Source organism: Theropithecus gelada, chromosome 3, assembly GCF_003255815.1.
Source record: "Theropithecus gelada isolate Dixy chromosome 3, Tgel_1.0, whole genome shotgun sequence".
Lineage (NCBI taxonomy): Eukaryota > Metazoa > Chordata > Mammalia > Primates > Cercopithecidae > Theropithecus > Theropithecus gelada.
The window spans coordinates 179,507,874-179,629,769 of NC_037670.1; the positions used below are offsets into that span (position 1 = coordinate 179,507,874).

Genomic DNA, 121,896 nt, shown 5'->3' on the forward strand with positions numbered 1-121,896 from the left:
CCTCGCGTCTCTCACTCATGCGTCTCGGGCTGCGGAGCTCCGCGGGGCTCGGCGGGGGCGCGGCCGCACGCCGGTGGGGCGCCCCGGCCCGCAGCGGGGCGGCGGCCGCGCGGAGGGGGCCTCCATGTGCGTGCGGGAGGTGGCGGGCGCGCTGACCGCGGGCGCCCCGCACCCTCGAGGGCCGGCTGGGGCGCGCGGGCGGGGACGGCCGGGCGGCGGCGGCGGCCGGAGCCGGCCCGGGCGGGCGTGAGCGCCGGAGAGTGCGCTGCCTGCATGCGCGCAGCTCTCGCCCCGGGCGGCCCAGGCGGCGGCGCCGGAGCCCGAGGCGGCCGGACGCGGAGAGGAGCGCTGAGCCCGGGAGGCGGCCCGCGTCCCCGCCGGACCACTGCGACTGTCTAGAGCCTGGCCGCGCGGCGAAGTCGAGGACTTGGCTCTGTTGAATCTCCCGGCGTCTGGGCGAACCGCGCGGCTCTTGGTGTTTCTAACCCAGTTCGTGGATTCAAACGTGGCTCCCCGCCGAGCGCGGCCGGCGACTTGTAGGACCCCAGCCCTGGCCGCGGCCGCCGCGCAAGCCCTCGGAAGACTCGGCGGGGTGGGGGCGCGGGGGTCTGCGTGTGCACCGCGGGAGGGCCGAAGGCTGATTTGGAAGGGCGTCCCCGGAGAACCAGTCTGGGATTTACTGTGAACAGCATGGAGGAGAATGACCCCAAGCCCGGCGAAGCGGCGGCGGCGGTGGAGGGACAGCGGCAGCCGGAATCCAGCCCCGGCGGCGGCTCGGGCGGCAGCGGCGGCGGTAGCAGCCCGGGCGAAGCGGACACCGGGCGCCGGCGGGCTCTGATGCTGCCCGCGGTCCTGCAGGCGCCCGGCAACCACCAGCACCCGCACCGCATCACCAACTTCTTCATCGACAACATCCTGCGGCCCGAGTTCGGCCGGCGAAAGGACGCGGGGACCTGCTGTGCGGGTGCGGGAGGAGGAAGGGGCGGCGGAGCCGGCGGCGAAGGCGGCGCGAGCGGTGCAGAGGGAGGCGGCGGCGCCGGCGGCTCGGAGCAGCTCTTGGGGTCCGGCTCCCAAGAGCCCCGGCAGAACCCGCCGTGCGCGCCCGGCTCGGGCGGGCCGCTCCCAGCCGCCGGCAGCGACTCTCCGGGTGACGGGGAAGGCGGCTCCAAGACGCTCTCGCTGCATGGTGGCGCCAAGAAAGGCAGCGACCCCGGCGGCCCCCTGGACGGGGCGCTCAAGGCCCGCGGCTTGGGCGGCGGCGACCTGTCGGTGAGCTCGGACTCGGACAGCTCGCAAGCCGGCGCCAACCTGGGCGCGCAGCCCATGCTCTGGCCGGCGTGGGTCTACTGTACGCGCTACTCGGACCGGCCTTCTTCAGGTGAGCCTGCGGGGACCACGCGTCCCAGCTCGCCGTGGGGAGGTCCGCGGAGCTGGGGGGCGGTGCTGGCGCGGGAACTTACCGGGAGGAAAACATCTCGAACCTCCCCCGCACACACGCACAAAGACTCACGCGACATTGTGTGAAGCTGACGCCTGCCGGGGCAGGGGCCAGGCGTCCAGCGGCAGGACTGATTCGCTAGGGAGCACAGACTTCTTAGCACCGTAGAAGGCACCTCCTTTCTTTCTCTGTCTCTCTCCTTACTCTCTCTCTGTCTCCCGTCTCTCTCTTCCACCCCGCCTTAGGGCATCTGTTCCCAGCCCGTAACCCATGTCTCCCCCACTGTAGTTTTTTTGGTGGGAACGGGGTGGCTGGGAGATGGGCCCGGAAGTGCACACTCTCAACCCCTTCCCTGCGATCTTTCAACTCAGGCCAGGCCGGGATGCATGCCCCAGCCCACCCCAGACTCGTCCTACCGTTCGGTTATCCCGGCTGTGCTCGGGGAAGAAAAGGCGAGGCCCTTTGCTGCTCTGCCTTCTGCCCCTCGGGCCTGCACTGACCGGTGGGACGCAGGAGGACGCACACAGGGAAGGAGGAAAATAAAGGCGCCCTTTTCCCTTGGCTCCACTTTATTTGCCAACGCCAGCCCCCAGTGGTGGGGCTCAGCCCCCTTCCTGCACAGAGCGAGGACAAGGGAGGCAGCCCTCCTTCCCTGCACCTGCCATCCCCAAATAGGAAGGACCTTCTCTCCAGGTTTCCTGGGGGCTGCTGATAGGAAAGAGGCCGTGCAGAGATGCTGGCTGTGTTTTTTCATAGATCTGGGATTTTAAAAAACTAAGTCCATGTCCTTGTAGAAATCATCAACTGCATTCCATGCGGGTCTGCGGCTGGGAACCGCCATTGGAGTGGGCTGTTTGACCCCAAGCTGGCAGCGGATCCCCGCTGCCCCCAAACCCTCAACTATTTTGCGGGGGTCATTGGTCCAGATCATGGCAGGAGTGAGCCAGCCCTTCGGCCGCCATCCCGCAGAAATATGCGTGCATATTTCTGATGAAATTCAGATTTCTCCAGCTAGATCTGAAATTTGCTCCATTGTTCTCGTCTTCCTCCTTTGTTAATATTTAATTAACATACAGGCTCACAATGCCGGGCGAGGAGCCTCGGCCGGGCTTTGTGAGGCGCCGGAGTTCGCCGAGCCAGCCCCCAACGGCCCAGGAGCTGGGCAGCACCGCCTGGCCCAGCCTGGCCCAGCCCAGTCCAAGTCGCCTATCTTCATGGGCTTTAAAATATCCCTGCAAGATAATGTTTCTGTTCTTTGGCTTCTCCGAAAGAAAGGGCAGAGAGAGTTTTCTTGGGGAGGTTTGATTCTGTTTCTGAGACTCCTAAGTATTTGTCTTTTGAAAGAAAACCAACAACAAAAAAAAGGGAACTAAAAATGTTTATTTTAGGGAAATTTCTTTCTATAAAATGGTGTCTTTTTGAGGGTTGATTCATGGGTGCATTAACAAGAGCTCCAGGACCGGAAGAGTTTGGGGGTAGGGCACACACTTCTCTGGGGAAGGGAGTGGTTGGAGACCCAGACAGAGGCGGGCTCGGGGAGCAGGAGGCTGAAGCCGCTCCTGGAGCCTTGTGCCCCATCCCCCAACACCATTCCGGAGAGCCAACTCCATCCCCAAATCTGCACCTACCCCCACCAAAGCCAGGCCCACTGGCGTGGAGCCGTGGGCTTACAGCAAGACTCTCACTGAGTGTGTGTGTGCACTAGGGTGGGTGCTCTCATGGGTGGTCAGCCTGCCTGTGGGTTGCTTTAAAAGCTACCCTTGGTGCCCTCCTGGTGGTGCCCACAGATCCTCTTTCCCCAGGCCCGGCTCCTGGAGAGAGCACAAGGCTCAGTGAGCCGTGAGAGAGTGCTTGGTGTTCACCCTGAGCCTCCAGTTGGTCTCCCACCTCTTGCTGGGCACAGCCCCACACCCTAGTTGACTCTCCTGACCTGGGCAGGGTGCAGTCCCAGGGCCTCCAATGAGATCCACATTCCTCTTCTCTTCAGGGTGCCCGGCAGCTCTCTGGCCCTGAAGGGTGGGGGGCCCCGGCCTTCTCCAGCTGCAGGGACCTGTGATGAAGCTGGGGCCAGATGCTCCCTAAAGCCCATTCGTATACCGCACAAATTGAAACCCAGAGCCGAGGTCACCACTCCCTGCCCATGGCCTTGCTCCCTTCTTCCCCCACAGGGAACACCAGGGGGTTGAGCCTCTTAACACCAAAAAGAAACTGATTACACTTCCCTCCTTCTGCTCTCCTCCCTCTGCCCTTTCCCCACGGAAAGGTCGCCTTAGAGCGACCCTTCCCAAAACCTGGGGTAGGTCCATAGGGAGGAGGCCAGGGCAGCTTCAGAAGCCTGAATCCCAGTAGGGAGGCACAGTGGGGAGGGTCAGAAGTGTGGACCTGGCCAAGGTCAGCTGGGCCACCCTGTTGTCCCCAGTGAAGAAGTCCCATGTCTGGGGAAAGGGAGGTGCAGTCAACACGCTTGCAGAGCCAGGTCTCTCCTGGACAGGAAACCTGGGAGATTTCCAGTGGGTGATGAAGGACTCACCAGTAGCTCGGTGCCCCTCCCGACCCAGGAGGGAAGTGCATGCACCCACTCTTCCTTATAAGAATGAACTTGGGCCCACAGAGCCCTTGGCTGGGAGTCACAGAGGAGCTTGGGTGGAGGCAGACACTCTGGGCCCCTCCTGTCCTCAGGGCCCACCTGCCCTTGATTCCCACAGTCCCTGGCACCCTGTGGGGTATCCCCATGAGGGTCCCCATCACAACTCTCAGGGTGCCTCCTGCTTCTGTGACCACCCTGCAGCCTTTCCCAGGCTTCTCTCCAACCCTCTCTCCCAGCACCTACCCCCATCCCTGTTCTCGAACAGAGCCTCAGAAAGGGCTAGGAAAAACCAGGCCAGAGAGTTCAGGGAGTTTTGCTTACATCCAGGAGTTTTACTTTTATCTAGAGGTCCCTCGTTTGTCGTCTGTGGTCAGCCTGTCGACTAGGACTGCCCCATAGCCCCATTTACATCACACCCCGTCCTCCCTCACCAAGTGGTGGAGGTCCACGCTGAGCCGATGCCCAGTCCGAAGTCCAGCCCCACATCTGGCCATTCAGCCTCCAGTGGCCTTGCACAAGTCACTTCCTCTCTTGGGGTCCCAGAATCCTTACCCGGTGCTTACTGGGTGGCACACGTCTGGGTAACCTGACTTCTTTCTGTCCACCACATCTACCCAGGTCCCAGGTCTCGAAAACCAAAGAAGAAGAACCCGAACAAAGAGGACAAGCGGCCGCGCACGGCCTTTACCGCGGAGCAGCTGCAGAGGCTCAAGGCCGAGTTCCAGACCAATAGGTACCTGACAGAGCAGCGGCGCCAGAGCCTGGCGCAGGAGCTCAGCCTCAACGAGTCACAGATCAAGATTTGGTTCCAGAACAAGCGCGCCAAGATCAAGAAGGCCACGGGCAACAAGAACACGCTGGCCGTGCACCTCATGGCACAGGGCTTGTACAACCACTCCACCACAGCCAAGGAGGGCAAGTCGGACAGCGAGTAAGGCGGGGGGTCATGGAGGCCAGGTCTCAGTCCGCGCTAAACAATGCAATAATTTAAAATCATAAAGGGCCAGTGTATAAAGATTATACCAGCATTAATAGTGAAAATATCGTGTATTAGCTAAGGTTCTGCAATATTGTATGTATATATAATTTACAAGTGGTATAAAATCCAAAATATCTGACTATAAAATATTTTTGTTTTTTGTGTTTATGAGATTATGCTAATTTTATGGGTTTTTTTTCTTTTTTTGCGAAGGGGGCTGCTTAGGGTTTCATCTTTTTTTAATCCCCTAAGCTACATTATATGACATTGGACACTTTTTTATTATTTCAAAAGAAGAAAAAATTAAAACAACTTGCTGAAGTCCAAAGATTTTTTATTGCTGCATTTCACACAACTGTGAACCGAATAAATAGCTCCTATTTGGTCTATGACTTCTGCCACTTTGTTTGTGTTGGCTTGGTGAGGACACCAGGAGGGGCCCACACCTTAAGCCTGGGCCAGCCACTTCAAGACCTTGGGGAGCTTAGGGGACCTGGTGGGGGGGAGGGGACTTCCAGGGTCCTTGGGCCAGTTCTGGGATTTGGCCCTGGGAAGCAGCCGAGCGTATCCCAGACCTGCCCTGGGAAGTCAGCTCCATGCTCACCAGCAGCCGCCCAGGCCCACAGCCTCACCCAGCTCCCTCTCCTCACCCTCCTGCCGTCTAACTCCCTCTCCTCCTTCTCCTCCTCCTCCTTTCTCCTCCTCCTTCCTCCTCTTTCCTCCTCTTTCCTCTTGCTCCTCCTTTCTTCTTCTTTTTCTTCTTCTTCTCCTCCTCCTCCTCCCTCCTCCTCATTCCTTCCTCCTTCTCCTCTTTTCTCCTCCTCCTCCTCACCAAGGCCCAACCATGTGCGTACATCGTCTATGTCTGTGATCTGTGTCGCTGTCCCCAGTCCTGCTGCAGCCCTGCCGCAGGCCTAACCCTCATGCCCTGGGCACTGCCTCCATGCAGAAGCGCTTCGACGTTCTGGGGCTAAAGGCCTGGGGCATGTGGCCTAAAGCCCACGGGCGGTGGGGCGACCCTCCTTTTGGCTTGGCCCCAGGAATTTCCCGTGGCTCCATCAGCCACCCTGGGTGCCAGCCAGGGTCCCAGAAATGAGGCCATGGCTCGCTGTTTCTGGGCACGCAGAAGGCTGTGTAGAGGGAGATGGCATCATCTTCCTTTCCTTTTTCTTTTCTTCCCTGCTTTTTTTTTTTTTTTTTTTTTTCATTTTTTCCTTTATTTTTTTCTTGGAGTGGCTGCTTCTGCTATAGAGAACATTCTTCCAAGATAAATATGTGTGTTTACACATATGTCTGTACGCATGTGAACACACACACACACCAGGCGTGTTTGAGTCTACAGTTCTGGAACGTGGCTATCTTGTCTTTCAAAAGAACTCAGAATCCTCCAGGATCTAGAGGAAGGAAGAAAATGTGTAAATAATCATTTCTTATCACTTTTTGTCTTTTCTTGTTTTCTAAAATATACATTTTATTTTTGAAGGTGTGGTACAGTGTAAATTAAATATATTCCATATATTTCCCACCAAGTACCTATATATATATAAACAAACACATTATATATAACTCCACACTGTCTTCTGTTTAGTGTATGGGGAAAGACCAGTCCAACTGTCCATCTGTGGCTGGGACAGCACAGGGGGTGTGCCCATTGCTGAGCTGGGAGTCCCAGTGGTCTCCCTGAGGACTGAGGGTGAACTTCTCTCTTTGCCTTAAACCTCTTTATTTCATTGCAGTAATAGTTTTACTTTGTACATAATAGCGTAAACCTTTTTAAAAAGGAAAGTATAAAAACAAAAGTTGTAATTTAAAAGTCTGTGAATAACCATCTGCTGCTTAGGAAACTCAATGAAATGACATGCCTTTTTAGCAGAAAGCAAAGTTGGTTTCTGTTTTTGTTTTCTTTTGTTGTTCTAGTTTATAAAACATGTGCATTTTACAGTTCCAGTATCAAATATTTATAATCTTATGAGAAATGAATGAATGTTTCTATTTACAACTGTGGTTATCAAAATTGTGAACACCCCCCCCGCATTTTTGTGTGTTTAAATTCTTGAAGGTTACATTAAATAAAACAAAACCTCTTTATTATAAAATACTGAAGGTCCCAGGTGGAATGATGAGTTTTCGAAGCATGTCTGAGTGCAGAGGAAGTGCCTAGGCATCCTCCCCCGTACTCAGGCACTCATGGCCTTCGCCCCACCTCAGAGCAGGTGCCAGGTGCCTACCTTTGTAGCGAGAGGTGATTATAATTTTTTTTTAAATGAGACAGTTTGGATATGTCACATATGAGCACAGAATAACCAAAATAATTTAAGTACACATTTTGTTACCACGAGGAAGTGTTCAAAACTACGGTGCTATTCCAGTGACTACATTTTTTTAAATTTTACAAAGTTCAACAGGTCTCCCTCCGGCTGGCTGCTCACTGGCCCTGCCACCCCCGCTGGGCCGAGGTGCTTCCCCCTGGGGACAGGAATTTTTACTCCACTGACACAAAGAGAGTTTCCTTTTCAAAGTGTCTTTTTTGTTTACCTTTTGTTGTTTCCCCCCAAAACAAAAGACTGTGTACAACTTCCTAAGCAGGCCTGGGGGAGGAGCAGCTTCGCCTGTGGAGTCCCCTCACCAGGAAGTGTTAGGGATCTTTGAACCAGTGATCTACGCGTTGAATTGCTGTATTTCCAAACTTTCATGGTTAAAAAAATTTTTTTTTTCTTCTTCTCCCTGTAAAAGAAACTCAGAGACTGACGAGGATCTTCTGTTACGGAAGGCGACTTTTCAGGCGTTTTCTGTTTCCCCAGGCAGCTGGGCCGTTGGCGTTCCCAGGCGGAAGCGGGGCCTCTGGGCTGGGCCTCTGCCCTGCCGGGAAGCGGTCTGGGGGCGGCCCCTCGGGATTTTCAGATCCCTGGAAAGAGAGAGCTGGGATCTCACCGCGGAGACTCCCGAGTTCTCGTTGCCTGGGCCCGAGCTGCGCCCCAGGGTCATCACTGATGGGGCAAGACCACGCATTCCCCACGACCCCCGACTTCTGAACAGTTCAGAAAGTTTGTAGTTTAAAAACCAAACAAAAAATACTGGCACAACTTCTATTGCCGTATTGGCCTCTCTCTTATTTTAATAAAAATACGGTAACATGAAGCGATCATTTTTTAAAAATCTGTTTTCAAATTATAACACCGAAAAGGGGCAAGGCACAGCTTTGTCAGGTAATGAGTTCCCCGTCCTCAGAGGCGTTCAAGCAGACACTAGGCTTACAGTGGCATGGAGAGTGTTCTTTCTCTTTGGAACTGGATGAGCCCTCAGACCCTTGAAACGCCGAGTTTTTTGTTTTTTTGTTTTTGTTTTTTTTTTTTACTCCTATGTTTATTACATTTTAATCCAACAGCATATAATCTAAACTGCTCCCTCATGGAGAGCCGCGGCTGTGCCACCCGCCTGCTTTGGCCACGGAGACCGGAGTCAGGCCTGCGGGGAAGACGGTGTGCCTTTCCCAAGTCCTTTGCCAGCTGGTTACTCCCGGGCCTCCCGGACTCTGCGTGCCGTGGATCTGGACCCCGACTGCAGACACCGCCCCACGACTGGGCCTCCGGCCAGACTGTTGCCCCCCAGGAGGAGGGTTCCCTAAGTGTGCAGAAGAGGAAAGTTCATTTATAAAGAAAGACCTTGCTCCTTCGAACTGAACGACCCCCACGCCCGAGGCCTAGCTGCGTCCCCGCCGGGCCCAGGCGGAGCTCACTCCACACTGCTCCATAGCAGGGCAGAGACTCCGAGAGGGCCTGGGAGTCCTGGCCTCAGAGGACCCGCCGCCCCGCAGGCCTGCCCGAGCAGGCGCCCCCGAGAGAGTGCGGGACAGAGAGGGCCTGGCGCGGCTCCTTGGCGCTCAGAGCCTTCCTTCCCCGCTGCACCCAGCTCTGCCAACGGGGCTGGATGAGTGGGGGCTGGAGTCAGAATCCCAGGGTCCACACCCGCCGACGGCGGCAATGCGGACCCGCCCTGCCTTTCTCCTAAGGAGCGAGGGAAACAGCCCTGCGGGTGACCCCAGCCTGACCACCAAGAGGGCGCCAGCGTTTCTGTTTTCCTAGAGTGAAAACGTCACATCGATGGGGGCTCCTACGCCGCTGGACACAGGTGTGCCCGGGCGTCCAGTGCGCGCAACACACGCCCAGACACTCTATATGCAAATACGCCCGCCGCTGCGGGGCCGGCCGGGAGGCAGCGTTTGTTCGCTGGGGCTCTGCTAGAAGTCGTTCTGTCTCCCGCTGGTTTAATATCCGCCCTCTGCGGTCTCCGCTCGCCTCGGCGGCTTCCCAAGCGCCCCCGGGAGGGTCCCGGCTCCGCCGAAAACTGCAGCCTGCCAGGCGGAGCCGCCGCGCGCTGGGAGGTTAATAGCGACTGACGACAAAGGGCCAAGGTGCAATTCCGAAAGCGGGGATTCGCCGGGCGAGGCAGAAATCAGCCTCCAGGGAGACGGGTCCCCCCTTCCTGACGCGCCACTACAGCCCGGCGCCGGGCCTCCGGGCGGGGATCCCTCTTCCAGGCATCGCGGCCCCATTCGGCGGAGAGCTAGGCCCTCCCCAGGCCTCCGGATAGGGAGCGGACGTGGGTGATGGGGAAGGGAAGCCGCCGGCGCGACGGAGAGTGGGGTCCCCCGGACCCTGGGGCGGGCAGGCCCCGCGCGCGGGCAGCTCCGTTGCACTGATTGGTGAGCGATGCCGATGGCCTCACTGCCGCGCGGCGCGAACCCCAAGTAGACCATTCATGTTTTTATTAATAATCTCAAACACTTCATGATATTTATGCTGCCTGCCCAGAGAAAATAAAAGGCCATTCTTGAAACCGCCTGAAATGTAATAATATTCATTAAAGCGGCTCCTAATTATGTGATTTAATCAAGCGTGGTGCGCCCGCGCTCTGGGCTCTCGCTGGAAAGGCTGGCGATGACGGTTATTATTACTGCTGTTGTTAGTGGCCTCGTGCTAGCAGCCGGCCAGCTCTTCAGTCCAGGCCCAGTTTCCTCAGAGAGACTCGAGGAGTCCCACTTTGAGGGGTGGGGTTCCCCGGAACGACTCCGAAGTCCCGGAGACCAGGCGCGGCCCAGGCCCGCTGCCCTTCTCCAGCCCCGGCCCCAGCCCCAGCCCCAGGCCTGTGCAAGGCCTGGGCAACTCTTCCAGGCCGAGGGTAGGGCTTTCTCCAGACCCTTGGGGCCCTCTGTGTCCCCAGGGGACGCCCGACCCGGCTTTCTAGGAGGAGGAACTCCGGGTCCTGAGCCGGGGCCCCGCCCCGTTGACTGTTCCGCCCCTCCAGGGCTGAGCCCGGCGCAATGCCCGAAGCAGAAACAAAGAGTCGCCGAGATCTGCCTCCTGGGCCGGCTTTTCACCCGCTCAGCCTGGAAGGCGTCCCAGAGAGGCCCCACCCCCAGCCTCCACGGAGACCCAGGAGGGAAGAAGAGCCGGGACCCGGTAGCCCTGAGGGGCTTTCTCCGCCGCAGAGGGGTTGGGTGGGAGACGCAGGCGGGAAGGACCCTGTCCCAGCCGAGGGTCCTCTGTGGGGACGAGGAATGGTGAAGATCACTGTTGGCACCAACCGTCTGGAAGGAACGGGGCGGCCAGTCGCTCGACCCCATCTGTCGAGATGTGAAACTTGGCCTCGCGGTCCGGGCGAGCGCTGCCTCCGCGGAAGGAGCTGCCTCCCTCCTTTCAGCCAGCGCATTCGGGGTTCTCCCCTCCCGCCAATTCCTTTGTCTGGAAGGGGACTGGCAGGCTCTGTCGTCGTGGTGTGCCCCCCTCCTTTCCCTAGCCTCTACCCCCTCCACTAACTTTCCTTTCTTTCCTTCTCTTTTCTTCCCTCTCTGGATGGGTAATCACAGGCTCCGCTGCCAAGCGCGCTGCGAGGAGCTGCTGCCCGTTCCCGTCGGTGCCCCTCCCCGCGGCAGCCTGGCCGCGTCCGCCCAGCCTGCCCAGGACGTCCCTGGCCCCCGCGCTCCGTTTCATTCAGTGGCCATGGGATGTTGCATCTGAGTTTTTCCTTTACACCAAAACTTTGTGCCGAGGTTTTTCTGAGAGGGTTTTATTCTCCTACTCCAACAGCAACAACAACATGTAAATTCTGAAAACCAGTATTTCTTTAGATTCAGGCAGTCAGGGAAATGGCAGAATCACCAGCCGTTTGCAGAATTCTACGCTCGCCAAGGCGAGTATTATTAGCATATTTTCTCCCTTTTTTTTGTTGTTGTTGTAAAATACACATGACAAAATTTGATCTTAGCCATTTTAAGTGTACACGTCGGTGGCATTAAATAAACCCAGTTTATTTAATGCAACATCGCCACCATGCATTTCCAGAACTCGTTTTATATTGTAAAACTGAAGCTCTGCACCCATGAACACAACCTCCCCACCCCCCACCTAGCCCCTGCCACCCACCACTCCACATTCTGCCTCTATAACTGTGACTGATCTAAGTGCCTCATACAAAGCTCTTACTATGTGGCTGCAAGTAAGGCTCCCCAGTAAGTCATGTCCATTATAACATAGAGGCTGCCTGGGTCAGCCTCATCATGCCTTCCAATGCTCGTGAAAGTTGAGAAACTCCCAGTCACCCAAATGAATGGTGGAAAGACTATAGTCTGCCTGCAAAGAAAGCTTTAGGTTGAGCTCTTCAGATGTCCAGGAGTTTGCAATGCACACTGGCTTAGGACAGTTTGGGTTCCATGTTTTTCATGCAAATACTTCTACAGCATCACTTAGCACTGAAAGAAGTGTGGTTCGGTGAAAAGCATAGAATTTTGAAATGAGACAGCCCTGTGTTCAAATCACAGCTTGACTGTTCGCTAACTCCTCCAGAGTCCAGCCATTCTCCTCTTACTCAGAAAGTTCATCTACCTAATGAGTTTCTGGTGACATTGTTTTGGGAGGTGAGGAACACACAGCACCTGGCATAGAACAGAGAGGGAATAGGGAAGCGAAACTCTCCCAAGGTGAGCCTCTGCACCCCCCAGCAGTGGCACCCTCCACAGCCCAGGTACTATTTTCAGTAGAACCCTTACACCTCCTTGTTTCGCCCAACCCATGAGGCATCCATGTAGCTACTTAGGAGTAGGGGAAAGGATGTAATGCACTCAAGAGGCAGTGTCCACACAGTGAGAAAAAAGTTGGACAGAGGCAGGAGGTGCGGGAGAGCGGGACAGGATTCTGTCCATGAGGCCCAGGATGCTGGCCAGCCCTTCCAGGAACAGAACTTTCCTGCTTGTTGGAAACTGCTGTGTGAGTGCTTGTTTGTTGCAGGGCTCAGACGGCAAAATCTTTATTTCAAGATTTTTTTCTCCACACTTGTCTTGACCCCCCCAAAAGCATAGGTGTTCTGCCGTGGGTTTCTATAGACACCCAGTACTTTACACACCACTCTCTTTTCCATTGCAAGTGATAATGGCCACACTAAGCAGGAGCCCATCACAATGAGGATTGGACTCAAAGCACAGACAGGAGTGTTTCCCGTCGCCAGGCACCAAACCAGGCAAGAGGGCAACAGGCAAAGCCAGCCTTGCCTGTGTGTCGGTCAGTGCACGCCCCACGCACCGTGCCACCCCATCCCAGCTCTTCCTCCAAGAACGAGTGGGCATCCTAATGGTGGGATGATCTATTTTGTCTAAAAAGCAAAGAGTCTCAGTAACCCTTTTAAGTTAATTGCTGTTCCTATAGCTAAAAGCATAACAGGCTTTGATTACATGCTAAATAGAATGAAACATAATCCTGAGTTAATTACATGGAGATAATTTTATAATTATATCATTCAATTTAAGAACCAGTGTATTGCTAACCTCCAACTTTAACAGAAGTGATTATTCAAAACAAAAACAGTCACAAATCTGAACCTTTTGAAGGACCCAGCAGAGCCATCTTCTCCTTTCCCTCAAGTGGCAGAGTATGCGCATCACTCAGCCATCCATGGTCCGTCCCTCTACCTGCAAGTCCTCCCTCTGAAAAAGTGAAAACACTGGAAACTCCCAGAAGAAAGGGGCTGTCTGCAGAGAGCATTTCCCAGCATCAACCTGCCGTCATCCGCTGGAGCAGCCAATCTGCATTTCTGTGCTGCCTGGCTTGTATGTGGAAGTAATGTCCTAGGGTCCCTGACTCGAGGAGCCCCAGGCAGGATGCTCTGGTCTCTCATCAGGTGTGAATGGAATCTGTGGCCAGGAGCTGGGGTGAAGGTCAAAGCCCCACCACCTCTACAGGTGGCTCACTTCCTGTCCCAAATACTAGTGCCCTTGGATGGCAGTGGCCACTACAGCTAGCAGGACCAGGACTGGTCATCAATTTGTACCTGTAACTCCCTGTCATGGTGTCTCCCCTGCCCCACCCACTAAGCTATAAAGGAAGAGGCTTCTGGTGGCCTTCGAGGTGAGGTAGCTTTAGCAGGTGCAACTCCAGGGCCACTCTAGGCCTATTCCCATGATGGGTCCGCCTTTCTGAACGAAGGCCAGAACATCAGGTCTGGATGGACAGTTAAATGTTCTGATTCTTTTAAAGGTGATCAAAGACCAGCCGGGCCCATCGCCCCTGGGAACTCAGTGGGCCTTAGAATTTATTTTCGTGACTGCATACTGCCTCAGAGCAGGTGATTCCACCAGTGACTCATCACCGGGAGAAAAACATCTTTTATATGTAGAGACGGGAACGCGCCCTGTGGATTCAGAGCCCCAAGGAAACAAAACCAGCACGTCAGAGGAAGAATGTCATACAAACCCGCTGGAGTCACAAGGCAAAACAGCCCCCATACCTAACGCCCAGCGTGACAATGGCCTTTGTGCCTGGCGCCACCGGAGGGGAGGAGTTGGGCGCCTCGCGGGCGGGGCAGGCGGAAGTTGGACACATTTCCACGCAGGTGAGACCATCTATGGGGCGATGAGGGTGTTGGGGCTCGCTGCTTTCGCTCCATGAAGATTTGCAGCCCCCCGCCAACCCACCCCGTCCCTTCCCCCCACAGGGGTATTTCATCCACGCTGTTTTTTAAATGCTTCCTAGTCAAACTTGAATATGCAATGAGACGCGGGAGCTTTGTGGCGGAAATATAATTAAACTGGGGAAAGATGTAAAAGCTGAAGAATGGGATGACATCAGGCTGATTTCACACTCGGCAGTCGGATCGCTGGGCCCAAGCCGCGCTCTTGCCACGCAAGGCAGATCAAAGTGCCCTGCCACCGCTAAAAAGGCAAAAGGGGACTTAAGTATGCTAATCCCCAGGACAAATATATTTTAATCTTGTTAGAATACAAGTTAATGCTGCAGCTCAGTGGCTGAACTTGGTCAGACTGTAGAGATCCATTTTTATTTTAGCTATGAATGAGCTAGACCTCTTGGTTTATTCATCGGTAATAAAAGTAAATTTACAAAACGAACCCCTCTTTGGGCTGTGTCACCCCCACCTTGAGCTCTCCTTGCTGGGGGTTGGGGAATTCCAGAGGCTCCCAAGATGGGAGTATCCCTAACACCATCCATCCCTCTCCAACCTGTCCCCTTCTGTAGAGCATCCTGATGGCCGAGGAAGGAACTCAGCTCACGCAGCAGAGAAGAAACAGGGAAACTCAGAAATTAATTAAAAGATTCTCCAAAGCAATCTGTTTCCCTTTAGGCTTCAGGTTTGACAACCAAACCAATTCCTTTCTATCAGCCCTCTCACTTTAATTTTTGCAATGTCAATTTTCATTACTATTAATTATTTGCCGAGCTCCAACTGTACATTTGGCATTGCTCTGATGAGCAAGAAGCTCTCAGGTTCCTGCCTCTTTAAGTGTCTATTCCTGGAAGATATGAATATGCAAGTTTGTGCATGTGTATATATGTAAAATGTTGTGCACATGTAGAAGAAGAAACATCAGCCTGTAGAGTTCCCCTTGAAATAAAACCACTGTGGTAAAATATTAAGTGGAACCACAGCAGAATGTGTGTGTGTGTGTGTGTGTGTGTGTGTGAGAGAGAGAGAGAGAGAGAGAGCGCGCGCCAGCCAGCGAGCCAGCACTTAACTGTAAGGTTACAGAAGGTTAAACTGCTCTGCAGAGCCTGCCTGCTAAATATTGCTGATGGCAGCCGTCTAAAAGGCAATTTCTGTCTTTCTGCTCTAGTGTGTGTTAGAATTCCCTCTGCCTCAGGCAGAAAACCTGACTCCCACTAAAGTGTGCTGCACAGCCCTGCATTCCAAAGCCCGTCTGTGCCCTTCCGGCTCCCTGGCCTGGGGGGGGGGGTGCGGGAGGGGGGTGCAGGAGGCTACACACACACACAGTCCCCCAGGCAGGCCAGGCAACTGGTAGCCCGAGGGGAGGGGCAGCTGGCAGCACTATCCCTTCCTCCACAGAGAGCTTGGAAGGTTGGGAGGAATCCACCCACCACCGACTGTCCCTGGTTTCCAGGACTTGGGATTGTCCATCCCTGCCATATTTCTGTCTGCGTGAGAAGCAGAGACACTCACTACTGTAAGCACACAATTGATAAATGATGGGTTTTCAAATTCCCAGGAAGAAAAGCGGGACAAAGACCCTAGAAGGGAAGTGTCTCCTGTGTTCCCATTTCTCCTAATCCCTTCAGTGCTCTGCCCTTTAGCTGTAGCCAGCTTAGTACACACTCCAGCACTTCCGTTGTAGTTCTTGTTCTGGAAGTCACGTTTGCCAGGCATTGGTGTAATGTCTCTTCCTGTCTCAAATAATAACACCCAATATTGATTGAGTTCTTACTAGGTCCCAGTGTAGGAATTTCTGAGGGCTGCTGTAACAGCAGCACACACTAAGGGGTTCACACGACAAAAGTCTATTCTCTGAGTCCCGGAGGCTAGAAGGCCAAAATCGAGGTGTCAGCAGGGCTCTCTCTGAAGGCTGCAGGGGAGCCCCTTCTCGCCTCTTCCTGGAGGCTGACAAACCTTGGCTGGCAGCCCCTCAATCCAGTCTCTGTCTCTGCCATCACACGGCCTTCTGCCCTGTGTCTGTACCCAAATTTCCCTTTTCTTGTAAGGACACCGGTCATATTGGATTTGGGACCCCCTTAATTCGATGTGACCTCCTCTGATCACATCTGAATGGTCCTATTTCCAAATAAGGTCCTGTTCACATATTCCCAGGACATGAATTTGGGGATACACTGTTCAACCCAGGACAGCCAGTACTCAGTATTGTATGTGGGTTATCTTCAGTCCCTCTCTTAATGCACCCCACCAGGTGGCTAGTGGTCTTAACACCATTTTACGGGGAAGAGGACTGAGATCAGGGAAGGAAAGCTTTCTGGGCTGGCCAACGTGTGTGGGGCTGTGTGAGCTCTTATTTGCTGTGTGGCATTGCTCTCTGTAACCTTGGCTGGTTTACATCATCAACAACATAATCCTGACTTGGTTTAGGCCTGGCCAGATTGTATGTGTATGTCCCCAGGGAGACACTGTCCCCTGGCACCAAAGAAATGCATGTGAACTTGCCTCATAATCTTCAAGGGTGAAGCAAACACCGATGGCACTGGTGTCATGCCTGCTGCGCCTTTTCCTCTCTGGGCCTTGGTTTCCTCGTCTGAAACCTGCAGATAATAGAATTAACTTGAAAGCCTGCAGTGACAATCACATGAAAGAGTGACCATGGGCACTGGGATCCCACCTGGTATACAGTGAGCACTCAGTAAGCGTCTGCCAGGGCTGGCCGTGATTTTCTAACTGCAGACATAGCAAATAATGAACTCGTGTGTGCTATCCTTCGGTTGTTTCAGTTCCATGTAAGTCCCGCCTCCCTCTTCCTCCCTCCTAGAGATCTGAGGCTCTGCAGCAGCCCGATGCCACGTTCAGGGCTCTGGAACCAGCAGGCCAGAGGGAGACGCCGTACAGCCTGCCCTTGCTCCTTAACTGCTGTGCCTTGGTTTCCTCTGTGCCAGATGGGGGAATTCATCTGCCTCGGAGGACTGTTGAACTTAGACACGTAACAAGCCCAGCACAGAATAAGTGCCCGGTCAAAGGCAGTGACTGTTCTTACGGAGGCAGGAGCCAGCTGGGATCCTCCCTGCCCACTGCAGGTCGTACCATCTCAGGATCCCCTCGGGTGCTCTGTGTTGCACGTGCCCAGTAAGGTGCTGAGCAAATGGAGAGCACTCACCCACCTATTAACATGGAGCTGTTACTGTTGCTGCTATTATTTTTGCTTGGTGGACTTCCCATGCAAGGGAATCTGGTTCCCATAGAGCAGACCCATAAGGTCTAGAGCTGAACTTCTCAAAGTGGAAGCTAAAGAACTTTGTATGAGGCTGTGAAATACAGGTACATAAAACTGAAAATGACTGGACATATAATTTTGCACCAAATCAAGCACCATGTTGTTTTTGGCAGAGAGTAAAGGAAGATGTTCGATTATAATATTTGGGGGAAAAGCTAAAGATGGAGCCCTCCCTTTCCCAGCTTCTTCAGTGGCCCCCGGAGCACATCTGCAGTGGAGAAAAGCTGCAGGAGCCTCCCTTGTCTGGGGCTTTGCCTGGCCTCTGTCTTCGGCTCTTTCTGGGCTCCACCAAGCCTCGGCCTCAGGGTGTTGAGAGACCAGGGATGTGATGTGCTTGCCTCCACCAAAGGGGCACCATTAACAACAATCGTGAGCATCTGCCAGGTGCTCAGGAGTGGGATGCGCTGTGCCAGCCACTTCACAGGTCACCTCACTCTCCACTCACACATCCAATGAGGTGAGCCCTGGGACTAGTACAGGACAGTCCTAGGGAGGCATTGAGAGGGTAAGCAAGCCACCCAAAATCACAGAGCTGAGATCTATCCCTCCCCAAGTCACTGCATTTTAGAGAGAGTCACTGAGAGGGCAAGGGCGACACTAATCCCAAGGAATAGCTAGTCCACTATGGAAATGCGGGCATGGGCACTCAAGGACAAGTATTTGGTGAAGAGGACCGTGGCATGGAGTGTGCTCCCCAGACATTCCATCTGCACCTGCCTGTTTCCCAGCCTCCTTTGTCATTAGGTTGAGGACATCAGCTTAGTACTGACCAATGGTCTGGGAGCAACAGTGACCCAATAGCACCCTTTGGTCCAAGACTCTTAAGAGTGGATGTGGTTCTCCATGTCCTTTTTTTTTTTTCCTGCCTTTACAACTCTGGATGCCTCCAGTTAGACGATGTGGTCAGCACACTGAAGTGCACATCCCCTTGATCCCTGCATGACTGTGTGAAGCAGAGTGCCTCCAACTCACCTTGGACACATAGAGTTAGGTCAATGAGATGTCGCAGTTAACTTACAACAGCAAAGGCCAGCTCACTCTGGCCATACATGATCTACCTGGAACCCTGCACAACACGACAAGGTGACAACAGCCTGGCCCTCCTGGCACTAGGGCCAGCCCCTGTCCTGACAGAAGACTCCTTGTCCTGACTCTTTATATTTCTATTCTTATTCTTTCCCACTTCTTGCTCTATGTGCCTAACCTAGACTAGACTCGAGGGGAAAGATTATGTTTTGGACATCGCGCCCAAGTTGTTCCCTTTATGATAATGACTGGCTCCCATTGTTATAACTACTCAGTGTTCAATTAGGAAATGGCAAGACGGCCCATCTGAAAATTTTTCTTGAGGACTGAGAATGTAAAGCTGAGAATGAGTTAAATGACGTACCTTGTCTTCCTGGTATGTGTTACATCTGCTGCTGTGTTAAAGCCGTTTGAGTGATTCCACACACCCTTCCCTCACCCAGGGTTCTGATGTGACACTGTTTGAACATGTTGACTTTAGCACCATTCTTGTGATCTCCTTGATAGCGTAAAAAGCAAACGCTAACACAGTTCAGTGCTCTTCCAATGCCTCCCTCCGCTGCCCGTGGAAGGTCTTGATTCTGGATGACACTTGCCTAACTCAAATACACTTACATTTTCATTTCTACTCACTTAGTAGGAGAAAGTCCTATATTTGTGCAGACTTGTATGACCCCCCTCCACTCAAAAATATAAAGTGTGCACACACTACGGAATACCATAAGCAGTGAGATGTTTTTTCCTTGTTTTTCACAGTGTTCATTAACCTACATTTTGGATTTTCTTTTTTTGTTGTTGTTGTTGTTACTTAGTTTTTATTTCATAATCATAAACTTAACTCTGCAATCCAGCTAGGCATGGGAGAGAACAAGGAAAACATGGAACCCAAAGGGAACTGCAGCAAGAGCACAAAGATTCTAGGATACTGCGAGCAAATGGGGTGGAGGGGTGCTCTCCTGAGCTACAGAAGGAATGGTCTGGTGGTTAAGATAAAACACAAGTCAAACTTATTCGAGTTGTCCACAGTCAGTAATGGTGATCTTCTTGCTGGTCTTGCCATTCCTGGACCCAAAGTGCTCCATGGCCTCCACAATATTCATGCCTTCTTTCACTTTGCCAAAGACCACATGCTTGCCATCCAACCACTCAGTCTTGGCAGTGCAGATGAAAAACTGGGAACCATTTGTGTTGGGTCCAGCATTTGCCATGGACAAGATGCCAGGACCTGTATGCTTTAGGATGAAGTTCTCATCTTCAAATTTCTCCCCATAGATGGACTTGCCACCAGTGCCATTATGGCGTGTGAAGTCACCACCCTGACACATAAACCCTGGAATAATTCTGTGAAAGCAGGAACCCTTATAACCAAATCCTTTCTCTCCAGTGCTCAAAGCACGAAAATTTTCTGCTGTCTTTGGAATCTTGTCTGCAAACAGCTCGAAGGAGACGCGGCCCAAAGGCTCGCCGTCGACGGCAATGTCGAAGAACATGGTAGGGTTGACCATGGCTAGTAGTACAGGACTTTCCTCGGCGGCAGCGTCTGCAAAGCCCATTTTGGATTTTCATATTTGCTAGTATAGAGATAGAAGGTCGTGGAGAAATAGGTTGCCCTGCACAGTTGAGCAGGTTGTTCACTGCACAGAGCAGCCTGCTGAGGTGATCAAGTTAAAACCCAGCTTAGATTCTGTTTGCTAAGCTTTGTGTCCTGGCATAGGGCAGCATCCACCTTGGGAAGCACAAAGGCACCACCCACTCACCGAGGTGCGACTGCCCAAAGAGGGAGAATTCCTCTAATTGGTACAAAGACATGAGTGGGTTCCAGTAGCCTGATAGAGAGGGGTCTAGGGAGTACAGAAAAAGGAGGTAGAGAAGAGGCAGTGACTACACTATCAAGACAGGAGTGCCAGCACCTTAGTTTTATTTAAAAACAAGACAAAACTCAAAAACAAAAAAAAACTCAACAGCTGCAAAAGCAAACAGCCACTGCCAAGGTCTCTTGAGAATTAGGCTTGTTTTCACGTACAGCGCACAGAGGCAGTCAGACCTCATTTTCTTGTACCCCCCTTTATCGTGCTTCACAGAGACTGCATCTTTGCAAATTGAAGGTTTGTGGCAACCCTGTGTCAAGCAAGTCTATCAGCGCCATTTTCCCAACACCACATGCTCACTTCTTGTCCTGTGTCACGCTTTGGCAATTTTCACAATATTTCAAACTTTGTCATTGTTATGATATCTCTCATGGTGATCTGTGATCTTTGATGTTATTCTTGAAACTGTTGTGGGGTGCCATGAACGACACCATATAAGATGATGAACTTAATAGATAAATGTTGTGTGTGTTCTGATTGCTCCACTGATTGGCCGTTTCTGGTCTCCCTCCCACTCCTGGGGCCTCCCCGTTCCCTGAGACACAACAACATTGTTGGGTTTCAACAAGTTTTGAAACCCAACCACAACCACAGCCTGTAAGTGTTCAAGTAAAAGAAGAATCACATATCTTTCAGTTTCAATCAAAAGCTAGAAACAATTAAGCTTAGTGAGGAAGCCATGGTGAAGGCTGAGATAGGCTGAAAGCTGGGCCTCTTGTGCCAGTTAGCCAAGTTGTGAATAAAAAGAAAAGTTTTTGAAGGAAATTAAAAGTGCTATGCCAGTGAACACACGACTGCTAAGAAAGTGACACAAGCTCCTTGCTGATGTGGAGAGAGGTTTAGTCCTTTGGATAGAAGATCAAGCCAGCCACAACATTCCCTGCAGCCACAGCCTAATCCTGAGCAAGGCCCTAACTCTCTTCAATTCCGTGAAGGCCGAGGGAGGTAAGGAAGCTGCAAAAGAAGAGTTTGAAGCTGGCAGAGGTTGGTTCATGAGGTTTAGGGAAGGAAGCCGTCTCCATAACATAAAAGTGCATGGTGAAATAACAAATGCTGATGGAGAAGCTACAGCAAATTCTTCAGAAGATCTAGCGAAGACCGGCAATCAAGATGGTGCCACTAAACAACAGACTCTCAATGTAGACCAAGCAGCCTTCTATTGGAAGAAGATGCCTTCTAGGACTTTCACAGCTGGAGAGAAGTCAATATCTGGCTTCAAAGCTTCAAAGGTCAGGCTCACTCTCTTGTGGGGAGATAATGCAGCTGGTGACTTTAAGTTGAAGTCAAGTACACCAATCCAAACGTCCTAGGGCTCTTAAGGATTATGTTAAACCTACTCTGCCTGTGCTCTATAAATGGACTAACAAAGCCTGGATGACAGCACATCCGTGTACAGTATGGTTTGCTGAATACTTTAAGCCCACTGTTAAGACTTACTTCTTAGGAAAATGATTCCTTCCAAAATATTACTACTTACTGACAATGCACCTGGTCATCCAAGAGCTCTACTGGAGATGTACAAGGAGATGAATGTTGTTGTTTGTTTGTTTGTTTTTGAAACGGAGTCTCATTCTGTCCCCCAGGCTGGAGTGCAGTGGCGTGGCATGATCTTGGCTCACTGCAACCTCTGCCTCCCAGCTACAAGCAATTCTCCTGCCTCAGCCTCCTGAGTAGCTGGGATCACAGGTGTGTGTCACCACGTATGGCTAGTTTTTTGTATTTTTGGTAGAGACAGGGTTTCACCATGTTGGCAAGGCTGGTCTGGAACTCCTGACCTCGAGTGATCCACCCACCTCGGCCTTCCAAAGTACTAGGATTACAGGTGTGAGCCACCATGCCTGGCCTGAATGTTGTTTTCATGTCTGGTGACACAACATCCATTCTACCACCCATGGATCATGGAGTCATTTCTACTTTCAAGTCTTATTATTTGAGAAATACATTTCATAAGGCAATAGCTGCCATAGATGATGAGTCCTCTGATGGAGCTGGGCAAGGTAAATTGAAAGCCTTTTGGAAAGGATTTACCATTTGAGATGCCATTAAGAACATTCATAATTCATAAGAGAAGATCAATTATCAATATTCACAGGAGTTTGGAAGAAGTTGATTTTAACCCTCATGGACGACTTTCAGAAGTTCAAGACTTACATGGAGAAAGTATCTGTAGATGTGGTGGAAACAACAAGAGAAATGGGATTAGAAGTTAAGCCTGAAGATGGGACTGAATTGCTGCAATCTCATAATCAGACTTGAACAGATAAGGAGTTGCTTCTCGTGGATGAACAAAGAAAGTGGTTTCTTGGCCAGGCACAGATTAGAGGCTCACCCCTGTAATCCCAGCACTTTGGGAGACTGAGGTGGGCAGGTAACTTGAGCCTAGGAGTTTGAGACCAGCCTGGGCCACATGGCGAGACCCCATCTCTACAAAAAATAAAAGAAATTAGTCAGGCATGGTGGTGCACACCGGTAGTCCCAGCTATTCGGGAGACTGAGGCAGGAGGATCACTTGAGTCTGGCAAGTCAGGATTTCTGTAAGCCAAGATCGTGCTGCTGCACTCCAGCCTGGGCAATATAGTGAAACTCCGTCTTTAAATTAAAAAAAAAAAAAAAAAAAAAAAAAAAAAAAAAAGGCTGGGCGTGGTGGCTCATGCCTGTAATCCCAGCACTTTGGGAGGTCGAGACAGGTGGATCACTTGAGGTCAGGAGTTCGAGAGCAGTCTGACCAATGTGGTGAAACCCCATCTCTTCTAAAAATACAAAAATTAGCCATTCGTGGTGGCACACGCCTGTAGTCCCAGCTACTTGGGAGGCTGAAGTGGGAGAATTGCTTCAACCCAGGAGGCGGAGGTTGCAGTGAGCCAAGATCGCGCCATTGCCCTCCAGCCTGGGCAACAGAGTGAGACTCCATCTCAAAAAAAAAAAAAAAAAGTGGTTTCTTGAGATGAATCTAATATTCCTGGTGAAGAGGCTGTGAACATTGTTGGTATGACAACAAAGGACTCTGAATATCACGTCAACTTAGTTGATAGCAACAGGGTTTGAGAGAATTGTCTCTAATATTGGAAGAAGTTCTACCCTGGGTAAAATGCTATCAAACAGCATCACATGCTAGAGAAGTCTTTCATGAAAGGAAGAGTTCATTCATGTGGCAAAATTCATTGTCTTATTTTAAGAAATTGCCACCACCACCCCAACCTTCAGCACCCTGATCAGTCAACAAGACCCTCGACCAGCAAAAAGATTATGATTTGTTTAAGATTCATATGATTGTTAGCATTTTCTAGCAATAACATATTTTTAATTAAGTTTTTTTAGAGTTGTTTACACTATACTGTAGTCTATTAAGCATGCAATAACATTATTGTATTTTTTTAGAATAATGTTATTGCAGGCCGAACACAGTAGCTCATGCCTGCAATCCCAGCAATCTGGGAGGCCCAGGAAGGTGGATCACTTGAGGTCAGGAGTTTGAGACCAGCCTGGCCAACATGGTGAAACCGCATCTCTACCAAAAAAATACAAATATCAGCCAGGCATGGTGGTGCATACCTGTAGTCCCAGCTACTTGGGAGGCTGAGGCATGAGAATTGCTTGAACTGGGAGGTGGAGGTTGCAGTGAGCTGAGATTATACCACCGCACTCCAGCCTGGGCAACAGGGTAAGATCTTGTCTCAAAAAAAAAAAAAAAGTTATTGCATATCTAATAGACTACAGTATAGTGTAAACATAGTATAAGAAACTAAAAAATTCAAGTGACTCGATTTACTGCAATATTCATTTTATTGTAGTGATCTGGAACTGAACCCACAATATCTCTGAGATATACCTATATATACTTATATACAGGGTATCTATTTCTCAGCCAGTAATCACTTCTCTCCTCCCCTTGACCCCTTCTGTGTGATGAAGTATGCTTTCCCATGCTCTTTGATGTTGAGCTTGGCTGTGTGTCTTGCTTTGGTCAATGAAACATTTGCAGATGTCTTTGGCTTTACTTTCACTCTCTGGTGATTGGCTATGAAGGGAGCATGCTCCAGGTATCCTGGACTCTAGAACGAACACATGTAATGCAGACCTGAACCCACTCTGCGCCCCTGCAGCAAAACCGCCCCACTGAGCCCATGCTTAGGTCTACTGCAGTGGACCCGCAGACCCAGGAGAATAGGGGGAAATGCCTGCTTTTAGCAGCCACCGAATCCTGCCCTGATTTGCTGACGCAGGATGATGATGGTGATAGCTGACTCGAATGGCCTCTATCAAAATTAACTCCTTGTCCACATATGGAAGTTGGGGACTGATTTTTGGAGGGTTTAAAATAATCATCCTGACCCAGCTTTGATTTTAAATTCCATGTAAAGTTTAAGCTTGACATTTCAAAGTTTCTGATTTCTATTTAAATTCTTGGCTCTTAGTGGTGTCTACTCACTGCTCATTGAGAGTTACCTGTAAATCTCCCCAATTCACCACTACAAAATGATTAAGTGCTGATTCCCATTGTTCTCTTCCAATGGTAAAGCTAACATGCAGTCTCAGAACAGTCATTAGATGTGAAATGAAGCTGAACACAACTGGGGACCTCGTGGTGCTGGGTCTAAGCCCTCCCAAGTGGATTCCCTCTGTATAAAGTTCTTTCATGTTTTGGGGTGCTTTTTGGCCCATATATTTGTCCCAAGCCGTGTAATAAGCTTTGCTCATGGTATTCCCTAAGACAAGAGCAAATAATTTCCCAAAGTTCCTCACCTACACTAGAGGACCTGTGTTTCTCTGCTCCCCGTAGCCTGGCAGCAGAGACCTGGAGTGGACTAGGGCGAGGCTGTGACTGCATCACCTGCCCAATGCCACATCCTTCTCCTCATGCACATGGCCCATGAAAGCCAGACTATGCTCAGAACATGCTCAGAACATGCTCAGAGCACACTCGGAACATGCTCAGAACATGCTTGGAACACACTCAGAACATGCTCAGAACACGCTCAGAACACACTCAGAACATGCTCAGAACACACTCAGAACAGGTTCAGAACACACTCAGAACACAGAACATGCTCAGAACACGTGCAGAACAGGTTTGGAACACACTCAGAACATACTCAGAACACACTCAGAACAGGCTCAGAACACACTCCGAACATGCTTGGAACACACTCAGAACACACTTAGAACATGTCAGAACACACTTAGAACATGCTCGGAACATGCTCGGAACATGCTCAGGACATGCTCAAAACATGCTCAGAACACACCCAGAAGAGGCTCAGAACACATTTGGAACACACAACACTCTCAGAACACCCTCAGAACACCCTCAGAACACACTCAGAACACAGAACAGGCTCAGAACATACTCAGAACACTCAGAACACGTTCAGAACATACTCAGAACACAGAACAGGCTCAGAACACACTCAGAACATGCTCAGAACAGGCTCAGAACACAGAACATGCTCAGAACAGGCTCAGAACACAGAACATGCTCAGAACATGTACAGAACACTCAGAACACTCTCAGAAAACGCTCAGAACATGTTTGAACATGCTCAGAACACACTCAGAACATGCTCAAAACATGCTCAGAACACAGAACAGGCTCAGAACACAGAAGATGCTCGGAACATGCTCCGAACACACTCAGAACACACTCAGAACACAGAGCACGCTCAGAACGTGCTCAGAAAATGCTTAGAACACAGAGCATGCTCAGAACACGCTCAGCTCTGCTCTGTGTCAGCTTCCTGAGTAGCTCCACCCGTGATGCCTTCAGAGGCAAGTGGGGGCTTTCCAAGTCCTCATTCAAGCTGCTTTCCAGTGCAAGAATACTGCCTCATGGAAACATTAAAAATACCACAGAGAAGTAGAGAAAATGCCAGGATTTTCAGGAGTAGACTTGATAGACTTGCCTTACGTGTGAAATGGGTGGCTCTAGGAGAAGGTGTCCGTCACACTTCGGGCAGACGGAGAAGCTCGTTCGCTCATGCCATCAACCTTCACTGGGTATCCAGCAGGGGCCGGACGCAGGTCTCAGTCCTGGGAGTGCAGGGGGCACACGGTCAGGTAAGCCCCAGCTTTCAGCGGGCTTGTGTCTCGGTGAAATGCCAGGAGAGGGCCACTTGGGGAGCACTGGTCACTTACACGGAGTGATAGTGGTGTCCCCCAAGACAGGAAAGTAGGACTTTTTCCTACACACATGCCACTCTGAATCGAAGCATTTCTTTTGTTTCTTTGATGTCCAGACCCAAAGTGTACAGCAACTTTTCCTTCTTGCTGCTTTTCCTCTCTGCTCTTATCACAAACGAAGTCCTTCCAACGGGGGCCTCAGTCTCTCCCTCCCTCCATGGCTTCCTGCTTTCTCTTCCACGCTGTATTGATTTTCTTTTCCCCCAACGTGGGCTTCTGTGCTAATGCTTTATTCCAGTGAGGGAGGCTAATAGCGGGATTTCGGGGACTGAGGCAAGGCCATGAGGATCTCGTGCGCGGGGAGGCCTTTGTTCTGCAAATCTTAGCGTGCAGCTTGCACTCTCCATTCAATTAGGATCAGACTTGAAGAGGACATGGGGCAAAGGTGACTCATCCTGTCTTTTTCAGTTTCAGCATTCTGTGTAACACGATGTTCCAAATCAATGTAAAAACCGCAATAACAAAATTGTTACTTGCCATAACTGAAGCCCATCCTGTGGCCCACAGAGAGAGCCGGGGAGTCTCAGGTCTGTGTGTGCGAGAGGCTCAACTGTTCCTTCCACTGCCTCCTCCTAGAAGGACTGGGGGCTGGCATCCAACAGTACACAGTGATAGAAGGAACTCTTGTGAAGAATCAACTCAAGAGGTGTTCGACAGGGCTGCGTCTCAGAGACTTCCTTTTGGTACACCCGCCTCTTAAAGCCTAGCACATAAGTGGAGCCTCCTCTGGAGGGAGACAAAAAGACCAGAATGCACTGCACGCAATGTGCTGCCTCAAACCGGATGTACAGGAGTCTCCGCAGTGGGAATCCTGCCCTGGGCACTTGCAAACCATATCTTTGACCACACAGTGAGCTTCAAGTTTGTTTAAAAAAAAAAAAGTCTGGCCCTGTCTAAGCGGCTGTGCTGGAAGCTGCAGCTGAGGCCCAGGTCACTGTGGACAGCCCAGGCAGCTCTGGGTCTCCTGCAGCTGTGCCGCATTGCCACTGCCTGGGACCTGGTCATCTGCCAGCAGGATGACTGCCGGAGTAGGAAAGACAGCTACCTGTCATGACAGACACACGGGCGAGCAGCCGTGTGCACGCGTGTGGGTGTGTGCATGTCCATGCATGTGTGTGAGTGAGGTGTTTGTGGGGGTGAGGCTCTGTCTGTTTCCCTGTTGGATGCCAAATGTTAATTGCTTTGAGGACCAGAAATCAAACTGTGATGCGGTGAAAAAGAGGACAAAACAGCTTCCCACAGGCTTTGGGGAAACTAACTGGGCAGCCACTCAGAGCCTCTGAGTTTCCATCCCCTGCTGTTTAAAGGATGTTGCGGGGTGGGGGACTCCCAGTCTCCAAGACCAGGAAGGGGGCTGGTGACCTGCAAGGCCAGCAGGGCTCCTAGGGAAGTTCAGGGCTGGTACACGAGGTCCAAGGTCTAGGGAACCCCCACTGCACTTTTGCCAGGCTAGTGCCACAGCATGATCTTCAGTCCCTCCAACTGCACCCGGCCAGCCTCCAGCTTTCAGGGTGGGAGAAGAAACCAAATTTGGGAACAGTTCTGAACAAACAGGAATATCTCCCACTTTTTTCCCTGCACACACTATAGTTGTCTTCCTTGGTGTGGCTGGCCCCCTGAATTGAGTACGAGGCCTTAAGCGCCCAAATGTGAGGGCCACAGCCTGATGGAAGCTGTGCTTGGCCACCTGTTCACTGAGGAAGTCCACGATGAGCACACAGAAGGAGGAATTCAGTGACGCTTTGGAATACAGTGATCACACCAGCACCTAAGGCCTTTGAGGGAGAGCATGTTGTCCAGCCTTGTAGGCATTGCTTCATGTAAAACGGACTTACAGCTGCCAGGCCAGCTTCGTCACAGTCACAGAAAAGACCAACCCAAATGGGCTTAGACAACAAAGGGGAATTCTCGATCCACCAACCCCAAAGTCCTGCAGCCAGACGGGCTTCAGGTAGGGTTTGACCAAGGCTCAACAATGTCCCCAGAGGCTGGTTTCTTTTGGTCTCTTCCCTTTGCCTTCCACGGTTTAGGCTTAATCCTGAGGCTTCCTCCCTGCATGGATACAACTTGGCCTCCAGCGAAATCGGCCCGTGAGCTTCCTGGTTTGTATCTGGAGGAGAGGAACCCCCATCAGGTTCCATCAGCTCCCAGTGAACATTTGTGGATGCCTCATTGGCTCACATGGGGTCATATGCTTTTTCTGAGCCAATGACTTGAATGATGCATGGACTGCCCATCCCCAAGGAGCTGGGGGCGGGGCCACCCTTGCAGACCTCAGCCCTGGAACCTCAGCCCAGGACCCTGCTGAGAAGGAGGGACGTAGGGCCTGGGTTGGCCTGACACATGGCTGAGGCAGCCCCCCATGACTGCCAGGGCCTCCTCTATCCTTCTGTTCAGTCACTGTCCCCTCCTCTGGCCTAACCCAAAGGACACTGTCCCTTTGCTAATTCCCTGGGGCCCTGTTTCCATCCCAGGAGGGAAGATTTTACCACCTGCCCAACTCCTGCTTTTGGGCTCAGATTTAATAACAATTATCCACCTGCTGACATCCATCAGATCTGCACTCCACCCCCAGCGGCCGCCCACCCTCAGCGGCTGCACCTGGGCAACTTTGGCTTCAGGAAGCCAGCAGGTCCTCCACTATCCCCCCAAGGCCGGCTTTTCCTTGCCAACAGCACATCCTGGGTTCTTCCAAACTGCTGCCCTGGCTCTGTCGCTTCTCTGTAGGCTACACCTCCCACCGCAAAGCCCCCTCCCCCTCTCACTCACCCCTCCCCAACTCCTGCTGAGTTCTCTGTCCTCCCTAAGGTCACAGTTACTCAGGAAGGTTTGCATGTCTGACTCGAACCCCGGCCCCTCTATGGGTCCCCGTGCCGTGTCCACAGTCAGGTCCAGTGGAACCCCAAAGAGGGGGTCAGAAAAGGGTGTTCTTCATGGGGGAGGATTCTAGGGCCGGAGGCTATTCACTCGGTCCTTCGGCCTTCATTGGCTACAGGGGGTCCAGGGCTCCAGGAGGCGATACAGGGATACAGCAACACTGAGCTCCCACTGGACAGACGTGGCTCTGTTCACCACGTCCCCGTCGCGGTGGCCCGGGAAGGACAGAGAATCATTCTTACTTAGCACAAGGTGCTTGTTGACCTATACAAAATTAATTTCTTGACTGTCGCTGAGAATTCCCAGTGGAGGTGTTCACATCAGAGAGAACTAAGCGCACGATTGCCTGTTATCCGACAGCCTGAACAGAGGCTAGCAGGTGCCTGGCAGGCTGGGAAGACCTGGGGTAAAGGGAGATTTTTCCTAGTTCAGTGGTGAGGCCTCCAAGAAGCAAGACACGCCTCCATTGCTGCAGCTCCACGTGTCACTCCAGCCACCACCGAGGTGTCCAGAGTGGGGCTGGGGCCAGGGCGCCTGGCTCTGAAGCTTGACTGTACCTCTCCTAGCTGTGTGCCCCTGGGAATGGGACTCAACCTCTCTGTGCCTCAGGTTTGGCATCTGTAAAACAGGGATGGGAAATTGAGTGCTTTCTTCATCTGGGGACTCTTGTGTGCCTTAATCACTTCAAATCATGTGCTTCACCTATTGCTTTCTACCCAGGCCAGTGGGCAAAATCCAGCAGTGCCCATGGCAGCTCCAGGCATAGCAGGGTGCAAGAAGCCAACCCGGGAGGCCTCTGTCTCCTCCACAGGCCCTCCTTGTCGCTCTCATCTGGTTCCATGATTCCCAAACTTTGCAGGTACAAAGATCTCTTTGTGGCTGGGCGCGGTGGCTCAAGACTCATCCCAGCACTTTTGGAGGCTGAGGTGGATCACCTGAGGTCAGGAGTTCAAGTCCAGCGTGGCCAACATGGTGAAACCCTGTCTCTACTAAAAATACAAAAATTCGCTGGGTGTGGTGGTGGCAGTTGCCTGTAATCCCAGTCACTCAGGAGGCTGAAGCAGGAGAATCGCTTGAACCCAGGAGGCAGAGGTTGCAGTGAGCTGAGATCACGCCACTGCACTCCAGCCTGGGGGACAGAGTAAGACTCCATTTCTATATATATATATATATATATATATTAATATCCACAGACTTTGAGGTCTGTAACCAGATGGTAGTTTATTTTTAGTACTTTCTGAGAAAACATACAAAGTCAAAAAAAAAACTCTGAGTTCTAAAGGGCCTTTGAAAAGCTCTGCATTTTCTCAGTCACAATAGCACCCACCTATGCATTTGAGGCCTGATTTATATACACACGAATAGGCCTACAACAAACACATATGCATTCAGAAATACATACATCCACGATACATATGTATAAATACATACATCCACAAATACACATATGTAAAGCTTGGGTGGCTTAACAGAGTCTCCCCAAAATACAGTGACCTAGGGAACGCAGGAGTTTACTTCTGTCACGACATCCTCCTGCTGTTAACGGGCCCCAGATCATGGGGCAGCTGTGTTCCTAGGGGTCATTTAGAAACCCAGGCTCAGCCGGGCACGGTGGCTCACGCCTGTAATCCCAGCACTTTGGGAGGCCGAGGCGGGCAGATCACAAGGTCAGGAGATCGAGATCATCCTGGCTAACACAGTGAAACCCTGTCTGTACTAAAAATACAAAAAAGTAGCTGGGAGTGGTGGCGGGCACCTGTAGTCCCAGCTACTCAGGAGGCTGAGGCAGGAGAATGGCGCGAACCCGGTAGGCGGAGCTTGCAGTGAGCTGAGATTGCACCACTATACTCGTCTGGGTGACAGAGCCAGGCTCCGTCTCAAAAAAAGAAAAAGAAGAAACCCAGGCTCCTCCTGGGTGCTGCCTGATAGACTTCCTGTGACGACAGAAGTGACCTGAGCAGGTGCTGTCCCATACCGTGGCCACCAGGCCCTGTGGCTACTGGGCATTTGAATTGAGCTAGTGCAACCGAGGAAATGAATTTTAAATTTTAGTTAATTTGAATTGGTTTTAATAAAGTGGCACATGGGGCTCGTGGCTACTGTGCTGGAGAACACGGCTCTCCTCGTCCCCAGGGCCTCGCTGCCATCTGCCCAGCTGAAGTTGTGAGTGGCCTCACTGTCCAGCCTCCGCTGCTGGAGGTGTGGAGAGGTGGCACGGCCGGTGTCTAGAGGCCAGGCCTGACCTTCCTTGAGAACATGTCACCACGTGATCACGCTCAAGCACGAGGAGGCAGGGAATGTGCTCTGACCAGGCAGCAAGTTGCTGGCTCCAAGTGTGGGACTCAGGAAGGAGGGAAGGAATCCCGGCGCTCAGTGAACTGAGCTGGGCCATCTAAACCCAACGCCCGCTATTTCTTCCGGATCTGAAGGCTGTTCATCAGGACTGTACGCCCCCAGGGGTCTGTGATGAGAGGGTGGAGACCACTTACCCAGCTCAGCTGCCTACTCAAGTCCCCATTCACTCAACACCACAGGCGAGTGTCAGCTATTCTTGGGGTACAGGGAGCCCTGGGGAGCTCCCAGGAGATGGTGTGGCCCCTACTGCTGGCCCTCCTCTGACCCCTTCAGCCTCTGGCACTAAGACATCGTCTGTGGTGTGGCCCTCTTTTTAAAAATCGTGTTTCTGTTATCTGGGGTATATACACCCAGCCATGGAAATGTGGGTCATATAGTCATTCTAGGTTTAGTTTTTTGGGGAGCCGTCATCTGGCATTCCACGGTGGCTGAGCCATTTTTCACTCCCACCCGCAGGGTACAAGGGCCCCAGCTCCTCCCCATCTTCACCAGTGCTTGTTATTTGCTGGTTTTCATAGTCGTGGTCTGGGCCTCCCGGCAGGGCATGATGTCCTCCCGGCAGCGGGAGACCCCGGGTCATTCCCTCTCTCCTTCGGCATCCGGGCACCCACCATGCTATCTCCCGCAGGCGCCCATCGGTACCCAGGGACTATGGACAGCGAGGAGCTGTAAGAGGTCCTGCCCCTCCCTCCGATCACACTGGAACAGTGGCTTCTCTGAGGAGGAAGCGGGTGTGGGGCCCTCTACCCAGGACAGGGCGTGGAGGGACACAGGCTTACAGCCAGCCCCAGCTGGGTCCAGCCGTCAGCCCCTGGACCTCAGTTTCCTCCTCTGTAAAGGAGAGATGATGGTGCCTACTTTGCCTGGCTATTATGAAGATTAAAGGAAATCATGTTCACGAAAAGCTTAGGACAGCCCTGGCGTGTGAAGCGCTGGGGAAACATGAGCTGTGGTTATTACTGTTGCACAAGTCGGCATCTCTGCTTATACAAAGCCATTGTCTCCTATTGTCCCCACACCTCTCCAAGTCCTCCAGCCAGTGTGGGAAACCCGAGGGCATCCTGGGTGTTGCTCAGCAGCAGTGTCTCCTCCTCCTGCTCCCTGATGTGACCTGGGGGCTGCAGGACAACCCTCACCCCTTCTTCAGCCCTGCCCTCTCCCCAGCCCACTGCGTTGCCGTCTGGACTCGCGCTGGGCTTTCCATCTATCACCTGGGTGGGGTGATCTTGGCCCGAGCCTCTGTACTCACAAGGGAGCTAACAGTCCAATAGTGCTCAGCGCCTGGTGGCAGGAAGAACTCAGGCAGCAGCAGGCTGTGGTCACTCGCACGTTAATGGGGCACTGGGCTGTCAGACTGCACTCCGCTTAAAGGTCTGTGCCCCTGGAGGCTCCCATCTGAGGGGGAGGGCAGGTGTGCATTTGGGTGGTGGTTGGTTTTGGGCAGGGTAAACTGGTCTCCAAGCTAAAATAGTCTCCTTTTGCCAGAAAATTAACTTTTTGCCCAAGACAGATACCCTGGTGGCCCTTGTCCAGGAGTCATCTCTCCAGGTGTGCAGGAAGGCGGCAGAGATCCCCTGGCCTACCCTCAACCATCGTCCTTCTGTCCAGCACCCCGGCCCCATCCTTCAGCCCAGTGTGGGCCAGCTCCTCGCCCTCTGAGCCCAGGCCCTCCCACCCTTGGTGCTCAGCTGCTGTTGAAACCCATCCCTGCAGCCGAAGGGACACCCCACCCCAGGCCTGGACTCAGTGGGGCAAGGCCGCATCCTCCCATTGTATTCTCTAAGCACTGTGAGGATGAGCCCTTCATCTCATTCCTCCTGCAACCCTGAGAGGGATAAAAGGGCTGTCACCACCTCCCTGTGGGGGACACTGGCAGGGTGAGGTGACTGCCCAAGCCACGCCAGCCATGCCCTTTGGAAATGTCCTGCACAGCGAGCTCTTCTCTCTGCAGCGATTCTGCCTTCGCTGCCTCCACAGCCATCTTCCAGCCCTGGCCCAGTCTGGGACCCTCTCACCACCCACAGATCCTTGCATGTCACATTTGTTACTTGGCCACTCCCTGCCACTTCCCATTTAGTCTGGTAAGAAACCCGGCTGCTTAAAATTTTACTCAGTCTATAAATACTATTTGCTGAGCGTTTTCTATAACAATAGGAGCTGGAGACCCCCAAATCTGGCTGGCTCGTCTCATGTCTGTTGCCCCGCCCACTCCCCGCAACTTCTCAAGCAGCTCCCGTTGAATGATAATGTGTGTCTTAGAACTGACACGGCTGCGTCCCATGTGCCAGGTGTTGTGCTGTGTGCTTGAAGTTACAGCAACCCCTCACCACAGCTCTTCGAGGCAGCGGCGACTTCCATCCTTCTTATGGCAGGAGACGCTGAGGCTCCAGCCTCCACGGGGACTTCAGGGCTGAGTTTCCCTCCTGACAAGCAAGGCACTGTGCTGGGTGGGGCAGGTACAACCGGCCTTCCAGAGTTCAGGAGCATGGGGTCTGGGAGCGAGATCCCCCCACCGAACACACACTCCTGCAGGGACGCTCTCAGGGAACCTGGGTGCCCGCCTCCTGGCTTCAGCCAGGTCTCAGCCTCCTGGAGATGATGTTGAGGCCAACCCTTGGGATGCTGCCCTGTCCTGCCCCTCCAGGGCAGGCCTCCATGAGCAGGGGCCTGGACTCTGTGGGTAGACAAGGCTTGTGTGGATTGAGACCGGGGCTGGTAAGGCTGGGAAGGGGCGACTATAGGCACTGCCCAGGGAGGGGCAGAATCATGCCATTGCCTGGTGATGCCAGGTACACAAAGGCAAAGCTGGAAGGACAGCATGGAGGCCCAGACTCATGTGGGTGCATTGAGAGCCAGTGGAGGCATGCAGGGCAGTGTGATCATAGGACTGCTTCTCGAGACATCTCTGGCAGCGGGTGGGAGGGAGGCCACCACTTTGAGGCTGGGACAGAAGGGTGAGGACCTGCACTGGGCATGAAGGCAATCACAGCCACACGCAGAGCCAGGGAAGCCAGAGCTGTGGAGCAGATCTGTGCCCAGAGCCGGTGGGGCAGGCTGGCTCCTCCCGGCGCTCTGTGTCTGTCCTCTTTGGGCCCAGGCTGTATCCAGCTTGCCAGGCAGTGGGAGAGAGGCAGCATCCAGGCTCCCCTTCCCATATACCAGGGGAGCGGCACCGGCTGGGACCACCAAGCTTCCCTGGCAGGACAGAAGAGTGGGGTCACTTTCACACCGCGGAGGGGAGGCTCCCTCAGTCACAGCCTCCCATCACAGGAGGGAACTCAGGACACAGAACCACGGGGACAGGGGCCCAGCTCCCGGCCTTGCCCCGCCCAGGGAGGATTGTCCTGAGAGCCACTGCCTAGGCCTTCATGCTTCAGAAGCCACCAGAAACAGAGGCTGAACGCGGCTGCCCTGGCCACTGCAGAGCCCAGGAAGGGCAGGGCGCTGAATGGCCCGCCCAGCTGCACGCATGGCTGCGTCTTCTGTGTGCCCTGGGAAGAGAAAAGGAGGGACCTCTCAGGAAGTGGCGGGGCATCTGCTCCCGCAGGAGAAACTCTTTTACATTTCTAATCAGGAGCCTGGGCTAGGGAGTGTCCTGCCCCCGTGCCCGCAGGGATGGGGGACAATGAGGCTCCTCAACTGTTCCAGGGTAGCCCTTGCAGGCAAATCGGAGAAGGCTATGGCTTCAGAAGGAAAAGGATCAGGGAAGAAGTCCTCGCAGGAATAGACCAGGCCTTGGGCAAGGCTGAAATTCTTCCTCTACACCAGGACTGCTACAAGAGGTTGTCTGGTTTCTCTGCTGGTACTGTCTTCACACACTTACAATTAACATTATCAGCAGCAAGTGTCACTAAGGAGCAAGGAGCGATTTCTCCAGGAATCGGAAACTCCCCTCTGCCCCCCTGAGCACCCGGCAAACTGGAGCTGCCTAAAAGCCTGCCACAAGGGGCTGGGTTTCTGGAATGTTCTTTCATCCCCTGGGAGTCCTGGGCTGCTCCGTCCGGCCCTCCCTCCGTGAGAAGGGGAAGACGGTGCTTGGATGAGCTGCCCTGGCCGGCTCCGGGCTCCACCCCCTGCACCCCGGCTGTTGCCATGGTTGGCCTCAGGCATCCGGCTCGGCCTACAGGAAACACGCTTATAGGACTTGCTAGGGCAGGAGGGAATGGGGTAACGAGGAAGATGGATTTTTTTTTTTTTTTTGAAATGAGCAAACTGTTTAGAGAACCCCACAGAAACAAAAGGGAAAAAGAAGGAGACGATCCAACAAAAGCCACTAGAGCGAAGAGCATCAGTGACAAGACGCAGCTACGAGGGCGACCAGGTGGAGGAAGGGTGTGGCCGCAGCGGGTGTAGAGACCGCAGGGGGGCCAGGGTGGGGCAGGGCCTGCGGCAGAGGGGTTCCCGGGACCAGGGTGCGGGAACCCGACAGGCAGGGAGACACCAGGTGGGAAACAGGTGGACAGACAGACCTCCAGGGCTGAGGCTGAGAAACATGACCCAGGCTGGAGAGGGTAGGGCAAGAGACGGCTACCACCACAGCACGTGGAAGTGGGCTCTGGGAGTTCACGGAATCATGGAGTCATCAAAGGAACTCAGAAACCATCCTGTCGACCCTAGATTTTACCGGGTTTTTACAGAAACTGAAGCCAAGGGGTCCAGCACACAGCCCAGGGCCATCCCTCTGGCCTGAAGCAGTGTCCTCACCACACCAGGTCTCCGTGGCCAGCTCCTTTCCTGGGCCCACCCGGCTTGCTTTGGAAATACCCAGATGTACTTGAATACCGGGATTAAAAAACTGGAAGGAGACAGGAAAATGCTGAGAGAGGGGGAAGGGTTAATCCAAGAAGGAAGAAACAAGCAGGGCAGGAAGGAGGAGGAAGCTGGGGGCAGAGAGGAGAGGGACCTGGTGACGTGGGGGGCTGAGGGCGCAGGGACCCCCCTAGGCATTCTGGGTGCCATCTCTGTACGTGACAAATCTCCAGACTCAAGCTCACATCAGCCTCTCTCAACTGTCTCCGCGAAGCAGGAGAAGGGGCTGTAGGGTTATCCATGGCTGAGACTCAGAGGACAGGGGGAGGCAAAAAGAAATAGAGCCGAGATGAAAGTCAGGGGACAGACAGAGGAAACCAGTCCGGAAATGGCAGAGAGGGAGAGTTCGTCTCCTCCTGGGAAGGTTCACCGTGAATGGGTTAGGACGTCTTTATTATGGAAAGATGACTGTGGTATCGTGCAATAACCTTGGCGGTCGTGGAAAAGAAATCGCTATGGGAACTTATACTTCTGATTTACGATAGAGTGAAAGAGTCACATTACCCATGCTTTCATTTATATTATTAGTTAAATGAGGACATAACCGCAGACCATTCCATTCTATCTGGCATACATTTCTAGAAGTCTATGAAATCAATCTGTATTTGGGAAGACCACTGCCTCCAGAGCGCTTTATTTTGTGAACTATTTTGGCCCCTGAGGACCCAATGGTCATGGTCCCCTCTGCCACAATAAATGGAGCTTACAGCTGACTTCTGTAGAAATGTCCATTTCCTTTAAGTGTGGATGTTGGTCTGAAGGATTTCTTCAAACAGTCTCGTCACTAATTTTATCACGTGACCAAAACTGAGCACTGGACATTGGATTTTCAAGATTTTCTCTGATAAAAATGAATCTTCTAATCCTCCCTAATTGAACAATTCTGTGTGTGATTTGGGTTTGAATTGTAAATTATAACCCTTTTCCTATTTTCTAAAATGCTCCTTTAAAAGTCTTATAAATTCACCAGTAGTCTTCATCATTTGAGTAGTAAATATAGTCAATTAGTCTTTTTGGAAGCATTTTAGGATGAAACTTTCAGATTAGTATTCATTTTAAGACTGAGAGTTAATGAGGAAAAAGCTGGAGACGGCACTGGCCAGGCAATGTATTCAACAGAAGCTCTAATTTGCTGTGCTGTCTTGGACCAAACACTCAGCCTCTCTGTGTTTCGGGCTCCTCTAAACAGGATTACTTATTTCTGTTTACTTTAAAGCAGGTATTTTAAATCTGGAACCTGTGAACTTGGATGGGAAAAGTTCATCCTTGTTTTTACTAGTCCATCTCTAACTGGAATCCACTGATTCTTTTCATTATGAAATAGACATCAAACCCTTGCAGGGTTTAGCAGTGCCTGTGACATTGCGGCTGATTTAAACCACAGATATTTTCATATCATGTTATACCTACAGATATCTCAGAATATCATTTCTGCTCCTCACTACTTCAAAATTTGCCAATAGACCTGCTGCTACATCTTGTTATTAAAGATATTAGTAAAGAAAGATGCATCACAATGAAAATACATTTTGTAACTATTTAAATCTGACTGGTTCCCTTGAAATCCTGTGTATGTTATTGCATGCATTTAAATATATTCATCTCAGAAGGGTATGTCAGTAGGCTTCCCACGGCTGCCCAAAAGATCCATGGCGTTAAGAAAGATGAAGAAGCTCTGGTTTACAGGAATATGGAAAGGCGAAATGAATATTTGCTAAAAGGACATCAGCTCTCTAGAGCAAAAAAAAAGGAAGAAAAGTAAGGTCAACAAATCAGTGCTACAACGCTGAGGAATCCATACAATCAATAGCTGTGCCAGGTAAAGGGTTTGACCCTGTGGCCACACTCTAAAATTATTTGTATTCAAAGGAGTCAGTCCCCGCAAGGAGGATTTCTGACACACTTAGCCCTGTGTTCCTCTCTGGGTCAGCAGTAACATGTGGGTGCTGTTTCTGTTCCCCACCACTGGGCCATGTGGGGCCTCAGGGACCCCAAACGCCTTGTGCTGCCACGGAGGCCTGGGAGTGAGCATTGGTTCCGTGGTCTGCTCTGCCGCAGCCACGACGCTGGGCCCCCAGCACACCTTTGCAGTATGTGTTCCTCAGGGTGCCCTCCTGCCTCTCGTTGGCATACATGTTCACACCACGATCTTTAAGAGAGATGTCACCACGGACAAGCCCACGTCCAGCCTGTCCTGATGAGCAGCCGCCGGGCTGCCCAGAAAGTCATGGTCTTCTCAAAGGAAATGCTTCGGTGCTGATGTGTGACCCCACCACATCCGAGTGCAGAGCCCTGCAGCCTGGATCTCCTGACACCCTGCTCCTGCGTCAGAGCCGAGGGCCGCAGGCACTGTCTGGTCCAACCACTGCCTTTACAGGGTCTGGCCCATGAGAGCAGGGAGGGCAGGAAGCCCAGGTCTGGGGTCTTTCTCTGCCTGAGCGGCCCCTCAAGGGAGGCACGGGCGTGCTGCAGAGCCAGGAATCTGGCCTTTGATCTGGGCCACTTGTAAGTCCCCAGACCCTGGTTTGTTCTTTCCAACGTGGAGATGAAAATGGCACTTCTCTACAAAATTTGTACAAGGATGAAATAAAATAGTGCCCTCGGGAGGGACGTATAAACTGTAAAGGGCAGTGCTGAGCTCGCCACCATTGCTGTGCTAGCAGGAGCCGTGGTGCGCTGGACTCACCTGGCCGAGGCTCAGCAAACAGCCCTGCTGCAGAGCGTGGGCGGGCGGGGCTCGGGTCCGTCCAGGTTCCCTGTCCTGGAACTGAAGATGGGAATTTCCCATGGGCAGGACTCTTCTGCCTCCTCACCTGTCCGGTGCCAGGTCTCCCTGGAGGACTCAGAGTCGCTGGAAATGTGGGTTCAAATCTCCCTAGACCTTCCTAGAGCAGCAAGAAACCTGGCACCACGGATGGAAGCCTGGCCTGCCCCAAGCCAGCCTCTCCCACCATCACCAGCTTCCCAGCACCGACTTCCCCTGGGAGCCTTTCACCTCTGCAATTTTAGCTGATGGAAATGTTCTTGAATTTGCTAAATATTCTCTTACAAAAATTAATGTCTGCATTGTTCTCAATAATAAACACTTGAAAATAATCGAAACGGCCTAATACAGGAGATCTGTTACATAAACGTGGCTTGCAATACGTGAAATAAACACTTTGCAGCCATTAAATTGTATGCTGTAGAAGAATTTGAGTGACATGAAGACAGATTCACAATACATCAAGTGAAAAGGCCAGGTCATAATATGGTCGATAAGATATAATCTAATTTATAGATGTGCGTATATACACACACACGTATTAACAGATTTGCATGTGTATATATAGGATGTAAACAATTATTTGGATGATAAAATTTTGAGAATTTTTATTTTCATGTTTTTAAAATGTGCTTTCTAAATGTTTGTATTTCTCTTATAAGAAAAAAAATATATTTTTCCAATTTTCATTTTGTTTTATCTGGTTTTAAATAAGAAACCCAAGCTAAAGAGGTTGGCAGCCCTTTTCCTCCATAGTTTTCCTGCCTGAGCAGCCTGAGGTGGTAGAGACCGCCTGCCCCATCCAGGCTGGGCCTGCTCTGGTCGAAATATCCCTCCAGAGGAGCAGAGTCTCAAGGCTCCCCAGAGCAAGGCTCGCACAGGCCCACCCTGCTCCTCTGAAGGGTTGGGGAGGGCAGCTGGGACAGTCCAGCTGCATCTGCAGCACGGGAGGAGGCTCAGATCAGCATGAGTTGGTCTCTGAAGTGGATGCAGTGGAAAGAATTAGAAACATCCCCTCAGTGGGCACGAGGCAGGAGGCTAAGCCCGCTGTCAAAGCAGGCCTCAGTGAGGAGCTCCACGCAGTGGCAGTGATATCTTGAAAGGAGAGAATCCCCCGACCCAGGACCCTCAGGTACCAGCCTGTGTTGGAGACACACTCCCTAGGCCTGGCTTTCAAAGGGAAGCTACCACGATGCAAATTGGCTTCAGGCCCACCACCGAGTCCATGTGTGCCGAGACAGGTGCAGCGACCTTACAGTCAGAGTCAGTGTTTAGCTTGAAATTTCACAGCACTTGTCCTCCAAGGTCTCCGGGCTACCCGCGGGCACTTCCTGTGGACATCCTGTCCCAGGCACGGCCCCTGGGGTCTACGCAGTGGCGTGAGCAGGGGGCGGTGCCTGGAGATTCCCAACACTCTTAGTCCTGCTGCAAAACCAAGTCCCTGCCTGAGATCAGGAAGTTCTCTGTCACACAGCCTGGGAGCACTTGCCCTGGTTTTTGGGCTAGGACAAAGCCTGGCTGGGTGAGGCATTCTGGGCCACCATGGGGTGGGGGGCAGGGGAAAGTTCCCTTCTGGATGTTCCCAGCTGGGTGAGGCATTCCAGGCCACTATCGGGGTGGGGTGGGGGGAAGTCCCCTTGTGGGTCCTCCCAGCAGGTACTGAGTCCTCCTGATCTGACTCCTTCACTCTCAGGCGAGAGACTCCAAGGGGCTCCCTTATTCCCCGACGTCACTGGAGCTCTTGGCCTGGCCTCCTTCCCTCATGGCTACCACAGCCCACCCAATCAAAGAACACGTTTTTTGACTTAAAGTTCTCCAATTTTGGTGTTTTGTGTAAGTGCTTCCAGACAGCCAGTGGCCTAGTCTTTCGTGGTCCCTGCTCTCCTCGCAGCTCAGGATGGAGGCCCTGTCCAACTAAGCAGAGCACCACCCTCCACACTAAATGTCCTCACCAGGCCGCACCACAGGTCGCCCTCCTGCTATGCTGGTCTGACCTCAGGGGCTCCTCTCCCCATGAGGACCTCTGTGCCCCCCTGCACCACTCCTGTATCCTTCTCGGCACCCAGCATGGGGCCTCAGGTGCACTAGGGCTTCCTGAGTATTTGCTTATTTAAGCACAAACCCAAAAAGGCCAAGGGCAAGGGTGAGTGTGTTCAGAACAGTGAGCACGGCAGGTTTTAGGGGGCTGGGCGCTCAGAAGGGCCCACTGGGCATCTGAGTTCTGTGCGGAAGATTAAACCAAGAGGAATTTCAGAGGGGAGCGGTGGTTACTTGGAAACCATCATCGGCTACCAAGCTCAGCTGCAAGACCCCACCCAACTGTTTCACAGTCCTGGAGGGGCTGAGGTGCACTGCCCCCAAGCCAGGGGTGCGGGACTGGATCACCGGGAGGCTCCCCCAGCCCTTTCTCAGGATTCTGCACCACAGGTTCCATTCGGATCACGCCCAGGGGGAAGCGCTCCTCCAGTGGGGACAGTGGTAACTCACAACTAACCGGAAGCGCGGACTCATTGTGCCAGCCGCGAGCAGGGCCCTGAGCTGTGCTGGGGCCTTTCCCAGGTACAAATCAATGTGAGAATGAATGGGAAGGAAGCAGTAGGCTCACCCTCCTCCCAGAGATAAAGCTTTGTTTGAGCCTATGCTGTGGTGTCTGTTCCTCTGGGATCCACACTGGCGGGGTGAGGATAGCCTACGCTCAAGGGCATGGACTGCCCGGAGCAGGGATACAGGGCAGCCAGGGGATCCCGAGGCACAGATGCTGCAGCAGCCAGCCTGGGCTCTCTGCCCTCACTGCCTGTGCCCAGGGGCTCCGCCTGGGCCAGCCAGCCCTGGGCTGGGTCACCCAGCTGGCCTGTGCAGGGCCCAGGTTGGGGCCTCTGCACCTGCTGCCGCCTGGGCTGAGGCATAAGGCCAATGGTACCTTACTTAACACTGTCGGTGCACAGGAGAAAACGCCCTTGGTCTGTTAATGAATCACCAGTTACTAGAAGGGAAGCACAAGAACTAGAGATGCTATCGTTTTCTTGGACTTGAGACTCAGTTATCAGGTACAAAGGAAAGCATTTCTTAACAACAACAAAAAAACCAAACGTGTTTCTTTCTGAAGCCCCAGTGCATCACACCGGTTAGGAAGGCAGAGCAGCATCTTTTACTGGGCTTTGTTTCAGAAAGGGATTTGCTGCAATCAGCCCTCTCTTCCAACCTCGACACAGCCATCTTTCTACAGCGGGATCTTGCCATAGGGCCAGTGCATGCTCACAAAAATGGCTGGGATTTTTGCAGTTTGGAAAGAGAGAGCCACACCACATCCATGGGCACACACGAGCTCCACCAGGCACAGCTGACCCAGATCCCTGGAATCGAGTGAGGATTTCCAGTGGGGCTTCCACTCTCGAAATTGGTCAAGGTGTCAGCATCCACAGCATATGCAAAACTGAGCTAATCTGCAACATTTTCTGTTTATAATTTAGGGGCACTGCTTCAAAACATGCACGCACCCGTGACCCTTTAATCTTAGGGCCTTAATATTTCATCGTGGCTTTGATTGCATATAAAAGCGATTCAAGGGTATATTTTCACCTGAAGGTCTAATCATTTAATAACACTTGTTGAAGCCACATTTGTATTAGATTTCACTCTGTTTTAATACCACATTGCTTTACATAGGGTCCATTTTTAATAAGGACCAAATAGTCTATTTTTTGGTTCTCTGCTTTCTTCTGTAAACCACAGGGCATGAAGGTGCTTCATCAGCGCCCTTTGATGAAGAACAACAGAGCCATGAAGAGTACTTCTATCAAACAATGAAAATCACCTGATTGAAATCTTCTCTCTCTCTGTTGACAATGGTGTCGCCTCGTGGATTACAGTCACCTTTTATCGGCCAATATCAGAGAATACGCTGTAGAGAAATTCCCACTTATTCAGAAAGCTGCTATGAGGCAAAGCCTTAATACAAAACGTCAGGAGTACAGTCTAACTTTTCAGGTGCCAACCTTGTTATTCCTAAAGTTTGAGACAGACAGTTATTCACATTCTTACTTATAGTATACCGGATCTTTCTGAGCCCTGGCCATGCTTAATCAGCTGACCCTGGGCATCCGATGCTTCAGTACATAACCTGCCTTCCCTAGACGCTGGTGTGTTAACAATCCCAAAAGGAGAAGAAAGTTACTGGAGCCCTTATCAGCTCCACGGGAAGGCCATGTCCCTCTGGGTCACATCTTGGATTCACTAAGCTCATGATTTGTGAACTTCCCCCTGCCCTGTGGTTTCGAGGGAGCAGGACTCTCTATCAACCTGCTCACCTTACTGTGTTGGGTTTTTACTCTGTGCTACTATGCTTTAGAGGGAAATTCTTTAATCTGTGGTTTACTGAAACCCGTGTTCCATATAGCGACGCACACTATAAGATTCTATGCTAGTTCCAGTGCAGCCTCATGGCATTTTTGTTTTCCAGCAACTTCATAATAGATTAAATATGTTTTATGAATATCTTACCGTGGTAGAGGGTAGAATCTTTTTTATGTCCACTGTAATTTTTTTTTCTTTCATGAAAATCTGGAGATAATTCTCCAAGATACGGAGCACAGGAATGTTTCTTTAATTAAGGAATTTAAAAAAATAAAGACCTTATTTTTTCCCTGAGATCTCCACACTGGAAATTCGAAGCTCTAGCCGATCTCCCTGTGTCCTCTCTACTATGTATGTCCGTGTCTGTGTGTTTGTAGGCATGTATCTACACTTCCATGTTTCTACCTATCTGTTTATCTCTTTATCCATCCATCTATTTTTGGACTTTCCTGAAGAATCCAGAAGGGCAGAGAGCTGTATGTGACATCCAAGACTCTTCTTCCACAAACTGTCCTTCTGAAGCAAAGCCCCATGTTTCTGGTGATGACCCCACAAGTGAACGAGCCAATATTATATTAAATCTCATCACCAGCTCCTGCCCTTGGAGCAGATCGTGAAAAGTGGGCTACAAAGAGCAGAGCCTGTCTCCTCAGCAAACACACGTTTAGGGGAAGGGGCAACAAGTTAAACTTCACATGAGAGCAATATCATTTACTGTATCTCTCCCCAGGTCATGTAAGGGCAATACATTTTTACGACTTCCATAATTCCATGTCATTTACTGCATTTGATCTTTTTATCCACTTGGTTTCTTGGTCTAAAAGCAACTAATCTGAGGAATTTAAGCAACGTATAAAGGGGAGTTAAATTACAGCTAGGGAATCATAATAAAAACACACTTGTATCTCACAGGGACATTCATAGTGTGATGGTTTCGTATCATTGTTAATTGCGTCTTGGTATCAAACTATACAATATCCTATTGCGTGAGCTTCAGCACATTTAAGATTACCTCACAGATTTGTACCAAGTTTTAAAACAGACCACAAAATCACATCAAAGAATGACTTTTCTCATATTCCATGACCATCTGAATTTTAAGCTTGATATATAGTTTATCATTTTTTATTTAGATAAAGTGATTACGTATGTGAATAAATATCAACCTAAGCCGAGAAACAGATAAAAAAGCACAGCCAGCTATTGACTCTATTTTTTTTAGGGTTGTCTTAGTAAATAAAGTATTGATCTTTCCCGTTTGGGACTTCAGCACAATCCCACTCTCCACTCCTCAGCAAAACGGATTCATTGTCCTTGGCTTGTTCTTAGCAAATAGTAATCCACATCACAAAAAATAAACTGGGCATCTCAGCCAAGTTGGTCTTTTTTTTTTATGAGAACAGGTTCACACGTCTTCATGGAGACCCAAACCAACCATCTCATAAGAGAACAATCTGAAACCGTCCAGCCTCAAATGGGTCTTCTCTCCTCATTATTTTAATAGGCATTACACACCCTACCCTGTGTTTTTGCAGGGATTTTTTTTGGACATGGAATTAGGTCGCTTTTCATCAACTCTGAGAAACTTTTCTCTCACAGCATAACATTGCCTTGTTTCTTTTATTTTGTTTTTGTTTCCTCCCCATGACTTGTTTTTATTTCGGTTTTGGTCAATAAATGTGACTTACAAGGCACCGAGGTGGCTAGAAGGATGCTAAAGTGAGTAGCTACTCTATCTCATTGTTCATGAGCAAAAGCAGCACCACCTAACAGTGACCCACAGGGAAACCTAAGACTTCCTGCAGCCATGAGAAATCCAGTGGTTTGTGCGTTATCACTCAAATACAGGTTTAATTAGTAACTTCGTAAGCTACAAATATTTACATGACTTTAGCAAGTTTGATCTGGAAAAAAATTCTGGAAAGAAAAAATATACAAGTCATGAGATATTAAAAATTTGCAAGACACAAGACTATTTTTAATGAGAAATCCAAGAAAAAACCTGAAATGCCATATTTAGCAAAACCTTAGCTATTCCCTTTAAGTCAAGGTTCCTGGCCCTCTACATTCAAAGCAAAGCATCACTGTCAAAGAAAGGCACCCCTCAGTGACAGGAGGTGCACCTCCCCACGTCCGTTTAGTCACAAACAGGAGTCCACATTTTCTTAATTTCTATAATTAGTGTTAGTATTGTCTACACTTGAGAATTTTTAATGATGATCAATGAGAGTATGAAAACAAATTTAGCAACACTTCTACAATTACAACTGTTAACATTTTTCAGTGAAGCTTACTTAGAGTCACAGTTCCCACCATGTTCCTGTGAAGGTCACCAGGTTTTCGGGAATAATTTTCCTGTTTAGTGCATTTCCCAAGAAAACCCAAGTTAGGAGAATGTTCCTGATTTACTACTTTAAATGCCAAATTAACCTTAACTAGGTACATTTAAATAAAGCTATAGGGACTACGTTTTAAATAACAATTGTCCTACCCTACTGGAAAATAGTGTTAATTATTATTCAGTTCTATTTCCATCGTGTGTCAGCTAGAGTGCGAGTTCGTTGGCTTATGTAAGGAGCCATCATACTTAAGCAGCTACAGATAAGACCAAAAAAAAAGCACCCAAATAATTAAGTGATATTAACTCACTAACTTTTAATCAGAGTTGAGGTGGGGAGGGGGCATGGAAAGCCCTTTCCCTTAGCTTTGGTAAATTTTCCTAAATATAAGGATTGTTTCCTGCTGAAGAGTCAGGAGAATGATTTAAACACATAATGTGCTTTTTAAGCAACTGAGTAACAATATGGCAAAGAGTTTTAGGTCTTCCGGGCAGAATGTGTAGCATCCTACCCACTTGATTGTCACCAAAGACAATGAGAATCTCTTTGTAGAAACTGGTGTAGACTATACCCAGACATTTTTCATCATTAAAGTCAGATTCCATTGAATGCAAATTTAACAGAGATAAATAAATTTCCGGGAGTGATTGTTACTAGACTTTGTATATTAAGTGTGGTCAAAGGATAATTTCCCACCAGGTCCCAACTCTCTTTCCATTCCTGTAGAAGAATGGAAGATTATTTAGTAGTAAATTCAACACACTAAATGTGAGCCAAAAAAATAAAATAAAATAAAAAAACTTTAGAAGAAAAATAAACAAACCAGAAGAGTTTGGAGTAAAACAAAACACAATCACTAGTGTCATCTTTTAACACATGATGCAATAATAATTCAACTTTCTAAACCATTTAAACTCAGATTGGTGTTTGAGAGGCCAATATAATTATTGTTTACTATAAATTAAAGCATTCATTAGTTTTTACACACTCCACTAAATTTTAGAGATGAATTTTTAAACTTGTGATTTCTAAAAATTTAAATTTCATTCCTGATAAAAAGTGAGTTTGTTTCTTTCACCAATAGCCATATCTCACCCAGAAGACCACATTTTGAATTTGTTGCCATGTATTTCCTTAAATTTATAGGCAATCAAGTATTTGAGAATTCAAATTCAGTTCTTATCAGATAGCTACTGCACTTGTATACGTGCACATACACTGTTATAAAATAAACAGCATACATTATGAAATCCCTATTTTGTTTATGAAATGTCTTCACTTTTTCCCCCAATACAGAATTAAATTCTTTCTTGTCAAGCTTGATTTATCAAAATCTGCAAAGGTTAATTTAAGTTTCATGTACTCCTCAGCTTCACCTATAAAAAAACTCAGGGTTTGTCATGATGTCAAACAACAGATTTTCAAAATAAATCATAAACGGAGACAAACATGGTATAAACAAGAGACAAAATTTCTTATCATGAAAGATAACATGCAAACATAAAATGCAGACATTGACCTTTGGGTGTGACTTTACTCCTCTCTACAACTAGCAGCACGGCACTCCTAGAGCTCAGTATGATTAGCAGAAGTTTCACACAGATCTGGAAAAAAAAAATTAGATAGCATCATTATTACTTTAGACACCAGCCCATTAAGTCATTTTCATTATGCAAAAACGACGTTCTGGTGGAAGCATATTTTTAAAACTTTTATTATGGAAATTTTCCCAAAATGTTATTATAGAAATTACCCCAAAGCAGAAGGAAAGGTGTAATCTATTCCCCTGCACCCCAAACCCAACTTCAACAAAGATCAACACTGCTGTTCTTGCCTCATATTCCAGTCTTTTTTGGCTGGAGGATTTTAAAGCAAGGCCAAGATATTGTGTCATTTCACCCATGGCTCCACTCAGAGATATTTCACAGCTTGTAAGGGGCACAGGACATCTGGCGTTTAACCCAAGGACCACAGCAGCAACTAGATACTTTGGTAATACTACCTTTCCAATTGGAAGCAATTAATGCAAACTCTATTGAAAAAGGCTATGGATTACTTTAGCTACATAACTTTTAAAAAATATGCTCGCCTTTGAAAGTAATTATTTCACGTATTAGAATTTAACATTTCCATTAGTGTTGAGAAGTCTACATAAAAAGGGAAAAATCTTTTACTTTAAATGTAGGCTCAACATTTCTAGATACATGATCTCATCTTCATACGCTGCATTCAAAATTGTTATGTGGCAAATTCATCAGTGATGATGCTTTTAAATGTTAAGTTTGATATGGAAGCAGAAGTGATACATACAGAATATATTTGTGTATTTATTTATGCCATCACATACTCTATTTAACAAATACTTCCATGAGTATTAGAAGATCCATTCATTTCTAAGCTACAGTACTCTGTTCCATACCTTGAGTGGCAAAGAGGTGCACTTTTCATCACAACCCTATAGCACATTAAGATTTTAATCATTTTGACTCCAAGACATCAAAATGACATTCTAGAGAAGTCTGGGCTATATGCCCCAAGATATTCCACCAAGAACATCTAATGAACTTGCCTTTATTTCTTGCCTAGGAAAAAAAGAGATTATTTGAGGAATAACCCCTTATTATTACTCTGTCTCACACTCCAAAAACCGAGTACATTTGATGACTTTTATTCTATCCAGTATATAAACTGCAGTGGCAGCCACAGATTCACTTGTAATCCTATAACCTTTCATTGAGATTTTTTTCACTCATCAAAAAAATGACACACAATGTTTATGAAAATCTCAGTGATGTGTTATATTTTCATCCAAACACAATCATCTTAAATCTGACATATATATTTTCTCCATTCTTCCCCACTTATTTTTGTGTATGGGTGAATGTTAGAACTTCAATATTTGGAAGAGTCTGTGAACATGCCCTTACTGGCCAACATGTGATTATTATAAATAAAGTGAAATAATTTGCATTAAGAAGAAAAAAAGTGAAACTCTTATATAAACAAGATGTATGTAAAGTGTAGAAAGGAACTAAACTTTCAATAAAACCTCTAATTCTACCAATGTCTATTTTCTAAATATTTATCTTCCTAAAAGCAGCGTGTGAATATTTTAATAGCATAGTGTCTTTGCACTTAGTACACACTCAGTAAATAGTTATTGCTTAATGTGCAGTTCCATACCCTCCAAAACACACACACACGCACACACACACAGAGTCACATCTTTAAGACACTGTTTAAACTCTAGAGAATCCATCACAGCAAAGCTGTAGTGCTAGATCACAGGGCAAAGTATCGCCTTCACAAAGCAGAGTGTGACTGTCATATTCTGGTTGTAAAGTGGCTGTCCTTGTGTTTTCGATTAGGCACCAGTGCATCTGGAGTTTTCTACTATACGAACATCTCATCCTTCAGTTGTCTGAAACCATCCTCATGTGTTAAGATGCATGAATTCTCTGTTGCTTTAGTTGCTTATCACAGTTTTTATCGTTGATGTGTTGCTTGAGCTTTTTCTATCAAAAATTGTTCAGTTTGAAGAAACTCTCTTCCTTGTTATTGTGGTATTAACTCACTTCAACAGCAGGGCTTTTCGAGTGGGTGGAAGAAGTCTAGTCCCTTTCTAGGAGTAATTTATTCTCGGTTTTTAACTTATGAGTGGTTCAGAACATCCATAAATATGTTTCAGAAAGAAACGCTACCTGAAAGGACTCACCCTGTTTCGCTACGTTGTGGTTCAATGATGGCTTGCACCTTTGAGTATCTTTCACACCTTTTACTTCCAACACTGCTGTTCATAGTGGTAAGGACTTAATCAGTGTTTTAAAAATCAAATGCCAATTAAGAATTATCTAATCAGGTTTCATTTTATCCTTGCAAAATTGCACCTATCTTAGGTTTATTCTTTAGGCTTGCATTTTCCCAAGGTTAGTGTTAATTTTTATTCCAATTATAAATAGGCAGAAGGAATGAAGAAAGGTAGTTAAGATTATTGAAATTAAGTCAAATTGACAAACTTGGGAGCAGTCTTTCCCCAGGATATTATTATTCGGGGTGACCACTGCTGGGACTAGTTACTGGAACCCTCTCTAGTCCTCCTGGAGCATCTGAGAGAGGGCCCATGTAGCAGTGGATCTGCGTTTGTCATAGACCACGTCCTTTATGAGGAAAAAATCGGAAAATCAACATTTCAAATATTGTTCATCACATTTTTGCTTATATCTGAATGCCTACATACATCTCTGAATTGTTTGAAACACTTTAAAAACATTTTCTGTGGGAAGTTGTGGCTATGGACGTCACACATTTCTATAGTATATCTCCAACATCAAAGAAAACTACGCCAAATGCCTGAATAATCCTGACTACGTCGTCTCACTGTATTCTTTTGCAAGCTTCATTAAAACTGGATTTTAAACAGGAAACAACCCAATTATCTACTCAGAGTAAAAAAAAAAAAACTACTTGTTCTGTTAATGGGGGATTTGTGTACTTCTTGTTTAATGGCTTTTGATGACATGAATATTTATCTACAAATATGCAGTAGCTGTTATTTTAAGGACTTTGGCACTACATTTGATATAATGGATGTAGGTGTATTCTATACTTTACTGTAAACAACTGCTGAATGCTAATTGTCTCAAACTTCCACATTGTTTAAAAGTACCCCACTGGCTTTAAGTCATTGTCTTCATATCTACTCACTCATTTCTTCCCAAAGATATCCAAAAAGAATGCACAACTGTGTACTCCATTCTTATAAATGTATTAAACAAGCATCCAAGTTAGGGGACTAGAAGGTCTACGTACAGCCAACAGAGTGGAGAGTCAGTGACCACTTTCAACTCTGTATGTTATAAATACAATTCTGCTAATTTTTTCCAGCTTCTGAGTGTGTGTATATGCTTAAGAATTAACTTATTTTCCATCCTCTGAGCCAGAAAAAAAATTTTTTTAAGAAGTGGATACAGGAATGGAACCTGGAAAAAAAAAAATCCAGCATCCCCCCCCCGCCCAAACAAGCAAACAAAAAAAACTTTAGAAAGTTCTTACAAAACAAAAATCGCACCTTCTGCTGGTGTAGCAAATACTCAAGCCATGAAGTAAGGGTCTCCTTCCCTGGTCCAGGATGGAAAAATCCTCTCTCTCAAAGTTCTTAAAAAGAAAGTACTTTGGAGTCTTCTAATGCTGAACAAGAATTTTCTCCTTAACAACTGGAAATCAAGAATGTTTGAATTCACTTAACATGTAGAGGAAAGAAAGTACAAAGAGGAAGGCCACACAGCCCTGTGGTTTCTGTTTATCTGTTTTCTCTCACATGCTGTTGTTTCTGATTCAGCGGAGACGGGGGATCCTGTGTCAGAGCTGTGGGTCGCAGAGAGGCAGCGAGGCTCGGTCTGCAAACAAGACGCTGCAAGGCTGAGTGAGAGACAGAGGGTGTGCGAGCAGCGAGTACATGTTACATCAGACACAGTACCTGATTTTTCACTGCACAGCTTGTCAGCTAGATAGTGTGCCTCCTGGGCGATAAGTGAGAATATTTCATCTTCATACTCTTCTATTATAGTTTCACACTGCAGAAACATAATAACAACATATGTGGATAGACGCACACTGGCGGGGCACTTTGTTAGGAAGGACTTTGCAACAATTTATTAGCTACACATAGGAAATCATGTAACCAAGGTGGTCCATTTTTATTAGCCCTTTTGGTTTAATACATCATTGCATTGGATTAACCCTCTTCCCAGAATGTTAATTGCATCATTTTCCTGGGGCTTAAGTACATGATGAGTTGTGTTGGAAGATGTGGGAGGCTGAGGAAGGAACATCATTCTTTGCATGTTTCACTTCCTTAAATTGGAATGGAAGCCATAGGAAGAAACGGGCCTCCCATTTAAGGCGCTGAAAAGTCTAACGGTTTTTAAATTACAAAAAAAAATTAAAAGACCACAGTTCCTCGAAATGGTTAAACCAGTTTCCTTCAGATTTAACATAAAAATCCATTTTGTGGCTTGAAAGTGTGAAAACAATTAAGCCTTCTCAGCAATCAAAACAAACTCATCCTCAGTTTCACTGTGGAGAACACACCTGACAGTTACTTCGGGAAGTGTCTTTTCATACTATTTAGAGATCCATCCAAAATTTCACTTCACTAAAAAAGAGGAAAAACAAAACAAAACAAAAAACCCTGACCTTTCAGAGAAGAGGGTGCTCAAATATGCCCCCGCATTTGATAATCTTAAATTCTAACTGAAGTATGTTTCTTTGTTAAAGAACTACCAGGTTATACTTTTAGGAGCTGTGAAGTTACCCAACGGTATTCACTAGAGACTTGTAAATCATTTTCTGAGTTCATTAAGCAAGACTCTAAAAATTTTTAATGGCATTTTAAAAGATTTAAATTTCACAGGTTTTGCCTATTTAAAATCTGTGAAATACAAACGCACTTATTCATTGCCATTCTTATTCTGTGGTACTTTTAACCCTGATAATTGCCTTTACTTTCTAATTAAAATAAAATCTTTAAAAATCGGCTAAAGCCCTTATTTCAAGGATTCAGCAGGCCTGATATTCTGGCCAATGTGTGAACTTAATAATACATTTTTTAAAACAGGACTGCCCATCACTTTGTCTGATTCAACAGCATTGACTAAAGTGAAATATATTGCAATGTACTTTGCCAAGCATATTCTAGCAAGCCAGAGACTACCATTCATGAAAAATCAACATTATACTGGAAGGAAATTTGACATCAAGCCCACTATCATACCTAAGCCTTTGTTTAACTTAGCTTGGGCTAGAATACTTGAATTAACTCAGGATACAATTCTCCCTCCTCTGTGAAGCCTTAGAAAAAAAGAGATGGTTGCATCACTCTCCCTCTAGCATTTGGCTGTAAATATTTGAAAGCGACATTCGTTTTAATTTGGCTTTTAACCTGGAAACCACAGCCCCTGATTCCTTAGGTGGAAACCTGTGAGAGAACCTTCCTCGCACCAGCACGGAGACCACTCCGGAGTCCCTACACAAATGTTTTAAGCAAAGCATTGTGCAAAACTGTGTCTTCAAGTCCCCAGGATTTGTGAACAGCACCTTCCATAAAGTATCACTGAAACGTGTCCATTGATCACCACAAATTGCCACAACCCGTTAGGGTCTCAAAAGTCAAGTTACTAAATGTATGGTGAGCACTTAAGCAGCAAGATAACAAAGTCAGCAGGTGACATTTTAATGTGCATTGTGATGTTCCATATCTTGAAACTCAACTACAACAAGAGTAGTAAACAACAAAAAAGAGTTCCAAAAACACGTTTCTGGATCATACGATTCATCTGCAAGGAAGAGAGCTTACCGCAAATTTCAAAGGTCTGTAAGCATCAGAATAAAAATATAATTTTTTAAATTCTTGGTATATTCTGTCTCCTTTCCTAGGAGCAAATCTCTTGAAAGTTCTCTCCTTCGTCACAGGGTCTTCCTCAAGCTTGTAGTCGTTCATTCGCTCACAGACTTTCTCCAAAAGGTCCGTTAGGAACGCCTCCGACTGGGCTAGGGGGATCTAAGAAGAAAGACAGGGCGAGGAAACTTGTCTTAATGTTAATGTTACTTCAAAGACCTTCCGGCGAGGCCACATGGAAACGCCACACTCTCCATGAATGCAAACGTGTGCCACTTCCCCAGCACAGACACAGTAGACGGTACCGTAGACTGTTATTACAATGTAACAACAACCTGCTTTACATCATTACGGGGTTCGCGTAAATTCTAGCTTTTTAAAAGTGCATATATTTCAAAGTGGACAGAAAAAAATACATTCAAACTAGAAACTATACCTCTACATAGAATCATGTTTAGAAGTCACTGAGCATGTAGCAAAAAGCATGACGCATAGAAAATGGCAGTTATTATCCATCTACTTGTCAGACAGAGAGGAGAGAGAGAGGAGGGGGAGAGACACAGAGAGAGGGAGAGAAGGAGGGAGAGACAGAAGGAGGGAGGGAGAGAGAGGGAGAGAGAGCGCGCGCTCAGCTGGCTGCAGACCCCCTTAGTCGGGGAGAAGTTGAGGAGGCCCAAAGTCTGGCCCACCCCGGGGCTGCCCTTGGCTGCGCGTCCACCGCGCTGCAGCCGCGCGATGGCCCGGGCTGGGGTGGACGCGGGGCTGGGAGAGGAAGGGGCTCACGGACGGGCGCCCCATCTCCCAGGCGGGCTCCTGGGCTGCTTTCTTTGGGAACAGCTGGTGCACGTCCCCGCTCGCCCCTCTCCCTCCGGAATTCGGCGAGGATTCAGCTGGACCCTTTGGCCACCACCTCCGCCCCGGGCGCGGGTCAAAGAGCACCCCTCGCCCTTGGTAACGGAGACAAAACGCTCGGGGCCGTCTAGACAGGTCAAGGTGCAGGATGCGGCGTCCCCGCGGCTCCTTCCGGAAGGGGGCGTGGAGCCGCCAAGGGCGCCGGACCGCGCCGCAGCCCGCGGCCTTTGCGGGCTTTTTCCCTCTCCACCCTCTGCTGATCAAAGTAGGAAGTTTGCATGACAACCGCAGTGAAAGGGGCTGAATCACAAATGAACTCGATTTCTGCAGTGTTGATCTATCCAGCCTCCATTGTCCCCTTTCAGGCGCAGTATGAACCCTTCCGGTGCCAGCGACCGCGCTACATTCACAGGCGCGCTCGGGGCGCACAAAGGGTCTCCGCGCTTCACCGCCATCTGGCCACAAATCTCATCAGCGGCGCGGCGGCGTCCCCTTGAAAGCGCGGGCGGAGGGTGCGCCTGTGTTCTTTAGACCCAGGTTCCATTACAAACCGCCCCGCCTCGCCACCGGCGCCCCCCGTTTCAATAAGGAAGCCAGTTTGTCAAAACATTCTAAAAGAAACTTGGGAAGAGGACGCGCCAGATAAATACAGCCGCCGATTAACTATCAGCTGCGCCTCCCCTGTGCACAGGTAACGTCCCTCCTCCTCCCCCACGACTCCACTGGAGCTTGATTTTGAGCTGCTCTCAAGGCCCAGACACTCGAATCGGAAGTCAAATAGCTTATGGACTATTTAATAGAATATACCACCACATGTATCTAATCACTCAAATGCCACGTTTTTAAAACTCACGAATGTTTTAATCTCTAAAAATGTCTGCCCTCAAAAACTGCAGCCTAAGCGGCTCAAAGTGCACATTTCAAACACAAGTTGCGTTCTACTTACGCTTTAATTATGCCGTTCATTAATTTTCATTGATTAAGTTGTAAAACATGCACACAACACGTAGATTAACAAACAAAACTGAAAATCTGTTTTATTAATTTACAGAAACAAATAATTAAACACATGCTAATCATTGGAAAAACTATAAAATGCAGAGGCAGATTTAAAATGTAATTTAATCCAGACAGATCACTAGCGGAAAGATTATGGAGGTTTTCGTTTTCTGTGATGCATGTATTTTAAGTATTATTTCCTTAGCTGATACATATACAATATATTCATAGTAGCTTCTGGATGTCAACAGAGTAGCATTTTACCTGAAAGTGAAGAATAGACTCTTTCATTAAAAAATATCTAACTGTAATCAAGAAATTCATTCTCTCTCTTCTTCCCTTCCTCCCTCCCCCCGTCTGGTTTCCCATCTGAAAAGTAAACATACTTGATGCTTGGGGGGATGGGGACAGAGCCAGGAGGCACTATGGTCTGATCGCCGGGGCTTTCAGAAACTTAGGCCTTTCTTCCATTAGAACACCAAACTCCATCCTAATACACCACCTAATTCATGCTGAGTAGAGGCCACGCTGAAAACTAATTTTTCAATTCACAGAATATTGTGAGCTATTTGCAAAAATTGCTGAGCATATAAGTTTTGAGCAAAATTGTGATGCTTATGTGGAAGGCCTTCCACAACTCACTTCTGCGGGCCATTTGATTCACTTCCTAGGCTGCACCTTTTGGAAACAGTTCCCCATGTTACAACTTTCCACCTCCCAGTGGATTGTTTTTATTTTGAAAGTGTAATTTGACATGTTTGAATATACTACCATTTTGCCTATTTTAACACAAATATGTTATGGCAAGGTGCAAACGTGTGAATTTCTATAATTTTGTCAGTCTATGAAGGTTGACTGGCTTTTTGATGTGATTCGCTAGCCCTTTAAAGTAAACATCCTTTAAAAGTAGAAAATGTTTGCTGGCAGCTAGCTCGGAGACACTACCTTATGATGTTCGTTAAAAAAAGGAAAGGGAAAACAGCCAGCGTGACACGAGTGGAGCTCATTTTTGCAGAAGGTTAAGAAACATTTTGATCCTAAAATGCCAAAGCATCAATTTTTTTGAGAAAATATTTAAGAAAAAGATGCTATGCATTACAGCTCTTTATACATTTATTCAAATGTGCATGATTAGAGTTTAAAATGATTCTAAGCAGTTGAACTACGATGAGTACATTTAAAGACTGTTCACAGAATAACTGGGCTTCCCCCCCCCCCCCACTTCAAAGTGTTTTGATTATAAGAGGCCAATAAGTATTGGGACAAGTGGAATAAAACGAAGTCTTTCTATACTGTGAAGATTTTGAATAGTACTTGTCAATAAAGCACCTCCTATTGTAATCTTAAGGAGCCTTGCCTCTGCCCTCCAAGGACTGTCTCAGAGATACTAACCTCATTAAAATATGAATGAGAAGGCCTGTGTATCCAGAGAAAACCCACGCACTGGCACAGTTTTCTTCTCTGCCATTGCTTTTACATATGGACTTGTTTGGTACAAGTTATAAGTAGAAAAATGATCCATGATAATTTCATTGCTATCTTAGAGTATCCCAAGCACTCCAAGTAAATCCTAACTTTTCCTAAATTTTAAACCCACCTATAACTCTTAATCATACTTCCTAAATGTAGTGCCTATTTCTCCCCCTTTACGTTTCTTCTGACCTTGTGCTTGTTACGTGAGCAATGGAATGGGGGTGGGGGGATACCCACATCCCTACTTTAGAATGGAAAAAAGTACTTGAAAGTTCTGACTTTGACTTCTCTAGAAAACCGGAGCTAGGGAGTTTATTACAGACCGCTATGATAACGCTTTAATAACGGCCAATTACAGCATGCCTCCATGTTTGTTCATTACTGTGTCTCTGTTAATCTTGTAGTAAATTTCTTGCTTGATAGCTGTCACAATCAGCAGGAATACAATTATGTTACAGTGGAAACTGTCGTTGTAGTATATCTGTCTCTGCCATTACAGTCTGACAACCTCCAATAAATTTCACTCATCTTTATCGTTATTTTGGAGTGTCCTTCAGATATGAAACCAGTACTTAACCTGCTTAGTGACTGATAATTAATTTCACATTGTAGCAAAGATTTTCTTTCTGGAGGTTTAGTTAATGTAAAATTTTAATTGCATTGTAGCAATATTGCATCTAGTTTAATCACTAACTTTTCATCCATAAAAATTGAAATCACTGCTGATATTAGTTAAAAGTCAATATTTAGAAGTGAAAATTCAAAGCTCCTTTGCTCTAGGCTATAACAGGGGAAGCATGAATTCAGAAACTCTTGTAAGCTGATGAGATATATAATTAGCTTTTATGTTAATTGACTGCTATGAGTTTGTTGTATGACACTTCTTCATATAATATGCAAATAGCATTGACTGTTTAGTTTTATTAGACAATATAATTAGAAATCTAAAGGCACTCATTTCGATGAGGAATAATAAAGGCTGATACATTTCCAGTGTTCTGCATATCAGAAAAAAATGAATTGCATCTGGACGTAATAAGAGAGGTTTTAGCTAGACATTATTTAGGGAGCCAAAACCACATATAACAGAATTAAAAGGAGTGCTTCCAACCACCGTAAATTCCGTATTTAAACAGGTGAATTTGTGGTGTCCATAAGACTTTGGGGGGAAAACACAAATGTTTCAGTACAATTTGCCACAAATAATAGTGCACTTAATGAAGATAATACCTAAATGTTGCCTGCAATAATTAGAGTGAAATAAGTCATTCTTACTTAAAATAGTTTGCAAGTAAGTGTTCCTGTTCTTGTTACTCACAGACACTTACCAATAACATATATGCTTAGGTTTTTCAAAAAAAAAAGAGTAATAAAATAAGAACAATGTGATTTTGGGGGGATGTTTTTCCAGAATTCTTTTTTTTTTTTAATTTCTGGAGTTTATTTTCAACTTAACAGTGACCAAACAGAAAAAAAAAAAAAAAAGAAAAGGCATAATACATCAACATTCATGATCTTTCCAAATGGGAATCATCTAACAATTTGATTCTTTATGAAGTTAAAAAACACACTTTGCTTTTATTATTAAATGCAAAATTGGTACTAGCATTCGCTTTCCTATTTTAAAATGCATTCTGCCAGTTTAAAAAATAAACCCTTTAATTTTTGAACATTTTAGGGAGAGTGAAAAGAAATACAATCTGTCACACGAAAAATACCATAAGCTTAACCTCTGTTAAAAAATCTTCTAAGCAAGGACTTTGGGCGCCCAATTCACACTGCACCTCTCGGCTGTGCCCTCCGGTGGGCACCGCTCAGAGGGCTCCTACTGGTTTCAAAAAACTCCTAAGAGGAGAAAGTGAGAGTACCTAAAAGGGCAGAGGTAACAATATTGCAGCATAAATGGAGCATGATGCGAATTTGTTCATTCGTTCAACAAATATTTACTGAACTCCGTCTAATGTCAGACAAATACACTTCTGTAATTCCGACGTTTAAAAAGAGGACCCTTCCGTGATTCTGCATAAAAATTAAAATAAAATTTTTGAAAAAGAACATGTGCCCAGTGGAAGTCCAATAAACATGAATTAATGATAATATAACCCTTTGTCATCAATTGAGCCAAACACTGAAATTCAATATCTGTTTCCTTATTTTACAGTTTTCCGCCCAACAAAGAGCTGCATGTTTCACCGTCTTGTTACTGAGAACATAATGGTTGATGAGTGATGATCTGTTTGGAACCACCTCTGCAAAACATTTCCCCAACCTAGAGAAGGGGAAAAGTCCTATTTTTGGAATCTGTTGGGGCATTTCCCAACTTGGCCTTCTGAATACTTGCAGGCACATGGCAAGACTTCCTTATAAAATGTTAGACGTCTGGCTGGGCGCGGTGGCTTACACATGTAATCCTAGCACTTTGGAAGGCCGAGATGGGTGCATCACCTGAGGTTGGGAGTTCGAGACCAGCCTGACCAACATGGAGAGACACCATCTCTATTAAAAATATAAAATTAGCAAGGTGTGGTGGCACATACCTGTAATCCCAGCTACTCAGGAAGCTAAGGTGGGAGAATCGCTTGAACCTGCGAGGTGGAGGTTGTGTTGAGCTGAGATTGCGCCATTGCACTCCAGCCTGGGCAACAAGAGCAAAACTCTATCTCAAAAAATAAAATAAAATAATAAAATGTTAGATATCTAAGAGGAAAAAGGACAAATGAACTGGATGATGAGTCAGGAAATTCTGCATGCTTCATCTCACAGATGTGAAAGCACACACAAACTGCACACACGCACACACCACGCCATGCATACAGGCACACAGATGTGTACACACACATGGATTATGCAGAAGGGGCCAGCTGGCTTCTGGCAAGCAAACTAGAAAACATTGTATGGCTTCCGGGGAGGCAGAGACCGCTGCAAGCAGAGGGGCTTCAAGGTTTCCTGACCCTCTGCTCTTCCTGACCTGCAGTCTCTGCACAGGGCCACACCTCAGGGGAGTCCCTGCTCATCTGGTCTCCACACCCTCGTCCTGGTCTCAAGCCCCACCCCCCAGGAACTCTTTCACATCCCAAGAACAGGCCTTGGTGATTCGAACAAGAGGCTGTTCCACCTCCCAGACCACCAGGCCATGTCTGAAGCCACACCTGGAGAGCTGCTGCAGGGCACTGGGCCTTCCCCATGGGAGATGCCTCACCCACTGAAACAGACATAGTTCACCTCCCCCACCTGAGGGACCTGGGGACTGCAGGGTGTCTGTGCATCCCAGATGCCCGAAGTGAGTCCCTGATGTCCAATCACAAACTGAGAGGGTGGAGGGAGAGACCAGGCTGCCTGAGGAGTCGACTAGAGGAAACGAGGGGATTCGGGGATTTCTGGGAGGTGTGTCTCTCGGCAGGTTTGTGCTGCTGACTAGGAACGCTGGGGAAAGGGAGAAGTCGTCTGGAACTGGGATGAAGTGAGGCCTTTCTGTAGCGGGGAGGGCAGAGCCTTTTTTCAATGAGCATTTATTTTCTGGTTCCCAGGGGCTAGAAAGACAGCTCTTTCTTTAAAAACATCTGTTAATGGAAAAAAGTAATACATCAATTTGATTTCTTTAAAGCAAAAACAAAAAGAACAGAAGGGTAGAGTAAAAACGAAGGCTCATCCCTCCCCCAGACCCCTCAGGCTCCCAGCTCTCCTCCCCCGAGAAACATTCCAGGTGTGTGTCCACATGTGTGAGCAAATGAACATCCACGCGTGTCTGTGTCCCTCCTCTTTGACACAGATTAAAGCACGACATGCTCCCCGTTCAGCTGCTGCTGTGTCTTTGTCCTTTGATAGACCTCAGGGCTAAGAGGACTCAGTCCGTGTCCAGGATTTGAAGGGACAAATGAACTGGATGATGATTCCTTCCCTGACCACTGACCATTCCCTGAAACAAGCGACTCAGAAGTCAAATCCACCCCCATAGGAGACAAGAGTTAAAGAACGCCGTCCACCCAGAAGGCAGTTTCAGGTGGGGTGCTCCCAAGAGTTCTGAACGATGGCAGAATATGGCTAGAACATTTGTGAAAAATCAGTTATGTTGTTTCACTAACAGTGTTCGAGAAGTTTTTGGATAAAATCTACCTTAATCTATGCCAAAACAACAGTCTCAGTGAGAGAGGATGAGAGTTTTTAACCCCACTTCCCAAGTGCAGACCCCAGGGTTTCAGGGTTGGCCAGTGAGGAGTGGGCTGGCACAGGATGACAGCCAGAGCAGAACCGCGGGGACCTCAATAGAAACTCTCAGATGAGGAGGCTGAAGTATGATGAGGAACACGGTGTCCCCAAGGAGTCACAGGCTAAGCTGGACGGAAACCCACACAGAAGACTCCGACCCCAGCCTGGGGCACACCCAGTGCCTCTAGAATGCTCGGTCACCCAGTAGGAGCAACGCTTACCTCAGCTGACTGGGAAGCTGGGGATGGCCCAGCAGGAGTCTACTTCTTGGGGTCACAATGACTCAGACCCAGTGTGCCATATCCAGGAATGTTCTGGGCCCAGGGTGACACTCAGGCCTTTCCCTTGGTCCTGCCTGGCCACCTTCTGTTCCCTCCTGGTGCCTCCTCGCCCTCCTAGATCCTCAGCAGCCCTCCTGGAAGCCCTTAGGTTGGGCTGAGCTGTCATGGGCATTGCCTCTGCTGGGCCAGCAGATGGGCTGAAACTGCTGTGATTGGTGTCTCCACCACCCTGGCCTTTAGCTGAAACATGGCTGCTGGTCCTTGGGGCATTCTATTTCCTAATCAACTTCTGCAGCAGCTGCTGCACGTACCATGCCTTCCACAAACGACCAAGTAGGGCCATAGCTGTGGGCTGAATCATGTCGCCAAAATCCATATGTTGAAGCCCTAAATCCCGGGACCTCAGAAGGGGACTGTATCTGGAGATAGGGACTTTGAAGACGGGATTAAGAGCAGATGAGGTCACTGGGGTGGTCAATGAGACTGTATCTGGAGATAGGATCTTTGAAGAGGGGATTAAGATCAGATCAGGTCTTTGGGGTGGTCCCTTTTCAAATCTGACCAGTGTCCTTGTAGGAAGAGGACATTAGGAAACCAACATGCACAGACGGACAGCCATGTGAGGACGGAGAGGGAAGACGCCATCTACAAGCCAAGGAGAGGCCTCAGGAGAAACCAGGCCTGAGACACCTTGATCCTCCTAGGTGTCCAGCCTCTGGAGCCATGCAAGAATGAATTTCCATTGTTAGGGGCTCCTGTGTGGGGGACTTGTTACGCAGCCGCGGCTGTATCCACAGTCACAGAGCATGACATCCTCCTGCCTCAGACTCTGCTAGCTGCAGCCCACGCCCATGGATCTGAGCATTCACCAAGAACGGGTGACTCCACCTCCAGGAAGCCCGGACACCACGCAGAGGCGGCCAGCGGGTCCACCCCACCCGCCGAGCAACACAAAGGTCCCTGCAGGGCTGCACCTGCATGCGCAAAAAATGGTTGGTCATCTGAATTTGACCTGCAACACGGCAAAGTGGGGACACGGGGCTCGGGGTCCGCCCAAACACCTGAATACTAGCTTGGCTTCACTTTTATTCATTGGCCATGGGCGGGGACATTCACACATCTTCTTGTCTTCTAGTGTCCTCATCTGTGGAACCGGGGCGATGATATCTGCCGTAATCAAGTAATTGGTTGGAAAATCCTTCAAAGCATTTGATGGGATACAGAAAGATGCAGTGTTATTACTTTATCTCTGATAGCCATCATCATCTTAGATCTTAAACACCTTTAAAATGACACGCATTGAAGCAGCACAGTGCACAGTGATTTCTGTCCTCTCCCTGCAGGTGGGGAGCAGGAGGAGGGACACCGTCCTGCATATGGCCCAGAAGCAAGGCCAAATGGTCCCTTCACACCAGTGTGCATTGAAGAGCTTTCCCGTGAAGCTCTTTCTGCCGAAACCCTTCTCCTCCCATCCTCTCAGGAACTGGGAGCTGCCAGGAGGGGTGGCCAGATCCACAGTGCTCAAAGTGTGGTCCAGGGACCAGCAGCATGTCTCCCGTGGGAGCTCATCAGTCATGCAGAGTCCCAGGTGATTTGTGTGCACAGCCAAGTGTGAGCAGTGCTGGTTTAGGAAGATGAGGAGGAGGAAGAGGAAGATGGTAGCTACCTGATGATTGTTTTATATTCTGCTTTTGTGCTTTATCTAGAAAGTATGCAGCAGAGATCAGAGGAAGGGCCATTTGGTCCAGAGAGACCCTGGTTCACAGGCTTGTCCTGTTCCACACAATGTTGGGATGAGCTGAAGAAAATGCCTCCATTCTCAGACCCAAAAGGTGCAAAGACGGCACCTTTGGGAGAGCCAGGCACTCCCAGTGTCCTGAGTGCTGAATTTAGTAAGACACCGTATTGTGCATTCAAAAGCAATTAGATCTCTAGAATGAACTTTTCACTGGCACTCAAAAGAGAACCAAGGAAGCAGAGAAGGATGATAAATGGCATCTTAGTGGTTCCTGGCACCTGTCTTCAGAGTAAGATCTTTTACTACATTACAGGGCTGGACATTTTCTCAAAATTGTATAGATCCTTCGTGTCATTATTTTCTCCTGCATTTCTGGTCATCTGCAGCACACTCCCCAGGTGGGTGAGTGGTGTCCGAGGTCTCACCCTGCGGGACTGGGTTCCACTACTCAGGAACCGGCAGCCTGTGTGGGGGAATGCTCCCTCCGTGCGGGCACACACCTGCCGGACCACCCAGGAAGAAAAAGGGGTTGTGTCTTCTCTGATCCACCAAATTCAGATCATTCTAGAGCGAAATCCAATTTCAGTTTAGAAATGGGTTTCAACACTTAACATTTCAGACACTGCATCTTCTCCTGGCTCCAAAATTGTTTGTCTTTTAAGAAATATCCAGTTTTGAATAGGCTGTGACCAGACCTGTCATCACTTCAGGTGGAGACAGGGCAGGTCATCAGCGAACACCTGGAGTGTTTGAAGAGGCCACCACACCCCAAGGGCCAGGGAAGGGGCGACCTGTGTCTTTGTGCTTGCCTAGTGGTTCCTGGATCCCAGGTCCGTACCATCTTTGCCAGACTGGAAAGAATGGATGCAGGCTGGGTGTGGTGGCTCGTGCCTGTAAACCCGCACTAGAGAGGCCAAGACAGGAGGATCCCTTGACCTCTTGTTTGAGACTAGCCTGAGCAACATAGTGAGAGCTCATCTTTACAAATAATGAACAAACTTAGCTGGGCATGGTGGTAAGCACCTGTGGTCCCAGCTACTTGGGAGGCTGAAGTGAGGGAATCACCTGAACCCAGGAGGTGGAGGCTGTAAACCGACTTCGCACCATGGCACTCCTACCTGGTGATGGAACAAGGCCCTGTCTCAAAAACAAACACACAAACAAATAAATAAATAAGAAAGAAAGAAAGAAGAAAAATGGGTGCAAAGTATAAAGAACAGGTTGAATCCAAACCTGACCTGTTATCAGTGGCAAAAAAGAGACTATTAATACGTTAATACTGTTCTGGTCAAATAAAATCTTTTGTCTTGTTTGCCTGTTTACTCAAGTAGTGAAATTCAAACCTGAAGGGAAGCAATGAACTCACAATCTCAGCATCCTGACAAATCGAAGTGTCTCTTTCCAGCCTTCACCCACATGTAGCTCTCATTCTCTATCCTCCATCCCACATATTCACACTGAATTCAGACATTTCCGTGGTATTACACAGCCTCCATATCCATAGTTAGTGGTAACAGAGTGCTCAATAAGAATTCATAGCTTCTTGACTTTGGGACATTTGGGATATTGACAACATTTTAAAAATGGTCAATAACTCTGCTGTGAGGATTTCTGTATCCCTTTTTCCTGTAGAATTATTTTTGCGGAACATATTCCTAAATTTGGGGTAACTAGGTCGAAGGAGGTATATATTCCCATATGCTCATATTTCTGGTCGAGGAATGGAAGAGCACTCAGCTAAGACAGAGACATCTATAAAATAAGCTGAAAACCAAATCATGCTGTGAATTTCTGTAGTGGGCTCCCCTCTCAAAAGAGGAACAGGCAGCTCATCGTTTGGGATTCCTCTGAAACCTCTGGCTCTCGTTTATCCTGTCCACTTGGAGGCGAGAGCCCGTGGTAGAAGGACAGATAGTGTGAGCTTCATCGTGCCGGCTGAGAGGACCCACAGGCGGTCCCAGGGTATTTCTTAGCGCCTGCTGGGAGTGACCACTCTGCACAAGGGCCCTGCTGGACATGAAGACACAGCTGTGGACAAAGTGAAGGGCTCCCTGTCCTCCCAGCATTTGTGGTCTGGGTCTGAAATCGCCGGGCGGCAGCTTCCCTCTTATACAGAGTCCCTGGGCCGCCGCCTTGTTTATGTACAGTTGTCTCTTTTCCTTTTTTCTCTTTAGTTTTATTTTTTTGAGACAGTTTCACTCTTGTCACCCAGGCTGGAGTGTATAATGGTGCGATCTTGGCTCACTGCAACCTCTGCCTCCCCAGTTCAAGCGATTCTCATGCCTCAGCCTCCCGAGTAGCTGGGATTACAGCAGTTGTCTCTTTTAAGTCCTTCGTGTCATGTGTTTCCATTTTGGCCCCTACTGATTTTTTAAAAAGTAGATAGATGTGAGATAATTTTGTTCCATTTGAACAAAATGTTTTCACTATTTAAAAATTAATAATCTCGAGATTACATTAAATGTCTTCCCTCTTGACACTGTGTGCATTTGGCTAAAGGTTATCTTTATGTTCATTAATACCCACCTCTTGAAAGAGGGTTACGTTTCTAAATCTGGGGTATGAAACATTCCCCTTTGGCCGGACGAGGGGGCTCACGCCTATAATCCCAGCACTTTGGGAGGCCAAGGCAGGCGGATCACTTGAGGTCAGGAGTTCAATATGAGCCTGGCCAACATGGCAAAACCCCACATCCACTAAAAATATAAAAATTAGCCTGGCGTGGTGGCACACATCTGTAATCCCAGCTATTTGCAAGGCTGAGGCATAAGAATGAAAAAAAAAAAAAGAAAAGAAAAGAAAAGAAAGAAGGAAGGAAGGAGGGAAGGAAGGAATGAAGGAAGGAAGGAAGGCTGGCTGGCTCCCCCTCTGAAGCTCCTGAAGAGAAGAAATCTTAGTCCCATATTCTTCCAGGCCCAAGAATCCTTGGCTGAGGGTGGAGCAAGCCTTCCAGGAAAGTCGCAGATGGGACTCTGTGATTGCAGAGATCACATGCACTCCGTAAACTCCACCCAGGAGCTCTGTGCGAAGGACTGACATGAACAAAAACAAGTGGTGTTTCTAATGGGCAGGACCAGGTTTCTTTACATGCAGGCGACCCAAGAATGGCAAAGAATGCCCCAGAGTAGAAAGTCTAGTGCACGCCATGAAGCCAAACGCTGAGATCCGCTTGCTTGCTCATGGCCCCTGAGCACCCCCTCTGCTCCAGGGTCTTGCTGGACATGCAGATACAGCAGTGGACAAAGTGAAGGGCTCCCTGTCCTCCCAGCATTTGTGGTCTGGGCCTGAAATCACCGGGTGGCAGCCTCCCTCTTATACAGAGTCCCTGGGCTGGCGCCTTGCTTATGTACAGCCCGTGAGCTGAGATTGGTTTTTACATTTATAAAGGATTGAAAAAAGGTCAAAAGAATAATATTTAATGACACATGAAAATGATATGAAATGCAAATTGCACTGTCCATACATAAAGTTTCGTGGGACACAGCTGCGCCCACATTTGCATACTGTCCCCAACTGAGCCGAGTGGTGGCAGGCGCCCGGCATCCAGCACCCTGAGCTCTGGACTGTGTTTACAGAAGATGCTTGCCAGGTTCCAGCATGCCAGCCTCACGTCAGGGGCCTTGCACCTGCAGTTTGCAACCTGCGTCCTGCCCTGCGGCTGACGTCACCCTACCTCCGCAAGGGCAGGTCCCCAGCTGCTCATGCCCCTGCCAAATCGTCTTCCTTTCTCTGGAGGCCAACAGCATTTTCCTCCTACTGGGCACAACCGAGGTTCCTCTAGACATGCCGAACACGCATGTGCGCGTGTGCCCACATGCATCCACACACGCAGCTGCGGCACCAACTGGAGAGTCGGGCTGCGCTCACCCAGGCGCTGCATCTTCTACCTGTTGGCGTTGACTGAGGATACCCTCTGGGCCAGGAGCCATGAACGGGGCTTTGCAGATAGAGGTGCAGTCCTCTGTGACAGCCTGGTGGCGTGGGTATCGCTACCACATGTTATAGGCCAGGAAACCGAGGCCCTGAGACACACTTCAAAGTGGGGGAGGCCAAGGGTGTGACTGACACACCAGGCCATGTCTCTGCCTATGCCACCATGTGGTGCACACTCTGTAAGTGCCTGTTGACCTGGTTTCCTCTCGGCCTAAGGTGGGTGGGTGGTAGCCACGTTAGGGTATCCCTGCTGGGGGCTTCCATCCCTGCTCCAGTTCCTACCCTGAGGTTGGCGGCCCACCCCATTTCACAGAGGAGGCAACACAGCCTTTGAGAGGGTGAGTCTCTTGCTCAAGGTCACAAAACCAGTTTAGATGCTGAAATCAGAAGACAAAGCAGGTCTATCTGGAGCCAAAGCCTTTCTCTGAATGTCAGGGCCAGAGGGGGTGAGCACCTCGTCTTCATGGAGGTGCTGGGATACCTCCGCAGTCCTCATAAGAGATGCTGCACCTATCCACACCACCATGCACACTGCCCTGGGTTGCTCCTTACAAGCCACCAGTCACAAATAGCACCAGGCAGGTGCCCCCAAATGGGTTCTAGACCAATCAGTGTCATGGAACTCAGCCTCCCCTCTCTTTTTCCAAGACAACCAATGCATCACTTTCCCGCCGAACATTCTATGGAAAGAACCATTTGAAAACAGCCAGACTCAAAGCCAAAGCACATTAAATCCAGCCTCCCTCTATGGGAGCCGCACGGTGCCCACTGTGTGTTCTGGCTCCTTTTGTCCTGGGGGAGAAACACTGCAATCCTCTAAACACATCCCATTATCCTCCATTCTTTACCCGATTTGTGGATTCAAACAATTCTTATTCAGTGGAATAAGGAGCAATTAACAGGACTAGGGATTTATTAAGGATAAGTCATGCCAGACAGTTTTGACAGCTTGTTTTGAGTGTGACAGAATTACAAAATCCGAGGCTAGATGCATTATGTATTTAGGTTTTTGTGCAGCATCTAATACCAGGCTTGTGAAATTATTCTTGCCAAATGGTCTGAACCCGCCTGGATGAGAACAGTCTCATGTACCAGAAACTGACTCAAAGATCAGAGACAAAGGATAAATGACATTCAGCCATGCACCCAGATGGGGGTCGGCGTGGCAGGGGTAGGGAGTGGTGCTTCACGAGGGGCTGCAAAGGTCAGTGTTAGGGTTTGTTTCCCGTAACATCTTCATTATTATCTGGAGGGAAGGGCACACTGCCGGCCACCAGGGCTGTGTGGGAGGGTGGGAAGCTCCAGCCTCTGAGAGCTGATGCTCACCCTGCAGCTGCTCAGCAGTGACCGAACATGAAGAGGCCACAGAGGGACTGGAGCAATATGGGGGCTGGGCCAGTGCCCCTAACACCCCTGCCACCCAAGAACAACCCACGGAAGGCGGGAGGGGACAAAGCCCATCAGCCTCATGGACTTGGAGAGTGGGGAGGGCCCCGGGGTCCCCCAGCCATAAAGCCTCAGTGGGTTGGGCTGTGTCCCCAGAGAAACGCTCAAGTCCTAACCCCAGTACCTGTGAATGTGACCTTATTCAGAAAAAGGGTCTTTGCAGATATACTCAGTTAGGTTGAGGTCATATTAGGATAGGATGGGTTCTAATCCCATATGACTGGTTCCTTACAAGAAGAGACCCAGACCACACGGGGGAGGAAGGCCGTGGGACCACAGAGGCAGCGGCTGGAGTGATAGGTCTCCAGTCCCAGGAACACCAAGGGTTGCCACCACCACCAGAAACTAGAAAGAGTCACGGACTAGATTTTCCCTCTGAGCCCCCAAGAAAAATATGAGCCTGCCAACACCATGGTCTTGGACTTCTGGCCTTTGACCTGTGAAGGAATCGCTTCTGCTTGAGACACCTGGATTGTAGTGCTTTGTTATGGAAGCCTGAGGTCACTAACGGAAGTCTGATTTCAGAAGTGAAGAATTAATAATGGAGTCCAATGGTCCCCACTTCTGTCTCAAGGCTAGAGGTGGGTGGTAAACTGAGGCACTGCACAAGCCACACCTGCCAAAGGGTAGATTCATTTTCCCTCCAAGATACAAATGACAAAAGAAGAACTTTTCTCTAAGGGCAGGGGTCCCCAACCCCCAGGCCTTGGACCAGTACCAGTCCATGGGCTGTTAGGAGTCAGGCCACACAGCAGGGAGTGAATGGCAGGCCGGTGAAAGAAGCTTCAGCTGTATTTACAGCTGCTCCCCAAAATTCACGTTACCGCCTGAGCGCCACCTGCTGTCAGATCAGCAGCGGCATTAGATTCTCATAGGAGCATGAACCCTATTGTGAATGGCATATGCAAGGGATCTAGGTTGCACGCTCCCTATGAGAATCTAATGCCTGATGATCTGTCACTGTCTCGCATCACCCCCCAGATGGGACCATCTAGTTGTAGGAAAACAAGCTCAGGGCTCCCACTGATTCTACATTATGGTGAGTTGTATAATTATTTATTTATATATTACAATGTAATAATATAAATAAAATGCACAATAAATATAAAGCACTTGAATCATCCCCAAACCGTCCCCCTACCTTCACCATTGGAAAAATTGTCATCCACGAAACCTATCCCTGGTGTCATAAAGGTTGGGGACCGCTGTTCTAAGGGGCCCGAGGGAAGGTTCATAAAGGTTGGGGACCGCTGTTCTAAGGGGCCCAAGGGAAGATTCAGGTCTGTTAGGTGGTGGCTAGCACAACCCTCAGCACAGCTGCACCTGGCGGCACAGCTGCACTTGTTGTTTGTATTTATGAAATGGAACACACACGCCATCGGCACCTGGTGAATTACCCCTAACTCTGTGCTATGCTACTATCATCTTTCTCTCTCTCTCAGCACTTCACACCCTCAGATGATGGGTTTTTTTGGTCTGTTCAGGAGTACTGAATCAGCTGTTTATTTCTTCCCCCTGAGGATAGTATAGCATTTCATCTTTCTTTCTTTCTTTCTTTATTTTTTGAAACATAGTTTCAGTCTTTGTTGCCCAGACTGGGAGTGCAATGGTGCAATCTCGGCTCACCGAAACCTCCACCTCCTGGGCTCGAGTGATTCTCCTGCCTCAGCCTCCCGAGTAGCTGGGATTACAGGCATGCACCACCACGCCTGGCTAATTTTTGTATTTTTAGTTTCTCCATGTTGGTCATGCTGGTCTCAAACTCCCGACCTCAGGTGATCCACCCGCCTCGGCCTCCCAAAGTGCTGGGATTACAGGCGTGAGCCACCACACCCAGCTCATCTTTCTTTATTCCCAAATTCTAAATGCAATGTTTCCCCCTCTTAAACAGAATATTTGGTTGATCAGAACATTGTGCTTCTACTCATGTAATATATTCTCCTACAGATTTTCAAATTCGTCCCAGCCAGTACTGGTAAGACCACAGACTCCATCTCAGTCCCACACCCAACAGGTCTTACTGTACTGTAAAGCTACTGTCTGGATAAACAGGACTTCCTAGACCCCAAAGCCACACTATTTGTGTCTTTTCTATGAAACCCCAATTCTGGTCTTGTGGACTCTTTTTATATCATGCTAGTCTTGATCAGCTAAAACCTGACATCCCAGACACAACGTCATCAAATTAAATACCCAGTAGGTGAACAGGTGCCTAACATCAAATTAAATACCCAGTATGTGAACAGGTGCCTAACTCCTCTGTTTTTCTTGACATTGTATCACTCTCCTAGAGTCTTCACAAAATATCGGGAATGGTCCCCAACTCCTCATAGAATTAACATGACATAGCTACAATCAACTACTTATTCTTTCATTTTCCAGATGTTGAGAACCTATTATGAGCAAAATATTGTGCTAGGGAATGGGGGTACAAGATTGAAAACATAATTAAGGATAGAAATGTGTTACAGTACATACATAGCTAGAATAAAATGCAGAATTTAACAAATATCCTAAAAATGCTATAAAAATACTTTTGATGTTCCGAAGTTGCGAGAGGATATCTGTATCTTAATTTTCCACAAATTCATCTTTGTGAAAAAGTGACAAAGTGTCATTCCAACTCAGTGTGGGGGAAGCAAGGCTTATTTCATAAACAGCGCTGGTACACACCGTGATGTTCACCCAGAAAACAACTCTCATGTAGATGGAAAACATAAAGCAAGCACTAATGGGAGAAAATTCAGAAAGCGATTTGTATAACAAAAGGCTGGCAGAGGACATTCTCAAACGAGACGGGGTGCCCAATGCCTTCGTGGATGGGGAGGTGTCCATGGGGGAGAGGAGCCACCACACACGGATCACAGTCAGGAGGAGACACGCATCAGGCAGGCCAGGGAGAGTTACTATCCCCATATTCACAATGGTGTAAAAGCCAAACCACCCAGCAGAATACTGGACAAAGGCTACAAATGCACACCTGGAAATAAGAAATCCAAATAGCACGCTGGTGGAAAGATGCTTAACTATACTAGTAGTCAATGAAAGGGGAATGAAGGCAATAGCGAAATACCATCTTTCACTGGTCAGATTACCAAAATTAAAAGAACGCTATTATCCAGTGCTGGCAAAATGCAAGAAAGCAGCCTCTGTCATCCACTGCTGGCAGGAATATCCACGCTGCAGCCTTCGGAGAAGCAGTCCAACAACATAGGTTCGGGTTAAAATCTTCCTACCTTTTGACCCCTGCCTTTCAGGAATCTGTCCTGGAGAAATCCAATCAATAGTACTTAAGGACGGACGCATCACCATGGGGGCTTGCTGCAATGTTGCTGTGTGGTGGCAAAACACCAGAAACAACGTGTGTCCACCTGTAGAATGGTATTCTTAACTGGAAAACGTCCATATCCTAGGCAGCTACACTTTTCTTTTTTTTTTTTTGAGGCAGAGTCTTGCTCTGTCACCCAGGCTGGAGTGCATTGGCATGATCTCAGCTCACTGCAACCTCCACCTCACAGGTTCAAGCGATGCTCCTGCCTCAGCCTCCTGAGTAGCCAGGACTACAGGTGCCTGTCACCACGCCCAGCTAATTTTTGTATTTTTAGTGGGGATGGGGTTTCACCATATTGGCCAGGCTGGTCTCGAACTCCTGACCTCAGGTGATCTACCCGCCTCTGCCTCCCAAAGTGTTGGGATTACAGGCATGAGCCACTGCTCCCGGCCGCAGCTATGCTTTTAAAGAAGTTAGATCTCTGTCTGTTGACCTGGACAGTGTGTGGGAAGCCAAACGCCTGAGTCTGTTAAGACTGCTGTCACAAAATACCATAGACTAGGTGGCTTAAACAGCAGAAACTTGGCTGGACTTGGTGGCTCCTGCCTGTAGTCCCAGTGCTTTGGGAGGCTGAGGCAGGAGGCTTGCTTGAGCACAGGAGTTGAAGGTTATAGTGAGCTATGATAGCACCACTGCCCTCCAGCCTGAGCAACAGAGCCAGTCCCATCTCAAAAAAAAATAAAAATAAAAAATACAGACAGGATCTCACTCTGTCGCCCAGGTTGGAGTACAATGGTGCAATCCCGGCTCACTGCAACCTCCACCTCCCGGGTTCATGCGATCCTACCTCAGCCTCCCGAGAGGCTGGGACTATAGGCAGCGCCATGCCTGGCTAATTTTTGTACTTTATGTAGAGATGGGGTTTTGCCATGTTGCCCACGCTGGTCTCAAACTCCTGAGCTCAAGGAATCCACCCGCCTTGGCCTCCCAAAGTGCTGAGATTACAGGCGTGAGCCACCATGCCTGGCCCCAGCATTTTTTTCTTATAAAACAGATATGTATATTCTCACAGTTCTGGAGGCTGGAAGTCCAAGATCAAGGTGCTAGACGATTCTGTTGCTGGCGAGGGCTGTCTTCTCGGCTCACGGTGGCCTCCTGGGGAAGCATCCACAGAGGCAGGGCGTGCTCCGGTGTCTCCTCCTGTCTTGTAAGAACATCAGTCCCACTGGATCCGGGCTGCAGCCTCATGATCTCAGGGGACCTTAATCGCCTCCATAAAGGTCCTGTCTCCATCCAGTACAGTCACAGCGAAGACAGGGCTTATCATGACTTTGGGGGGCATTGCCAGGCCATTGTGTGCAGAAAACATTTAAACTTATTTAACATTTCCACGTTCTTCAGTGGAATATACGTAGCATGATTTCACTATTATTTTAAAACATCAAAACCAGAAACCTGCATAGCTGCTGCCTGGTGTCTGAGCAAGTGCAGTGTTGGCAAGGGCGAGGCTCTTGACTTCAATGGGAATGGAGCAGGGTGGAGAGGTAGATATGTGTCTTTTCTCTTATCTCTCGCTAAAATCATCTTGTGTTATTTTGATAATTAATTTTTTTTTTCTTGAGACAAGGTCTTACTGTCACCCAGGCTGGAGTGCAGTGGTGCGATCACGCAGCTGATTGCAGCCTCGCCCTCTTGGGCTTAGGTGATCCTCCCTCCTCAGCCTCCTGAGTAACTGAGACCACAAGTACACGCCACCACACCCTGCTAAATTTTTTTTTTTTTTTTTCGTAGTTTTGTAGAGACAGGATCTCCCTGTGTTGCCCGGGCTGGTCTCAAAATCCTGAGTTCAAGCTATCCTCCCACCTTGGCCTCCCAAAGTGCTAGGATTACAGGGAGGGGTGAGCCACGGCAGCTGGCCTTAAAATTTTTAACAAAGGAATATTTGAAAACCCGCAGAGTCATGACACATGTGAGTATTTGGCCTATACCTGATTTGCACAAGGCCTAGAAAGCCACAGACAGGGGTCCTGGCCACTGCTGGGCCAGTGCGGGGATCTCCAGGAGCCTCTCCTGAGGTGTGCGCTGGTGGCCCCGAAGGAGTTCAGGCTCCTTCCCCAAAGCTTCAGGCAGCTTGAGAGCTCCTTTGCTAAATAGATGAGCTTATGAGTGGACCTCAGGAACCCCCTCGAATATTAGAAATGGCCATTAATCCTGCATTTTCGTAGAGAAGGGACAGCAGAGCTCTCCAGGACGCGCACGCCCAGCCTCCATGGGGCTGCAGAGGGCTCCTTTCCTCTGATGTTTCAGAAACTTCAGGAAAAAGGACATGAGAAGGGCCCAAAGAGCCTCATTAACTTTGACTTAACTTCAACAATGGGCAGGAGAATAAGACCCCTTTTAATATAAAATTAAAATCTCTGCACCGGAGCTCTATCCTCACCAGCGCTCTCTTTCATTGCTTTAAATTGGTCTTCTTGGCCGTGTAGGACTGTGGCGGGCGGGCCCAGGAGCCCAGACTCGCCCATTCCCAGGCAAGTGTGTTCACAGAGCTCTGACAATGCTGGCTCTCGGTCATTGTCACTCTCCCTTCTCTGTCCCAGGTTAAGCTACCCCGTGGGGGGATCAGCTGCTGCCAACGTGGAGGCCAAGCTGGGATCACTTCTTCATTCCAACTGGAGAGAAGGGAAGTTCAAGTCCAGCAGAGGGTGGGTGGGTAGACGGTGACATTCAGAAACGTCAGCCGGACCCCTGGCCCTGCATAGGCAGGACAGCAAGGCTGTGGCTCTTCAGGGCCAGCTGAAGAACAGGACACTGTCTCCACTGCCACAAAGCATCAGAGATTCCCATCTTCTTTGAAGCACAGGCATCTTGGTCTTCCTGCACTTCCTATTCTGTTAGAGACCTAGTTATAGACAAGGCTTCTCCACCTAAGAAAAAACAACTTTGTCCCAGCCATGAGGATTCCGGGCTTCAGAACCTGGAGGTGTTGAAGATCCCACGGGGGGAACTGGACCGTCGGCTCCTGGTGAGTAACCAGAGGCTAGGAGTGGCTGTTTCCCAGTCTTTTATGAGAAACCAGAAGTCTGATGTTCTATATGAAATCTTGATCCACATTGGAGGCCCTGAGCCTCCAACCTTCCATGTGGCTAGGTCCTTCCGCCATCACCCTCACCCATCACAGCTTCAGACACCTCTGGCCTGTGTTTGTTTCCTAACCTGCTGTAACAAAGTGTCCCAAGCTATGGCCTTGAAACAACAAAAATCCACTCTCTCACAGCTCTGGAGGCCAGGCGGCCAAGACTGAGGCACCAGCAGGGCCGTGACCTCCCTGCAGGCTCTGGGAAGGGTCCTTCCTTCCCTCTTCATAGTTCTGGTGGCTGCTGGCAACCCTCGACATTCCTCGGTTTGTGGACGCATCACTGCACCTCTGCCTCCCAAGGCCCTTGGCATTCTCCCCGGTGTGCGTCTTTGTGTCTCCATCTTATCTTCTTACGAGGATGCTGGTCACTGGATTAGGCCCTGCCCCACCCCACCCTGCTCCAGTATGACCTCATCTTAACTGACAACGTCTACAAAGGTTCTATTTCCAAATAAGGTCACCCTTCAAGTTTCTTTTCTATTTTTCTTTTTTTTTTTTTTTTTAATTTTTTGAGACAGAGTCTCATTCTGTCGCACAAGCTGGAGTGCAGTGGTGCAATCTCGGCTCACTGCAACCTCTGCCTCCCTGGCTCAAGCAATTCTCATGCCTCAGCCTCCTGAGTAGCTGAGATTACAGGCGCCCGCCACCACGCCCAGCTAATTTATTGTATTTTTAGTAGAAACGGGTTTTACCATGTTGGCCAGGCTGGTCTCGAACTCCCAACCTCAAGTGATCCACCCGCCTCAGCCTCCCAAAATGCTGGTATTACAGGCGTGACCCACTGTGCCTGGCCCACCCTTCAAGTTTCTGAGTGGATGCAAATTTGGGGGGCACTGTTCAATCCAGTGCACTGCTTCATCGGATTTGGGACATAGTTCCACAACCACCTTAGCCTCTTCCTGTCCTGCTGATGTGTCTCTCTCTCCACACTGGCTGTCTCTTTCTCCACACTGGCCCTAACTATAGTCAGAGGTCCACAACTGGCAGCAAAGGTTTTTAAATGGAAATAAACACACATCACCAGCAGGGTTTTTTTGTTTTGTTTTGTTTTTGGTTTTTTGTTTGTTTGTTTGGAGACAGAGTCTCACTTTGTTACCCAGGCTGGAGCACAGTGGCGCAATTATAGCTTACTATAGCCTTAAACTCCTGGGCCCAAGCAATCTTCCTCCCTCAGCCCCTCTCCCCTCCACGACCCCCGCACCTGCCCAAGTAGCTAGGACTACAGACCACCATGCCCAGCTATATTTTTTTAAGAAAGTTTTTTACAACTGGGGTCTTGCTATGTTGCCCAGGGGTCTTGAACTCCTAGCCTCAGGCGATCCTCCCACCTTAGCCTCCCAAAGTGCGGGGATTATAGGTGTGAACCATTGCCTAAGGCCAGGCAGCCTTAGATCATTCTTTATATGGTTACAACCCCACATCTTTCTTTAAACATTGGCAGCTGGATTTGAGTGAAGAAAATTCCAGACTTTTATAGAACAGGGTTTCTCCATCCTCGGCACTACTGTCGTGGGGGACCCAGTGATCCTGTGTTGTGGGGCCGCCGTGTGCACTATGGTGCTGAGTGCCATCCCTGGCCCCCACCCACTGCATACCAGGAGCCTCTCCTCCCCTCCAGCTGTGAAAACCAGGAATGTCTCCAGTCACTGCCAAATGTCCCTTGGGGAACAAAACCATCCCCAGTTGAGAACCACTGGCATAGAACCTAGCTCCAAAAGTAGAAACTTGGGCTCGGTCATTCTGCTGAGATGAAGGCTCTCTGCTCTCCAGTCTGATGGCCTCCCTGCCTTGGCCTTCCACATAGTTTTGTTCAGGTGGAACGCTTTGTGCGGTTTGACTTGATATCCTTGGCTATAAACTGAGCCCAGAACCAATCTGACTGTCCCCAGACACAACCCGCCTAGTTCCCATAGGCACGCGTGCCCTGCGTCCTCAGGCCTCGACTGAGATCCGATGCTGCAAACTGCGTGACCGTTCACCCTTTCTTCTACGTGTTAACAGGTTTCTCATTCCAGAACTTTTTTAAAAGGAAAATTTGGGCTCATACTATGCCAAAATTCTCGGCAAATAATTGCCTTCTATGCTAAATGTTGATATTTTTAGAAACAGAAATTCAAGAAATGGAATCTGAATAACCTGTAGATAATTAGGCTCGCTATGACATTTAAGTTCGAGAGGCTTCAATAACCAGCTTAGAAGTTTTAAAACAGTGTCTGGACAGCGCAGTCTGGTGTTGGACACCACCAAGCCTTCCACCAGCCGGCCCTGGTTTATAGGCCGCTCAAAGCGTGTCCTTCTCTTCCTCTCTCCGCAGCTTAGGATATCGGCACTTCCCTGTCAAATGGGGCTGTGCCCACGGAGACACGGCCAGCATTCAGAGAGGGGATAATTCCTTATTTGTACTTCTGTTTCCTAAGGACCCCCTCCCCCCACCGTTGACCCTCTGGGAGCTTTCTCTGCATTCAGCTTCACACAGTCACACCAGGCAGACAGCAAACAGGGAATCCCAGCAAGAATGTCAGGCCCAATGGGTGTCGGCCTAAGAAAGAGCCTGGACAGAGCTCCAGGGCGGTGCCTCAGAAGTGGGGAAACGGCTTGTTTTGCTTCACCAGTTCCCTAGAACCACCTAAGCCCTGGGCCTCTGGCCACTGTCAGCCCAAAAGCAACAGCAAGGAGCCCTGAGCAAGATGAGTGGCCCTTGCTGTGCGCACTGTCACTCTCCCTGCGTGGACTGGGTTAAAGTGTGAGAACCAGACCAACCTGGATTCCACACTAACAGCTTGAGCAAATAAAGAGGATATGCGTCAACATCTGCTCAAACTGATACATAAGATTTTGCGGAGATCAGTGTCTAGGAGGATACTTCATAAATTAAAATGATACTAAAATTTAGAGAGGAAAAATTGGTTCTGAAAATTCAGCATGATTGGTTTTATAGCTGATGGATGACAAAGCTAGCTTCGTGGGTTCTGCTGCCAGAGGGGAGCTGTGTCTCTGTGCGTCCCTGCAGGCTCTGTATCTTCCTGTAGGTCACTGCCTTTCTCAACTGTTCTTGGACAGTGTTCTCCAGCTCTTTAGAAGGAGGACCCCAGATGACCCACTGCTGTATTTTATGGTTCCTACCACCTCCTCTGAAAATATGTTGCTGAGAATTTTTTTTCAATCAAATCCAACTGAAAAGAACTTGAATTTTAAAATCCCATAATACCTCTACAATATCTTCCCATATTATTACAATGGAAAAACTGCCTCGCTGCAACACACACGTGCTTGTGCCTCACCGTCTCCTGGCCATGCGTGTTGGGAGTCCCTGGGAAACACGACGGACAAAGTTCATCTCATCAATCAGGAAAATGCATGCCCTCGCGCACCACCTGTCTGAGTCTACAGTCAGAAAACAAAACGTGCTCATTTCTCCTTTACCGGTATTACAACCAAAAGAATCCCAAATCGATACCCACTCGGTGTCCTTCTAACAGATACAAGCTCTGCACATCACTCGAGAATCTTCTATTGCAGTGAGAGTAACCAAGCATAAGCCCTAGAGTGAGAACCTCCGTGTGGCTCACACCACACAGGCAGCCGCAGAAACAGCGCCTCCCAAACGGCGCGGCCTTGCTCAGCCTCCAAACCCGGGCCGCGCCGGACAGGAACGGCTGGAGGGCGGGAAGAGCCAGGCACCTCTCATTCAGGGTCTGACATTGTAACTTGGCACATCCGCGAGTCTGCTCGCATCTTCCGGCTCGGAACATGCCCGTTCGCCAGAGAGGGAGGGGAAACATAACGAGCTTGTGCCGCATTCCCGATGGCTCTCCACGCAAAGTTAATGTGTTTAAGCACACGCCCAAGCGAGGCGTGCACACCCACCTCCCCGCGGGTGCAGGGCGCGCCTCCGAACGGCAGCGAGGCGGACGCTCCGGCCAGCGCAGAGCGGGACCGGCTCCGCCCCCGGTGCGTGGGAAGTCCCGCGGCACCAGCAGCAGGGTCCAGCGCTTCGCTCCATCCTGGTCCCGCGTGAAACCCCCGAGGGGCCAAGTGGGTATCAAATGTGGATTCCACTCGTCCACAGCGCCGAGCATGATGAAAATCTGGGCGCCTCTGGCCGGGGAAGCCATAGCTATGGGATTAAGGCGAATTTCTCGTGGAGACGAGGAAGACGTGCAGTTTGTAATTACCTGCTCCCCGTGGCACAGTCCGTCCTCCATGCCTGGCTCTAACCGGACACACTCAGCGGCTTTGCTCTCCCGGCATTGTTTCAGCACCCACCAAGAGGATTAAAAATAATCTCTTTCCCTTTTAATTTTGTGTCCCCCACATCCCCTCCTCCTCCTCCCCGCAGCCCCTGGGGACGGCATGAATTTTTAATCCCTGAGGTTTGAGGGGGGAGGGGGTGTTAACCCCTTGTGGAGGTGGCGCCCGAGGCCTGGAAGCCCGGGGGGAAAGGTCCCCCTGCTGGCCCCGCCGGGAAGAGCACTGCGTGCCCCCAGGACTCTGACCATGCCCGCCGTGTGTGTGCACTGCCCAGGCCAGCGGGTTAGGGGCCCGAAACAGGTAAGCAGGAGAAGCTGCCGTTCCTTTCCCCTGACCCAGGCACAGTCTCCTGATGGCCTCAAGTGCCTCCCCTGGTGCCCAGATAGGCTGCCGGCCACACAGCTGCTCCACGCCTTCCCTGTCTCTGCTCTTTGAGCTCAAACACACAGGCACACGCGCATGCACACAGACACACATGCACACACACGTGCACACACATATGCACACACATGTGCACACACACGCACACCTGCATGCATAGACACACAGGCACGCGTACACACGTGCACAGACACAAACACACATGTGCACTTGCATGTGTGCACACAGACACACACGCATGATGCAAACACTTGCTCCTGCTCCCCCAGGTTTGAATTTCCACCCTGGCCTTTCTGATGACGTCAGACCTTAGCATGCGGGGCTGATGTGGAAGGCGGATCGGCCGCAGGCAGGGGCCGCTGTCTCAGCGTCTGGGGGTGGCCAACTGCACTGAGCGAGGTAGCCCTGGTGGCAGGTCTGGGCAATTCATAGAATTGGGTCCTGAACGACCCCTACTGCCCCCACAGCAGCAAGGGGCTGGCATGGAGACTGGAACGTGATGGGATGCCAGCCTCTAGTGAAGGCCACAGTCAGGCCACAACTAACATGCAGAGCACAGGGCTTTCTGGGCACTGAGGGAGTGGGCACTGGGCAGCCCCCGGGCAGGAGAGATCAGGCTGGGGAGTCAGAGCTCGGCCTTGGCCCGGTGTCTATGGGCAAGGGACACTGGAGGGCATCACCTATCTTCCTGGGAGGATATGACTGAGGAGGTCGGTGGTTCTCTGGCTCTGGTGGGCACAGGACCTCAGCTCGGGGAAAGGGAGGTTGAGACAGCCCAGTGGTGACCTGGCTGATGTGAGAGCGGGACTGTGTTCAGCAGAAAAGGCGGCTGGATGCGCAGGACATTGCAAAGGGCAGGGAGAAGGCTCCGCTCAAAAACAAACAAGTGGCAAAATACGCCTGCATCCCGAATTCCCTAATGCCAAATCCAACATCTGTGGGGCTCCTACCTCTGTGCCCGATCAGCATGCAAGCACTTCTGAGATGGACCCAGCATTGGTGCCAGGGCTCCAATCATCTTGGACTATGAATGCCAGCTGTTCCCATGTGCCCTGCCTCCGGGAAGGTGAGCTGTGCCGGACCAGCAGCAGAAGCTTCAGGGGAGAGCCTTCTCTCTGCTAATGTTTGATCACTTGGGAGAGGAGGACGGGAGCATTTCAACGGCAGATGAATCATGATCCAGAGATGGGAGAAGCCAAGAGCTTACAGGTGCACACACTCAGGCACCATGGCAGCCAAACACATAAGGCATAAGGATACACTCAAGAAATGTACAGAATCCACAGGAATAAGACAGAAAAGCTTTACTGAAGGACATGAAGGAAGCCGGAAATGAGCAGAGCACATACCATGAGACAGGTCCAACCGGCTGCCTCCCCAAAACGCCTTCTCCCTTCCTTGCCCACAGACGGGGCCTGATTTAATCCCAGAAGGCTTCGAATAGGGAGGTGACATTCAGGGCCCATCCTGCCTTCCACGGGGCTGCAGAGGCTGGAAAGCAAAACCCTACGCTTCCAAGACTCATTTGCACCTGGAGGGCTCTATAGGATTGGGGCCATGTCGTCGGATGCATTCCTCTGTGATTTAGAAGGTGGTGGACGGAGAGCCCGACTTCTCACCGATTCTGCTGTTCTCTGGTAAGCACGGTCTACGGTCATCGGGATTTTCTGGAGAAGTCTACAACATCTTCTCATGGGAATCAGTATGGGGAGGGTGTTGTGATATGAAGAGGCAGGTAAATTCCTTTCCATTTAAAAGAGCTCAGGTGTTTCTGAGATTTGCAACTGGAGGCTGGCAGGTACATTATTTGGTGCAAGATTTGGCTATAGGTAGTAAACCCTCCAGGATGAGATTCTGGGCTGGGCTGGCCTCACCTGGAAGGGTCAGAGGCAGTGGGGTCCAGATGCCATTTGAAGTGGCATGCTGTAAATCCATGGCATGCAGTGGCGAAACAGGGACTTGCAGCATTACCTGTGGTCACCTGGAGTGAAGTACCCAGGGAAGGGGAGGCTGTGGACAACTGATCGCCCACTGCAGCAGACAGGTCCTGGGTGGGGCAGGTTATTTCTGCAGTACTGGGAGGTTAGCAAGCCTACGGGCTGCTCTGTGCTTGAAACCTATAGTTACAGGTTTCAGGAAACTTCTCAGATCACCAAATGCATCCAGGGCCATATTGAGGTGCCTTTCTTTGTCCCATGCTACCAGGCTTCTCTCCAGTGACCAGTGACCTGCTGTATGGTCACCACACTCCACTTCATCCTCCTCCTGGACACAGCTTGACTGTTTCCAGCCCCTCTTCCAACTAAGTGAGGACATGTGCTGGAGTCCCAGCCATGGAACGTGGGTAGAAGCAAGGCCCCTTATTGTTAGCCCTGCCTGTAAACATTTCCCACAGAATCCTCCATGCTCTCTCTCCCCATCTACCTGCTGGATGAAGAGGACTGTGGGGCTTACAGGAGGAGGAGCCACAAGACAGAAGAGCCTGGGTCCCTGAATGACCAAGTGGAGCAGAGCTCCTTGCCAACTGACACTAGACTACAACATAAGCAAGAAGTCAACTCTCAACTCTCGTGGCGATCCACACTGACACCAGGCGGTGTTATGGTTCTTAAACTATCCTGACAAACACACTCAGTAAAGAATGATGCCAGCAATTTAAACAAAAATGAGTGATGGTGTTTCTCTTTTTAAACAAGATAGAAAAGAAATAAAATAGAAGATGGTACACAATCAAAGCCACCAAACAAATTAAAAATGTATACAACCCTGAGTCCTAGGGACACAAGGACCAGAGCATCCATCTGTTCATGCTTCTTGCTCTTCTTTGAGAGGAAAGGAACATGAGGACTGTAAGTAAAGGAGCCAGGGCTATTTATTACTCAGCATGCTAACATCTGCTCATGTCCTCTACATGGCTGAGAGGTGAGACCCACGTGTCTCAGAAGAGCAGGTCCTTGGCCAATGAGAGTTATGGAAAGAAGAGAGAGTAGCAGCAGAGATAAAGGGGGAAGCTACCTTCCAGCCCCTCCTTCTGAGGACTCTCAAAGCATCAAAGGACACATGCAAGGAGCAAAAATAGAGGATTGCATCAGTTCCTGAGGCTGCTCCAGGGCCAGTGACACCACCAGGAATGAAGCTGGACAAATCAAGTGAGGCCCACATCACAGCTTTCTGTGGTTTTTGTTTGTTTGTTTGTTTGTTTGTTTGTTTGAGACGGAGTTTCGCTCTTGTTGCCCAGGCTGGAGAGCAGTGGCACGATCTCAGCTCACTGCAACCTCTGCCTCCCGGATTCAAGCGATTCTCCTGCCTCAGCCTCCCCAGTAGCTGGGGCTACAGGCATGTGCCATCACACCCGACTACTTTTTTTTTGTATTTTTAGTAGAGACAGGGTTTCATCATGTTGCCCAGGCTGATCTCAAACTCCTGACCTCAGGTGATCCACCTGCCTTGGCCTCCCAAAGTGCCAGGATTACAGGTGTAAGCCACCGCGTCCAGCCTCTGTTGAATATTTTAAACGAAACAAAATCATGTGTCTGTGCATAGCTTTCCATCTTATTAAGAACGATGCTACATTTAGAATAGGAATTTCTACATTATCATGGAATTATTTTGATTTCTAAAAGCAACAACTTCAAAACTTTATGTTTTAAAATTTCATAAGTAATATGTTTATTATAGAAAAAATTTTAAAAGATAAACAAAAAAAGAAAGAAAGAAGCTCAGCAGTAATACCGAGAGACAAGAACTGTGACTACTGCGATGTATTTCCTGAGGCTCCCTCCTGCAGCAAACAGATAATACAGACACGTGAGAGGGCATCAGTATGTACAGGTTAATAACCTCTTTTTTGCACTTAATAACAGGAAAATACCCTTCTGACTTTTTCACATGGCAATTTACAGGTTCCTGTGAACAACATTTTCTTGCACCATCATGTTTCTCAATTGTTGCGGAAGTAATTTACGTATTACAGTGGTATCCATAGGCCAACAACCCTTGTGAAACAATTTAGGAGTAGTCCCTGAAACTCCTGGTTGCTAAGTGTGGCCTCCAGCCCTGCTGCCCATCTGCACACCATCCCTTTCTCTTGTGCTTGCAAGAAAATGCAAGTAAGTACTAGGGACTGTTGTCACCAACCTAATTTTCAGACACTGGGGACCCTGCAGGCTGGTCTCACTCTCTTCTGAGCTCTCTGCCTTCGCCCGCGTGTGACCCTGAACTGTGGCAGATCTGGGGACCGCCCACCAAAGAGCCCTCCCACCCGCTTCCTGCTAATCCCAGACTCCGCCCCTCCTCACGTGCCCAGGACAGGTCGCACCCCTACAAGGCCCCAAGCTTGGGTCTGGACTGATCTGAGGGGCGTCTGCGGATGCCCCACTTGCCCCACAGTTGGTCTAGCCACAGGCGTTAGAGGCCCTCCTGACCCATGAGATATGAGGGGGAGTTCTGGGGGCTGGGGGTCGGGGCTGCTGGACAAATATCCTCCTTGTTAAAAAAGAGACCCCATGCAAAGCTGCTCACTTTTCTGCTCTGAGCACCGCTGTGGGCTGACTCGCGCCCCCTCCTATTCACTTCCTGCCCACCCCACACCACCTACCCTTCACTCTCTAAGACATGGTGTTCACGCTGGCGGCTGCTGAGGTCTCTGGGTCAGAGTGTAAGCTCCTATTGGGGAAGAATTCCTCCCCTAGTCCACACCACACATAGACCCGGAGTGCTGATCCAAAGGAGACCAGTGCCAGGGCACATCAGTAGGAATCTGAGCCCCAAGGCTGCTGCCACCAGGGTCCAGGAGCCGGCTTCGGGCGCCTTTCTTTGTCCCCCTCCCCACCCCACCCTGCCCAGCTGTGGTTCCTTGGTCCATAGAAAGCGTAGGCCGCTAAACCAAAGCTGTCACTGCTGTAATATCAGGATTCAGAGATGTTCTGATTTTCTTTCTGCAGAAGGAGTCAGGAATGGTTGCAGCATTGTTTGGGTATTAATAATCTTCCCAAATGAAATACCTTTAGGCTACTGTATCATGCTGGGGACAGCCATCTGCTATAGTAGCTTTCTATTTTTTGGACATGACCCACTTCTTACACCAAAACTCATTATATAAAGTGTCACAAAACATACTTTCCTTTTATATAAGATGTACTCTGATATTTAGTATATATTTCTACATTTTTGTATGCCACTACACAAATTTCATGGCCCTCTAGTGAGTAGGAAAATTGCTGATGGACTGAATTCCCCTGCACCTCCTGACTGGCCTGTTAGAATAGCCCGCCCTCTCATTTTGTCCATGTACAGTTGTGCAGGTTGCGCACTGCACAGCTCCAGGATGTTATAGTACCCTGTTGTTTTGTAGTACCTAATGGAATGGGGTAGTTCTGTCAATAGTGTGGGGGCAGTGGGAAAGCTTCCCTTCTGCTCCCTGTGAAGGTTTGTTGAAATGACTGAAAAACAGATTAATAGGGGAAAAAAGCAGACAAACATTAATGTGTGTTAGCCTGGGAGCCATATGAAATATGAGACTCCAACAAGGGCAAGATGGTTGAGACTTAAATATCCTTTTCATGGAGGAGAAGGAAGTAGGGGGCCATGGGCCATCTTAGAGGGATAGTCAGTGATTCTTAGGAGAAATGAATGGACCCAGGAGGCAGATATTATCTTGTCAATGATTCTCTTAGGAAACTGAATAGGACCAACAAGTTACGGGAAGGTGAGGGGTAGAACTGCACCGTGAACAAAGATTTTCTTCTCATGTGACAAAGCCTCCCAGGTCATCACTTTGAGCTGCCCTCAGAAGAACAGACGAAAAGTCTGTCTGGGGGTGGTGGCGACCTTTAGGCTTTTCTTTCCTCTGGTGGCTAAATCTTTCCTGGTTATTTGATCAAATTCCACAGGAAGAGATCTTGACAATTGTATTTCTTTTGGAAAGAAGTTTCCTAAGTCTGATAAGGAAATTCCAGGGAGAGTCTCTCTGCACTTGGGGGCTGGAGGAGGAAACAAGGTAGAAAGTTCAGGATTCTGAGAAAACTTCAAAGGGCTTCCAACGTCCTTTAATTCAAGTGCTCAGCTTGCCAAAGCCCTGTGCGTTGGGGTCTCGTTCTCCTCATCCTAGCGCTAGCAAATGGGATTGGAATTTGTCTAAATTAACTTATCAGCAAATTAAATTAATACTAATTTGTCGAAATTAAGTGAGTCACTAAAGCTTTCTGGGCCTCATCTGCATTTCTAAAATGAAGTTAATTACAGCGGCCCTGTTTACTTCCCAGAGTTGTTTTTTAAAACTTCAGTTAAAGAAGCATGAGGCGTTGGTACAAACCCGATATTGGCCTTGTCCTCACTGCTGCTGTTGGTGCTTTCTGATTGAACTTTCCAAGTTTCATAGAGAGCGAGGCCTTGCTCTCACACTCAGCCAAGGCAGAGGATGCCCCTGAGCTCTGCTTCATCATTTACGATACCCTCGGTGAACACACATTTCCTGGGTCCCTGTGGGTAACACACATCTTGTGCTGGTGATCCTGAATCCAGTGACTGGAGTTCGGATGCTCAAAATCTAAAAGCAAATGTGAGCCCCTCGACTCCAGCTCCCTGACCCTGGGTGCCCCCCGACCCTGGGTGCCGCCCTGAGAGCAGCAGTGCATGCGTACCCTCATTCAGGAGGCCGGCCTTTCGTCACTGGGAAAGGAGGCGGGTAAGCAAATGTGAAGTAACTGCCTCCAAATTGTCTTCTGCTATGTTGCTCTGTTTTAGGAAAAAGTGCCATTAATCCAATCCGTTTAATAAACAAATAAATAATAGGGAAATAACTGCAGTGCTGAGATGCTGGCTGCATTTTGCTGAACAGACGAGGCTTTGTGCCAGTGCTGAGGAGCTATCAAGTGAAGACATCCCACCTACTGTGGCAGCGGGGGTGGTCTCCCACCTGTCACCAACAGCCTGGGGCCCAAGGAGGCAGCTCTCTGAACTCTCGACTTTAGTGAGCGCTCCCCTGCAGAGCCTCGCCGTTCCCGCTGTTCTGAAGACAGAGACCTCTGCGAGCGGAGCGCGCGCTCCCTGCGTATCACGAACATCGAGCAAGACGGGGCACGTGAATTTCGTTTCTCAAGGAGAACAGCACTAAAATCCTTGACTAGGGAGAATGTTTCCAATGGAGCAAGGCAATCAATCCCCTGAGATCTGTGTACATCGTGTATCACTAAACAGCTTCCGTCCTCTGTACTTTTACAGGCTGTCCCATAAAGTTGGTAACATTGAAGGCTTCTGAGCTAGCTTGAGAATGATGTTGATTAGAATAATATGCATTATTTTCTAATCATTCCCCGCACCATACGACCCACAGCTTCCTCCCTTCTAGCCTGCTTGGAGGGTCAGCCTCAGATGATGGGAAGGGAGGCCAACCGGGCTTGGCTTTGAGGCTCCCCAGAGCACCCCCAGTCTGCTGAGTGTGGGGCGACCGTCCAGTGGGTCTTGCTCTGTCTAACTCAAGGGAAGCTGGGGCACCGTTCCTCGAGGGTCTTGCTGCCTAGCTGGCCAGGAGTAGAGTGTGGATGGAGCCACACGCCCTGAGGTCCTTCCCAGGAAGGAAAGTCTTCCAGCCTCACACGGGCCTCCGTAACCGTCACTCAAAGGCAGGTAGGCAGCCCTGGTGCTCAGAAACCACGGCAGCCCTGCCCTACGGAGGGAACGCTTTGCTTGACGGGACCTTTCAGTACTGTCTTTGTTGGGATTCTCCCAGGGCTGTTTATCGGGAAGGTTCTGGAAACACTGGAGTGGAGGGGAAGTTCTGCTGGAAGGCAGCCAATGAATGCTGCGTTTGCAAGCCGGCTGCCGTGGCGGGGGCAGGGTTGGGGGAGAGAATTCTGCCGGGAAAATCCTAGAAGCCGGTGTGGAACGTGCAGTGGGATGCTCGCAACCCCTGCCCTAGGGCCTGAGAGCTGACTCCCTCCCTGCCAGGCTGAGTACTGTCAGGCAGGGAAGGCAGAGCTGGGTAGGGGAGTCAGGGGAGCCAGAGGGAGAGCAAGTCCTGCTTGGTCCTGCCAGCTGCTCTCTGGACCTAGGGGTCTGGGAGTCACCAGGCTCCAGGGAGTGACCCCCCAACCATGGTCAGGGCACCCCTTGCCCATGGGCAGGCATAGGGAGCCAAGTGAGGAAGGTCAGAACAGGGGTGAGGCTGGGGGCGCGATTCCTGCAGCCCTGGACGTGGGCGTGGAAATCCTCTTCGTGGCAACCTCTGCTTGCTCCTCGGGGCTCACCTGAGCTTCCTGACCGATGCTGGGGCCTCACTGCTGGGCCTCACGTGGAAAGAGCCACTGCACACCCCTGGGGCTGGGGGATTTCTGTCTGAGCTGCAATGGGGCTAGTAGCAAAGTACACAGAGTAGAAAAAAAGCGGGATCCCCACATATCCCGGGGCTCCTGCAGCACAGCCAGACCCAAAGACCCGCCCGCTGCTGGGAGGACACGCAGACCCTCATGGGCACCTGGCCCTCATCTGTGTCTGTCCAAGCCCCACATCCACACCGGGGACTGAGCCAGTGTGGGCAGAGGCCTGCCTGCAGCCACAGCCCTCTGACTTGCCGCTCTCTGGGGGCCTCCTTTGACTCTTCTTCTAAGCAAGGGATGCCTGACCTGAGAGAAGCTGGTTTGCACATCTCCTCTGTCCACACTGCCCTCCCCAGAGCCACCCCAGCCTGAGGCTAGACGGAGAGAATAGCCCGGTATGGACACAGGCCACTTTGCACCCATAGGGTCTGCACGGTGCCCGAGAGGCCACTCACTCGCTTTGCTTCTTCCCCTGGCTCCCCTTAGGAACTCGGGTTCTCGGGGGAACCCGCCTCATCCCTCTCACAGAGGAACAGCCTCTCCAAGGACCCTGTGGCATCAGCACCCTCAGCTCTGAGGACACGGCCTGTGTTTCATTCCATCCTGACTGAAGTCCAGAAAGGAGGAAAATGCAGGCAGGGTGTCCGGCCACCCTGTGGCCAGCCGGACCGGGCTGGGAACACCTCTGGCTTCGAGGCTCCTCCAGGCAGGATGACGGAAGCCCGAGACCCTCTCGTTTGGCAGCTGTGTACCTTCTTTTGTTCTTCACTGAGGGCCAAGCTGAGCATGGGCTCTGTGAGGTGCTGTGTGGAAAGAAGAGAGTGGCCCCCGCAGTAACACCAGCCTGGCCCCCATCCCAGTCCAAGCGGGGCAAGGGCAGAGCTGACTTCACACTGCCAGATCCCCTGCTTTCGAGTTTGGCCAAGCAGCCTGCTGGCAGAAGAAAACAATGCCACAGGAATGTCAATCACAGCAAGGAAGGGTTTTCCAAGTGGGAAGGATGAGAGACCTTCTAGAAGTTTCCTGGGGAAGATGGTGCAGCTCTTTGAAGCATGGGAGTGGTGGGACGTGATGGGGTCACTGCGTTGTGAGTTAGCCAGAGGCAGGAACTGCTGAGCCACACCCCCACCGCCAGGCCACGCCATTCCCCAACACGAGGGCTTTAAAGACGAGTTCTCTAGCACGAGGAACCCACACGCACGCCTACAGGGTGCGCCATGTTTGCAGAGAGAAGTCTCTGTGTAATGCTGGCCTGGGCTACTTCTGACTGAGCAGGAGCCCCAGGCAGAAAGATCACCTGAGATCAGCACCAGCTCCTTGTAGCTGTGACTCTGAGATTGCCCTGGGCACACTGGTGAATGTAGCAGCCGAGCTGCTTTCAAATTGCTTTGCAGACTGAGTGTTCCTGACAAAATCAGAGAAGTCATTTCAACTTGATCGCCTTGAAGTGGAACATCCTTGAAGACAACAGAAAGCAGGGGAGGGTGTGGCCCATTTTCTCCAGGCAAATTTAATTCCCTTCTGGGATTAGACACACTGGAAAGGCGTAGGACTCCCAAACGTGAACTCCTGGGTCACATCACTCAAGGATGAGGTGTGAATTCGAGGAGGGTGGAAGGTACAATTTGGTGCCATCCCAATCCCCGCATGGCCCTCCATCCACTGTGGGAGCTGTGGCCACTCAGCCTGATTCCCCCTGTTCTCATCAGTAATGCAGAGACGCTATTCTTTCTGCAGGGTCAGTGTCAGGACTAGAAAATCACTTAAAGACTGTCACCCAGCAGCTGTCAATAAAGAGGGGCTACCCGGCTCCTCCCCTTCCAGCCCCTTCCTCAGGGCTCTGCAGTCATTTCCTTGGCTCTCCTTTGTCGGCCCGGTAGAGAAAGACTTCCTTTCTGCTGGCCCAGGAGCACTAATGATGGGTCTGATAGCCCAGATTGAAGTTATTGAAGTATTGAGACTCAACTTATCTTCAAAGCCATGCTAGCTGGCACACACCCCCACACCTACACATATGGACACGATGCACACACAGACAGGGACTCACATCTTCCCTGGCCCTGCTTGACGGTGGGAATCAGCTCTGGGCCGGGTGTCAGGGACCAGTACTGTTTTGGGTTTTGTGGAGGCACATGTCCTGCATTCAGGTGACCACAAAGGATCTTGAGATTCCTGGGTGCAGGCGTCAGACCTGCAGCAGAGCAGCCAGTGGGCCTGCACGGGGTCCCTCCAGTGGACTTGCCAGACATGCCTCTTGAAGGATTCATCTTTGAGTGTGCCTTTGGGGAGGCAACACACCCAACAGGGATCCCTGAGAGCCCAGCACTCTCCTTTAGAGGTACTGACCTGTGGATGGAAATTCCTCCCTCGTTCATAACTGAGGCGCATTAGAAGCCTGGGGCACTTTTGGTAAGGGCTGCCTGTCACAGCCCCACAGTTCAACCACGGCACCCGTCGGTGACTCTCCTTTCCTGCCCTGTCCTCTTTGGATGGGCACACAGCTCCAGGAAGACATAGACCCCACACAGACAGCCTGGCTTGCATTATTTAAGGCAGGTGCAGTGCACCAGGACAAAAGAAAGCTGCAAGAAATCCAGACCCACTTCTGTTTAGCTTTGAGTGAGTTGGGATATATTGGGGAACACCTTTCTGTTAATATTTCTCCTAGAATGATGCTGAAATTGGCTTGTGTGCTCTGGGCACCTAGTACCTGAGGGCTCAGAGGGGAAGGTGTCCCCTAATGGGTCCCTCCTGGTGTCTTAGATTCCAACCTTCTAGCACCCCACTCACCACCTCTGATCCTCAGGGGGAGCCCCTCTCTAGGTTGTGCAAGAACATTTCTTCTTTCTCCATAGCCAAGTGTCCGGTCCGTTACAGAAAGTGGGTCTTACAACCTGCACCCCCAACTAGAAATCTGCACATCTTGGAAGGGGAGGGAGTGTGGTACCCAGGAGGGGGCCGTTCTGCTTTGAGCATCTCTAGGCCACCCCTTTGGCCTCTTCTGGGCCCCCTGCTGGCCTCACCAAGAACCATGGACGCACTATTTTTATTCTGATGAAGAACAGTGCCGAAACGTCTTTCGACTTGACGAGACACAAAATTTAGGTGCTGAGAGAGATACTTCAATTTCAAGCTTAAAGATTACTTTGGGTCCCCCAGGACTCAGAAGCAATTTAGAGCTGATACCCTGAACAAGAGAAAGGTTAGAAGATTAAGACCAACTGCTGTTTGGATAAATGGTTGGTAATTGCCCATATCCGCAATTATACACTGGCACATAATATCTTTTCCGCTACCTTTCTCCTCTCCTGCGTCCCATCAGGATTGATTCGGAAGGAGCCCACCTTGGCCTTCTTCTGCCGAGCCTTGGTGATGTCGTGCTCTACCTCGTCCATCAGGGCCCTGCACGCTAAACAAGACACAAAACAGCTGTGATCAGAGGAGGAAGAGAGCCAAAGCCAGGCCTGTGCAGGTGGCCTCTCTGGGAGGGGCAGAGTGACTTCCTCTGTGCCATCCTCCAGCTAGAACAGGGACAGTGCCGATGTGCCCAGGACCTGGGGAGGACTCTTGTCCTCTGCAGAGTTTTCAAACATGGCAAGACAGACTTTTTTTTATGTTCCCTTTTGTATTTTGTGTTTTCAAAACCATATACAATCTACTTTTACATTTAAAATGTGCTTTTTTGTTTTTGAGACAGGGTCTCACTCTGTTGCCCAGGCTGGAGTGCAGTGGCACTATCTCAGCTCACTGCAGCCTCAACCTCCCACACTCAAGCCATCCTCCCATTTCCACCTCTGAGTAGCTTGGACTACAGGCACACATTGCCACACCCAGCTCATTTTTTTTTTTTTTTTCAGAGACAGGGTCTCACTATGTTGCCTAGGTAGGTCTTGAACTCAAGACATCCTGCTACCTCAGCCTCCTAAAGTTCTGGGATTACAAGTATGAGCCACCATGTCCAGCCTTAAAATGTGCTTTCCTATTTATTTATTTATTTATTGAGACAGAGTCTCGCTCTGTCACCCAGGCTGGAGTACAGTGGCACAATCTTGGTTCACTGCAACCTCTGCCTCTCAGGTTCAAGCAATTCTCCTGCCTCAGCTTCCCGAGTAGCTGGGACTACAAGTCCTTTCCTTAAATACAGCAGACGCTCATCCACTGAGTCCATGGGACCTGGAAGCCCCTCTGGGTTGCAATAATTACACCCAAGTAGCTTCTGCACTGTGGGAAAAGTTGGTTGAAACTAGGCCCTTCTCCAAAAGATACATTTTTGCTGGATTTGAAGTCAAGGCGGACTCTCTGAAATTTATTTTTATGGGAAATGCAGCTGGTTTTGTCCCCTAAAATCCCTTCTCCCCAGGCCATGGCTGCCCAATGGAGACAGCTGAGCTGTGCCCTTGGGCCTGAACTCTCACAAATAAAAGATAAATGAAGTGATGCGTCCAACATCAGCCTCATTTGCTGAACCGAAAACGGATTCTGGCTTTCCTGTCTGTGGATGGAAGTCAGCATGTCAGAGCCAGCCCAAAGGGATGTGGGAGAAAAGAGACAGCGATGTCAGTGTCCTGACGGCCACGAGCAGAGGCTGCCCGCCCGTGTGGACCGCTCCCCTGGCTGTGAAATGAGACCCAAAGCTTCCATCTGAGTCACTCTCCCTCTGTCTGTGTTTTGGTCCCTGTTAGAACAGCATAGCCTTTCTCTGCCCAGGACATGACTTGGGCACAGTTGATACCGCGTTTAGTGCTCCCTTCTCATCCTGTGTCCGAATGCTGGCACTGAGGGCACGGGCTGTGTGGACGAGGTCAAAGGCCAGTTGTGAGCGTGAAGCTGGAACACCAGCATGCTCACTGCCTTTAGTTGCTGGGTATTGCATTCCACGTGTCATGCCCTGGTACACCCCAGGACCTTGTGGTGGTGATTCCAGCACTATCCCCATTTCACGGACATGGCTTGGAGAGATGGAGGGACTTTCCCAGGTGTCTCCCCTACCCAATGTGCTACAGAAATCAGCAGAGCCACTGTTTGAGGACACAGATGGCACTCAGTCCTCGGAGGCCCACAGCCTGCGTTCCCTCCCAACCCTGCTCTTAGGGGTCAGTGACCTTCAATCGATGTGAGAGATCATTGATCACTATGATTACCTGTTATTGAGCAGTACATCTAACGAGGGTCACTGGACTCCTCTGGGGCCTGGAGGTCTCTGACAGAGTAGCCTGTCTCTCTGAGGCTTCTAGGAGGAGAAGGAAGTTTTCATGGCAGAGGCATGAAAACCTGTGTCTCAGGTGTCCCCATTAGCACTTACTGTTTGTACTTGACACAGTGCACAGGGGCTCAAAGCTACTGACCACAGCCAAGCCCCTCTTCTCTAGGAGCAGGACTTACAGCTCCAAGAATAAACACTTCCTTTCTGGCTCCCTTGCAGCTAGGCCAGGGCCTGTAACTTGGTTCTACAACCATGTGTTCTGGAATCTTCCTGAAGAGCCAGTGCTCGCCCTATGCGCTCTCTGACCCACTAAAGGTTGGATCTCAGCTCAGGCCCCAGAACCAGGGTGCCCTGGGAGATGTCAGGGTGAGGAACTCAAAGGCGGGTCCTGGGGCCTGCAAGGGGAGACCTCTGTGCTGACTGGGACAGCACCCTCCACCCTTACGAGAGGGAGACGAGTGTCCAGGTTGTCTAAGCCACTGCTATTTTGAGTTCACTACACTCACACAGACGAGCATCACCTTCCACCTCTGGGATGGAATAAGAAAGGATCCTCCGTGGCCAGTGCTCCCCAGTGGGGGATCTTGGCCAGGCAGGGCCAAGGCTGCCAGGGGAGTGTGGGCCCAGAATCCTGGGCCCACAGGTGGTGGACAGCCCAGTAGGCTCAGATGAGGAGTCCTCTAGGAAGAGTCGGCGGTGACCATGTTACTGCTGAGAATGGGGCCGCCTGGGACCCCTGAGGACAGCAGGAGCGCAGCTTTCAGACGAGAGTAGGAGGAGAAGGGATGGGATTGTCTGATGTCCTTTACCCTGGCTCCTGGGAGAGGGAAGATGGTGGGAAATGGTGTCTTGGAAGTAGAGGCCAAAGCAGTCAGCACAAAGGAGAGGTGGCCCCTGGCCTCCAGGCCAATTTCAGAGGAGCCATGCAGAGCCCAAGAGGGTGGCTGCCAGCCAGGTGTGAAGGTTCCCTGAGAACTAGGGTGGGCCCAGCCCAGCATTTCCAGGGGCCCAGGTGGCCTCTGCCCTGAGAGCCTCCTCCAGCCCTTCCTGGTGGACCCAGGAGCTGGAGATGGTGCATCCTCACTGCCTGGCTGGCAGAGGATAGTGCTGGCCAACAAAGAATGTGGCCTTGCCATCAAGTGCCCAGCGTCAAACCCTGCTGGGCTGTGGGTGAGCATCACCCGACTTTACCCAGAGTCTCTCCCATCGTAGGGAGGGGGTTGCACAAGTCTGTAGGCCACTCCACGCCTGCTGTCACCTTCCTGGCCCCACACGCGGCCACTCCACGCCTGCGTCCCCTTCCTGACCCCACTGGCTGCTTGGAATCCCTGACTTGGGCCCAGTGACAAGCTGGGGACCCCGTCTCTCCTCAGCATCTCTCTGCTTTCTGTGCCTGCAGAGCTGTGCCCAGGCTCCTGCCCAGCTGCCCCAGCCTGAGCCCGGATGCTGCCTGTGCTGTGATCACTGTGGGTGTCCTTGGCTGCCTGGAGCCCCCAAGGCTGGACTTGCCGGCAGAAGTGGAAAGTGGCCGGCGAGTGGGCTCAGCTCGCAGGGCTCTCTGGGTCCATATTTTAATGTTCTGCTGCCCTTCATTTCAGACCCACATTTCACAAGCACCAAGACAGGCCATGTAAAGGCAGAGCCCCTTGGAGTGCACACCTGTCATGCAGCATCCCCTAATGCCCTGAGCATGGGGGTGGCAGTGGCAGGACCAGGGCACGCTCCCCCACCCAGGCCACGCAGGGCTTCTTGAGGTCAGGATGGCCCCATCAGCAAGGGAAGGTGCTGGGCTTCCAACAGGACAGGAGGGCCCTCAGGCCTGCCATCCCTGACCTCCCCTCGGAGGGGCTGCTCCACGAGAAAAGATCATTTTAAATTTCCGCCCCAGGTCACAGAACAAGTTAACAGAGTCACATCAGCGACCTGGGCTCCAGATTTCCAGTCCGGCATTAATTTAAATGTTAATCTGAAACCTTCACTTAAATCACAGGAGTTTAGAGTTTATTAGAGCAGGCGGCGGGAGTGGGGCCTCATGGGGGGATTGGCAGGTCACGTTGCCTGCCAGAGGGCAAGCCCCCTCCCGCTGGGCCCACCAGCCCCTGCCATTCTGGCTGCCTCCTTCCTTCTCCCTCCCTTTCTCTCTTGGAGGAAGATTTGGAAATGGGAAAGAGATGGAGGTAGATGCCACGACAGATTCAGATGAGCCCCCGGTGGCTCAGGAACCAGAGCCATCTCAAGGGGCTTGCAAGAGCAGGTGGCGTGCGTGCTGCTTCCCAACTCCACAGTTAGTGACACCACACAGGTAGCCCGAATCAACAGGGGTGGGAGCATTTACACAACAGGAATAGGCAGATGCTACAAATCAGGGCCCCGCCACCACAACACTCCTGCCCACACGCTGCACATGCCCACAGGGGCTGCATGTCCCTAGAGGTGAAGGGATCAATGAATGTCCAAGCATTTGCCATTTTCAAGGTTATGAGCAAGGTGCCAGGAAGCCACCGAGGTCTAAGTCCCAGCTCGTGCGCCCCAGGGAGCTCATGTGTGATGGATGCCATGCCTCCATTCCTCCAGGGTGTCTGGGCCACTCTCCCCACCAGCAGGAGTGGCTATGGGAACCAAGCCATCAAGAGCTGTGGGCAATGTGGACTTCCCTCCAGTGGCCTTTAGGCCACAAGCAGAGGTGATGTCAGAACCACGCGGGGAGTTGCTAGAAGTACAGACCCGGGGTTCCAGCCTTGGAGACTCTGAGTCGGGGTCTGGGTTAGGCCTTAGATCTGCAAACGTCTTTGACATGCAAGAGGTCAGTGTGCTCTGCAATGGGGGCCCTCCCTGTCCCAAGGTACACCAGCTGGCAGCAGCTCTCCTGCACCCTGAGCCTCTCTGGAGCGGGTGCTGCTGGCCGGCAAAGAGGGGTGCAGGGGTCACTTTCTCTGGTACCTCAGAGAACATGGCTCATCTCCAGAACAAACAACTTTCTAGCAGTTTCTATGAGCAAGGCAGGGGCCCCGGTACTATGATGGTGGTGATTAAAGTGCTCGCGCAATTCCTTCCACCCACATTGCATCTCCTGCATGGCTGTGCCCACACTCCTTTGAGGGAAGACGAAGCCCCGACTCCCACAGTTGCAGGACGCCAGCAAGGCAAACGTGCCGGAGGGGTGGCTCTCCCCCAGCTCCTGCTCCCCAAAGTAGAAATGGCTGATGCCACAGTCTTTCTTCAAGCCTGGTCTCTAGACATCCAAAAGCGTGGCGGGCCCCGCTCTGTGCTACGAGGAAGCCATGAGAAGAGGCTGAAACCCAATGACGAGCTACGCCCGCGCAGAGGCCGGGGTGAGCTGGATGCAGCTGTGCACGGCCTCCTGGGCGTCTCAGGCCTGACTAACTCAGGAGCATCTCCCACCGCCCACAGGATATCAGGGCCCACGATGGACTCGCAGCATCCACCAGGCCCGCCGTGGTGCCCGTGGCTCAGGCAGGTGCAGGAAGGAGCGGGGCTTTGGAATCCTATCTCAGCTTCACCACACCCAAAAGTAGCTACCCTTCCGTCCTTCCTTCTTTCTTTCCTTCCTTCCTTCCTTCCCTCCCTCCCTCCCTCTTTCCTTCCTTCCTTCCTTCCTTCCTTCTTTCCTTCCTTCCTTCCTACCTTCCTCCTCTCCTTACTTGCCCTGTTGGCTGCTTCTGTCCCCCAAAAAGATATGCTGACATCCCAACCTCCAGTACCTGTGAATGTGGCCTTATTTGGAAATAGGGTCTTTGCAGATGGGATTGATTCAGATGAAGTCATATTGGAGTAGGGAGGGCCTTAATCCAAGGATGGGGCCTTCTAGAAGAGGAGAGATGCAGGGAGGTGACCTCACAACGCAGGAGAAGGCCACGTGATGACAGAGGCAGGGACCGCGTTGGTGTCTACAAGCCAAGGAAGGTCCAGGACCCCCAGCAACACTAGAGCTGGAAGAGTCAGGCACAGATCCACCCCTCCAGATTTCAGAGGGGATGCAGCCCTGCCCATGCCTTGATGATAGACTTTGGGTCCCCAGAACAGGGAGGCTCCACTTCTGCTATTGAAGCCAATAATAATGGGGGTTGTGTGTGGGGATTACACAGCAGGCTCAGGACACTCACACACTCTCTGAACCTTGTGCTGCTCTGGGCCAGGTGTGGGAGGCGCAGCAGTGAGGGAGGCCGCAGCCCCATCCTCGAGGGTCCCAACCCAGTCGCAAAGACCCCATGAACAAGCTCGGCGAGCTGAGTGTTGCTGCAGAGAAAGAGAAAGTTACAGGAATGCACAGTCACTCAGGTCCTAGGGGAAGGCCTCCAAGGATAAACAGGAATTGCCAGGAAGAAAACCAGAGAGCACAGCTCCTGGGGCAAAGAGTGTGCACGCCCGGGAGGGCCCAGCCGTAGCACTGGGTGTCTGAGCCACGGGAATGCATTCTTTATGCTCCGTCTTCCTCACTGCTTCTTATTCATTTTTCTATCATAAGGATTTTCCCACCATGAGTGTGGTTGTTGCCATTTTAAAAACTGTTACGTAACATCCAATCAAGCAGATGCACCATCATTTCCTAAACTTTTCTATTTGTGCATGTTAGGTTGTTTCAAAGGCTTACAAGATGGATAATTTAGGCTTGTAAACCATCCTCATTTGAAACATAGCTGTCTTTTCAGGTTAACCTAGAGCATGGTTGCATTTCATTTGGTCATTTCAACAAACTTTAAACACTTCTCTTCTGAGTACTGTGTCCCACGGTGCTGGAGATGTAACGATGAGTGGGAGGAGCCACCATCACTCATGGAGTTTGCAGATGAAAGAGTAGCATCTACAAGGTCCAGAAAGGAGAAATGCAATGTGCTAAGCAAACCTACATGGATAGGGTGGCAGGTTAGAAAAGAAGACCGAAAGAAGACTGCAGCGTTTTGCCATCTTCCAAGAAGAGGTGGTGTCTATTGCCCCACCCAAGTCTGGGCTGGACCTGAGACCTGCTTTGGCCAGTACCTGTGGCAGAAGTGACATGCCAGCCTCCGGAGGCATCACCAGCCCACGAACCTCCCAGTCTATTCTCAGCCTGGGAGAAACAGTCAGCTGATATCTTCAGCCTCTGGCTTGGGGTGAGTTACTCAGCACAAGTGAGCTGGACCTTGTCAAAGAACACAGGAGGCTTCCCTAACAGAATGACAAGTAAGACCTGAAAGATGGTCAGGCATTTACCAGGTGAAGAGCAGATGAAGCTGTATTTGCAAAAACACCCTAGTGGAAAAGTGAAAGGTGAGTTTGATGCACAAGAAAAAACAGCAGCCCATGGTGGCTCACTCCTGTAATCCTAGAACTTTGGGTGGCCGAGGTGGGCAGATCACTTGAGGTCAGGAGTTTCAGACAAGCCTGGCCAACAAGGTGAAACCCTGTTTCTAGTAAAAATACAAAACTTAGCTGGGCATGGTGGTGGGCGCCTGTAATCCCAACTACTCAGGAGGCTAAAAAGCAGGAGATCTGCTTGAACCCGGGAGGTGGAAGTTGCAGTGAGTCAAAATCATGCCACTGTGCTCCAACCAGGGTGACAGAGCAAGACTCCATCTCAAAACAAAAACAAACAAACAAGAAACCAGTAGCTCAGATACCCGGGGAGAAAAGAGAGGGAGAAGTGTGTTCTGTGCTAAGGTTACAGAGGTTGGGGGCCAGGCAGAGCCCTGCAGATACAGGTAGGGAATTGTGTATCTATTCTCAGCCAAGTGGAACTACTGCAGTATTTTGAGTAAGGTGAGATTTGATGAGATTGGATTTTTGGTTTTTTCTGTCTTTTTTTGTTTTGTTTTGTTTTGTTCTGTTTTGTTTTTGAGAGGGTCTTGCTCTGTCTCCCAGGCTGGAGTGCAGTGGTATGATGTCAGCTTACTGCAGCCTCGACTTCCTGGGATCAAGTGATCCTCCCACCTGAGCCTCCCAAGTACCTGGGACTCCCAGCATGCCTATCTAATGTTTGCGTTTTTTGTAGAGACAGGGTTTTGCCATATTGCCCAGGCTGGTCTCAACTCCTAGGCTCAAGCAATCTGCCCACCTTGGCCTCCCAAAGTGCTCAAATTATAGGCATAAGCCACCTCACCCAGCCCCAAGATGTGCATTTTTCAAAGACCATTTAGGCTGCAAGCCAGGACAGCAGACAGGAGAGGACAAGGACGCATGCTGGTAAGGCAGTTATTGAGCAACTGCAATGATCCAGGCAAGAGATTACTGCACGGTGGAGGAGATGCAGAGATGTAGATGAATTCAAAGCTTTTGGGGAAGTAAAAGCAATAAGACTAGTGATGGGTTGGATGTGAAGGTTTGGGCGGACACTGCTGGTTGCTTCCTAACCAACATCCCCCTCCCACTCTCTTCTCAATTAATAAAGTACCCTCCCTATCCAGTGATTGTCATCCGTATGTGTCAAAGAAACAGGTTCATTCCAAGTTCAATTCAACCACAGCAATTCCATGCATCTTGCCAACTGCTGGTTTGGGATGGGTGTGTGTCATAATTGCGGAGACGGGTGGGAGAAGGGGTGGTTGGCAGGCTTCTAGACAGGCATCATTCTTCTCTTTTACAAAGTGGAGACATGTAGGAACATCCTAACACCTCGTTCCTGCCTCTGGATGACATCATCTGCAAGTGATCGCTGGAAATATGGCAGCCATTCTGGCACCATGAGGGAGTCGGCCTGAGGTTCACAGCAACAGGCTGAGTTGGGCAGGGTAGACATGTGGATGACACTTGAGCTCTGGTGACACTGCTGAACCTCCGTGGGCTGTTTGACCTCCTGGCTTCATACATGTGCTTTTGTCTGTTTTCTCCTAATTGTCTAAGCCATTTTGAGTCAGGGACTATGTTCCTCACTCCCTAAGCCTATGTGGGCTTCAGCATGGTATTGGCCTGCTCAGGTCACCATAACGAAGTACCAGAGCTGGGGGTTTAAACCACAGAGACTTACTACTCACCGTTCTGCTGCTCGAAGTCCAAGATCAAGGTATCAGGAGGGTTGGTTCCTTCTGAGGTCCCTCCTTGACTTGCAGACGGCCGTCTCTTCCCTGTGTCCTCACATGGCCGTCCCTCTGTGTGTGTCTGTGTCCTAATCTTCTCTTCTTATAAGGACACCAGTCATAAGTTTACTATGGGCCTTGTCTAAAGGGTCCAGCCCAAAATCTCATGTTACCTTCATGGCCTCCTTAAAGGTCACTGGGCCCATCTCCACATACAGCCACATTAGGGGTTAGGGCTTCCACATGAATTTTGGGGGACACGATTAAGCCATAACCAGCAATACCAGGAAATCTCATGTCCACATGGCAAGACATCCACAGGTTGGCCGGTCAGCGTTGGTGGCCTCAGCCCACCAGGGACCTCCTGACGCTGGCTCCACCTCTCTGCAACGTTCTTGGTTTTCCCACAGGGATGCCAGATGGTGTCCGCAGTTCTAAGCTTCAAACCCTCAGAGCCCTACATCTGGAGGTGTGGAGGATCTCTCCTCACCTGTCAACTTCCATTTGTAAGGAAAACGTTGCCAGACACCCCCGCAAGCCCCTTCCCGCTCCCATTGGCCAAAGCTGTCCCGCAGCCTGGCGCAGCCCCGGCCCTGGCGTGGAGACGCAATGATGGTGTTTGGCTGAGGCCAATGGAGCTGCACTCTCGGGGGCTGGGAAGGGCCAACCAGTCTTCTGCAGCTCTTGGCAAAGCTGAACAAAATCAGGGTTTCTCTCAGCAAAACTACTCCTGGCCCAGAGACCCCAGGACATGCCACGATGCTCAGAGCGCCGGGCAGCGATTCAGGGCGGCAGCCGGCGGGAGGGTGCTGGGCAGGGGCGCGCGGCCAGCTGGCGCGGAGGCAGATCGAGCCCCGAGGCTCCTCAGGCCGCGCGCCCCAACACAATCTCCACGGCAACCCGTCTGCAGGAGGGACTCCCCATTGAGTTTTAACCCAAATTATATTTTCCAGGTCTAAAATCAGAGCCACTGTGGAAGGAAGTGTTCATGGTAACAGTCTGGAGATGCTCTGCGTGTGAGGACCGGCGGGGAAGCCAGCGCCGGGAAACAGGATTTTAAATGGAGCAGCAAGCCCCGGCCGCTCAGGGCCCAAACTGCAGTGCGCTGCTGTGTTCCTTTAGAAAAAAGAGGCAACGTAGGAGGTTGTGGTGTTGCTGTTTGTTTTCAGGGAATATTGTAGTTTCAGTGTAATTCTATTTACCTCCGGTCTTACTCAGTTACCTTTGACGTGCAGGAGAATGGCCTTTAATCATGTGACCAGCAAACGCTGTTTCACAGTGGAGAGACTTTTGATCCTAACAGAAAAGGGTTTTTGGTTAGCTTCCAGGTAACCAGAAATCCAATCCACGTCTTATTTATTTATTTATTTATTTATTTATTTATTTATTGAGACAGAGTCTTGTTCTGTCAACCGGAAATCCAATCCACATCTTATTGATTGATTGAGACAGAGTCTTGCTCTGTCTCCCAGGCTGGAGTGCAATGGTGCAATCTCAGCTCACTGCAACCTCTGCCTCCTGGGTTCAAGCAATTCTCCTGCCTCAGCCTCCCGAGTAGCTGGGACTACAGGCACATGCCACCACACACAGCTAATTTGTGTGCATGTGTGTATTTTTAGTAGAGATGGGGTTTCACCATGTTGGTCAGGCTGGTCTCGAACTCCTGACCTCAGGTGATCCACCCACTTTGGCCTCCCAAAGTGCTGGGATTACAGGCGTGAGCCATCGCACCTGGCCGAATGCACGTTGTTTAAATCTCACTTTTTATCTTTCTTTTATTCCAGTAAATCTTTTTTGTTTGTTTTTTGTTTTTTTGTTTGTTTGTTTGTTTTTGAGACAGAGTCTCACTCTATTGCCCTGGCTGGAGTTTGGTGGCACAATCTCTACTCACTGCAGCCTTCACTTCCAGGGTTCAAATGACTCTCCTGCCTCACCCTCCCAAGTAGCTGGGACTACAGGCATGAGCCACTATGCCAGGCTAAATTTTTGTATTTTTAGTAGAGACAGGGTTTTGCCATTTTGGCCAGGCTGATCTCGAACTCCCGACCTCAACTGATCCACCCGCCCCAGCCTCACAAAGTGCTGGGATTAACAGGCCTGATTACTCTTTTAAAGTTTTTATGCCAAGTTTCTTGAGTACCAAATTTATCTTCTGTACAATATTTGATAATGTCAAGAAAAGTCTAGAAAAGAACGCAAACCAAGTTGCTTATTGTTAACTATTTTCCCAAGGCACCCAGCAGAGCTATTTTTGTGTTGACTCCTGTACCCTGGGTTCTTGCCAGTGAAAGTTACCCACTATGTGATTAAAGAGGCTTGGGGGCAGTCACGTCTACAGCGAGCCAGGGGAGCAGGGGCCCTGAAGCAATGACCACAGCTTTCCTGGGCGCAGTGCTTCCCGCACACACACCAGACACCCGCTGAGAATGCCGCGGGTGCCATCGTGAAGTCAGGGGTAGACTCTCTGGGGCAGATACTGTTCTTATCAAGCCCATTTAATGGACAGGGGAAACTGAGGCTTACAGCCGATAAGCACAGTGCTTCAGGTTGTCCCTGGCGGCAGAGCCAAGATTCAAAAGCAAGTCTGTCTCCAGAACTCAGCCACCCATCACCCAGGTGCCGTCTGTGCAATAGAGAGGCCCCGAAGCGAACGCTGATGGTGAGAGAGCTGGCAGGAGAGTGTGGTCCGAGAGCAGTGTGGAGGCGTGTTTCTAAAGCCAGAGCGCCCCACACCAGGCTCCGTGCACATCACAGGGTCCCTCATTACCAATGAGGAAAGTTTTGTTATAGAAAGAACCTTACACGTACAACTTGTGTGAGTTCTGATAAACTGATGAGGAATGATGAGGCTGACCTCATCTCTCATACAGTGAGCCCGGCCACCTCTGCCACCTCGCGGCCCCTTCAGTCCCATCTAAAGGAATCCCACCTTTCCCAGCAGACTCAGGCACTTGCTCGCCTAGGAGGAAAATAATTTCCCAAGAAAGCATCTAAAGACAGCAGAGTGAGTTCTAGCTAAGCTCACAGCTGTCCAGCCTGTCCTGTGGCTGAGGAAGCCGGGGGGCAGGTGTGTAGACAGCCAGTCCCACTTGGGATGAGGTCGCACAGTTCCTGTCGCTTTGTTAGGAAACCACATTTTGAGAGTTGTGGCATCAACTCCTCTTAGAAGGGGCGGCTTGCTGTCCTCCGCAGAAAGAGCCTCACCTGTAGAAGGATGATGGGAGAAGCCCCTCCCAGCCCCCAGGCTGCTCACTGCTCTGTGGCGCCACCGGATCTAACAAGTGCTGTGCCTCTGACAACGTCCTGGTGCAGAACCCAGGCGAGGCCGGCGAGGCACGTGGTGTCTGCTGCCTGTTCAGGCAAACCACTAATTTCCAGGTCAGCTCCAGGTCAAAGGCCACCATGTGCTCCAAGACAGTCCAAAGCCTCCCTCATCCACTGTGGACAAGTTGGCCAATCTCGGGCACTCGGAGCTGAAACAGGGATTCAGGGAGTGAAAGATGACAGGGACACACAGGCCAAAAGTCAAGCACCAACCAAGCCAGCCCCTCCCAGGACATCCCCTGACACAGGAGCCTGGGGAACAGCCGAGTCCCCCAACAACCCCCGTCTCGGAGGACAAAACAAAGCCAAAGCAGAGCCGTGCATTCTTTTTAAGCAGGTAAATAACCATCTCCTGTCTCCATGTTTTCAATGCCATCTCTATGCATCTGAGTACAGATTTGAATCTCAGAGAAAAAATACTTGAAAAGCAGACATTTTGTGCATGGTTTACATTTTAAAATCAAGTGCAGAGGACTTGGGGAAAGGCCCACCCGAACCATGGTCATCACTATCCATGGCACCGTTCGAGTGGGGACCTGCAGTGATGGTTCCCAGAACACAAAGCCAGCCCTCGCCTTTACCAAAGGGTGCAGAAGGTACACGTTAAGCCAGGATCTTGTTTTACTTAGAGAGGGACTGAGCCAGGTTTCCAAGGAGAGAGGCCATCCCTGAGGAAGAGACCGTGGGGAAGACGCCAACCTTGCTTGCAGAGCCTGGCTTAACTGTCAGAGGCAGAGAGGGCTGAACTCCATTTATGAAGGATATTTAAAGAAAAGGGGTGAGTCGCGTGGCCTATTGGGTTATTGTCCAAATGTCCCCAATTTTTTTTACCCCTCCATCTCAAGGCCTTTGCTGTGTAACTTTGCAGTTCTTCCCAACTTGCCACGGACATTGGGCTCGGCCATGTGGCCTGCCAGGGGAACGTGGTAGAAGGGACAATGAGGTACATAACTTCACCTGTTGTATGAAAAAATCATGGTGAGAACCATCAACCCAAGAGGCAGACACGAAACAAACCAGCAATCATGTGAACTGGAGTTCACTGTGATGTGGAGCTGGCAGGAGGCCTTTGGGTTTGATTTTCGGCTTGGCCAATGGAAGGGACCCAGCCATGGGAGGCAGAGAGAACCCCCAGAACGAGGGGCTCCAGGTATGGCTGGGCAAATGGCACATGTCAGGGTCCTGCGAAGCACCGTGTGGTTCCGGCATTAGGGAAGGAGACACTTATAAGTCCAGGCACACAGACCGTCTGCGTCCTGGGAGAGACTTGCGAGGGGCAGCTTCATGACCAGTGACCTGTGCCCAGAGCCCGCTCGCAGAAGGGCCCTGCGCCCGGGGCAGCACTCTGCTGTCGCCATCATGAAATTCTTACTGATGCTTCACACCATTTTCATTTTGCACTGGGCCCAAACAATTATATAGCCAGTCTGGTCACGGGGGACTACGTAACTGAGAGCTGACCAGCGGCTCAGAACACGGCAATGTCTGAGTCCATCCTGGCCACTATAACAAAATACCAAAGACTGGGTGGCTCAGAAATAACAGAAATGTGTTTCTCACCATTCTGGAGACTGGAAGCCCAAGATCCAGGTGCTGGCAGGTTCAGTGTCTGGGGAGGAACCATTTCCTGGCTCACAGAAGTCTCACTGTGTCCTCCCATGGTAGGAGGGGTGGGGGCCCCTCTGGAGGCTCTAAGGGCGCTAGCCCCATTCATGAGCCTCCTGTTCTAATCACCTCCCAAAGGCCCCGCCTCCCAACACCATCCCCTAGGCCTTCAACATCTGAATATGAGGGGACATGAACATTCGGACCACAGCAGTTAGCCCCCTGCACTGCACCTGCATGCAGGAAACCTGGGCCTGGGGAAAGGGGGTGCCAAGGCTGAGGTGCAGGTGACCTTGCTCGGTCAGAGCAGCCTGACTCCGTAAGAGCAGCAGCAGGTAACCCACAGCCCCACAGCTGGCACGTGCAGGACCTCCCACATCAGTACCTAGGTGCTGCACCTGTGCCAGCCACAGTGCTTCATGTGTATTATCCACAGCTCCCTATGAATAAGCGGCATCACCGGTACTTTACACATGGGGCCTTGAGGCACAGACAATGTCAGTCATTTGCCCGGGGACCCACAGCCAGGAAGCAGCTGGGGCTCAGGTGGTCACCCTCCTGTAGGGAACACCATTAGAACCGAGAGGATCTTTACCGCTGCCTAATTCCCAATGAACTTGTTAAAGTTCTAGAAAATGGAGGGAAACCTAGTAGAAATGGCTGAGCTCCCAATGGACAGACATATAGAAGGACAGACGAGGAGGCTGAGACTCTGCACAGCATGGCTGCGGGCCGTGTGCTGGAGGAGAGGTGAAGAGGAGGTAGGGCCCTGGAAACAGGGGAGCCCTTTGTCACAGCAGCCACCCAGGGCTTCTGAGCCCAAAGCCCTGGCAGATGAGGCAAGGGGCTGGAAGAGGAGCTTCTTCCGGGAGGCGGCTCCACAGTATCAGGCTGTGCGTCCCGGAGTCATGGGGCACCTCTACCCGCGAAGGGTTCTTTCCTGTAAAGAACACCATCAGAACCGAGAGGATCTTTACCATCGCCTAATTCCCAATGAACTTGTTAACGCATTTTTAGTGTAATGAAAACATTGGATCAATCCCTAGCAGGGACCGTTGTCATTAAATCGATAGCCCGGGTGGTCCATCACGCTGACAGCTGACGCGCGCAGGAAGGTCGGCTCACAATGAGAGTCACACCGTGCCCTCCACAGTGACGGGGGTGAGGGAGGGGGCCCGGGAGAGATAAAAATCTCCATCTGAATCACCTTGAAAAGAGAGGACAGATAGGATTGTGTCAAGGTTGCAGGTGCCCTGGAGAAGAGCAGGGTGACCATGGCAGCGGCTCGCTGAGAGCGCACCTGCACGGGTGGCTGTTTCAGCAGGAACAGAGCAGGTTCTTACAGTGTCTGCAGTGCGTGCACCACTAGGATTCCCACTACACACTCCTTCATCGTCGCTCCAAATGAGTCCCACAGACCAAAGAGAGGGACGGGGAGAGTAGGGGCAGAAGTAAATCCTATAAAAGACGCCCAGGATGAGCGCTGGGAGTAACCTCGATGGGAAGCCAGGAAAGGGAACATGGGGCCCCGCCGCTCAGGACAGGCCTCCGCAGGCAGCGGCTAAACACATCCCCCAGGAAGTGTGGGTTTCGAGAATGCGTACACTGGGCCTGGAAGCCTCATGACCTCATGTTTTCGGCTTTCTAAGAAGGGATCTGTACTAAGAGAAAGGGGAACGGGGATGGGACGATGAGAACAGCTGTTCAGCACACCGATGTGTGCACCCAGAAGCATTATAACCGTAACTCTCCAATATATGCATATACATGTGTGTACACACAGACACACACGCATACACACACGCACATGCACACACACATGCTTATGCACATGCACACACACGCCATGTGGGCAGCATCTGAGATGGACTTGAGTTCACCACCAGACCTTAGACAGAAGCACAGAGGACAAGGGGAGGAGCTCAGCAGTGTGGCGTCTGTGGGTGAGCCTGGGGGGCCCAGCAGCTGTGGGGCCTGCAGAAACCGGCAGATGCGGGGGTGAAAGTCTGGGGTCCCCGTCAGCGTAGGAAAAGATCCGGCTGGGGAAGCAGAACACACTAGAGAGGAAAGCCACTGGCAAGGTTGAGCCCAGTGTGGGTTTCTGCAGACAGTCCTGGAGAATGTAGACAGTCTACGGAAAAGACAGCAGAGCACTTCGAGAAGTCAGCCAAGCGATGATGAAGTGTACAGACAACAGCCAGTTAGAAAACAAAAGAAGAGGCCAGGTGTGGTGGCTCACGCCTGTAATCCTAGCACTTTGGGAGGCAGAGGCAGGTGGATCACCTAAGGTGAGTTTAAGACCAACCTGGCCAATATGGTGAAAACCCATCTCTACTTAAAAAAAAAAAAAAAAAAAAAAAAAAAAATTAGCTGGGCGTGGTGGTGGGCGCCTGTGATCCCAGCTACCTGGGAGGCTGAGGCAGGAGAATTGCTTGAACATGGGAGGTGGAGGTTGCAGTGAGCCAAGATCACGCAAAAAAAAAAAAAAAGAGAAAAGAAAAGAAAAGAAAATGAAAGAAGAAAATGTTATGTTAACACCAACAAGACAGGGTAGCCAGAATATAAATGAAGCACTGGTGCCTTAGGGCATTGAAATGACTTTGTCCACCTCTACAGTGAGGAGAGCGGTTAGTTAGATAGCCCACAGAACGCACAGTGCTGGGAGCCGGGCACCCATGTGGAGCTGGACTTCAGGGGAGGAGGCGACGTCCACGTGGGGTCAGCGATCCTGATCACTGTGCCACTCTGGTGGGGAACGCTGATAGTGGGGGACGGTGGGGGGAACAAGGGGCCCATGGAAAATCTCTGCACTTGCCACTCAGTTATACTGTATAGCTAAAACCACATAACAAAATAAAGTCTAGTTAAAGGAGGAAATTTACAGGATGCATTTGAAGAAAACCTTGAACTCTACTGGGAAATAGTAAAAAGATTCAAGCAAAGGAGATTGTTCTTAGATAGGAAGGCTAAGCATGGTAAAGATATAAACATGCATCTATATACATCTAATGAGATAAAGATCAAATAATAACCTTTTTGACCTTTATAAAATAACCTGAAAGTTAATAGAAAATATGAGTAATATGTGATATTAAAATATAAAGGTATAATAGGAAATATCTATAATAGTGGTGCAGAAATAGTTAAAAACAGCCAAGAGTCTAGAAACTTCCATGGAGTCCAGACTCTAATGCGCATGGGAATTGATTACAAGATATTATTTAAAATAATAACAGTAAGGTACTAAGCAAAGACTTAATGAGTGTATATTGTATGCCAAAGGTCCACCCATTAGCCTCAATTTCTACCACAACCCTTTACACCAAAATTAATTCCAGGTGGGTTCAATATGATTCTTTGAGGTAATCTTCAAGTGTGCTCAGTTTTGCCAGGTGGGATTGTTCATGCCTGTGGTCACAGCTACTTGGAAAGTTGAGGTGGGAGGATGGCTTGAGCCCAGGAGTTCCGCTACACTCCAGCCTGGGGGACAGAGCAAAATCCCCAACTCTTAAAAATAAAGAAACAGGCCAGGCGTGGTGGCTCACACCTGTAATCTCAGCACTTTGGGAGGCCGAGGCGGGCAGATCGCCTGAGGTCAGGAGTTCGAGACCAGCCTGACCAACATGGAGAAACCCCGACTCTACTAAAAATACAAAAATTAGCTGGGCGTGGTGGTGCATGCCTGTAATTCCAACGACTCAGGAGGGTGAAGCAGAAGAATCACTTGAACCCAGGAGGCGGAGGTTGCAGTGAGCAGAGATCATGCCATTGCACTCCAGCCTGGGCAACAAGAGCGAAACTCTGACTCAAAAAGAAAACAAACAAAGTAACAAACAAAAATGTGTGCCTTGTTTTTATAAATATGAGATGAAACCAAGAAGTCATAGGAAAAATATTAATAAATTATGTTACATCAAAAATTTGTAGAGAAAAAGCACCAAAAGCAAATGCAAAAGATAAATGAAAACCCAGAAGCATGCAATACCTATGAGAAGAACTATTTTAATTTTGCTTAAAAGGCTCTTATAAATTATTAAGGAAAAAATAACAGCCTAATTTTTTTAAACGAGCAAAACAGGCTTAGAATAATAAATAATTCTAAGCCTGCCTCTTCTCTTTGCTCATTTTATGCTATTTATACTATGCTCATTAAATGCTATTTATTTTTTATTCTAAGAAGAAAGGTCAGGTGAAAACATATCAATCTTACACATAATTTAAGAAATGCTAGGACCAGGTGCGGTGGCTCACTCCTGTAATCCCAGCACTTTGGGAGGCCAAGGAGGGCAGATCACTGGAGGTCAGGAGTTTGAGGCCAGCCTGGCCAACACGGTGAAACTCTGTCTCTACTAAAAATACAAAAATTAGCCGGGCGTGATTGTGGGCGCCTGTAATCCCAGTGACTCGGGAGGCTGAGACAGGAGAATCCTGCCTTGAACTGGGGAGGCAGAGGTTGCAGTGAGCCAAGATTGTGCCATTGCACTCCAGCTTGGGCAACAAGAGCAAAACTCTGTCTCAAAAAAAAAAAAAAAGAAACAAAGAAAGAAAGAAAAGAGAAGAAAAAAGAAATGCTAATAAAATTAAGTGATGACTTTCTTTTATCAGATTGGCAAAAATTGAAAATATGCAGAGTTGATTGAAGAATGTGCACAAACCATCACATACTAAGTGTTAGGTAGTGAACTGGCAGAAACGATAGGAAGTCCACAAAAACTGTCAAGAAAAGAGCTCCAAAACCCTGTTAGTAAAAAATACAGTTAAGTAATTCTGTGTATAGCATGTAATTCATGTTTAAAAAACAAAAACCCAGCACCTCAGACCTTCCTTACTAGTAAGAGGACAGCTACTATCAAAATATCTGAAAACCACATGTTGGCGAGGAAGTGGAGAACCTGGACTCCTGGACGCTGCTGCTGGGGGTATAAAACGGGGCAGCTGCAGTGAAATACAGAGCGGCAGTTTCCCAGCAAGTTAAAATAAGAACTCCCACAGGACCCAGCACGTCCCATCTGCACATAGACAGAGAATTGAAAGAAGGATCTCAAGGAGATATTTGCACTCCTGTGTTCATAGCAGCAGGATTCACAGCAGCTAAAACACGGATGCAAACCAAACGCCCATCCACAGATGAATGGACAAACAATGTGGTCCGTACGTGTGATGGGATATTACTCAGCCTTAAAAAGGAAGGGAATCCCGACGTGTGCCTCAACCTGATGGACCTCAAGGATATTTTGCTGAGTGAAATAAGCTAGTTGCCAAACGACAAATACAGCAGATTCCGCTTACCTAAGATCCCTCAAGTGGTCAAACCCACAGAGACAGAAAGTAGAACCGTGGGTGCCAGGGGCTGGGGGGTGACAGAGCGAGGAGTTCGTGCTTCATGGGGACAGAACTCCAGTTTGGGAAGATGGAAAGTTCTGGAGATGATGGAGGCAAGTGATGGATGCTCAGGAATGTGATTGCCCGTAACGCCATGGAACTAACTGTACGTTTAGACGGTTAAGATGGAAAATTGTAGGTTACGTGCATGTCACTGCAATTAGAAATGAGACCCAAGCCTCCGGATCAGGTGGCATTCACACATTCACACATTCACACATTCACACAGTTGCACCAGAGACACTGTCAAGGTTCGCCTACCCTGGGGTGGGCAAGTGTAACTGGCTGCAGCTTTGGTTCAAGCCCAGGGGTGGCCAAGTAGCGGTGGAGAGGAGTGGCACCGACATTTTCCACAGCAAGTATGTACAGATTTTGTCATTATTATTATTATTATTACTATTACTATTGAGATGGAGTCTTGCTCTGTCACCCAGGCTAGAGTGCAGTGGCATAATCTCGGCTCACTGCCACCTCCACCTCCCAGGTTCAAGCGATTCTCCTGCCTCAGCCTTCCAAGTAGCTGGGATTACAGGCGTCCACCACCAAGCCTGACTAATTTTTGTAGTTTTAGTAGAGATGAGGTTTTACCATGTTGGCCAGGCTGGTCTCAAACCCCTGACTTCAGGTGGTCTGCCCGCCTTGGCCTCCCAAAGTGCTGGGATTACAAGTGTGAGCAGCCACACCCAGCCCACTCTTCGTAATTTAAAAGGAGGAAGAAAATGATCCGACATCTGCGAGAGGAACGGCAGCCGGAAAAAGCCCACAGCCGAGGCATGACACTCAGCGGAGACCCCACCACTGGGCAGGGCCCTCTCGGGGCAGGCTCCAGCAGCCCTCTGTCCACACCTGCTCCCTGCAGCCTCCCTGGGGAGCCGGAGCCTGCATTTCCTGAGCTTGAGGCCAGGAGTAGCACCCACAGGCTTTTCCCAGCATCGTCATGCTTATTCCATCACTAGGGTGTGGGCCCCGAGGCATGCCAGCGCTGGGCCAGGCACAGAGGTGACACAGTGAGACACAGCAGGGAGACGGCACCACCTCAGCAGTCCCACGTGGATCCTTTGGAGGGACGGGTGGCCTAGAGACAAGCCCGGCCCACAGGGCGGAGGCCGGTCGATGAGCATCCGTGGCGAACTGACAATGGCCTCAGGTCCGGCCCATTTCAGAGGCCACCAGCAGATCACTGGAGGTCAGCGAGGGCTCCTGGAGGTGCCGGCCCCAGGGTTGACAGGCAGAGAATCCTGCAGCATGGGGCACACTTCCCAGTCAGAGCCCACCTTGACCCTCCAGACTGTGGGATGGCAGTAAAACCACAATAGCTTGTGTCGGGAAAGCAAAGGAACAAGGTCCAAAGGGTCTTCTCCTTCTGGGATCAGGTACCATGAGGGGGGGTCTAAGCAGGGGCCTTGTACCGAGACCCTGGTCACCCTCAGGGGTGCCCTGGTGGAGGATGCGCAGTGGTTGGTGGTGCCCAACATGCAGGGGCGGGCAGAGGTGGAGCAGCCAGCAGGGGAGGCTGGAAAGGAGGACCCGAGGATTGGCCACGAAAGCAAGAGGCGCCTGGAGGGGCAAGGGCCATGAGGCTGGGCCCCCATCTCTCACCACATACAAAGGTCAACTCAAAACCGATTAAAGACTTAAATGTGAGACTGGAAACTATAAAAGTACAAGGAGAAAACATAGGAGAAACACTTTGACATTGGTCTGGGCAAGAATTTGGGGGATAAGACCTCAAAAGCACAGGTAATAAAAGCAAACATAGACAAATGGGATTCCACCAAACTAAAAAACTTCTGTACAGCAAAGGAAGCAATCAACAGAGTGAAGGGAAAGCCTGTGGAATGGGAGAAAGTATTTGCAAGCCACACATCTGATAAGGGACTAATAACCAAAGTGAATAAGGAACTCAACTCAACAGCACAAATCAAATGATCCTATTTTAAAATGGCCACCAGGTTTATGAAAAAATGCTCAACATCACTAATCACCAGGGAAGTGCAAATCAAAGCCGGAGTGAGACAGCACTGCACACCTGTTAGAATGACTCGAACCCAACAAAACCAAAGAGGGCAAGTGTTGGCGAGGATGAGGAGGAAAGCAGACCCTGTACACCATTGGTGGGAATGCAAATTGCTACAGCCATTATGGAAAACAGTAGGGAAGTTCCTAAAAAAATTAAGAATAGAACTTCCCTATGATCTAGCAACCCCACTACCGACTACAGACCCAAAGAGAATGAAGTCCCTATGTCAAAGAGATACACTGAAAAGTCACAGTGCACCTCATAGATAGGTACAATGATTAGGTGTCAATTAACACAAAATTTTAAAAGAAGAAGTGTTGGCTCTGCCAGCCCCAGCTAAATCGGATGGCCCATTGACCTGTATTGGTCCATTCTCACATTGCTATAAAGAGCTACCTGAGGCTGGGTAATTTATGAAGAAAAGAGGTGTCACTGGCTCATGGTTCTGCATGCCGTACAGGAAGCGTGGCTGGGGAGGCCTCAGGAAACTTTCAATCGTGGCGGAGGGTGAACACAGACATGCCAAGTTGTTTACTGATTTTCTATGACTGTTTTTGTGCTCCAGCGACAAAGTTCAATAGTTACAACAGAGACGGCACGGCCTGTGGAGACAGAAATACTTACCAGCTGACCCTTCACAAAAACAGGTGGCCGCAGAGCCACGTTCAGAGTCATACCACGCGTGGCGGGGAGAGAGCCAGGCCTTTAGTGACCCACTTGGACGTTGGCCCATGGTTGTTGAGGGCTGTTCCTGGGGGCGCTAACTCCCTGGCATTTCCAGCCTTCTTTGCACTCAGCAGAGGAGGTCAGTAATCTGCTGGAGGCCAGAGGAAGCTCTTGGGTGACCACATCAGGCAGCAAGTGGGTGCTAGGAGGTGTCAGCGGGGCACCAACAGGCTGGTGACCCCTTTACCTCGGAGGGAGGCAATCCACACAAAACCCTTCACCACTGCTCGGAGATGGCAGGTGCCAACGTTAGGCATGATTTCAGTTCTCAATAGCATTAGCCTCTTCCCACAGGACTTACGAAGAACAGCCCAACACCACAGAACCCCACGGAAGGGGCTCAGCTGCAATGTCACTACCCAAATCCTCCAGGAAGGGAAACGAAGTCCAGGGCTGTGTGCTTTGCCAAGAGCCTCTCTCTCTGACAACATAGCAACGATTAGCAATAAGGTGGCAAAGAATGCTGGTTTCATGCATTTTATTACTAATATGACTCCTGGAAGGAGGGCAGGCAGGACACTCACTTCCCCCGAGTAGGTTAGGTTTTCTGTTTTACGAGGCAGGATTGGGAGAATCGCTTCAGGACATGGAGCAGCAGCGCTGCCGCCTCTGCGTTCACCGTGAGTACTCAGGGCCGTTCGTGCCAGAGAGACAGAATTCAACCAAATTGAAGGAGACGAGATGTCTCTGCCCAGGTTTCGCTAAATGGGTTGGCTTCAAGTGGAAGAAAATACTGCAAGAGATTTTAAAAGAGCAATGCAGAGTGAGATAGAAAAAAAGAAGAGAAGAAACCCCTAAGACAGGAGATCTCATGGAGTTGGAGCTGGACCAGGTGAAACAGTGAGATCCAAGAGGGGCCTGTGCCACCGCACCCCCTTTCCCCGGGGGTCTCCATTTCTCTGTTCAGCTCGTCCTCTCTACCTCCCATGCCCTGGCCCTGGGGCTTGCCGGCTTCCTGACTCCTCACCCCACTTCTCCAAGCTCCACCTTTGCACCCACCTGGCGTGCTCCAGCCCTGCACCTGGTCTGTTCAAAACTCATCAGCAAGTCAAAATGTCCCAATGCCCGAATACATGTCTATTTGCAATTACATGCACATGCTGCAAAACCCTATTAGGGACTATGTCCAGTTTTGAGATAAACATGACCAGGAGTTCTAACATTTCAGCCCTCAGGGGCTCATGGCCTCCTCCTGGCTTGCATGCTGCAATGCACATACCACACTCTAAACCTGAGGCCAGCAAGCGGCCCTGCCTGCATCTGCTCTTCACACCACTCTCATGTATGGGAGGGATCCATTGCCAGAACGATTTTGAAAACCTTTTAGGCCTTTCCAGAGCATCTTCCCTAAAGCTCATCCCCCCAGAGCCCCGCTCTGTCCCAGAGCACACAGCACGCTCGCCTTGGTCTGTCCCAGAGCGCTGACAAGCTCATCTTGGTCTCTTCCAGAGGCACTGCTAGGGCCCCCAGCCTGGGTTACGCATTTGCATTTGAGCAGCAGCTTCCTGGAAACAATTCCTTAGAGTGAAAAGCAGGCCCTGGGTCTGGACAAAGAGAATGTATTTTGGGTGATGGTATCTTCTACTTCATCTCCAATCACCCAAACCCCAGGGGGTGCCTGCTGATGGTGTGTGGAGTGGACGTGGGGACTGACTCTGGGAAGGTTCTTGGAAAGGGTTCAACTGACACCCACCAGTGACACGACAGCCCCTGTGGAGACCCTGACTCACACCTCCTCCGTCATCAGTCCCTCCACCCTCACACCTCAGCCCCAGCCCACCCCCCCTCTAGCAGCTCCCATGGGATGGGCCCTTGTTTCAGACAGTCTCTGTGGGCTCCCAGCCCTGCCTTCCCCTCCACACCCTGTCCCCAGCCCCTGGTGCCCAAACAGGACACCTGAAGCCACCGCCCCTGTCCTGTCCCCCTCTTGGTCCCAGAACCAGGCTGGAGAAGCCAGCGCCAGTAAGAGAGCCAGCCTCGAACTGCCCAGGCAGAGCTCGTTCAGTCCTGCCTGCAACCATGGAGCCAGCAGCCATCCAGGAGAAGCACAGGCAGAGGCAAAGAGCAGAGGCCCCCCCCAACCCAGACCCAGCCAAGGTCAGAGCCAGCGGAGGCGTCAGGGGCTCGGTCCCAGCCTTCAGAGCCTCTTCTTCCCATGTGCCCAGTCCCTGCCACAGCGGGCCCTGTCCTCCTCGCTGGGGCCACCGATTCTCTCAAGGCTCTTACACCGCCCACTGTAACCGACGCGACGGAGGCCACCTGCTCTTCCTCTGTTCTCTGATCAGCTAAAAGCCACCCATGAATTCCTGCATTGAGAGGGCAAGCTTCAGCCAGGAGACCTGAGAGTGTGTTTTTAAATCAATTGTAGCTAACTGGTGTCTTGTAACCAGCAGGCGTGTGAGATATGTCGTCCAAGGCTCAGGGACAGGTGCATGCCTTCCCCGGCCGCCAGGCTGAACCATGACCCCAGCCCAGCCCAAGTGAGCTCAGAGAGGTGAAATGCCTGTCCAAGTTCACAGAGCCAGGGCACAGCGGGGGCAAGGCTGGAACCCAGGGGACCCCAAAGCAGCTGCCCTCGAGACTGGATGCAGGGCCTGGACTGGAGGTGCTGAGAAGGACCCCCAAAGGGCTTCTCTTTGAGTACCCATGAGCCGGGTAACAGGGAAAGGCGGTGGCCCAGCAGCCTGGCCCCCTTGGGGAAGGGTTTGCTGAGCTCTCTGGAAGCCCCTGGACCCCTGTGGCACCCCCCTTCATACACACTCACCTCCACAGAACACCTCCGGGTCCCGGGCACCCCGGGCCAGCGCAGGCCCCAGCAGCAGGGCCAGCAGAGCCAGGGGCAGCAGCATGGGCCCCATGCCAGCCGACCGACTGTGCCGCCTCACACTAGCCTCCTCCCAGGCCCCTCCTGGGTCCTTCCGCCAGTGCTGGGCATGCAGCAGAGAAATGGCATACAAAGTCCCCGGGCCGCACTGCCCTAGATACCCGCCCCACCCTGCAGGTGCTGCACCTGGGCCCCTTCCCAGTGAGCCAGCTGCACCTGCACCGCACAGCTGGTGCTCTCCTGGTCCCCGCCCCACCCCACCCCCACCCCAAACCTGCGCTGTCTGCCGTTCCCTCAGTACCCAATCACCCCCACCCCACATCCCCACACCTGTCTAAGGTTCTCACACCTGTCTCAGGTTCCCACACCCTCATCCCCATCCCACCACCCTTGCTTCCCTCTCCGCCCCCACCTCACCCTGCAGCGGCTCGTGCTGCACCTGGGCCCACTTGAGGTGCTCAGCAGCCTCGGCCCAGTTGGTCAGCACCCTGTGCCTACCCTCACCCTGGTCCCTCATACCGGGCCTCCTCCTTCACCCCTTCACATCCCCACCCCATCCATAGTCCCCACTCCAAGGCCAAGTCCCCACGCTTTGGTCCCCAGCCCTGTCCCATGATCTCCACAACCAGCTGAGGTCCTCACACCCATGTCCCTGTCTCCAACCCACCCCTGTCCTGTCCCCACCCCCTGCAGCCCCCATCTGCCAGGGCCATTTTACCATCCTCTGTGGACCACAGGTATGAGCCCTGGAGCTCAGGCCCTGCCACTCAAAGCCCTGAGGGCAAACCCTCTCCCAGCAGGTAAAGGTGTGAGGTCCCTGGGCCCCTCTGGGTGGGGGGACATCCTCCAGGGTTCTGAGAAGCTCCTCCTGTCGGGGACCCCGCCTTTATCTTCCTGGGGACCTTCCCACCCCCATGCCACTCTCTTTCTCCTTTGTACCCTCCCATGGCCCCCCTTTCCCCACTTTATCCCCGCACACCCCATAAGCCTCTGAGTGGGAGGAGGGGATGCGTGTGCACTCTGGCAGGACTCTGCCCTGAAAGCAGCGGCCCCTTCGCAGAGGAGCAGGGCATAAAAAGCAGGGCGCCCCCCGGCCACCTCCCCTGGAGGTGGAGCCTCCACGGGGGTTGACTCAGAGCCTGCACTGGTGACCTCCCTAGAATACCCTGCTGTGGACCCAGCGGGCCCTGTGGAGCACAGGTGGTGGAGAGGGAAGGCTAAGTGTTTAGTGCAGGGAGGAGAATGCTGTTCTGAGTGATTGTCTCCACATTCATCTCATCTGCATTTTCCATGGTGCTCTGTTTGCTTCTGAGCACTTGGTCCCTAAAATAATGCTGGCCCCATTGAAGATGACAACAGGGAGTGACATTTAGAATAAAATGGAGGTGAGGAAGAACAGGGGTGTGGGGAGAAAGGAAGGAAGGAGGAAAGATAGAAGGGAGGAAAGAAGGAGAAAGAGAGGAAGGAGGGAGGGAGGAAGGAAGAAGGGAGGAAGGGAGAAAGGAGGGAGGGAGGAAGGAAGGAGGCAGGAAGGGAGGAAGAAGGGAGGAAGGAAGGAGGGGGAAGGGAGGAGGGAGGGAGGAAGGAGAGAGGGAGGAAGCAAGGAGGGGAGAAGGGAGGAAGGAGGGAGGAAAGGAGGAAGGAGGGAGGGGGAAAGGGAGGAAGGAGGAAGGAGTCAGGGAAGGGAGGAAGGAGGGAGGAAGGAAGGATGGAAGAAGGAAGGAGAGAGGAAGGGAGGGAAGGCAAGGGAGGGAAGATGCCCCAGGATCTCCTGGTAACCACTGTTCCATACGGACTCTGCATCCCTCTGAGGACCCTGGCACCTTTTAGTGCAGAACAGCATCTGGAAACCAAGCCCGGGGTGCTCACTGCATTCATTGCTGCAGGGGTGTCATGGCTCCTAGGTTCTCAGGGAACAGAAGGAGGAAACACCTGTATATATCCATATAGACAGACATGCTCACCCCAACACACATGTGTATGTCTCGCTGACTGTTGTTGGGTCTATGTGTACATTTTACTGAACCTGTCAGTTGACACTGAGACCCCAGCCCCAGTCTGGCCACCTCCAGTTCTTTCTCATTTTCTCGCTTTCCAACATTAGTAGGCCCTTCTCCGACAGCAAGAAACCGGGCTCCTGTCTTCCTGGAAAGGGGTATTTGCTCCATTCTCTGCATATCTCCCCAGCCGCCGCCACTTCCTCATGTCACTTGCTCCCCTCCCCAAGCTATGTCATTTACCAGGCCCCAAAGAATGGGCTCCATAAATAACAGCCTTGTGGGATCTTTATGGACAGTTTGCTGCATGCCAGGATCTGTGCTTTATGCAGGGATTCATCTTTAATTCACTCAATATCCCCAACCTGTAGATAGGAAACCGAGTCTAAGGAAGATGTAGTCATTTGCTCAAGTACACTTCTCGTATGGTTAGTGACATCATTTTATTTTTAGCCAGGACAGCAGTGTGCTCAGTTCCTGGTCACCTTGCTCCTAGGTACGTCTAGGAGACGAAGCTCTGGCCTGTGAGATGTAAGTAGAGGCTGTTGGTGGGGCCTCTGAAAAGTTTGTTGAAAGTGGGAAGACTGGCCGGGCGCGGTGGCTCACGCCTGTAATCCCAACACTTTGGGAGGCTGAGGCAGGCAGATCACCTGAGGTCAGGAGTTCAAGCCTGGCTAACATGGTGAAACCCTGTCTCTAATAAAAATACAAAAATTAGCCGGGTGTGGTGGCAGGCGCCTGTAATCCCAGCTACTCAGGAGGCTGAGGCAGGAGAAGCACTTGAACCCAGGAGGTGGAGGTTGCAGTGAGCCAAGATTGAGCCATTGCACTCCGACCTGGGCAACAAGAGTGAAACTCTGTCTCAAAAAAAAAAAGAAAACTGAGTAAGGATGTGAGCAAAAAGAATAGCAAAATTAAGAATTTGATAACACAAGGAGTTGGTAGTGGTCTGATGAAACATCAGTCTCATATCACTTGTGGGAGTGTAAGTGGGTACCGCCTCCAGTGAGGGTTACCTGGTAATAGTCAAATAATCATTTAAATTCTAAGCAGGCATCCTGGGTGACCCAGTGATTCCTCCTGCAGGAATTCACTCCACACATACACTCGCACAGGTGCACAGTGGTTTGTGTCTGAAGTTACTCATTGCAGCATTGTTTGAAACAGCCAGAGATTTAAAAAAAAAAAAATCTGCTTTCAGTAGGAAACGTGTTTAAAGTATGGTGCAATGAACTACCGTGTCAGGGAAAAGAAAGGGAAATTTCTTTATGGAATGCTATGGTATAATCTCCAAAACATATTTTTAAGTTTAAAAAAAAAAAAAGATTCCATACAGTGTGTATATAGCAGGTCCTTGACTTGTGATGGTTTGACTTGTAATTTTTTGACTTTATAAGGATATGAAAGTGACATGCAGTCTATAGAAACCCTACTTCAAATTTTGAGATTTGATCTTTCCCAGGCTAGGATATGCATCAAGAACTCTCTCAAACCTGGGCAGGGGCAGCCACAGCCCCCAGTCAGCCCTGAGACCATGAGGGTGAGCAACCTGCCCTCTGCAGTGGGCTGTGCTGCCCAGTGATGCTGCCAGCTGTGGGCTGATGCGAGTGTTCTGAGCATGGTTAAGGTAGGCGAGGCTACGCTGCGTTGTTCCCTTGGTTGGGTGTATTAAATGCATTTTGACTTAAAATACTTCCGACTTATGATGGGTTTACTGGGATGTGATGTCATCCTAAGATGAGGAGCGTCTGTAATGTAATATGCTACTCTTTGAGTAAAATAAAATATTTCTGGAAGGATACCAAGATCAATCTCCTCTGGGTAGAAAACCTAGTGGCTGAGGGCCCTTGGATAATACAAAATCTGGCCTTTGTCCCTGGTTCCTGGGTGGGAGACTCTAAGTCCTGGGAACTTCCCAAGTGGTTAAACTGTCTTCATTATTCACATGACTCATGGTGGGCCCTGGTAGCTTGTACTGATGAGGTGAGCCAGCGTGGCCCCTGGATACCTGCAGGATGGGAGGTGGCCACTAGCAAACCCAATCATGTGATTAGAGGACTAAGACTTTGGGTGCAGGGCTGTCAGCCCAACCTGCTGACCTCTGGGAGGCGGTGGAGGAGCTGGAGACTGAGTTTTCCCCAGCTTGGCCGATCACTCAACCGATCATGTTTATGGAATGAGATGCCAATAAAAGCTCTGACGGTGGGGCTCCGTGGAAGGCTCCGTGTGCCTGGAAGATGACATGTGCTGATCCATAGGGCAGGACATGGAAGCTCTGCATTCGGGACCCAACCAGCCCTTGCCCCACGTGTCTCTTCATTTGGCTGGCCTGATGTGTGTTCTTTATTATGAAAATGGGATTGTGGCTGGGCGCAGTGGCTCAAGCCTGTAATCTCAGCACTTTGGAAGGCCAAGATGGGCGGATCACGAGGTCAGGAGATCGAGACCATCCTGGTTAACACGGTGAAACCCCGGTGAAACCCCATCTCTACTAAAAAATACAAAACACTAGCTGGGCGAGGTGGCGGGCACCTGTATTTCCAGCTACTCGGGAGGCTGAGGCAGGAGAATGGCGTAAACCCGGGAGGTGGAGCTTGCAGTGAGCAGAGATCCGGCCACTGCACTCCAGCCTGGGTGACAGAGCGAGACTCCGTCTCAAAAAAAAAAAAAAAGAAAATGGGATTGTGGCCAGGCACAGTGGCGTACACCTGTAATCCTTTGGGAGGCCGAGGCGGGTGGATCACCTGAGGTCAGGAATTCAAGACCAACCTGGCCAACATAGTGAAACCCCGTCTCTACAAAAATACAAAAATTAGTTGGGCATGATGGCTGGTGTCATCATGCTGGGATTCCAGCTCCTCAGGAGGCTGAGGCGGGAGAATTGCTTGAACCCAGCAGGCAAAGGTAGTGAGCCGAGATCTTGCCACTGCACTCTAGCCTGGGCGACAAAGCACCCAGTCAGATTCAGTCTAAAAAAAAAAAGGATTGTAAGTGCAACACTTTCGTAGGCTCTGGGAGTGTTCCAGTAAATTATAAAACCAGAGGTCATCAGGGGAGCCCCCGGATTTGTAGCAAGTTGGTCAGAGGTGCAGGTGGCCTGGGGACCCCACTTGGGGGTGGCATCTGAAGCAGGGGCCATCTTGTTGGGACCCTACCCTTAACCCATTTATGCCAGAGGTCACAAGGTTTTTTTTTGTGAAAAATCAGACCTTGACAATGACTTTGCGCAGTAGGCTATAAGTAAGTCCCACAAGCTTAGCGTTCCAATAATGGAACACTAGGCATAAATGGGTTAAACCTGTGGGGTCTGACGTTCACTGGGTGGCACTTTCAAAGTGGAAACAAAAAAAGGGAAATGAATTTTTGCTATAGGCCTTTTGTACCTTTTTTGAATATATTTCCTATTTACAAACAAATGAAAAGAAAGGTATTTTTAATTGCAGGAAAAACAAACAGTTTTATACGAAAGCCATGGTGCAAACATGAAGCCGACTAAAACATGGCCTAATTTTGAGCTACTGACAGAGCTTAGAGAAAGACCTTCTTCCCGCGGACAGGACAGGGAGCCCTCTCCTTCCAGAGGGGAGTCTAAAGCTTTCTGCCTGCTTCATGTGTTTCAGAAGCTCTAGCTTTCATTCTCCGTTCGATTTTACCAACCAGCCCTGAGCAAACAGACCTCCGACCCTTGAAGTCAGGAACACTTGGAGTTTCTCCGGGCAAGGCACAGGTGGCCGGTGCCAAGCTGCCCAGGTGAGGAGAGTCTGGAGGACTCACGCCTTAGGTGTGTTTGATTTCACCACCGCAGGAAAAGCCTCCTCACGTGCACCGCACGGGCTTGCAGAAAACAGCCTCAGCCCGGAGAAAGGCGTTCGGAGAAGTGCGCTCCGCTCCGTCCCAGACACTCCCTCTTCCTGGCATCCTTGCAGCTCTCTGGTTGGGGTTTTTGGGGTTTTGTTTTCTTTCTCTTTGCATCCTCATTTCTCCTCTGGGCTTTTCTGTTGCACAAAACAGAAAAAAAGAGAAGAAAAACACTTTGACAGATTGTTTTATTCTGTGGCCACAGGAAATCAGAGGGGACTAAATGTGGAAGGAGCTGAGCGACTCCAGCCCTCTCATTCAGTGTACAGAGCAGCTTAGCAAGAAGGCGTGAACTGCTGGGCTGGGCTTGCATTCTACAAAACTCTGCAATTCACCGGGGTCAGCCTGGGCAGGCACTCCAAGTCCATGGCCTGCGTCAAGTGAGTCGCACAGCTGATGCTACCTGGAGGCACCGGTGTCACCGACTCTTCCCCATCTGCTGGCCCAATCTTTTAGGCTTTTGCT

At 50.0% G+C, this 121,896-nt stretch overlaps 2 protein-coding genes and 1 pseudogene across 5 annotated transcripts; 1 reads left to right on the top strand and 2 right to left on the bottom strand.

Moving 5' to 3' along the window:
• The first annotated feature begins 441 nt into the window (after positions 1-441).
• On the top strand, positions 442-7,102 carry EN2 (engrailed homeobox 2). Its single transcript, XM_025379465.1, has 2 exons — positions 442-1,378; positions 4,644-7,102. Exons 1-2 carry the CDS (start codon positions 691-693, stop codon positions 4,958-4,960), a joined length of 1,005 nt encoding a protein of 334 aa, XP_025235250.1. The 5' UTR covers positions 442-690; the 3' UTR covers positions 4,961-7,102.
• Positions 7,103-16,455: 9,353 nt separating this feature from the next.
• On the bottom strand, positions 16,456-121,426 carry CNPY1 (canopy FGF signaling regulator 1). 3 transcript variants are annotated; one of them, XM_025379469.1, is made up of 5 exons: positions 78,711-78,781; positions 53,156-53,359; positions 51,278-51,374; positions 47,321-47,405; positions 16,456-16,550 (listed from the first exon to the last, which is right to left on the bottom strand). In XM_025379469.1, the coding sequence occupies exons 1-4, from the start codon at positions 78,738-78,740 to the stop codon at positions 47,368-47,370; spliced, it is 369 nt and encodes a 122-aa protein (XP_025235254.1). In that variant the 5' UTR covers positions 78,741-78,781; the 3' UTR covers positions 16,456-16,550; positions 47,321-47,367. The 3 variants fall into 3 exon arrangements, with proteins under 3 accessions (XP_025235254.1, XP_025235253.1, XP_025235252.1); XM_025379467.1 differs by lacking the exons at positions 16,456-16,550; positions 78,711-78,781 and adding exons at positions 90,779-90,891; positions 121,275-121,426 and having other exon boundaries at positions 47,368-47,405; XM_025379468.1 differs by lacking the exon at positions 16,456-16,550 and having other exon boundaries at positions 45,419-47,405; positions 78,711-78,805.
• On the bottom strand, positions 19,039-19,803 carry LOC112620696 (annotated as a pseudogene). Its single transcript, XR_003118572.1, has one exon. The product of XR_003118572.1 is annotated as a peptidyl-prolyl cis-trans isomerase A pseudogene (transcript).
• Positions 121,427-121,896: the final 470 nt, after the last annotated feature.

Bases quoted from the DNA above. Each gene is read 5' to 3' on its own strand.
- EN2 (XM_025379465.1), top strand. From the start codon at position 691: ATGGAGGAGAATGACCCCAAGCCCGGCGAAGCGGCGGCGGCGGTGGAG. The intron at 1,379-4,643 runs GTGAGCCTGCGG...ACATCTACCCAG, and splicing joins CTCGGACCGGCCTTCTTCAG to GTCCCAGGTCTCGAAAACCA.
- CNPY1 (XM_025379467.1), bottom strand. From the start codon at position 90,877: ATGGACGAGGTAGAGCACGACATCACCAAGGCTCGGCAGAAGAAGGCC. The intron at 53,360-90,778 runs GTAGCGGAAAAG...CTTTCTTCTTAG, and splicing joins GGACGCAGGAGAGGAGAAAG to ATCCCCCTAGCCCAGTCGGA. The intron at 47,406-51,277 runs GTACTGTGTCTG...TTTTTTTTCCAG, and splicing joins GCTGTGCAGTGAAAAATCAG to ATCTGTGTGAAACTTCTGCT.